Source organism: Lethenteron reissneri, chromosome 11 (assembly GCF_015708825.2).
Source record: "Lethenteron reissneri isolate LAM-NWPU_2019-01 chromosome 11, ASM1570882v1, whole genome shotgun sequence".
NCBI lineage: Eukaryota > Metazoa > Chordata > Hyperoartia > Petromyzontiformes > Petromyzontidae > Lethenteron > Lethenteron reissneri.
Window position 1 is genome coordinate 11,227,706 of NC_083789.1, and position 144,179 is coordinate 11,371,884.

The window sequence follows — 144,179 nt, forward strand, 5'->3', positions numbered from 1 at the left end:
AGCAGAGAACAGCCCAACAAACGTGTCAGTCTCCCCGGCAGGAACATCAGACATCATCACTGCACTGCTGGATTAAGACCTCCCAAAGTCACTCAGTATCACCTGGGCAGCAGTATCAGTATCATCATCATGAATAATCAATCCACTATTGTATGATTGCCTCGCCAAGTCACCGAGTAGCCACGTCGCCTGGGTAGCCGTATCAGCATCGTGATCAAGACACGATCAATCCGGTGCTGGATGAAGGCCTCCCAAAGTCGCCCAGTAGCTGAGTCACCTTAGGCAGCGTTATCATCACCAGGCACGATCGCTCCTCTTCTGGATGAAGGCCTCTAGGCAGCCTCTGGCTCTGATCACCTGTGCTACGGCGATGCTGAGGAATGCGTGACCTTAGCATCATGGGGGGTTGGGACCCGCGAATTGATGGCCTTTGTTTGATGGCGGTGGGCAGTGGCGCGGGAGAATTGACACTGCGAGTTGTGGTGTGTGGATGCACTGCTGGGGAGACAAAGGCGGCCGGGTGTGGTGCTGTTCAGGCGACCTCACTCGTGCACCACACAGGCCTTCATAGCCATGCATAGCCATGCACAAACCGCACATCCTTGTTTTCGTGTGTATCATTGTTAAGGAGTGGTGGCGGAGTGGTTAGCGCACTGTGCTGATGAACCCGTGCAGAGAACGGAGCTCAATTCTCGGCCACACCGGCTAGCATCAGCGGCGAGAAATATCGGGACCTGGTTTTCAGACCAACCCGAGGTCAACTCAGCCTTAAACGATTACAAAACCGGAGCAGTGTGTAAATATTAGCACTGGGGAGACAAAGGTGGCCCAGGCGTGGAGCACTGGCACCACTACCCACTGGTGCACCACTACCCACTGGTGCACCACTACCCACTGGTGCACCACTACCCACTGGTGCACCACTACCCACTGGTGCACCACTACCCACTGGTGCACCACTACCCACTGGTGCACCACTACCCACTGGTGCACCGTGCACAAGCCTTAATATATAAAACTACAACTCAACTACTACAGTATTTTTCTTTTACCAGGTAAGGCCCACTGAGCCTTAACTGAGAACGAGTTTTTAAAACTCTTTATAAATTCAAACTATTGTGAAATTATAGCTCAACCAAGTGGCTTATGTGGAAATCTATCATCCAAAAATTATCTAAACGCATGTTTCTAAATGTGGAGGCCCGGAGAATAATCCAAGCGACCATGGGGAGAGCATGCAAACTCCAAATAAACAGGCGTCAAGGGTCGGAATCGAACCCACTATCTCCTGTATACCGGGCGAGGTAATTCACATCTCGCTATCTCCTCGCCAACAGCTCTTCCCCAAACGGTCTATGTGCCTATACGGGGGACCTTTGTGTGTGAGTTCGACGTGTGTAGAGGAGGAGGCGTGCATGCTATTTTGTGTCAGAACGGCCCGTAGAGAGAGGAGGCCAGAGTAATAGTTTGCACGTGGCACTGTGAGCAGTAGCCGTAATTATGGGGTCTCGACCAAATTTCACAAAACCCGACCCGAGCCGGGTCAGGAGCCCCAGGTTCAGCAGTTCCCGGAGTTGTTGCTTATTTTTTGTTTTGTTGATGCAATCAAAAAGTAGCGTTTAGCCGGCTTTACCGCGGACGTTTAAACATAATCCTGTGACGTCTTTCGCAAGAGTGCGCGCCAACATACGTCAAAATCCAAACTTTTTACAAATTTGTAGAATTGCCCACAAATTACTCAAGCGATCATTGCCCCCTCCCTCCACTGAAAAAACTTGGCAAGGTCCTCCTGAAAAAAAAGCCACGAGACTCAATGAGACTTTTGTGGGTAAACACGTAAAATGATAATAAGAACAAACACAGCAGACAGGGTGAACACAGACAAAGATTCCAAATTTAACATTTAACAGTCATGTTGGGGCAAGTGCTATTGCGAGCACCTATTAAGACCAACACAGTGCACGATGGGGCTGTGTGGCCAATTCCATGCGAGACTGCCTTTGTCTCGCTCCAGTGCTGACATTTACACATCTCATCAGGGACTCATTTCAGGATGGGTCAACCTTGAAGAAACAGGAGGACGGGTTCGCACATCACTCACCACTGATGTTAACCGCGTGGCAGGGATCAAACTCAGGTCGCGCCGGGTTTGGAGCGCAATGCGATATCCACGACGGCCCTTTTTCAAACCACCACTTAGATGAGAACCTCCTTAGTCCCACGAAGGTTAAGAAGTTATTTTACCGCACTTCACCATGCTGTCATCGGTGCTAATTGATGAAAACATTACACACACTGATCGTAAATAACATTTTACTTCAGCTGTTTTAAGAAATTGTGCCAATTAATTAGGCCCATATTGTTGGGTTAAGCAGGGCAGCCCCATAGTTTATATGGAGTCCTCTTGCCAATAACATCTGGTAACTGGCAGCATTCATTTACCAAGTCTGACCGCTGATGAGGTGTTGGTAACGGTTGCCTGCTGGCATCCAAGATGGTTTTGATCTTCCACGAAGCTCATGGTCCATACAAACCATGGCAGATGCGAATACCGGATGCATGAATGGAAAGTTAAAATTCTCCAATGTGCAACTGTTTTCATCCTGAACGGACCGTACAACGTACACCGACGCAATGCCCGATCCTCGAATACAATGGAGAAATTACAGTGATGCATTCTGCTGCTCCTGATGCGGTTATCGGGCTTGATCACCTGAATGTGAAAGTGTAGTTGTTGCTCTGCCATCTACATCAGGCGTACGAAAGAAGAAGAAGACTGCTGATGACAACCCAGAAGGTCGAAATCAGTCCTAAGTTTGCGAGCCTAAAAAAATGCTGCCTAATTGTACTGACAAAGAAACTCAACACATTGCGTCGATAACAATGTGGCCTGAAAAGGAAAAAATACATGATAGACGACGATTCGGGAAATAGCCCTTCTTCGTAGCACAGATAGGGTGGATAATGGATGTCTTATTTCTACAGCCTGCGTATTTGCTCTTAAGGGCCACTGGCCAAACCATTGCCCATTGTTTTCCTTTTAAGGCCACAGCATTCTTTCTAAATGCGGAGGAGGGGATTTTTCTTTTCTTTGTTAATTGTGCTCGTGCGCCACTTGCCAACGCAGGGTCAACCAATTGACGTGAGGACACATTGGTCTGGAAAACCAATCGGCGTCGCTGGACTGTGGAGAAATGGGCGGCTGGTGGCTCAAAATTATTTTGGTGGAGTGGTGCCGGCACCACAGCGGTGGCAGGCAAGTGGGATGGTGGTGGTGGGGGGGGCACAGCCGATGATGGCACCTTGCCCTGGCGAACAGGTCCGGGTGTTAACAGTCCTGCTTATATTTACTGAAATTCCTTCAAGTGTATCTGGAAAGCTGAGATATATATATAGAGAGACACCGGCGGCAGCGTGGAAATCCGGCGTGATGAGATAGTCATTGGGCAATGTCCAACAGTGTATTTGTAAATGTACGCTTTTACAGTCACTTTCTCGGCTCAGCGAGCTGTGAATTTGAGTGGATTAGGGAGCCCCGGCCCTTCATTGTCACATGCCAATCAGCCAGAAGTAGGTGAACGCTTAGCGAGAGTCGTGAAGAGGAAGAGATTTAGTCGAGCGATGTCGAACGACATCATCATCGGCCATGGTCGGTCCGCTGCTGCATGAAGGTTTCCCAAAACCGTTGCCTTTTCTCACTATGACGCGATGTACAATACTACACATAGTACCTGCACGCGAGCTGATTTCATTGCTCCATCTCCAAGCTGAACGTGTACTCGGAAGCTATCAGGCAACCGTCACTAATGCTCACTGACCAACTCAGCGTGGGAAGGCCTCCTTCATCAATCCTGCCGTGGATTGACAAGGGGCTGATAACCATATATCTGCATCGTTAAACATACTCAGCGATTACAAATGCGTATTCAAGCAACTTTGATCGTGCTGTTTGTTGTTGGCTGCTTGGCATTTTGGGACTTTAGGCTTATTCCAAATAACATTGATTGAAAATTTAGTTTGTTGAACATTAAGGTGGGTGCGATATATTTTCGCATCTCGTTCTAAAACAAAAAAGCATAAAAGGTTGCGTCGCCTGTAAAATCTGGACTGAACCCTGCGTGTGAAGGTGAATGCTCCCTAACTTAATCGAGCTCCCCGATTTAGCCACTTATATACAGTCGTGAGTTCATTAGCGCACAACAACAATCGGTGATGGAGCCATCACGTAACCCACCGCTCATCTCTGCCGAATTATTGTGTAAAGCTGGCCAAACAGTGGTGGCAGTCAATACCGCAATCTCATGCACCCATAAACGTGTGTGCCTGGTGTCAATAAAATTACACAAAGTTGGTCACACACACACGCACCTACCGGATTATACAACACACGTGAAAACATTTAATACAGGGGCAGTGGAAGTGCATCTTATAATCCAAAGAATGCAGTAAATATTAAAAGCCTACATTTCTGCAGATATCTCCGAAAACTAAACAATTTTTTTTATTTTCGCAGTTAAGGTATATTGAGCTATATGGCTCTTTTTAAGAAAAAAACCTGGCCACAAATGATAGCTCAACGAAGTGGCTTATGTGGAAATTTACAGCAGCCAAATACCCTAAACGCAGGTTGATTCAAAATGTAGAGGGGAAAAACCGGAGGACTCGGAGAAAAATCCACGTGACCACGGGGAGAAAATGCAAACTCCAAATATCTAGGCGTTGGGATCGAACCCACCACCCTGCTGTATACCAGACGAGGTAGCTAACATCTCGCCTGGCATGCAGGTGAAGCACTTTCCTCTCTCGGCATACTGCGTGTGGTGGGGTAAATTGTGGGGAACTCCCACTTTTTTCAAGTCGTTTGGCCAGCGTGGAAGTGTAGGCCAAAATCGTTTTTTTTTAAACGAATCTCTAGTGCTGCCTGTAAGTGGAGGCCCTATCGTCAGCAGTGGTAGGCGCGAGCAATTGCAGGGCTGCACCTTTACCTTCCTTTTGCCACGTCTGCTGCTGACATTTTAGCGGCCAAAACTTTGAGGATGCACGGCTCACGTTGACACAAGTGTGGTATTTGCATGGTGTGTGCAATCATATCTAGCAAATCGTCGGCTCACCCTACTGTACGATGAGGTCTCTATTATGTCTAATCCCAAGTGACAGCCAATGAGTTAATTATGCCACAGATAGGACAAGGCAATGTTACAAGAAACTGATTACTAGGTAATGTATGCATTAACTGTTTGCAACAACACATTTGGCCGTGGTGAAAGACGAGCCCGATTAAGGCAGTAGCGTATCATCATTATTTTTTTGCAACTAATGAACAGATTTTTGCACCAATAAAGGAGGCTTGTATGTGTTAATTGGGTGCCTTTCACGAGAATCGTTTGTAAAAGTGTGGCTATTCAAATTACCGTTCAACACTCACTTCACACTAATTAGTCCCCATTTTAGGCACTCGCGAGTGGAAAGTGGTGGAATGGCATTCACATTTTGGAACATGCTACCCATCAACCAATTGTGCATTAAAATTACCTCCGTATGAACACATTTAATATGCCTCCGTCAGTTATTCTGTGCATAGAAAAAAAAACTGTCTTGGGGTAATGCGTGTATCTTAAAAAAAGAAAATCTGAAACGATTGTTTCGTGTTCCGTACCATATATTTGTGAATTGAACTTGGACCCATTTCTTACAGAAAGGGGTCCTTGCCTATATAAGCATCGGGCAGTTCACCAGCACGGATTCAAGCGAGCGTAGCCGGGCCCTTCCTCCCTTTCTCCCGCTGTGATCTAATGAGAGAAAGCCCGGCTACAAAAGCATTGGGGAACAATAGATGTTATTCTGCGTTGTGTTCTTGTCCCCAACTGCATCACGTGGCTGGTTGAGATGACTGGACAACTTTCACGAAGGGGGACCACTGGTGGGTCTTTTAAAGGCAACACTTTATTCAATAGTGCTCTCATGGGTAGCTTTAGTATCTCTGCAACAATGACCAAGAGACTCCACATTACTAAACGAAACAATTTTTTTTATTTTAGCAGGTAAGGCCCAATGAGCTATATAGCTCTCGTTCAGAAGCGACCTGGCCACAAAAGAAGTGACTTATTGCGTGGAAATGTATTGCAGCCAAATACTCTAAACGCATATTGATTCTAAATGTGAAGGGAAAAACCGGAGGACCCAGAAGAAAATCCACGCGACCACGGGGAGAAAGAGACATGCAAACTCCAACCATTCTGCAGGCATCAGGGTCAGGATCAAAGCCACGACCTCCTGTATACCAGGCGAGGTAATTAACATCTCGCAACTGTGGTAGCCACACGCTGCAAAACACCACCCTTCTTAATCCCACAGTAGCCCGCTAAGCCAGCACTCGCTATTATAACACAATATCACAACAAAAATACCATTAAATATATATTTTAGCCTAAAGTAAGCATTCAAAACCACTTTAATGATACATAAATTAAACATTTACTTGTCATCAAAATGAATACGTACATTTAATGTCTAATTATATTAATTAGGTAAATAACGGTGTTATAAAATTGTATCTCAACTCTACTAAAACTCTGCTCACACCAAAACTCTATGCTACATCTGAAGCTGCAGAGCAGCCATTTCGTTCATTTGAAACCATTAACACTAAAAACTATTTAAAACGTTAATTGAACTACCCTAATGGCCTCTATTGTTTAACCATTCTTAACATTTTAATCACCTTCCGATTTATATTTATGCATCAATTCACCTCAGATTTTCCTAAGCAAAGTTATTACCACTCGTGAATAGAACTAAATAAATTAAAACCACAAGCTTCCAACGCCATTTTGTTTTTACAGTTTACCGCCAAAAACGGTAAATTACATAAAATTAAACACTTCAAATAAACATCTTTGTACCTGCAACAATCACCAAAGAGACACCACATCAACCCACACACGGCAAACCACCCTGCTCAATCCCCCTGCAGATGGAAGAGCAAACAAGGATTTTATTCACGTAGGATTTCGTGACCAATATCATCCATAATAGAGTTTTTTTGGGTTAGATCGCCTACATATTTAAATCTCTGCATCTTTTGAGGAACGCCAGTGAAGACAAAAGCTTCATCCGCTTAATTTGGAGTTTCTCCAATTTTCTATTTACGCGATCTAACCCAAAAAACCTCTATTATAAAGTATTTTATTCCTTTAAGCCCCATCCAAATCATAAAATGTAATTATAATGTATTCATCATTATCCAATTAATAAACAAACAATTGACTGTTTTACCTGTCAATTATCGTTTATGGAGCCCACACTGGCTACATTCACCCATCCTGATTCGGACAATAATTTAGGCACTCCTTTAAAAAAACGAGTCATGAAGGAAGTTTTCAAAGCATATTTTCGACATGAAGTATTCCAAGAGCGTTCTGCCACAACACTGGAATTGGACGACCCAGCATCTTGACCCAAGTATACCTCAAGAGCTAAATAGCTCAGTGGGCCTTACCTGGTAATATATAAATAGTCCATTAATAGTTATAGTTACAACTATTGCTTTGTGCAGCCGCACCCTATAATCCACTTCCCATTCCCCCAGAATTACGAATGTGCTGTCAAAGTCTGCAAGGGGCATGGCAGAGTAGGTAAAAAATACAATTAAAATTAATAAAAGTAATAATAGAAATAAAATAAAATAATAAATCACGACGTTTCCGAGGCAACACAAGTCTCCGTCATCAGGTGGGACCGTCACAGCTAGATTTACTTGATACAGTGCAGTAAATCTAGCTGTGACGGTCCCACCTGATGACGGAGACTTGTGCTGCTTCCGAAACGTCGTGATTTATTATTTTATTTTATTTCTATTATTACTTTTATTAATTTTAATTTTATTTTTTACCTACGTGACTTACCGAAAAAACCTAGAGTATGAATCCTTGCAGTCACGAAAGCTTAAAATCTAGTATCATGGCAGAGTAGTTTAGGTCACAAAAATGATTTTAAATTGTCAAAAAAACTATTGGGGTCGCTTCCTGGGGACAGTTTTATTTTCACAATATCCCAAACTCTGCCCATCAATCTAGGAAACTACCTCTTGCGAATATTCATTCGCTGAGTATGCACGCTCCTTAAGGTACGTCTCAACGAGTTCCTGCCATTCCTGGACTGTGTACTTATCCAACGCTTAATCCCAGAAGATTGTGGAGGTTTCTTGGCACAACCAACCGAACCCCGGATACATTTGAAGTCTGTGGCTGGTCAACCTCAGAATCGCGAGGAATACCCAGCACGCTAGTGTCACGTGCCCTGCCGCTTTCCTGTTGCTGCATGTTCATCGATTGGCCAAATTGATTGTGCCAGCTGGGTAGTTAGGTCAACTGAGCTCACTCACTACCTGCCCTTCACGTCTTTCTGTTGGATTCTGTCCGGGCCTGAGCTCGTAGCGCCTGGGATGCTGTCGTCAAACTGGCATTCCGACACCACGACATCGCCATTGCCTCTCGAGCCACCTTCGAAGCCTGCACCCATGAGCCCTATTGGTTGCTGATGGTGGCGCTTTCAGACTGATTATATTATCCACCGTTGCATCCAATTAAAAAAAAGAAACGTGTGTGCAACGTACCGACACCAACAAAATATATAAAAACAAGAATGAGAATCACTCCAAAAAGTGTAAACTTGTAAAATAAACTCACAGAAACAAAGTAGAGAAAAAAATGCGCCAACAAAATGTGTGATAATAATATTAATACAAATCAAAATGAGTCGTTTTTTTTGTTTCTGTCTGCGTGTGCAGTGCTGCTGTAAGTTATAGAATTTAGACAGGGGGAAAAAAACACAAATCTCACATGCAACCAGCCAGCCCGCACATGCGCAGCGAGCCCTCGGCAGACAAATGGCTTGTGCAACAAAAAAATAACGGCACCAGTGTAGCTGGCCCGTACTGTTGTGATCGTAACAAGAGAACAGGCTGGCAAAAAAAAACGCATTTGGGGAACGATGGATGTTGTTCTGCCTTTTGTGTTCTTGCCCCATCTGCAAACACGCGGCCGCTTGCGATGACTGGACAACTTCCCCAAGCGGGAACACGGGTGGATCTTTTAAAGGTAACACTTACACAAAGTACTCTTTTGTATCTCTGCAGCAGTGATAAAGAGACACCAACATCAGCACACACGCCGCAAAAACACCACCCTGCTCAATCCCCCAATCGCCCACTAAAGCCAGTACTTCCTGATAACATCCTAACAAAATTCCTAATATATATAGAGAACTCGCTTCGCGCGATCCTTGTAGAACGCTGATTCGTTATAGCGCTGTTTGTCTTGGAAAAAATTTCAAGAACAAAAGCATAAAATCAAAACATACAGGCAGTCTTCCATTTATGAAGTTCTAAATTTCCGTTTAATGCCACCATGGATCGATTTACCGAAATTCGATTCACGCTACATCTTCTAACACGACTCCAAACACCTTTGAACAGTCAGTCTGGTTTCCGATGTGACTAGGCGTGGAACTTTTGTTATTCTCAAGTAGTTTCGTGGATAATTACCTGTTAAATATGGCTGATAAAGGAAAACAAACACATCGACAATTGATGTTTTTACTTTTTCCAATGTCTATTGGAAAAAAGGGTCTGATTGACGATGATCCGATTAACAAGGGGGTTTCCAGGAACGCGCTGTACATCTGTAAACAAGTAAACCCGTAAAAACAAAGTTTTTCACTCTAAATCCTTTATATGCGTGGCGGCTAGAGTCATCTCGTCCTCTGGCTTGAGATGGCTGCCACCTATGGGTCAGATGATTGTCTGCCAGTATTAAGCTATTGGTAATTAAATATTTAATTTGTTTTCCCTAAACAGTGTAAAATTTAGGAAAACATTTTTCACGAACATTAATTGTCTCGCACAACGAGTCTGTGTGCAAAATGTCAGCTCGATTGGATCACGGGAAGTGGGTTAAAAAACGACCGAAAGATTTGCACGATCGTAAGCAAGCAAGCAAGCACGCAAGCAAGCGAACTTAATATAAAGGATTTAAAAAAAGAGCTTCATAGCTTATCGGATTTTTCCAGGATAAATTAAAGATTCCGATTCTATATCAAGTGCTTACAAGTGGAGACACGAAGCGGTGGCCGAGGAAACGTACACGCCGCCATTTTTTATTTGTTCAGCCAATGAGAGCGACGCACGCTCTGAGCCAAAAAGCAGCCCACCCTCCGCAATTCGATCATCACGAATTGTGGTCACGATTATTATTATGTTTGCAAATCGATTTGTGATTCAATGTTATTACAGTTACGCTCCGAGCCATGCTGTGTTCGCCATCATCTTCTCGGCAGTCGCTTCCCAAACCTCGTCTCCCACTGCTGCCATGTAGGAGTAGAGTCGAATGTACTCGTGCATACAGTACATAATAGTAAAGTTATTAGAAAACATTATTTTTATTTCTAGAATGTTTACCATCTGTATTATTAGTGCTCTTACCAATACCCTAATGGATCTCTCGAACATTGCTCATACATAAGAAATAACACTATCGGGAACGCATCCCCATATATACAATGGCACAATGACCCCTTTTAGTGCTTTTTGGATTAGCGCTCACTTCTCTACGAACGCATCTTGAGCGCTAAGTGAAGTATGCCTGCAGAATTTTAGCCTATATTTCCTATGAAAAACTTCTCATAATGCATTATATATTAAACAAAATGTACTTGGAAAAATAATATTGATATTAAATTATATTATATAAAGGAAGTAAATAATACTGTACTCATAATAAATGCATTTAACAAATAATATTCTATCTGAATCAACCATTACAGTATTCTCTGCGAAAACACCTATAACATCATGCTCACACCAAAATTCAATGCTAAATCTGAAGCTGCAGGGCGGCCATTTTTAAATTAACATTAAATTAAACTACCCTGGTAATGGCCTCCATTTTTTACAATCATAACGTTTTAATCGCTCACCGTTGGCTGTATACGAATTCGTTAACTACCGATTTTCCAAAACAAACTTGTTACCGCTCGTGATGAGTCCTGCCCTGCTCAGAAGTGAACAACCACTGAGCTTCTTCACAAACATCGCTGCTTCCAAGTGAATGTGAACGAGGTCAGCTCCTTGCAGATGCAAAATCGTGGACTGCCTCGGGGGATCTGTTCTTGCCCCAACTTTCCACATTTACACCAATGACCTACCGACTAAAAAGCCACAACAATTTGTCTACGTGGATAACATCTGCATCGCAACCCAAGCTTGTGACTTTGACAGCCTGGAAAATACCCTGAACAGTGACTGCCTGACCATGGTAGCAGCCGACCGGTGACTCCAGCCAAGTAAGAGCAAGACATATTTTTAGTGTGTCTTTCTCCTAATTTTCAAGCTTGCGTACCGTAACATGCAAATTTTTTCTCTGCCCCCTCCCTCTCTCCGCCCCCTCTCTATATTTAAGGCCTCGTCACAGAGACGATCCCTCTCTCTTTGTGCCGATACGTGTTCTCTCTCTGTGTATCTTTGTGATATCTGTCTGCTTATATGTCTTGTCTATAGTTTTCTGGTTAGATTTTTGTTGCTATTTCTTTTATACCTGATGATGATTGCTTGTGTTGCAATCGAAACGTCGTAGTATGCTATTATTTAATTTATTATTTGATCTTTATACGTGACTTTACCGAAAGAACCAAAGAATAAGAGGAAGACAGTGTTTCACCTGTACAACGCCAGAGCCATCTACGCGCTCAAAGTACACCTGAACGGCCAGTTTATTAGAATCAGAATATTTAGTTATACTGGAAGAATCCGATGAGCTATGAAGCTCTTTTTCACAGGAGACTTGAGTATGCAGGATACCCGCACTGCCTGGGGCGAGGAATGAAGATTTATGGATGTGACTAACAAGGACCTCGCCAGTGAATCGTCTGTCCAGATGCCTGGCTTAACCTCCCAAGACTCCAGTGGATTCAGTTGAACCACTTCCGCTGTGACCAGAGGGGGGGTCTGTGCCACTTTCAAACATCGATGGGGAATAATACTATGTGACAGCCCTCTGTGTGAATGCGGGGAGCAGGACACTATGACGCACATCATCTCCGGCTCTGAAATTGGTCAGGGGCGTGCCTGGCGGACTGGTTTCCCTGCACGTGCTGGAGGAGGACAGTCATATGGCTCTGTGGCGATGTGGGCTGACGTCCACTCACAGAATATTCACATTCATGTCTTATGTATCTGGTGCTCTGTGTGAAAGTCACGTGTAAAAGCAATTCGCGAAATAATACCGCTTGTGACAATAATTCATGTTCAATTTTTATTAAGTGAATGTGTGTTGTCTTGGCGTGGTCTGGGACTATTTTTGCTGTGTTTTACTGCCTTTCCAGAGGTTTGGAATTGATTATGCAATTTAAACGTATATAATGTATTTATTTAAGGGTCGCCACGGTGGTGAAATGTTATCTTCCTCACCTGGTGTGCAGGAGGTCAGGAGTTTGATCCCAACTCTGACGTCTGTATATTTGGAGTTTGCGTGGTCTCCCCATAGTCGCGTGGACATTTTCTCCGGATCCACACTATTTAGACTATTTAGAGTATTTTGCTGTTCTAAATGTACAAATGATAAGCCACTTTGTTGAGCGATCATTTGTGGCAGGTCGCTTTTGAACAATAAGTTAATACCTTAGTGGGCTTTGTCTGGTAGGATGGTTTTAGTTTTATTTGTATGTTTTAGGGTTATTAGTTAATCTTTCCTGTACTTGGCACTCCTTTCAATTCATACCCGTCAACCCACATGGTTTACCCGTATTCTTGGACAGGGAAATTGAGTTTTCAGGCCCATACTGGCGTACAACCGTTTCAACATGGGCACATTTTTTGTTATCTATTTGCGTTTCTTCCCTTGTGATGGGACTTTGTAGGATGAACGTTGAGATTTATAAGGGGCACGGGGTGACCAATGAGGTCTGAATTGGTCTGCAATAAGGTAGGCACTGATAAGGGTTTGACAGGTCTATATCATGATTTTGTATTGTTGTAACGTTCTTATCCGCCCCGACTGGATATCTGTGACAAAGAGCATTATAGCTCATCGGATTCCTCCAGTATAAATAAACGTTCTGATTCTGAACTGAAACCACGAGGCCTCCGACGCCATTTTGATTTTACACCTTCGTGACAAAAATGGTCAATCACATCACATGAAACACTTAAAAGAAACGATCTCGTACTTGCAACAGTGACGAAGAGACACCACATCAACCCACACGCCGAAAAACACCACCACATCAATCCCCGCGTAGATGGAATTCAACAAACAAGTATTTTATTCCTCTAAGCCTCCCGACTAAATCGCCACAACAAATAATCAAAGTCAATTTTTACATCAAATATAATTATGCATGTACTCATCATTATCCAATTACTCAACGAACACTTTAATCTGACAATTTTAGTTTAACGATATTAATGCAGTTTGTATCTTTATACCGAAATGCTCAAACAGCACGTGGCTTTTACCAGTTGCCTCGAAGCCAGCACTTGTCTGTGCGTGGCCGTAAAGTACACGTGTGCACTTGGGGTCCAATCCCGAGTCACTATTGCATGACGTGATAGTGCACACGCCTCACTCCACGTTGCAATTGTCACCTCAACGGGCAGTAAGGCAACTTCAAGGTGCGGTATGAGACTGCCACTGTGCGCCTCTTGACTGCAGACAAACCCACACCGGCTACACAAGCACGACTGCTGATGGCACACTGAATGTTGAAACCGGTCTAAGAATACGCTTCTGTTGATTCAATGCTGCTAAGATGCACTCCCAGAAGAATGTGTGGCCGATTGGTTGTTTGAAAAATATATATGGAGAGACAAATACCGTATGGGAAGGAGGAGTTATTTACCCTGTTGCGAGGGAAATCTACGATTGAGCGATTACATTGTATTCGGGCGCCGCGGTGGCGAGATGTTGACTACCTTGCCTGGTATGCAGGAGGATGTAGGTTCGATCCCGACGCTGATGCCTGTATATTTAGAGTCTGCATGGTCTCCTGTGGTCGTGTGGATTTTTCTCCGGGTCCTCCAGTTTTTCTCTCCACATTTAGAAACATGCATTTAGAGTATTTAGCTGCTACATATTTCCACACGATAAGCCACTTCGGTGAGCCATCATTTGTGAGCAATACGAAATGGAATAGATCAATACAGTTCAGTGGGCCGTACCTGGTAAAATACAAATAAATGTTTTAGTTTTAACCGCCATCGCAGCACTTCAATCGTTAATTAATCATCCATGATCAACCAAGATCAATCCACTGCTGAATGAAGGCCTCTCTAAACCGTCACCGTCACTCATGGTTCTGCAATTGCAACAATCCATCCGGCACCTGCACGGGGACTGATTTCAATCGTGAATTTACGAATTACAGTTTTCATGTTAACAACACAACCTATAGAACTTCAAATGTAATACGTCACGGTGAGAAAAAATGAAAAACGAAAAAGTTGCGTGTCCGTCCACGGGGACAGAACAAACTGCGAACATGTTGTTTGTGAAATACACTTGGGTCCTGCTGTAAACAAAGTCAAACTTGGCTTCTGTGCCAATTATGAAGGCAGAGCTGAATTATTCATAATAAAAAAAACTTCCAACATAAATCTCGTCTGCAATAAATAGGCTATCAATGTCTTCTCTTCGTCATCATCATCAATATCATAATCATCAATTGCCATCATTGTCATCACCAATTATCTATCCACTGCTGGATGAAGGCCTCCCAAAGCCGCCACTATCTCTCACGTTTTAGGTATTTCAAGATTACAATCATATATAGATGCCCAGCTAAAGTTAACGCTCTGGAGTCACTACAACGTGAAGATGATTCAAATGTGTGCTCCAATAACAAGCCATGAATGTATGCATTTCGAACTTCTTTCATACCTTACGTAGTCAACAATAGACGAATAGGTAGACCAAATATATGAATAAATTACCCAACTATTGAATTAGAGTAATACGCATAACATAATCGAAATGGGTGACTTTTAATGCTAAATAAGGTAAGAGGTGCAGAGCTGAAAGGATAATTGGCCAGTTTGGCATTGGAATGAGAAAGCAGGGAAGTAAGCATCTATTACCGTTACTTTAATTTATTTTAAACTACCTTTTTGCCCTGGTGCTCTGGATCGATCTGGTACGTGGTAGTGCTGACCTGCGACCTACAGGTTCTCCGCAGACCAGACAGCAACCAGGGCCGTAGCTATCGAGTGTGCAGGAGGTGCAACTCACTACGGCCCTCGGACCAGAGAGACAGAGGAGGCGCTGTGCTACGGAGAAAGAGAATGGAAATTGGACGGGCCCCATTTAATTCCTTCGCAGCAAGGCCCATCGCAACCAGACCTCTCTACCACTGCACAGGACCTGGGCTCCAATGCCAGACGTTGACCATTACTACAGGGTAGTGCCAGATTATCCTAGTAGCAAAAGTAGCATATGCTACGGGCCCCGCACTTTCAAGGGCCCCGTGCTAAATCCTATCAATATATCAATTCCGGTTTAGTGATTTTGCACTTGCCCTATTGCTATAGTACTATACTGCCTCCAACTTTTGTGAACGACTGGGTGTTTAAGGTTAGCGATTTTTCATATTATCTGGCTGTATAGCAAATGAAAAAATACAATTTACTATGCAAGTAAAAAATGTATGTGTTTTAAAATGTCCGTGTGTTTTCTATTTAGGGCCCCTTTATAACATATGCTATAGGCACCAGCACTAGCTTAATCCGGCACTGCTGCAGGGGCCATACATCTGTATATGCCAGAGACAGCAGTGGTGTCATACAACACAAGCAGCTACCCAAGAAAACCACACCACTGCCGCCTTCATCCCCAAATAGGGAGATTAAATATTTTTAAAAAAAAACGTGTATTTCAAAATTAAAACGTGCTGGGAATTACACTGAGGGACAGATATAGACCGGAAGAATTGAGTCGAGAACAATCACAAGTGAGAGTCATCGTGCTGGCTGGACTCGGGCAACGCACATCACGAGAAGAGGTGATGATGATGATGATGGCAGGTGGTTGAAACGGACGACGAAGTGGGCAGCCAAAGGAGAGAGCGCACCGGGAAGGGCGGTGCAACTGTTGAGACGGAGCGATTACATCAGCTCGTGTGCAGGTGCTGAATGTATCGTTGCATCGTGGTACTATGAGACATGGCAATAGCTTGGGGAGGCATTCATCCAGCAGTGGATTGATCATATCTGCCACTGATGATGAACGTTGAGTCTTGGTCTGGCTCACCCACGCTTCGTTATATTTAAAACTCAACAAATACCGTCAATAACACTGCCTTTCAATAATATATATTTAAAAAACGTATCAAATAAAAATAATTTGTGGCTGTTTCAGGCAATGACCCTTTTTCATATTAAATGGGTGATAGCACATCACTGCCGAAGAACGTCGCCCAAGAAATGTTTTTCTTTTAAGGCCACAAGGCGTTCTTGGCGAATGTTATGAGCGATTGCTTATGTTAATTATGCTTGTGCGCCACCGCCAACGGAGCAGCAGCATCACCAAATAAATATTTATCTGTAGTGAAATCACGGGCATCGGTTAAATGACCAATCGACTGTTACCGCAAACACGGTGGTGGCATTGGCGCGTCTGACTTAAACAACAAACACTGCACATTTCACGTGTTTAATACGAGCCTCACACACACAAAATTGCCTCCATCGATTGTCTATTACGGCTGAATAAAAAAAAAGTGTAAAAAAAAATCTATTGAAATTTTCCAGCCAAGCTTTCAGCTCCATTACATCACGGTCCTCAGCAGGGCAAAAAACGTCTCACAATAAATCTTCAAACAGCCTCCTCACCCCAGATAAGTAACAGATTGCCGGGGAATTAAGCCACTCTCTTAGCCACCCTATTACCCTCTGCTAGCGTGGCTTTGTTAGCCGTTAAAGACTCCCTTTAGTCACAGTTCCTGCCCCACCGTTAGCATCCTAAGCAGATTAGCAACTTTCATCTTTCTTCCGGGGAAGCACCTTAAGATAAACAAGTTTTTTTTTCCCCTCCGAAAAAAAAAACCTTTGATCCATCAACTGAAGATAAGCTGCAATTGAATGTCGTTCACGTTTCTCCATTTCGCACGCAATGACGTGGGGAGCTTTATGCACCAGCGAGTGGCGAGTACTGAGATGTGTTACAGTGCCGCGTTGGTTTTCGCAGTTGTGCCTGCACTACCCAGGTATGGGGACCTTCTGCAGAAACTGAGACATCTCCCGGCACATGAAGCGAAACCTCGGACGTCCCGGCAAACAACAACGCGTAGAATAACGCGACAATGTTAGAAAGCTGATATTTTTTTCTTGCAAAACAAAAACAATAATATACAATTTTCTTGGAGGTTAAAACAAACGTAGTATGCTCTGTAGCGTTCATATGCAGCGTAATAATTCGTGAAAATTGTTCATTCATTTTGCAACCGATCATATATTTATTTTTCAGATACACAGTGGGGTAGAACGGTGGCGCAGTGGTTAGCAGGAATGCGCTCTGACCATTGCCCCTCGAGTTCGATTCCTGGCCACGGCTAACGGCAGTGGCAAGTGATATCTGAACCGCCGCTTGGACCTTGTCGCTTCATCAACGCGCGCACTGACCGGCATGGTGAAGTATGGTCAAAGAACTATCCATCACTGACATGGCATCGAGACATCTCCATCCAGCGCTGGAATTGGAAAAGGTCTGACACGACATTTATTTATTTATTATTTTGTAAATAGTGGGCATGGTATGGTACGTGCACTGAGGAATTGCAGCGATGAAATCAATTCGTGAGCAGGCGCTCGGTGGATTAGCTCAGCGCACATTCACGAGAAGTGCCGGGCAGCTTGGGGAGGCTTTCATCCAGCAGTGGATTGACCATGGCTGATTATTCTGACATGGCATGGGATTGCAGTGAGAAACGGTTTATGCTGATGTGCGGGGATTGTCCCAGGCATTCGAGTCACGCGCAGAGAGTGACTGGCCTTCGGCGCGGCACATGCAAGCCGAGCAGAGAGTGTTCCAAACGAAGAGAGCACAGGCGGTGGCTCTCATTGGGCAACCGTGATGCTCACTCCAGAGTTAGACAACTTCTCATTGGCCACTTCATTAAACTAAGATTTGCACAAGACTGAGCGGGATCGAGTTACGCAGGAGTGGGAACGCAACCTCGCAGGAGAATATGGTAATCTGGACACCGTCCGTCCCTTCACACTCTCACACTCACCCCACGCGACAGACAACATCCCTGGACAGCACTTGCTGATATTTTCACGACAACATCCAACCTGAGTACTGCTGGATATGACCTTCATCAGGCAACTGTGAAAACCGTGAAAAAAATCCCATTTCTGAAAGGTTAAAGGTGAAGGTGCAGCTCTGCATTTGCTTGCTTGTGTCACTTTAGCATGTAGGCTTTCGCGACCAATATTATCCATAATAGAGGTTTTTGGGTTAGATCGCAGTAAATATACGGCACACCGGTGTGTTGGAGAGTAAACCCACATTACAATTCGAGTATATATTGTGGGTTTACTCTGCAACATACCGGTGTGCTGTACAAGTAACGAATTGGCATGTTTTATTTACGTGACAAACCTGAGTAATTGGCTGTGTTGGGTGGTGGCGGGTTTAACGACACCTTTATATTTACGTGATCTAACCCAAACACCTCTATTATGCTTGTGCCACTGTTTGCAGAAGGGGCTTCCAACTAGAGAAAGTTCAGTCTTGAAAGCACTGCTAGAGGGTCATTTTGGTCTACCCATCCTCGCCGGCCGGACACCTAGGTAGCGGCAAGAATACCCAACACATCACCTCTGGACTGCGAGTCCACGGTGCTGCTGACTTACACCACTGCGGCAGCATCAATGAAATCACGATATGCGTTTACATGGCCAACGCAACGAAACACACTGTGAGCTAAAAGCGAAAAGACAATAAGGGCAACACCACTACTTGGCGAGAACATATCCCACAGTGATAACTACATTTATAGCAAGAGGCTAAAACAGGTCAAAGAAAGAGCCCTAGAGAGCCCCTCCGAAGGTATTTTTTTATTGTTTTTATATATAAACGATGAAACAGTTACAATGAGAACATTTTAAATCGTTTATCCCTCAAACATAACCGCTAGCCAAGCCGAGACAAAAGGCCGCATTTAAACAGAATGCCCTCAGAACCCAGGCTGAGCAGCGGAATGAGTTGGCGACTTGGATACGGGAGCCCACGTTGTTTTGTCATCAAATAAGGGCCCCTCCGGTGCTGGCAGTGGCGTGCGCTTTCTGTGCCAGGGCAGCTCCTCGGAAACACGGGCGGCTGAATGGCGGCCTCCTCCCTTAGCCCCTAAACCCAGCCGAATTGCTAGGTGCCCGGAATCCGCTCTTTGGAAGCTCTCTTAATGACCGGCGAAGAAATCTTAGGCTCCTATATATAGACAAACGAGTTTGCAACCAACGAAAAGAAAAACACAGGTTGCTTTGTGGTAACCTCCTTCAGCCAGCCAGGAATTTGCGGGATCCTTTTTTTTACTTGCATACGAAGAGGGCACATGGATGATGGGATCCACACAGACTGACCACAACCGTATTCCCCACAGCATTCTGATGATTTGCATTTCTTTTTGTTTGTAATCTTCATTCTCACGTTGTAGCAGCGGGCTTCGCTGGTGAACCACTGACACCTGCGGAAGGATCAGATGAAAAGGCTAGATGTGTTTGAGATGCTTTCTTGCAGAAGAATGGGAAGTTAAGCCAGTGCGAGGGGAAGAAGAATGAAGATGTGCTGAGAGGGAACGTCTACAAGGAGGAATGACCGGGAAGTCTTATGTGGAGAAGGAAAGTGACCTGTGCAAGACATCATATCCTCGGAGAGTCATGTCTGGAGATATTCACATTCAAGACCCTGAATGATCTAGCACCTCCAAATATCGGGGGGTTGCTGCGACCCTACGTTCTAACAACAACTCTGACGTCGATGGACTTAAATCTCCATTGCATCGCCAGAACGAAGCTCAAGTCCACGTGTGATCGGGCCTTCACTTCTGTGGTTCATGGATTGTGGAACTCTGCCATATGCTGTGAGGGAGTCCGATTCCGGTTCGAAATTGAAGTCCTGGCTAAAAACATTTATCTTTAAGAATGCATTTCCCATTTTGACTTCATCACTTCTTACCCAAGAACGACATTTAATTGATTGAAAGCACGTTGAGGTTTTATGAAAGGCACTCTATAAGCTGTAATTATTATATGACAAAGACGATTCTTCAAGTTAACATGGAAGGGAATAGGACAGGAGGGACATTGATCATTTGGTGGGACAGTGTGAGACAGTTGGTGGGACAGAGTGACACAGTTGGTAGGACAGTGTGAGGCAGTGTGAGACAGTTGGTGGGACAGTGTGAGACAGTGTGAGACAGTTGGTGGGACAGTGTGAGACAGTTGGTGGAACAGTGTGAAACAGTTGGTGGAACAGTGTGAGACAGTTGGTGGGACAGTGTGAGACAGTTGGTGGGACAGTGTGAGACAGTTGGTGGAACAGTGTGAGACAGTTGGTGGAACAGTGTGAGACAGTTGGTGGGACAGTGTGAGACAGTTGGTGGGACAGTGTGAGACAGTTGGTGGGACAGTGTGAGACAGTTGGTGGGACAGTGTGAGACAGTTGGTGGAACAGTGTGAGACAGTTGGTGGAACAGTGTGAGACAGTTGGTGGGACAGTGTGAGACAGTTGGTGGAACAGTGTGAGACAGTTGGTGGGACAGTGTGAGACAGTTGGTGGGACAGTGTGAGACAGTTGGTGGGACAGTGTGAGACAGTTGGTGGGACAGTGTGAGACAGTTGGTGGAACAGTGTGAGACAGTTGGTGGAACAGTGTGAGACAGTTGGTGGGACAGTGTGAGACAGTTGGTGGGACAGTGTGAGACAGTTGGTGGGACAGTGTGAGACAGTTGGTGGAACAGTGTGAGACAGTTGGTGGAACAGTGTGAGACAGTTGGTGGGACAGTGTGAGACAGTTGGTGGAACAGTGTGAGACAGTTGGTGGGACAGTGTGAGACAGTTGGTGGGACAGTGTGAGACAGTTGGTGGGACAGTGCGATAGAGTTAGTGGGATAGTGTGAGACAGTTGGTGGGACAGTGTGAAACAGTGTGAGACAGTTGGTGGGACAGTGTGAAACAGTGTGAGACAGTTGGTGGGTCAGTGTGAGACAGTTGGTGGGACAGTGTGAAACAGTGTGAGACAGTTGGTGGGACAGTGTGAAACAGTGTGAGACAGTTGGTGGGACAGTGTGAGACAGTTGGTGGGACAGTGCAAGACAGTTGGTGGGACAGTGTGAAACAGTTTGTGGGACAATGTGAGACAGTTGGTGGGGCAGTTGGAGACATTTGCTGGGACAGACAGGATTCCCCATGAGGGATGCTCAAGATCGTAAAAGATACAAACCATCTGTCATGGACATCAACCCTCAGTTATGAGGATGACACCAGACAGGCAGACATCTCCTTCCACGCAGGCTGCTGACTTTTGCCAGAGCCAGTAAGCTCGCTTGCAACTAAAAAAAAAACCTTAGGAGCCAGCAAGCGAAAATGTATTTAATTGTTTTTTTTCCCTGTGATTTACCAGCGCGGGAAGAATGAGCGAGAGAAAGCCCCAAAAAAGGCCGGGTTAAACTTTGCCCAACAAAGACCCTGCAAATGTGTCAACATGTACTTACCGTGGCTCCGAAATTCGCTAGGATTCTTTCACACGACGCGAGACGCCACGCACACGGGAGCATGCAAGGCAAACAAAAAACGTCGACTTTTTCATACGACGCCAAAGCGTCAACATACGGCAGCGATGCTTTGTGTTGCCCCGCGTTGCTTTGTGTCGCCCGTCCAATTGCAAACGGCTTGATTTGTATGTATTCTTTTTTTTTAATAAAGAGATTTCTTTCCCACCGTTTAATACCAAACGAAAGTAAAAGTCCACGGCCACGGCTTTACAAAAAAAAGTTAATCAAAACGTTACGTAAGAACTTGTACCCTATTCGTGTCGCCCTCCCACCCAGCGAGTCAGTAAGTGTAGCAACAGCCTCTTGTGGCATGTGGCTGGGTCATACCACATCCACTGCTCGCAGTACAGAAGGTGGACAATTATAAACCAACAATATATCAATTTAATGATTCAAACATCAATTCGGTGCACGCAAAATGTAACTAGGGCAATGCGGTGGCGAGATGTTAGCTTCCTCGCCTGCTTTGCAGGAGGTCGTGGCTTATATTCTGACCCTGACGCCTGCTCTATATTTGGAGTTTGCGTGTCGCTCTACCCATAGTCGCGTGGATTTTTCTCTGGGTCCTAAAGTTTTTCCCTCCGCATTTAGAATCAACGTGCGGTGAAGGTATTTGGCTGCAACAAATTTCCACATGATGGGCCGCCACTTCGTTGTGGCCAGGTCGCTTCTGAAAAAGAGCTACATAGCTCAGTGGGCTTTACCTGGTAAAATAAAAAGTAGTTTCGTTTAAATAGTTTAGTTTAACTATACTCTTTGGTTCTTTCGGTGATTCTTGCAGTCACGAAAAGTTCAAATCAAGATTATTTTAACTACATCTCCTATATCTCTGTAAATTAAACCACTGAATAATGATACGCATGCAACAAATGCTGCATGTAATATTTCTAGACTGAAAATGGCTGCAGTGTTCGCCAGAGCCATTCATCATCAACCCAGTGAAGGTGGAATGTTGGGCCAATGGTTCCAACCACATGCCAACGTTGGCCCAACGTTGAATGTTTACTGGGTAAGATGCCATGCTCCAGAGGTTGCCTAAGTTGTACAGTGTACAACCTCGCACTTTCAACGTGGGAGACTGCGTAAACAAGTGTTTGTGAAACGCATGCAAAACTTGTCCAGTTGCCCAAAAAATAGCTTTTCCAAGCGGTCTCCGAGACGCCTTCTGACACTCGCGGTATACGTTGTGCGCATATATTTGAGCCCTTTTTGTCAATCCCACTGGGTGGATGAAAGCCTCGCCACGCCTTCCCATTCCGTCATGCGTGGTGGACACATTGTGATATACACACCGGCGTGTGTGACTGTGGTCACTCAGAACAGACCGTGGAACGTATAACGACTCAATGGCCAATTCGCAACAACTAAGGAAGCGTCATCACAGTGATACACCGCTCTGCTACTCCCGGACGCAATTATTCGGCTCAAGCACCTCAATGTAAATGTACATCGTTGCTGTACATCGACATTAGCCGTACGACGAGGAAGACTGCTATCCAACACTCAATGTGGCTTTCCATTCTCGTTTCAATTCTTGAAAAATTGCTGAATAAGGTGCTTTGCCAGAGGTACAGCTTGATGAGAAAAATAATGAACACAAACACGATTTACGTAGCATTCACAACACTTAGCGTTCACGCGATTTCACCAGGGTCGTCCAGAGGTTTGGGACAAAGGGAACATTTCGCCCTGGGCTTCACAAAGGCGCTGGTTTTCATCGCTAATGAATAAAGAGGGGCTGAGGGGGGGGTCCCAAGTGGCACAATGCCGGGGGGGCCCTCCAGGCACCTCTGAGGTATCCCTTGGGCGTTCCACTAAATTTGGTGGCTCTCGTGTAACGGTCTCGTCAAAAACACAAGCGGGTCCTTCCCCCGCGACAAAGTTCGGCAACCACGCGCGGGACATCAAGGCATCGTCGGCCACTCGCTTCGTTCTCCACGTTCGCCGCCGTTTTCGTAAATAAAACTTTTTCAAATGTTAATGATAACGAAACATCTGCCCCGTGTTAATTAAGCATTGCGGGGGGGGGGGGGGTTGATTATTTATCTTTGTTTCTGTCATTGGGTGCTGGTGGTGGTGGTAGGGGTGGCGGTGGAGGGGGTGAGTTGGTGGTGGTTGATGGTGGTGGTAGGGGTGGTGGTGGAGGGGGTGAGTTGGTGGTGGTTGATGGTGGTGGTGGTAGGGGTGGTGGTGGAGGTGGTGAGTTGGTGGTGGTTGATGGTGGTAGGGGTGGTGGTGGAGGTGGTGAGTTGGTGGTGGTTGATGGTGGTGGTGGTAGGGGTGGTGGTGGAGGGGGTGAGTTGGTGGTGGTTGATGGTGGTGGTAGGGGTGGTGGTGGAGGGGGTGAGTTGGTGGTGGTGATGTGAGTGGGAGGGGGGGCAGCAGTTGTTGGGGTGGGGGGCTGGGCGAGTTGTGGGGGGGGGGAGGTGTAGGGGTTTCGGGGGGCAGGGGTATCGAGGGAGGGTAGGTCAATTATTTATTTGTGTTTGTGAACGGGTGGTGGTGGAGTGGGTGAGTTGGTGGTGGTTGATGGTGGTGATGGTTTGAGTGAGAGAGGGGGGGGGCAGCAGCAGTTGTTGGGGGTAGGGGGGTGGCTGGACGAGTTGTGGGGGGGGTAGGGGGGTATCGAGGGGGGGGTGGTGGTGGGGGGTGGTGGGGGGGGGGTTGCCTGACAGTCGCCTGGTGATGTAGCGCCTGCTGCCATCACAGGCGGTTGCCTGGCAACCGGCGGCGCTCCGCAGCTGTTATAGGGCCGCGTGTTCCGCAAGCAAAACCGCTCAGTCGAGCAGGACGGTCTCACCAGAACCAACCGATTTGAGGGGAGGGAGGGAGTGGAGAGAAAGAGAGAGAGCGAAAGAAAAGAGTAGGACAGCATAAATGCCCAACGCCACACTCGTTAAGCCCCTCGCCTCATGCATTTTTATGGAGTCTGGGCCTCATCGCACGTATACATTAGACGCGCACGCACGTGCGAAACAAAGACGGAGATCGTCACGCCACATGCCCCCCCACCACCACCGATCCACCCACCACCCTCCTGACCCCCATTAGCCTCATACACAGGCTGTTAGCGAGCACCTATTAAGGCCGGCGCAGTGATTGAGGGTTGACGGTGTTACCGAAAGGGTCACGCACGGGCCTGGCCGCTTTGTTCAGCGGCCACTCGTTTAATGCTGAGTCGACCTAGGGGCGGCACGGGGACCGTTTCAGATAAATCGCCACTGATGGCCACACCGTGCCAGGGCCACCTCTGTTTGTTTCCCCTCCACTGCTGCTGCTGCTGTTTACACAACCGTGGCCAAGGCGCCCGCATGCACAAGCACTTACACTCGTGCTTGTGTGCAGACAAAACATGATCAAAGATTTGCCACAGAGACGAAGATTTTGTAGTTTTTTTCCTGGATTTTTCTGTTGCGCGTTGTCACTTTAAGGATGTTCTTTTGTTCATGTTTTTGTTTGTTGCGGTTGCACCCGAGGGGTTATAACCTAATCAATGAAACTGAAAACTGGGGGGCGAGCGATGCGAGTTGAGTATAAACCCGTGGGATGACAGGCGTGGCACGTGCGTTTGGGCAGGAGGGGATGCTGATGTTGTACACAACTGCGCCCGTTAGATGCTTCGCTCACAGTACTTTCCCCAAGTCTATCGGGGTAAAATGTAGGGTATTGGTCTTTGTTTGAAATGCGTGCATGCAAGCAAACACACGTGGACGTTACGGAATCTTCTGCTGAACTTTTCATGTTTTTTTTTTATAAACTGATCTATTCAACTAAATTTACCAGATAAGGCCCATTGAGCTATTTAACTGTTTTTCAGAAGAGACCTGGCCGCAAAGTATAGCTCAACGAAATGGCTTGTCACGTGGAAATTTAGAGCAGCTGATAATTCTATAAACGCGTGTTTCTAAATGTGGAGGGAAAATCCGTCGAACCCGGAGAAAAATCCACGCGACCACGGGGAGACACGTGTGTGATCACTGACATGTTTGAGAGAGATGATATTTCTACGAGTGAATGCAAAATGTTATATTTTTTTTATCTCTCTCTATCTCTATATTTGGAACCAAATAAAAAAAATGTATTCTTTGGAAACAAAAACAATCCACTCATTTCACGTGGCGATAAAAAAGGTCCGTTGAACAAGCGACCGGGCTTAATGGCAAACACAGGGGTGTTTACACAAGTTGTGGGAAAATATGTCGAGGTCTCCGTCTTCCACCACAGTGTTATTTACACTTCTGGATATTACCGCGCTCGGAAAATGCCACTGCCACGATAGCTCAGCGTCGGACGTGCACAGGCTACAGTCCACGGTGGGAAAGAAACACCACTTTATTACCAACACAACAGCACGCGAACGGAGAAAAAGGCGCCTCTAACGCTAATTTAGTCTACGGGCCAGAGCAGAAATCGATGCCACCTACGGTGGTAAAAACAAACTTTAGCCGGACCGATTTACACCGCTAATAAGAGCGAATTATTTTTAAACCCTCACTCGTGTTTACATAATTCACCGTCATTGGCCACTTCAAGAAATCGGAACCGCGAGCGTGATGCCTCCCCTGATAATATCGACAGGCGAAATATTTACTCTGGGCTCATGTTTTCGGGTTGCGCCTCATGCGTGTTGTCCGGCATGATGGCACTTATAGATTTTACTGCATGGGAGGTGCAATGTAAGTAAATGATGATGATTAAATCTGAGGTTTTGCACCACGTGCCAAATACAGTTGCTGAAAGGTGCCAGCGCGTGGAGTGAAACGTCGGGTGGACATCGTGCTCAACAACATTTGCTACAATCCAAAAAACACGTCGCGGGGCTGTTTTTCATTCTGTATCTAGGCTGGACTTCTTTCGCACCGTACGTAGCCGACCGTGCTAATCGGGCGGAGGACAACTGAACACAAAAAGAGCAGTTCTAAAGAAATGAGCGTTCAATCCAGATAACTTAAAAGAGCATGAGCTTCAGTGGCTTCCTAATATCGCAAAAGCGTTCCAGACGACCGCAGAAGCGCATCCGAAAGTGTGCGATGAAGTGAACCTTCTTTGTAATCTCCCCTCGATTTATTTACAGAACGCAGTTACCTGCTGACACCAGCAGCTGTCATCATAAATACAGGTCACACATGTCCATGTTAAACGAGGTTGCCTTTCAAACGCAGTCCGGGAGTATTTAAAATAACTAGTGTACACCACTCTTAAAAGATCAAAGACTTTTTATTGACTGTACAACATTAAGTATAAAAATGTCCCTCACACTTGCTTACACGTGAGCTTCTGATAAACATTTTAAACTTGCAGTGGAATGTCAGGGATTTCTCTTTAGGGATCCAAACAACAACAAAAAGTGGGGGGAGGGCATCACTCACGTCTTGAAAAATTCCTAAAATGGAAAGAACGGCGCATGAAAAAAAACATGTTGCGTGTGTGTGCGCGCGACACTCATGAATTAGCCTATGACAGTGCATACATATAGCAGTCACTGCACGTCAATTAACAGTCTCTGAAAAACACAAGGAAGGTGGGGGGGGGGGGAAGGGGGCAAGATTTGTTGACTTATTTTCGTAGCAATTCCTCAACAGATTTCAAACCGTTTAATTTTTTTTTATGCGCTGCCTACTACCACATCGTAACAAACCGCATCTTTCCGACTGCCAATTACACCGTCCCTTTGAGCAGACTCTTCCACGAGGAAATCGGGGAAGGATTCGGCCCGGCCTAGTGCACAGAGAGGGGGGGGGAGGGTAAACCGAGCACTTTCCAGAGCGATCGAGAGCAGAATGGAATCCCGAGTACCTTCGTAAAAGGTACGCGCGACCTTGCAAAAAGTACCTTGACTAAAAGGTGCACACGTAACAGCAATCGAACACAGCAAAGCCATGGAGGTGAACACATTCGCAGAAAAAAAAGTCTCCCTCGTCAGTATTAAATACAACAGTACCGTCCGTGGAGGGTATTCTTTAGAAGATATCCTCGGGTTATTTCGGAAAACTACAGAAGCTAGCCAAGGCTGCTAGTGCATAACATTGTTTTTTTAATGTGTTTGTTAATCTTTTTTTATTATTCATTCGTTTACTTTATTTGTTCACAAACAACAACAAGCATGCAATGTTATTGAGACCCACACTCTGCACTAGTTGCAATCCCGGAATGTTCCAACTTCTTCCTTAAATCAAGTTACAGCCTCTGGAACTTCGTAAAATGTGTGCAGACAAAGGACGCACGGAAATAATAAACAACAACAACAAACAAACAAAAGTACAAAACATCAAGCTCAGTCTCGGACATTTACGGTGGTTTGCACTTGCTGGCAAAAATAAAACAGCCACGGTGAAATATTTCCCATTCCTGGGGCCATTCGCGGAGATAAAATAAAAAATCTTCTTCTCAATGAGCCGGAGTTTTTTGTTTAGGAAGAACTTAACGGGCAGGGGGCCACACATATTGCTTGATTGACGTCACAGCTGAGAAAAAATCCGGGCCTCCACACAACGACCCTGGGAACAAGGATCGTCGTCGGCAGAAGAGTAACATCACAACGGCGATTCTCTCCACGATCTGGATTTCCCTTTGTTTCACGTCTCATTCAACGCCTCCTTCTTCTCCGTTTGTTGTTGCTTGAGTACCCTGTTGCGAGAACAGTTGTGTGTAGCGTGGTCTTCCGAAAACCCGAGCAAAAAGGAGAATCAACTCGAAACAGTAGAAGCAGGTGTTGTCACAGTCGGTGGAACATTTCTCATAGGCATGCCACGCATTGCAAACGGTAGTTTCATTTTTTTTGTTTAAGGACACAAGAAAAGGAAAAAAAAACTAAAAACTGTCTCTTGCATGCCAGTAAGCATATATTTATAGTGTTTTCACTGTCTCTTCATTTATAAATAATACAAACGGCAAATTGGCCATCCTGTTGTTGCTGGTCCCTTTTATATAGAGTGTCGCATATTAATCCCTTGAGGGTTCGTCGTATTTTACTTGGGCAAGGTCCTTTTGTGGGGCAGTGGGTCGTCGAGATCTATGACGGCATGGTTTCTTCAGAAGGTCACTTCAGAACCTGAAAATAAAAAAGTAAAAACCCAGTTATTCATGAGGACGTGGCAACGGTTCGTTCGCGGTGATGCGCTTGCGTCGGAAAGACGTGCTCCGACGTTTCGCTCCGCCTGCTGGGAGAGGGAATTAACGTTCCTGAAGTGGCCACCGAAACGTGGAGCGGAACGTCGGACGTCATGCCAAAAAACGCACGGTACCTCCGATTGGCACGGTTGGCTGCGTACGGTGCGAAAGAAGTTCAACATACGTACGCACGTACAATCCCAAAAACACATCGGATAGCAATATCCACACAAGCGAGGGCTTGTGCGGATATTGCAAAGATCAAACAATTGGAAAGAGCTGATTCTGTGTGCCACTATTAAACTTTAAGCACGTAGCCGCGCAAGCTGACTTCACATAGTTTGACATTATTATATTTTTTATGCATAAATGAATGAACACCGTCGTTTAATCCCACGTGGGAGCTCATTGACATAGGGTCTCAGCTTTTTGCTGAATATGGTGCATTACAAATCTTGGATTGATTTATTGTATGTATGATTGATTCTATGTATGTATGCATAGTCCAACATTGCAAAGGCAAACAATTGGAAAAAAAAGCTTGAGTCATTTAACCATGATTAATGGTTCCCAGCTACAGCTAGCATCATTGGCAAGTGATATCTAAGCCCAATGGGCTTCACCAACCCGCACTGACCAGCGTTGTGAAGTAAGATCATTAACTCCAATAACCAGCAGTGGATTGACAAAAGGGCCGTACATGTCATGTACTCTAAGTGAATTGCTCTGTTTTTCTTAACTACGTTTTATACTGGTGTTAAGCACGATATCAAATAATAATAAACGATGACGATGTTTGGATAGTAAGATTTGATAGCACAATAAAAAAAAAATTGAAAGCCGCACCATCATCGCCACCATCATCATCACCACCGCCATCATCACCAAGATCCCTGGATTAAATCTTCAGCGAAGCTTATGAACCACAACCCTAAACCGCATCCACACAAAACCTTGGCAGCAGATGCAAATACATCATGATAATGATGATGATGCACAAATCGAAAATTAAAAACTATTCGACAGTGTGCAGAATCTGTGGTCACCACCCAGAGGAGAACCATGGAACTTATAATGACTCAAGACCCAATTCACAAACACGAAGAAAGCATCATCAGAGCGATGCACTCTGCGACTCCCGATGCAATAATGTCGCTCAACACCTCGATGTCAAATTTTAGTTGTTGTTCTACATCAATATCAGCCGCATGAAGAAGAACCATCACCACCACCATCGTCATAGGCATCGGCGTTACCTGGAATTTCTCCGCAGACTCTCCCGAAAGCTGTGTGAAAGTGACACGGAGGTGTGGGGCTGTCAAAGTGCCGAGTCGCTCCATAGGTGAGCGTGCCTCGCTGTTACGTGTCGCCGCTGTTTCCTCGAGGTCTTGCCGTGGTTGAAAATTCGCATAGCAAACCCGGTTCGCTCAATGCATTTGCAGTGCCTATACAGTAACATTGATCAATTTTAAATAATATTTACAGCAAAAAAAAAATCTCTCTTTTTTTTTTACAGTTTTTTTCTTTTTTTAAGGGGTTTGCTGACTTAGGTATAGCTATAACATATTTTGAATACACGTAAGGAAATTGTTGGTGATCGATGTTCGGTGAAAAATCCCAGATTCTGAAGTAACCTGCAAAATCACACGAGAGAGAGAAAAAAAATTAGATTTTACATTTTCCGCAACCGTGATTGTAACTCCGACTCTAACTTTAGCCTGGGTACGGCTGCGTGCGTGAATTGGTCTCAGCTGACAGCTAGCGGTCAAGTCACAGAACTTACAATTTAGCAGCACGCAAAGGTGTACGCTCACAAACACATCAGGATAGCACCACTCCCGTCATGCTTTGCAAGTGTGTCATGTTACCGCGGCGCTGTACGTTTCAGTTCTCTCTCAGCCTTGTCCAGACCACCGGCTCAACAGGACTACCGCCAACTCGAAGACTTGGAAAACGTGGGCGGCCCCAATAGGCACGCGTGCAGTCATACCCGAATAAAGTTAAGACTACGAAAATAAAATAAAAAAAAGATTCAAACGCATTTTTATTCCATGCTAACATTTCCTACATGACATTAAACGCTGCATTGGATTTCCAAAGAAAACACTACTTAAAGGCATTGTTAAATCCAAGTATATGAAAGTACATCTGGATGTAAGCTTAGATCAGGGGTGGGGAACCTTTCCCTTTGGTGGGCCACACACACACACCTCGGCGTTATTCAATAACAACGCAAAGAACAACATTGAGCATACACTGAGTAGTGTATAAAGAAGAGGGCCTTGCGGTGACAGTATTGACAGAGCGTGATAAAATTATGAACACAGTGTTGTTGCCAGGTCTGAAATATTTCCCTTTCAGGGATGGATAAATTTCGTTTGCGGGTCATTTCGAGCGGTATGCTTTGTGTGGTATGGACGCTTCAGTAGAAGTAGCGGGTTGCATCTGGCCATCCCTTGCCTCGATCTACAGACCTCTGTTGGTTTTAAATCCTGAGTTCAGTGTATGCTCCTACTTTAATGTGACACAACCAAAACTCCAATTTGAAAATTGACTTCAACAAATGTTAAAAAAGTAAAAAAAATATATACGGCAGTGGCGTGGAGCAGTCGCACAGTGGTTGGCACACAGCGTTACGAACCTGGCGGTTCTGAGGTTGATTCCCGCCCACGGCTATAACATCGATGACAAGCGATATCTGAACCGGTCCTAGGCGCTCCCTTTCACCAAGCCGCACTGACCAGCATGATGAAGTACAGTTAAACAACCCCCCCCCCCCTCCATGTGCTACTTGGCATGATTACACTAACGATGACCCACATCTTTAAATGTACGCCCAAAACCGTGGAACTTCTCCGCATCCCCCCCCACCACCCCCCCCCCCCCGTACAAAAAGGGGCTTTTGTACCTCAGTGGACACTTCTCGTGTTCTCAAAGGACACTGGTTCGAATTGTTTGTGAACATTTATGCAGCTATAGCTTCAGTGACCTGCATACAGCGCGTGTTTGGTGGAGGACCGGTTTTGTCCTTAGGCGACGTATGACACGCAGCAGTTGGTTAATTGGGCCGTGCCACCGCAGACAATGGGCCACTCTTAGCGAGAGTGTTACAGAATATTAATAGGAAGTGAGTGGCCAGGAGCACCGGCCCCGGCATCCCCAACTCAAAAGACGTCGGCGCATCACAATGCACAGCCTCCTCCTCCTCGTTGCGTACGGCTTTTGTATAGCGGCTCATGAGTCCATGTGCAGGTCTGAGAGCCAAAGCACGAGCCCGTTGGAGGAATCTGAATGGGCGTCTTCAACGCCTCTGCTGAATTTAACCGGGGTTCACAATGGCTCTCAATGTGGTCCACCGCGATTCTCGTCGGGACACAATGCGCCGCGTTTGAACAGTGTAGCATCGCGACCACGGTTTGAACCGTGTCTCTAAAGCCAGTGTCCAACTGCTGAGCGATTGAATGTGCGCAACTCGGTTGCAACCCGGTTGCAACTGGTTGTGCGCAACTTGGTTGCAAGCAACTCAGTTGCAAGCAACTAAACCGCTTGCAAGCAGACGTCTCACGGTGGAGACGGACTCGACTGTTCAAGCGCCCGTCTGCTCGGCGATTTGTAGCGACGTATGTCATCGCATAGTGCATTTGTGAACTCGGGATTGGTTGTGGACCTCGTGGAAACTGTGCAAAATGGGACTTGTGGACCTCAACGAGCTGTGGTTGTTACCATCCTGCATACGCAGTTTTCAACGATCGTGGAATGTATACATGCACACTGGAGTTAGCTTTGTACTCGGGTATGAGGGATTTGCCAACATAATATGCCGTTTACATTCGTTGCTGTGCCACCACTCACTCAGATGTGGCCAAAGCAGTGGTGGGTGATGATTGCTCAGGAGTGGGCCCAGCTGAATAACAGTGTCTCACAGAAGAGACGGTGAGAAGATGTTCAGTCCCTCTCCTGGTATGCAGGAGGTCGTGGAACCGATCCCAACCCTGACGCCTGCTGTATATTTGGAGTTTGCATGTTCCCTCTCCTCGTGGTCACGTGGAATTTTCTCCGGGTCCTCCGGTTTTCCCCTCCACATTTAGAAATGCGCGTTTAGAGCAATTGGCTGCTATAAATTCCCTCATGATATAAGCCGCCACTTCGTTGAGCTATCGTTTGTGGGCCAGGTCGCTTTCTGAAATTAGAGGGGATATAGCTCAGTGGGCCTTACCTGATAAAAATAAAAAATAGTTTCACAGTTTTTATTTCGGTAATTCTCACCACCTGTCAGTCGAGCCTCGTGCCCAGGCCCAAGCACCAGGCCCCACGTAGGCGTTGAAGCAATTACCAAACGATTACCGAACGAGGTGTACGGAGGTTTTCGGGGCAATTGCTTGAAACAACTCTTACCTCCCTTGACCTTGCACGACCCGACTGCTGAAGTCACATGTAATGCCACTGGCCCTCCATGCCCATGCCCATGCCAGCCATGGGCCCTGCTGCAGCAACACAGACGTTACGGATTACCCACACGACACGGAACGCGTGCTATTGGGTAACGATGCAAAGAGGGGGGAAAGAAACGACTAACGAATGTATATAATGTATATAAAGAGTGTATATTATGAATGTATATTATGAATGGATACAATTAATGTATATAATGAATGTATATCATTAATGTATATTAGGAATGTATATAATGAATGTACGTCAATGGAGAGCTGTCACAACGTGGGATTGAACCGGAGAAGTGTCGCTAAAGTTACATTATTTTGCATATATACATACATGTAAGTATATCCCCGTGTGATGTTGTCACAATTCATAGCATGCCTTTCGCTTCTCATCTTACGACTGTATTTGCGAGCAGAATAACGCTGATTCTTGTAACATCCTAGAGCCACGCTTTCAAACTCAAGACGCGTTTGACAGAACGTTGTGTTGAACTCCTTTCGTGTCGTACGTAGCCAACCGTGCTAATCGAATGCATACTAAAGAATTGGTAAGCTGTTTTGATGAATTGTGGGTAACGAACTATAAAAAAACTAGGTGTAGTTCATCGGCCTATGGTGCTTCTGGAATGATCTTTTCACAGGCCATACTCTGCTGATGAGAGCAGTCGAAACCAATGCAGATATATTATTAGAAGGTCGATAGGTGCGTGGATGCTGCGCATTTATCTGCGCCTTCCTCTTTGTTGCCCGCTGCCAGGACCGCTCTGGCTGGCCCCTGGACCCCAGTGCAGTTGCATAGGCTGCACACTTGATGGCTACACCACTGCTCTCACAGAGACAAAGATCCCCCGTATAGCCTTAACAAAATGTTGGGGCAAGTGCTGCTAGCGAGCACCTATGAAGGCCCGCATGGCACACGAGGGGTGGGTGGCCAGAACCACGCTCGGCCGCCTTTGTCTCCCTTGTGGCGAAGTTTTTACACGTCGCACAAGGTACTGATTTGAGGCTGAAGTCGACCTAGGGGAGGCCCAGGACCGGTTCAGATAATCGTCATCGATGTTGGCCGTGAGCGAGAATTGAACTCGGGTCGCCGGGTTCGTAGTGCAGTGCGCTAACCCTTGCACTGCCAGATCCCACACAAACACACACGTACGCAGACACGTACGTACCAGGCGGATGGAGGCCCATGTGCTGCTGCCCGTCCATTACAAACCCTCCCAAGTGCTGCCCGTCGGGACTGTACCCCGAGCCTTGAGCTGAGAAAGTTAAATAAAACGTACATAATATACATAGTTTTTTTAATTAATATTTTAAATGCCAAATTTCAATATAAAATGGCCTAATTAAAATTCAATGTACTGCAGTCCACTTTGTTTAAATTCTCAAAATAAATAATAGGTGATGGTTCACGTAGTGGCCATTTGTCATAGCACTGCCCAAAATGTCACCAGTTACACGTGTTTTTTTTTCCCCTTTTAGGGCCACAGTGCTATTGACGAATGCATCGAGGCTTTGTGATTTGTGCTCATACACCACTGCTAAAGCAGCCTCGCAACTGTTTCGTATAACCGTCGACAATACGTGAGCAGTTTCAAACCAGCGAGCGACGAAAAATAAATGAAACAGCGGTTCACAAAGCAAGCCAAAAGAACAAAGAACAATTAAGCGTGCAAAATCGTGAATAACGTTTCAAGTGAAAAACAGCACATACCTGTTCGATTTGACTGGTCTATCATAGGCTGAACTATCCTTCGCCTGGCGTTGATGAACCTACGCAGAGAGAGAGAGAAAGACAAAACACGAAATTCAACAAAGGCGATCGGTAACGAAGCGTTAGATTTATTTATTTTGCAAACGGACGCTGCCATTTTTTGGGAGTCGGGAGTCTCCCAGAAGACACTGGTTTCACTGTCGGGCCGGGCAGTGACAGCTCATGATAAACGAGCTGGGAGGTCAAATCGCTACGGCGTGACATCACCCGCGCGCCAGCCTCGCTTCCAAGCCAAGCCAATCAGAGGGGGGTCATCACGCTGAGCTGAGCCTTCCTTTTGGCACGAGGTGTCTCCAGTCGGAGGAGCTACTGGGACCGTTAGGAATTCTCCCCCCCCCCCCCTTCGCTTTATAGCAGCTGCTGCGTTATTAAATACACATATATATACCGTATTCTAAGGCTTGTTATAAGATGCTCCGCGAAAGTAAAACGCACCACACAATCGCCAGAATCTGCCTTCAAGTGGAATGCGGAATTCGCTCTCAAATGGCATGATCGTTAGTTCGGAATAAACTCGCTATGAATGTCCGCTCCGCTCGCTGACAATGGCGCCGTTTGCGCGAGGCTGAGAGACAGTGGTGCACCCAGCGGAAAATTTTGCAGGAGGGCAAATCGTTTTTCCTTCCAACAGTACTGCCATATTCTCTGGTTTATAAGATGCTACAGAATAGAAGACGCATCCCAATGCATGTGCTCGATGTCAATGGAGTTACACAGATCTGATCTCACACGCAGACACACGGGATTATACGATGCACCCCCCCCCCCAACTTTTGTTTTAAATTACAGAGACTAAAAAGCGAATCCTATAATCCAGAGATTACGGTGTACATTGCGTATAAGGGTGCTCCATTTATAGATACCCCACTAAAATAATAGGGTAAAATGATAAAGAGATCAGCCTCTTATTCAAAGGCTTTACATATCTCCCACCAAACTCGACGTGCTTATTAAACCTTTTGAACACAGTCGCTCTGTAATACAACGAGCCACCACTTTCACCACATTCACCACATTCAGCCTGTCGGGAAGTCGGAGAGAGGGGGGTCATTAGCGATCGGTGGGGCATCTATAAACGGATCGCTCCTTACGTTCGTAAAAAAGAAAAAAAGAAACTTGCAAGTCCTCGAGCGGCGCGGAATCCCTGGCCATCGTTAGGGACGCTCGCGACTCATCCGGAGCTGTCAGTGCGCTCGGAGCGCAGTTCACAAGTCTCTGCCTTTGAGCCTCCCTCCCATTGTCGCGTCTGCGGCCTCATCAATTACCCCGTCGTCGTCTGGGAGTTTATCACCACGGCAGACGCCCCCACCTCCCCAGGCCAGCTCTACCAAGGCAAGAATAGCGAGTCTGGATTTTATTTTGCTTCTCATAAAGATGCCGGGTCATTTGGAGGTCATGCCAGTCGTGCAGCAGCCTTTAAGGGTCCCATTTCGGTGCCAGTTTTAACAAGCGGCTAGCAGCCCCCCTCCCCCACCTCCTCCCCGCCTACTCCCCCACCCCGACCCTGCATGCCTGCGACCATAAAAAGAGGATCAACTATGCCCCTCCAAAATATATAACTCCTCTTAACCGCAACCCCATTATCCGCAACTCCCATTATCTGTGGGATATGTAGGTTTCGCAAAGACTCTTATTATCAAACTCCCTATAATCTGCCTGTTTCCCTGTGTGTTTATATGCGTAAAAGCGGGGCAAAAAAAATTAGGAAAATTTCACGGAGAACAGGAACCGCGGTGTCCGTTCCCCACATCACCACAGATAAGAGGTGCTCTGCTTAAACACCATTTTTTTTTTGGGGGGGGGGGGGGGGGAGGTAACTCATGACACTACAGAGGGAACAGCGACAGTTTTTCGGGTTCGCTGAATAAATAAAAGAGATGCAAGGTCAAAGAGAAGTGAGCTGCCAAACAGCCAAAACATGCAACTCCTGTGTTATTATTTTATATTATGCAGAGGGAAACAATAAAGCGTAAATTGACCATCACAGCTGCTCTCCAGACAGAAAATCTGCGTGATTGACGGCTGTATGCAAATGCGGCGGCAAATGTAGCTATCAATGCGGCTCCCTGGCTGTCTACTGACCCCTTGTCTAATTTTCCGCAAATCACAGGAACGGCTTCGCAATTACCGGCCCTAAACCGCTAAATCGCTTCTTCTCATCCTCTCCCCTTGCCCATTGTCTGCTGCGGGGTCGGTGCGAAGTCCCGGTTGTCGCAGCCCGTTGTGCTCACTGGCACCAAGCGCTCAGAGACGGGAGATGGAGCTACCACGGTGGGGAATATTTGTGAAGACAAATTAAGTGAGTTGAACACGTAGTAGGCTTTCACGACCAATATTATCCATTCTCAGGGGTTTTATTGGTTTCGTTTTTGGGATAGATCGCGTAAATATAAATGTGTGCCGTTAAGCCTGCCACCACTCGACACAGCCAATTAGTAAGGTTTGTCATGTAAACATTTACAATTCAAGTATGATGTTTCGCCAGTAATTACGACCAGTCTCATCAGGCGACAGCCAGAACTGTGGAGAAAACCTCTGTTTCACTGATTTTCTTGGAGAAAGCTAGTTGAGAATACAATGCCAGGTAATCAATATACATACTCATAATTATCAGCCCTCTAGCAATCCACTGCTGGATGAAGGCCTCGCAAATACCGTGCCAATCGTTAACACAGCAGCGGTAGGCAACCAAAATAACAAGAAGAGCCATTTTTCCTAATTCGGTAAACAACTCAATATTTCAAAAGCCGCCAATGCAATGTGAAAACGAGACGGTGGGTCCTTAATAAATAACGTCACGAAGCAGCCCTTAAAGAGCTGCATGCGAGTTACGGAGCCGTAGGTTGCCGGCCCCTGATGATGGGGATTGTTTGACCGTACTTCCCCACACTGGGTGTGTGAGGTTTTGGGGTCAAGACCGCTTCAGCTATCACATGCCAGTGGCGTTAGCCGTGGCCAGGAATTGAATTCAGGTCCCTAGGTTCATACATAACACAGCATGCGATTCACCGTGCCATCGCTCCACCGCGATAGAACGATACGATACAATTTGGATTTGTATAGCGCATGACTGCAACCAGCATCTCCAGACGCCGTACAGAGAGAGCGGGACATCACAGGGATTAAATGGCCAGGAATTGAACTCAGGTCACCGAGTTTATAGCACAACACACAAACCGGAATGCCACCACGCCACCCTCAAACGGTAATTACTGTATGTAAAAAATATGTGTTGTTCAAATGTGTATATATTTTACAATACTGTCATGTGCGGTGGGCAGTGTTCTTTAGTCAATGAAAATAATAAGGTGTGTTCCCCTTGGTGGGGTTTTTTTGCATACATTAATGATAAATCTATATTTCCTAAACTGCATGAATAGCCACTGATGCGTGTTTATAATGATGCACCATGGGATGGGATTAGCAACTTTTTTTTACCCGTGTGGGCACACCATGGGGATAGCTAGTAGAGTCAAGGATATAATGTATACAAAAAGACACGGGAATGGGAAAGGGAAGAGATGAGAGAGATGAGAGAAATAAGAGGAAAAGGATGGAAAAAGACTGCAAGACGGGCAACCAAAGGGGGTTAGGAGGGATGAGGACAGGGAAGAAGAGGCTACATAAGGGCCGGCGAAACTGCTGCACAGAGTGGCAGAGTCTGTTTTCACAGTGGGCGGGGAGGGGGTGGTGGGATTCAGAGTGGGGGTGGCCACACAGAAGTCACGTGATTTACGGGATGCTCGTGCTGATTTAGATAAAGAGATGTAGTATAGCAATGCACTCGTGGTCACAATTGTCTTAATATTTTCAGTGACGCTAAATAGGTAAATGGAGCAGAGTAGCGGCAGTGGTCAGTGTACTGATCTATGGACCTCTTAACTAGAGTTTCATTCCTAGGCATGGCTAACATCAGTGGAGCGTGATATTTGAACCGGTCTGAGATTACCCCCCCCCCCGTCCACTTCACCAATCCGCACTGACTAGCATGGTGAAGTATGGTCAAACAACCCCCTGTTGTGTAACAGTGTGGAGAGGCCTTCATCGTTCAGCGATAGATGGATAAAGGGTGTATTATTATTATTCATCAGTCATGGTCAATTTACTGCCGGATGAAGATCTCCCCAAGCAACCTGCCACTATCTTGCGAAGCAATAAATGTTATGATAATAATATTGTTCTTTTGATATAGAATAAAAAAACTGAGGGTCAATTTACGTCATCTGAATTTTTTTTCCTGTAAGGTTAGATTATCACATGAAACAAAAATATATATATACACCGCAAAAATGTACAATTTCTCCGAAAAATGTTACTCAACAAGCCCCTTCCGAAAAATAAATAAAATCACAATCGTAAAAATATCGGAAGATTGCGTCAAATAATTACCGATGCGAAATGTCAGAAATCTGCGTGGAAACAACCGGTTTAGAGCGCGCGAGCGTCGACCGACGGCACCGTCCAAAGTGTCAGAATCTCACGCGTCAAAAACGACGCAGAGTGCCCATCTCCACTTCACATGCAAATCCCGGCCCGAGAAACCCCCCACAGCCCCCACCTGCCCTGCTCAACCCCCCCCCCCCGCCCCCCCCGACTCCTGCACACGTTAAAACGCCTGGCAAACAATCCGTGATCAACATTAACAGATGGTTTTAATATTTAAAATGTTTACCGTGTGCCAAGGACTAGAATAATGAGGGCTTAACTCTACATCAGCAATCCCTGGCACTTCACTGCAGCCTCTCTCTCTCCCTCTCCGCTCTCTACCCCCTCCCCCTCTCTCTCCACGCGCTCGCTCGCTCTCTCTACGCTCTCATCTCCACTCCCGCCCCCTGCTCTCGGTTTCAGATGGCATCGCAGATTTACACGCCCCCCCTGCTAATCTCTGTTTTCTGTCTTAACACAGCTGTAAACCACACTCCTTCCCTCCCAGCGTGGAGGAGGAGGAGCCTCCTGCAGTCTTCCTGTAAATGAAGGTCTCCAAACGACCTCCGCCTGGCCCTCACTGCAACACCCCCACGCCACCCCCCACGCCTACTCCTCCCCACACGACTCCAAGCGAGGGGGGCAGGGGGGCATGCCGGGGTCAAATCTTGCCGGGGGCTGAGGTGGTGTGGAGGGGGACGGAGTTGGAGGAGGGGGGGGGGCGGTGATGGTGTGGGGTTGGAACTCAACACGGCCGTGAAGTATTTTAAACTGCTCCGAGTTCCTTGGCATGCGAGAGAATGGTGGGGCCAGATACAGGCTGCGTGCTGCTTGCAGCAGGGCTACAAGGCAGGGATGCAGGGAGCCCTTGGCTACGTTGCGCAGGGCTACCGGCGATCTGGCCGCGAGGGCCGCCCTCACGTGCGCCGGATAAATGTGAGTGCGCAACACAAACAACAACTACCGCAACTGAAAGCAATAACAATAACGAGCTGCTGTTACTCAGAAATAAATTATTCAATTGGGATTATACACAGCAACCATAGCCCCCTAACGAAAGACAAATGCCCCAGCAGGCCACCTAAAACTTGGAGCAAGTGTCGCGAGGTTTCTCCCGTTAGTATGGGGCCACCGCTCCACTGAAAAGCTGTTGCCAAAATAAAAGACGTGAAACTATTTACGTGGCAGATTTGTTATCCAAAGGCATCAAGCTTGCTGTATATTTATCTCTATCCAGGGAGATTGTGTGTGGGCAAGACAGACGAGATAAGGCCCAACATAGGAACACAGCCACATTGGCTTGAACCATTCAGTAGCCCCTGAGCAGTGTTCTGCTTGAGAAGACCTCATCCAGCAGTGGAGAGAGCAGTGCTCGGTGTCAGAAGACCACCCCCCTTCCCAATGGAGTCCAGGATGTTATGAGTGGCCATCCAGCACGTCCTGATAAACCGGGTGCAAAATTAGCAAGCTTAGGCGCCGCAGTGGCGAGATGTTAACTACCTCACCTAGTATACAAGAGGTCGTGGGTTCAATCCCGACCCTGACGCCTGCTGTATATTTGGAGTTTGCATGTTCTCCCCGTGGTCGCTGCATTTTTCTCTGGGACCTCCAGTTTTACCTCCACATTTAGAATCAACATGCGTTAAGAGTATCTGGCTGCTATACATTTCCAAATGATGTTAATCCACTTCGCTGAACTATCATTTTTGGCCAGGTCGCTTCTGAAAAAGAGCAATAGAGCTCAGTGGGCCATACTATTACAGATGGGTCCTGTATTGGAATGTTTGATGTCCTATGAAGCAGGCGATTGTCCACATCCTCACCTCTTATACATATACTGTATTTCTCATTTAAGGCCACGGTGCTATTGACAGATGTGTTGAGTTTTTTTTATTAATTGTGCTTATGCACCGCACCGCTGCCAAAGCAGCAGCAGCACTGCTACCAAGTAACTTGTTTGCATTTTAATGAGTGTTTCACGTGTTGGAGGAGAGCCGAGAAGTTGGAGAAAACCCACAGAGCACACCACAGGATAGCACTCAAAGGCCCCCAACGTGGGATGGGATGACAACTCCAAATATCGCACTGCAACTTTCTGGACCATCTAACAGGCCAGACGTTTGGGAGTCTCTCAAATCTCTCATGTGGTCGACCACCAACCCTTGCCTCCGAAACGACGGATCACAGGAATGTGTCACCGTTTCCTTGGCCAAATATTCAACATACCTTTTGAAACTCGGTACTCACCACTCACCGACGATCTCATTAATCTTATTAATGAGCCGAGCGGTGGCAGCAATGCACGCATGTAAATCCAGCGCCTGTGGAGGCGAAAGTTGGTGGATCGCACGAATGTCGTGAAACTCCCTTCCCTGTGGGCGTCGAGGTGCCCTAACGTCGCTTGTCAGGAGACATCAGTACAACAAGTGGAATAGTCACCGTCTGTTTCCATCTGTACGCAGATAGAGTATTACCTCCCTACGCACGTGAGTTTTCTCCGGGCACTCCGGTTTGCTCCCACACGTATAAACACTCATCATTAATTGGCTGAAAATAAAAATAAAAACCCGAATGCAATACCCTCGTAAATAATATTCCTCGGACTAGCGTTGCTTTCCTGGATAATTAAATAAAAATTATTAAAAATATTTGATATTTCTTGCTCGACAGCGCAAATACATCTGACCTTCCGTATTGACGCAAACACGGCACAGGTCTATAAACCTCAACGCGACAACAAATAATAACATTAATAAACACCGTAAACACTGCCACATGTAGCTGAGGAATGCTGCGTGCTGGAAACTGTAGAGCAGATTTCAGACAAAGTTTTGTCGAAATGCCGCGTTTCGCGCTCCACTCCTTAGCGGGAGACGCGTGCACGTCCCAGTACAGTGCTCGCACTTTCATGTATAAGTTTGCTCTCTCGAAAAGGAAATTACCGCATACGCCAAAGTATTTCCTGAAACCCAGCCAAGATTTTACCCTCAAATATTGTGCCCGAAATCATAATTTTCTCCTACTGAGCTAAAGCCGTGGGTCCCTTAGGTCATATAATTAATAGTGGGGGGGGGGGGGAAGACATGACATATCAATCTCTTTGGGAGTCGTTTTTTTCTTCGGCAACCCTCGTGAGCCGCCAAGTTTCTGTGCGGCCACAATACGTTCGTCACAGTCGCATCAGCCAAGACGACGCTTTGACACCCACTGGCCTCGGTATTTTATTTTTAAATGTTTTTAAGCGGAATGCCACTTTTCCAGTTTTGACCGCCAACAATCCCTTCGCTCCCTCCCCTTCCCACCGGCGTTCTCGCTCGTTCGTGTGTGTGGCATTGGGGTTGTTTGAAAGCAGGCTCAGGGCTCACGAGTGTCAGCGGGCCTTTTCACGAGTGAACTGACGGGCCTTATCGGGGGGGGGGAAGGGGAGTGAGCGCGCGCTGAAATACCGCAACCAAAGGAGTGAGCGAGCGAGAGAGCCTCGCGCGCGCGCGCATTCGCAGCTGTTTATCCGTTACACAAGAAACCCGGTGCTGCTCCTCTTTGTTAGCCGGTGCGATTTAGGCGGCGATTAGCCCACACCCGTTTGTGGCGCGTATCTCCAGTTCGGTTGGTGGGTTCTTTTTTCTCTCTCTTTCTACTGCCCGATCCGTCCCGCCTCCCTCCCCCCACAACCAAAAACGGCTTCATTCACTTTTTTTGTTGTTGTCACGGACCAGAGATATCTTTGGGCAAAGAGTGCCGTTTAAAAAAAAACCCGAAGCGTGCCGATGTCTTCAAATTGTGCGGAAACGTTTTTTTGTTCGGATGTGTGCAGTTTTCGGAGAAAATGCGACGAGAGAGGAAAAAAAACGCAGCAGCGTGCAGCCAACCATCAGCGGTTTAAGATTAAATCGTCGTCGTCGTCGTTTGAGGAACAATAATGTCAGGTGCGGCCTCGGCGAGGTTAGCCAGCGCAACCCCAGACACCACAATTTGCACCCACAAATGATCAAACACGGTGGCATGAAATGAACAAATCTGGAAAATAAATAAAATACTGCCAGATGAAGGCCTCCCTTACCAAAGCCATCACTTCCAGGATCAATCCACTGCTGGATGAAGGCCTCCCTCCCCAAGTTCTCGCCAGCCCTCAATCCACAATGATGGAACATTAAGCGAGTATAAAAAATATATTACCTTAAGTAAAGCAAACATATTTTAACGTCCTCTAGTCCACTGGTTCTTTACCTTTACAGCAGCCTTGTACCCATTTGGTTCTCAATAATAATAAAATATTATGTTAATACATAAGTAGTTGTATACTTATGTGCCCTTACTTAATGTGTGTTTCGATTATTTAGCGTCTAAGAAAATGTGGCCATGTCTCGCACCCCCAGAAAGGGCATCACGCGACCCCAGGGGGTGCATGCACCCCAGGTTAAGAAGAAGAACCACTGCTCTAGTAGGACCACCCGGATTGGGCAGGACAAGTCCGTAGAATGAATGGCAACCGAAAATAGCATGACAGCCAAGAGACGGAACACATCCAAGTGACATCTATCGGTGAGCTGGAGCACTGAAATCAGCTCATGCTCAGGTGCTAGATGGATTGTTACATCGCAGAACAGAGAGAGGTGGTGACAACTGAGGGGGGGGGGCGCTTTATCCAGCAGCAGATTGGTCATGGCTGATGATGATGCCTGGCAAAGGTCACTTAGACGACCGGCGGAACATTTCAGAGGTAGCTCTGCGACGTCCGCTTCCGCAGGCCGCTCTCGAACACCGAGGGTTGTCACACCGCTCTGTGACATTTCCGAACCGTGCGGCGGCAGGGAATCTCCCCCCACCGCCCACCGGTTGCCTGCCAAGCGATGGGCCGAGGTGACAGGGACCCACAGCGAGTCCCACAGATGCATCCACACTGGCTTCACTCCGCGTCGGATCAGACGAGCAGGGAGGCAGCGCTGCTACAAACAAGGCCCTTTCAGCTCCCGCAGAGCTCTCCCCCCCCCCATCCCTTCACCCCCCCAACCTCCAGGCCCCAACGGCACTTTGTACGGACAGGACCTAACACTTCCTCTGTTTTTCCATCCCCTCGCCTCCCCACCACCCAACAGGGGCCTCAGAGGTGGGTGAAATCGTGCCACTGCTAGCCCCCCCCCCATCCCCACCCACCACCATCCCTTTTTCTCTCCCGATGTTTTGTCTCTTGCCACGGCTGCGTCATTTCCCCCGGCCTCACCAACTTTCGCCCCCCCCACCCCCCACCAACACTGTTCCCCCTTCATTCGGACTGGCAGGCTCGGTGTCTGCGGCTGAAGCTGCCAAATTACGAACAAATCTATCCCGTATCCTGTCTGAAACGAGAGCCCCTTAACAGATACACCTTGGTTATGTAAAGCGGGAACTTCCAGAAATGCAATTTTTTCTTTTTTACGAAGCCGGCGGCGATCTTGTCAAAGAAAACATTTAACTACTTACACCCTAAACATGGCACTCACAGTCACGTGTGAAGATAAAACCACCGAGATGGGGTTTTGTTGTCGGATTTATTTCTTACTTTCTGTCTCTAACTTTGGGGGTTTTATTGCACCACACCGTGCTCGACGCACCCAAACACAGCGGCCCCGCGTCACTCACTCTCTCAATCTCCACTTCTTCTCTGCTCGCACCGACCCACGATCGGAATTCCCTCCCGTCGGCGCTCAGTCGGGCGGTTGCGCAATTCGAGAAACGCGCGGACTCTTGTCCACGACACCCTCAACAGTGCCGCGTGCTGCTGGGCCCCCCCATTGTGGCACAAACAAAATACCAAGACCAACAACACAACCGCCTCGAAATGTGTCGCCGACAACCATCGGGCCGCACGTAACACGAGGAGAGCACTCGCGCAACCGCGGACGTGGCACTGGCCAAGAAGAGAGGGAGCGAAATGCTGGAAGAGCCAGAGCCTTCTCCGCGCCCGAACCACCCCGCGCCCCCCCCCCCCCCCTACGTTCTGAGCGCTCGAACATTTACACGCCCGTCGCCGACAGCGGTATAAATCGGTTCATAGCATCTCAAGTCGATTGGCCGATCGGCCGGATGGTCGCCTCTAGTGGAGGCGGCAGTAGAGTCCCGGGTAGCCTCACCTCTCCGAGAGGGGGCTCTCCCTAGTGGAGCCTCCCCCCCTTCCGCTAGCAGTGCCGTAAGCCAGCAATTGCAGGGCTGCGCCTTTAACCCCGCCCCACCCACCCTCCCCAGGACACCCGACCCCAAAAAATCGCAGTCCCGTTTCGTCATTCTCTGCCAGGTGATTTCACCCCCACGATTTAACAAAACAAACGGCAATATAAATATCCGCAGACCACAACAGTCGCAACAGTCGCGACCACCCTGATTGCTACTCTTCTTCTTGTTTTTTATTTTTATCTGGCGCTAACGGGCCAGCCGGCCCCTGGGGGAGAAGGCGCTTCCACGGCCCACCCAGCGCCTCCGGCGTGGCCCCCCCCCCACCTCACGACGTGCAGCTAGTGCCTAACAAGCCGGCGCTGCGCTATCCCGACGGCGGCAGCTGCAGACACATTATTTTCCTCTTCAGTCAGAACATCTCTGACCCAACCTTGACTCCTGCACATTGCTTGGGTGCACATGCCTATTGGTGTCAAGAAGACAATCCATATGGCACCTTCCCTCCTGTCCGCCCCCCCCCCCCCCCCACCCCACCAGCATTGCATTCTAAGCCTCTCTCGTTCATTTTATGTGAAGATTTTGGTCTGCACATACACAAAGACAAAGATCCCCCGTATAGCCTTAAGAGACAGTTTGTAATTGCAAAGATACAAAAACCTCCGTTTAGCCTACACAAGCTGTCAGGGCAAGTGCTGTTAGTGAGCACCTATGAAGGCCGTCACGTTGCACACAAAGCGGTTAGGTGAGCGTTGTCTTTATTGTGGGTGCTGTGAGTGGTGTGGATGGTGTGGATATTGTGGGTGTTGTGGGTGGTGGGTATGGTGTGGGTGGGCTGGCCAGCCGCCTGTGTGATGTGTAAACATCGCACCAGGTTCTCATTTAAGGCTGAATTAACCATGCAGAGACACACACACACCACACTATGGGCAAGCCAATGCGGCTCTGAGAGCTGGATTGAAACGAAAAGTCAAGCGCCATATTTAGGAGTATGCGCTAATCGTAAAATATGACGGTGAATTGATTTAAAGGACGATCACATCGAAGAATACGGTAATAATTGGATTCCGTGTGGATGTTTAATGGCTTATTCTCGAAACATTTCGACCCGCTCCTTGTGTATCGAATGAAGGATTCGTAGGACGTAACTTTTAAAAACTACATCTGCAAAAATTAAGCGCCACAAGCGGTTTATTGGAACGGAGGAGTCTTCGCAGTATCTTTAGAACATTTTTTTACCCATAAAACAAATTCCAATAAAAAAATTACAATGATAATAAATTAACTTAAAACAAAGGGGAACATCTTTACTATAAATAAGACGAAAAAAGCTGTAAGGTTTTATGGTAGACGAAGGCATTCCCTTTAAACGCGGCGTACGCTGGAACGCAAAAAGGGGGTTAACGTTTTATTTGTTAATAAAAGAAAGTTCCCGTCATAAAAACCCACATTGAAATTCATGAAAATTAAGATCGTTCCGTAAATCTGGCGACCAATCGAGGCTCCGCGTTGAGCTTTCTCCGCTCTAATTTATTGTATATCTGACCACTGTTAAGCCCTTTTATGTGTAAGAATTTTTCCCTGACCTTTCATTACCAATTTATAGGGAAATGTGCTCTTTTCCATGGTTAATGGCAAAACTGGTCATCTTTATAGGCTAATAATAACACGCTGTTCCGAGGCAGTAAATTCATACACTGCCGAAGGTGCAGTGCATGACATGTGAACTGGGGAAGATAAGGGGGGGAATGTCTTTTTGGATTTCCTCCCCATTTCCTATGATTTCCCCTAAAGTCAGTGTGGCGAAAAGCATGGCAAGATAAGGCTGAAAAACTCCATAATTCTCCAGATGCGTCTCCTCACGCTGTGATACAGCAAATAAAACGGGATAAAAAATGAATGAGAGCAGAAGAGAAATCAATTGACCCCAGGCTGTGGATGGGGGCCAGAAGGCTGATAAAGTTGTGGGGCTCAGGAATGTTTGTCTATCTGTGGCCTGCAGATAAAGGGCCCTGTAAATGAAACATCTCAGATAAATACGGCGGGGGGGGGGGGGGGCAGGTTAACTGTAAATGAAAGGGCCACCGTGTCATTTCTGTGAGGCGAAGCCTTGGATGGAATTATCGCGGATTGCTGTAATTACATTTTAGTGGAAACCTCAATCCGGACAAAACCCCGGAAGCCTTCAGTTGATACCTCGCAGCCTGGAAACTCCTGGGAGTGTTTAACGAATACATCACGGAGAGGTTTTCGCCCCCTTTTTCGATTCGACTCTCACACCGTCCAGCTCCCCCCCCCCCCCTCCTTGGTGGAATTCCGCAGATAAACAAACAAAGCTGTCCAGCTCCGTATTTTGACAACCATTAAGAGCCGGAGAGCGAATCGCTCCTATTTAATGAAAGGTTTGGCGAGCGGGCACAGCACAAAAAAAGAGGTCCCCTCACCAGTTGTTGACTTGAAGGATGGACAATCCAGTGTCTTGCGCCAGCTGCTTTTTCTGTTCTTCTGACGGGTACGGGTGCTGGAACAGACGGGCGACAATACGTCAGCGCAGGCAACGGGCACGGCATCGGGCGTGCTCCAAAAAATGTATTTCAGCCATTTAGCATAAACACCTATCGATGCTTACACATGAGATTATACCAATTAGCGGCATTTGAATGCTAAAACACGCTCCCGGTTCAGCGGTGTCACTTATAAATAAAATAAAACAATCGGCTTCATTGTGGTTTGCTTTATCTTTTTTTAATAGCTTTTACGGGATTTCAAATTTGAGACGTTTATCACGGAATCGAAGGGGATGAATTCTTCTTGTTTTTGTCTGCGAAGTGCACACGGGGCAACGTACGCGTGGGGTAACATGTGCGCGCGACGTCTGTATGCACGGCGGTGCAGGCCGCTCTTTACATCCCATCACTGTTGGTTAAGTCACCAGGCAAGTGTTCCATCTGCTTGGTGTTAATTTTATGTCACAACAGCAGATACGTGGAGACACCGGGATCGTGGGCTTGTTTTTTATCGTGGTATAAAAAAAATATGCGTAGTTAATGTCACAAAGAATGGTCTTGGGATTCGGAAGCCCGGAGGGGGCATGGGAAATGAAAAGGAATATTAACCCAAATGTTCTGCCACACAGCACGACCCAACATGGGTTTTTTTTTGCCCTCCCGAACATCAAACCACGTTCCAGTTTCCTTCTGTAGCCTCTTCCATCCATTCGCTTGTATAGCATCAAGGATCACCACAGGGTTGCTAATCTTATTACACATCAGTACCACGTGGCTTTTTTGTCTGGTTATTTAAAGCCCGATTGGAAGCTGGAAATTGGTACGATGTAAATGTGAGCATATCTCACGCTCTTCATCTTGAGAATAAGAAGAAAATTATGACTTCATGCTCAATTATACCTACTCACTGCATTGTTCATTCAGTTAAAAGTGTTAACATTCTGGGTAATTTTCTAATTCATGTTTTATAATTTATTTATTAACAATCAATTTGCTTCGAATGTAATTTGTGTTCATTATCACTCTGGTAGCTGTTGACAAGTGTTGTATTTCCTAGTATGACATGAAACAATGTATCTTGTTATCACAACAAAAAATTACACGAGCACTTCAAATATGAGTAACATCGTCGATATTTACTCCGAAGTGGATGAAATATTTCAGCAAATTCTCAAAATGATTCATAATACACAGCGTTATGCAAACAATACTATTAAAAAAAAGCTGTCTAACATACTACACTAATCCATAAATGTTTTTTTTGGATAGTACATACCAGTTATTACGACCACCAAAAAAGATATACAAACCCAAATATTCGATCATTCTTTGTTTAATTCTCGGACTGAAGCCAATTGGCCAAAACAAATCGCACAACACTAACTGCCACTTATTCGGGATAACAGCACCGCTCTTCAGTTAGGTTTCTTTTGGGGAAAACTGCCACGATATGAAGCCCTGGCAGAATTGCCACCAAACAGGGAGTACCAGGCCCGGAAAGGGCAGCCACAATCAATCAGTCAGCAACCCCTCGTGCGTTTTCAAGAACACAGGAAGCACAAATCCTATACTAGGCCTCGCAGGCACGTGCCACACACGCACAACGGCAAGAAATGCACATTGTTTTTTTTTGTTTCCTGCAGAGGCTGTGGCCTAAATTGGGATTAAGTTTACCTCATAAATATGGAAGCTGATGTGTGGCAACCTCACAGTCGGTGCCTTCCCTCGACAGCCATGTTGGTTGATTGAGCGCGACCTCCGCTAGGCCTCACATTACTTAAGTTTATTAAAAACGGCAAAGCAAAATGAAGGTGTAAATCAGAAAAAATAAAGAATGAAACCCACCAATTTATGTTAGTACCACGACGTAAAAAAACGCATCCATTCAAATATTGTGAACGCTATGAATAGAAAACTGTTTCAGATCCAAAAAAATTGCTCCACAAAACTGAAATTCCAACGCATTTTAAATTCCTCAATGCTGAAAAAAATGTTTATTTTCCATTATGTGAACAGAATTGGACCATTCTTTTTTATCATTTATATTTAACTTATATCGGTCATTGCAACAAAAATATGAATGTGTGTTTTAATGTTTGCAATTGCATTTTTAAGAATATAAATTTCAGTTACTACCGTTCTAAAGTCCCAATTTTTTTCAGATTTTGGACAACGTTGCTGAAATCCATGCACATGCACATTACAAGCGAACATTTTTATTTTCTGGAAGAACATAAACCGTTTACTGTTCCTCAATTCTAAACGGCCATGTTTACGGCCAAAATTAAATGTAGTTGAGCAGGGCTACGCCACAGAATTCATTTACTAAGGCCAAGGGAAAACAGCAGAATGCAAAGGTCAAAGTTCAGAGTGCAGGAAGAAAGCCACCCATTTGTCATGTGGTTAGTTTATCGCTCACCGAATCCCCTTCTTTTTAAAGCACCCCGCTCCGCTCCTCAGAAATGTCTTTGGTGGAGACAAATGCTCAGACTGCTTAAAATTATTTACACGGGCTGCTCTCGCACGGCAGACATCATTAATTTCCCTCAGCCAAGCATGACTGGAGCCAGGCCCGAGCTGTTTTGATTAACAGGCGGGGAGATGTGTGCGTGGGCCTCCCATCCTACGACGTCCAACCCTCTTCAGCCACGCAGCGAGCCAGCAACGCAACCGCCATTAGCCCCCCCCCCCCCCCCCCCTACGGATCACCCTCGTATTTCGCGAAGGACACAATCAGCGTCGCACGCGCCCAGCGCATCACTTTTTGGTAAGGTGGGACGAATTATTATTCTGACCAAGAGAGCGAGAGTAGGCCATGGGTGTTTCCCGAACTCTGTTTTTTCCTATTACAATCGGTTGATACAAACACGATCGACTGAATTGACGCACTGAATGTATGTAATGACATGCACGTCGAGAATGCTACGCGTAGCTAATTTACAACTTCACATACGAACGGCAACAACAAATCTCAAACATGGCCTATGCCGTGGAGAAGAGCCGTTGCCCGAAACGTTTCTTCTTATCACCGTTTTCTACTCGAGAGCCGGGTTATTGACGAATGCGTTGGGTTTTTGTTATGACATACAATGGCCCTCTTAAAACATTTCCGAGGGTGGGAGGGGACGGTCCCCTTTTGCCCCCCCCCCTCCACCATGACCCCTCTGTTGGTGCTCCTCTTGCCTGCTTACACCATTAAGCTCAAACTATGCGGACTAAAAGATAACGCGTTTCAATGAGCCCCACCGTCAACATTGTGTCCGACTCGACAATTCCTCATTGCATCGTTGAGTATCTATATCCACAAAGTAAACACATCTTGAGCAACAGAGAAGCTCTCACTCACGCACAAAAGACAAATACCCCCCCCCCTCCTCCTCCACCACCTCATAGCTACAAACAGACTTGGGATGGGTGCTGTTTGCGAGCACCTATTTTGGCCAGCACGGACAAGTAGTTGGATTTTGGCCAGCACCATACACAGACTGCCTATGTCTCGTCAGTGCTGAAATGGACACGCTGCACCAGCTATACTCATTTAAGGCTGAGTTTACCTACAGTAAACCCATAAACCGGTTCAGAAATCACTCGCCGCTGATGTTAGCCATGGCCGGGAATCGAACTCAGGTGAACTGGGTTAAAAGTGCAATGCGGTAACCACTATACTACTGCTGGCCCCACAAACATAACTCACTCACGCACACACAAATATATACAATCGTTTGAGTGGAGTCTGGAATTTATCGTCTTGGCCTCTGTGGAGTTGTACTTTGTAACAATGCTCGTCTTTAGGTATACACTGTACAGCACGCTTGTGTGCGCGCGTGCGTGTGTGGCTTGCATGTTTGTGTATATATATACGCCGTTGTGTATATATACACACCGCATAACCTGCGCACGCGCACGCACGCAGGCACGCACGGGCGCAGCAAAATCCCGGTGCCCACCACGGAGGGCCACCACAATTCTCTGCAAGACGGAACGAGCCTGAATATATATTTGTTAAAATAACGCAACGCTTAGACAACTGCCGGGGAAGTCCGCGGTGCTCTGTTGGCGATGTGGACAGACCGCAGGGGAAAGAGACGGGGGGGAAGGCGATCGCTCAGAGCACGACTTGCCAGCGCGCTCGTCCCGCGTGCGAAGAAGAGTCGCGCGCACGGCGGCGGTGGCGGCGGCGGAGCTCGCCCAGCCACGACGTTTCCTCGTGGGAAGATTTGTCTTCCTTCCGAGAGGAACCCAGTCGAATGTGTTCCCAAGCCATTTCAGGAAGCGACATTTATTGCGTCTACGTTACGTTGTACTCGAAAATATGTGTGTTATGTATGAGTAATGGTAAAGCAGAGAACGTGACATAAAAAGAGATGTGTTAATTCGTTATTTTAAATAAAATATTTCTTTTTTTTCATCTCAAAAATGGTCCACGGCATACCATGGCCATCCAAACATTTCGGGTAACCGCCCCTCTTGCCCTCCTCCCGCCGTCCTCCACCCCGCCCTTACCGCCCCCCGGGTGTCCCTCTGTTCCCACATTCAGGACGTGGCGGTGCAGTTGAAAGGAGGCAATACGCCCGAGAGAACGTCCACCGGCGGAGACGGCGCAATGGCGTTAGATCGTGCGCACAAGCTCGGTGGCTTGGGGTGACCTTCATCCAGCAGTGGATTGACCGTGTCTCATGATTGAAGATGAGTGGAAACCTGTTATCCACAGCACTTCCTTGGCACAGGTTTGACAAGGGTTTAAAATTTAGATAGATTTTTATATATTTCAGCAGCAAGGGCCCGATAAGCTGTTAGACTCTATTTCATGGGCGTCCTGCGATGGCACCGACGCGATATAATCCACTGCTGGCTGAAAGCCTCCCCACATAATATTGGTCTTGGGGGTTCGTTGACCATACTTCACCAAACTGGTCAGTGTGGGTTGGTGAAGGGCAGGGGGAGCCCGGAATCGGTTCAGACATCACTCGCCACTGACGTGAGTGGCCAGGAATCAAGCACCGGTCGCTTGGTTCAACTTGCGTACATTTCATTAATTCTTACAATAATAGTCTACTTTTGCAAACAGCTGTATTGCGTATATAACCTCATACCACAAACAAACTAATTATCCTCCGTATAGCCTTAATAGACCGTTGGGGCAAGCGCTGTTAGCGAGCACCTCTGAAGGCCGGCACAGCACATAAGGGGGTGGGTGGCCAGCACGACGCCTCGGCCACCTTTGTCTCCCCAGTGGCGATGTTCACACACCACACCAGGTACTGATTTAAGGCTGAGTCGACCTAGGGGAGGCCCAGGACCAGTTCAGATAATTCTCAATGGTGGTGGCCATGAAGAGGATTTGAACCCGGGCCGCCGGGTTCATAGCGCAGCGCACTAACAGCTACACTACCGCTACCCCACCGCAAAAAATACGTAAAAACATACACATGCACGCACAAATATGCTTGCTGTTTTTCTGTACCTACGAGCCACTCACCTGCTCGGACCCCCCCCCTCCTCCCCCAGTCGGCACAAAGGAAGGGGGAGGCGGAAGACGCCAGATGCGTTTTGCGTTATCAAAAGATAGAGGAAGGCACGTGAAGAGAAAGAAACACCACCCTGCTACCCTCCCTCTGGCATCCAGCAATGCTCAGGCTGTGTGCTGAATCTCCGGCCTAATCCTTTCCGGAACATTCCACACAGATAGAGCTATTCTGGCTTACGGATAACATTAGTCTTGCTCTATCAATCACATTTCGCAGACAAAGTCTTCCATTATTTTTTTCTCCCCTCCGGGGCGATCTCGTAGTTAATGCCTCTGTTTATAAGCCACGCTATTTGCCCTCCTCGCAAGAACCAAAGCAAAATAAAGTGAGCGAAATCCCATCAGGTTGCTGCGATTAAGCGCACACAGCAATCGCCGGCATCTGCCTTCAAGTGGAATACGGCGTTCGCTCTCAAACGGCGTGATCATTAGTTCGGTATAAACTCGCTATTAATGTCCGCTCCGCTCTCTGACAATGACGCCGTTTTGCGTGAGGCCGTGAGACAGTGGCGCAACCGGCGGAAAGGGAGCATTGGGATCTACGGATGAAATGCGCCTTACAAATGTTAATTATTATTATTAACACTATTGTATTGTTGCGAGACGCACCCAGGACATCGACAAACTTGCACAAATTTGGTGGCGCACGCACACACAAACACACCTACAGGACTATAAGACGTGACTCCTAGCTCTTGCGCTATACAATCCACGTGTCTTTAAATCCGGAGAATACAAGTCGGAATTACATTTCTCTTTTTAAAAAAAATGCATCTGTGATGTACAAGAGCCATCTCAAACCTTTTGAGGGGGGGGGGGGTGGCAACAGCACCCCCCCCCCCTCTCCCCAGTGGGGGGGGGGGGGGGGGCTGCAGAGGAGTCACAGCCGTCGCGTGATGCGTGCATAATCGACGCAAGGTTGCCCACAAGCTATAAGCCTATAAGCATCAGCGACGTCCACACGAGGAGACGTGAAATAAACCCTTCCTGCACATCCAGATGCTCACGGTCGGGTGAACAGAGCTGGGGAACACCAGGCCATGAAGAATTTGGACACGATCCTGACAGATTCTCAGATGCAGCCGTGTCAATTGCGTAGCTATCGAGTGTGCAGGTGGTGCGGCTGCACCAGAGCCCATGGGACAGAGAGCAGGGTCCAGGTTCTGGACTACGAAGAGCAGGAGAGGGAAGACAAGTGACTCCCGTTTCACCCCGCGCACGCAGAGGATCCAGGCCAACTATGCTACACCATTGACCGTGTGGGGTTTTCTCTGGAGCCCTGGACCGTTGTAGAGGTCCAGTGGTTGGTGAAAAAGGGCCTGGTGCTTGCTGAAGAAAGAGTTCGTGAAAAACACGTTGGCTCTTCGTTGGCCCCGCTTTCCGCGTACCGTTGGACCTCAACTGCCCCGTGCACCCGTCGGGCAGAATTTGTTTGACACCTGAACGGCAAACTCTGCTTCGTTAATCCACCGCGAACACACTGTATTTGTAACGTGGTTCATTTTTTTTTTTGCGTCAGAGACGATCGCAAAGCCTAGCACAATGCTAACGAGAATGCTGCCGGCGGGGCGAGAAGGCAGCGATGAGCACGGGGCAATGTTTAACTCGGCGCGACTGGGCACCTCAATGAAAGTAGCGCTGCTCGGGCCAAAGAAAACACTCCGCATAATACGATTAACACTAAAGATTTTTAACGAGGTTGGCTGGAATTAAAGGAACTTTAATGGGGAACTGTATCCACTTCAGTCGCAAAGATTCCAGCTCACTTAACATGGATCTTGTTTCTATATTAAGTCCTCCCTTAAGGGGGGGCCCTGTTATCTTGAAATGATACGGGGTTTTGAAATGAAAATATTCCCGGCACACACTCAGACACACACGCAGCACACACACACACCGCACAACTGCACACACACACACACAGTCTGCATGCCAACCAAAGTCCATTAAGCTCGTAATTGGGGCCCATTTAAATAACGATCATCCGCAAGGATTCACAAACGCAGGCTAATGGCAGCAGGGTGGCGAGTTAGAAAAAAGGGGGGGTAGGGAGAAGAGGGGGGGGTGGAGGAGGGGGCCTCTTTATGGCAGAGGGCCGTTGATTGTGGATCTGCATAAAATATGTATTCTGGGATTTTCAATTTAAAGCATGTGCACAAATAATGTGTGGGATGTGGAAGTGTGTGCGCGCGTGCGTATGGCTGCTAGGGGACACGGCAGTTCGAGGGAGCCAAGCTGGTTTGACTGACGTCGCCAATTGTCTCAGCATATTGTCTGGCCCTTCCGAAAGGCGCCGCTGAATGTGTAGGGGTTGCCACCTTACAATCAGAACAAAGTACGGAGAGAGATCGAGTTGTGCTTCAAAGTAACGCATCACCGTGGGCACGCAGGTGTTTGGAAAAACATTGGCGTCAAATTGCGCAAACCATGTGAACGTGATTCACAAAAATGGAGGCGCGGGTTTTTCGCTCCCCCGCGCTGCGCAACTCTCAGACGGTCTGTTTTCGGGTCGTGCCCCTCGCTCGACGTCCAACGTTTCGCTCCACGTGGCGATCTCAGCTCCTTCAGGAACTGAATGGAGGCATTCGGTAGAGGCATTTGGCTCCTGAAGAGGCCGCTAGCACACGGAGCGAAACGACGGACGTCGTGCCAAACCACACGAAGTTGGTACGACCTGGAAGCACACCGGAGAGAGAGATTCTGGGCGGGGGTGACCGCCCTGAACCCACTGGGAACTCGACTGTACAATGGTGGTTAGTGGACACGGCAGACACAATGGGAGCCCGGAGTGAAAGAGGATTCCGCCTGGAACAGGAAGGGTGCCGCCGGCGATGGCGAGATGTCATGTCCCTCGCCGGGTATACAGGAGGTCGTGGGTTCGACCCTGACCCTGACGATGCCCTGTATATTTGGAGCTTGTGTGTCTCTCTCCCCGTAGTCGCGTGGATTTTTCTCCGGGCCCTCCGATTTTTTCCCTCCAGATTTAGAAAAAAATATGCGTTTAGAGTATTTGGCTGCTATACATGTCCACGTGATAATAATCCCCTTCGTTAAACTGTCATATGTGACCAGGTCACCATGTGAAACAGAGCTAGAAAGTTCAGTGGGCCTTACCTGGTGAAATTAAATAGTTAGTCAATGTAAAAAAAAGTTAGTTTATAGTAATAATTTTGCGATGCTGCCACAGTGGTGTAGCAGTTAGCACAATGGTCATGGGCAGTATCTAACCACACTTCATCACGCTGGTCAGTGAGGGGGGGGGAAGTCGGTGAAGCTGAGAAGCATAGAACTACAGTACAACCATGTATTTTTTCTGCACTGCCCTCCACGTAGACGAGCGGCAGGCTTTAACACCTGTTATGCGTGGTGGTCGAACGACCCATGCATTATCCAGGCTCAACCCGGCCTAGGTTCAAAGCTCCTGGTGAGATAGGGCATAATGCGGACGATTTGGTCATTGGAAGGAACCATCGCAGCACTAAAAACACAAATGCAGGGGGCTATTTTTGGATGACATTTTTTTTATTTTTGCGAAGGGCCTATGATTATGTTTGTATCTGCCCCGTGGGTTAACTCAGCGGAACACGCGGCTTGGAATCGTTTCTATCATTGTTTTTGGACAGTTAATTGCCGTGGGGCAAACTGGGCTTGCGATCGAGAGGTCGCTGGTTCCAGGTCGATCTCCCGCCACGGCAGATGAAACAACGGTCAGCGTCGCTCAAATCCCACAACCCTCCCCACCACCACCACCACCACCTTCCCCCATCGCTTCTGTCTACCCAGGGATACAAATTGGTATATCCGCAGTTAAGTCGACCGTCACGTTACGTGTGGTGGGGTAAAGCGTGGGTATTGAGACCCCTCTTCAAAGATGACGTTTTGGCCGCCGGCATGAAAGGGTCGGCCGATACATCGTCCGGAGCGGCTCTCCCCTGAAGGTGCTTGAATGGAGCTCCTTCCGCGAGCAGTGATGTGAGCGAGGAATTTCAGGGCTGCGCCTTTGCCTTTCGTCTTGAGCGGAGATAAGCCACTCTCCTTGAACTCGGAGTCGTGCTCCGCCAGCCACGTCACCCCCCCCCGCCCCCCCAAGAAGCACAACCACTCAGTATGCGCCTTTATATCCAGTGTGTTCCAATTACCGTGCTTACTATCGCCCGTCAAAGCAAATTCCCGACATGCTGTTGCTCTTGCGTGTGCAATTCGCTGTCCATGCACGCACGCGGAGACGTGCCGCTTAAGAGCCGCGCTGGCAGTGCCATCGGTGACTGCACAGGCATCACACACACACACACAAATGCACCAGGAGGCAAATATCCCCCCCCCCCATAATACAGGGGTTTTTTGGGGGGTTAGATGGCATGAATATATAAATGTGTCGTTAAACCCGCCACCACCCGACACAGCCAATTTGTAAGGTTTGTCACGTAAACAGAACGTGCCTATTCGTTACTAGTACAGCACACCGGTGTCTGTGAGAGTACTTCCACAACATTTACAATCTGAGTACGACGTTTCGCCAGGAATTACAACTAGCTTCATCAGGCTACAGCCAGATTTGTGGATAAATCCTCCCGTTTCGTTCCTTAAATAGAGGGATTCCAGATTTTTGGGGCAAGTGCTGTTCGCGAACACCTATGAAGGCCGGCACAACACTCAGGGTGGTAGTCGCCCTACGCTGTTGCTGGAGGGCGACTAACTCCAACTGCCCAGTAGCAGCGTCCTTCACGAGCCTCCTCCACAGAGGCCTATCTTAACACCGCTGGGACTGGTCATTGACAAGTTCACTCAGCTCCACATCATCTAGTGCCAATCAGTCCATCTCTTCTCTAGCCTGTGCTAAGTTCGTTTAGCCCCCTTTAAACGAGCATGGCACGGGACTCACTTGAGGCTGAGTCGACCTTGGGGAGGCCCAGGTCCGGTTCCGATAATCATCGCTGGTGTCGGCTGTGAGCAGGAATTGAACCCGGGTTGCTGAGTTCATAGCACAGCATGCTATCCACTACACTACCGCTCATTAACACACACACGCACACATATATACTATACCTATGACCAAATCACCCAGAATGCACCCTCAATCTCATCGGTGCACAAAAGCTAAGCAGAGTTTAGGCTGGACAGTGCTCGGATGGGTGATCAGGTGCGATAGGGTGCCCACGCGCTTCGTTGCCAGCAGACCGTAATACATACAAATACATTTTGTATTGAAATGTACTCTACTCCAATATCTATGATGTCCTCTTTTTAAATCCTTTATATTAAGTTCACTTGCTTGCATGCTTGCGTGCTTGCTTGCTTGCTTATGACCGTGCAAATCTTTTGGTCGTTTTTTTAACCCACTTCCCGTGATCCAATCGAGCTGACATTTTGCACACAAACTCGTTGTGCGTGACAATTAATTTTCATGAAAATTTTTTTCCAAAATTTTACACTGTTTAGGGAAAAATTATTTAAATATTTAATTACCAATTGCTTAATGGTGGCAGACAATCATCTGACCCATAGGTGGCAGCCATCTCAAGCCAGAGGACGAGAGGACTCTAGCCGCCACGCATATAAAGGATTTATAGTGAAAAACTTTGTTTTTACGGGTTAATTTTTTCTTCATGAACCCACCATGGTGAGCGCGTGGTCAAATTACACCCATGATCCGCACGGTTGTGTGGGAGACCCTCAACCGAAAGAGGGTCGTACACGAACAGCGTGAACATGTTTTTTTTTACAAATCCAATGATGAAAGTGAACGAGTGCCGTTCGCCTCGATTAAAACGCAGCAGCAGCAGCAGCAGCAGCGGCGGCGGCGGAATTCTCAGGTAGACTCTGTCCCTCCCCGCCGCCGGTTATCTCCGGCGGACACGCGCGGCCGGAATCGCGCGGCACTCCTCCTCAGCTACTTAGCGACAAAAGTAGGAAATGAAAGGGGGGGAGGAAGAGAAAAAGCTACCCGACACGACCCTGAAACCAGAGGGGGGGGGGCAGCTTTGGTGTCGTTCAACAACCCGTTTTGAAATTCACCATTGGCAGGAGCGAGGAGGAGATGAGAGGGAGAGCAGTGTGGAGCACGGGGCAGATGTCTGTATTGTGACTCATTTGCATAATCATGCAAATGGAATTCGGCGGTGTACCGCCGACACAGAGAGCAATTCACCAGGGAGGCCGGCATTGATTTGGATTGTCCCGGCCCTGGCTATACAAGTCAAATTAACTCCTTTGTACCGGCCAGAGCTCGGCGCTCCGTTATTCTGCTGCTCTGTATTCAGGCCCTCTCCCCCGCCTGCGAACATGCCTTCTGAGACTTGGGGCCAATTGACAGCGTTTGATTCGGCTTCTTAAATACGATGCGCAGGACCGAAGAGGTGGGTGGGGGGGGTTGGGGGTCGGTCGGTCGGGCGGGAGGATGGGATGGGTGGGGTTGGGGTGAGAGAGAGAGAGAGAGAAAGCCATGGGTAAGATCACTGTATCAGTGGAATTCAGTCAATTTAATAACCGCTCAGAACACCGGCTCTTAAGAGCGCCGCCACGTCACGGCTACGCGGAGATCTCTGTGTAACGGCAGCGGCCGTCAGCTGACCTCTCTAGTACCGCTCCCCCCACCTTACCACCCCCGCCGCCCCTACCACCCTCGCCACCCCACAGCCACGACCGAGCCACCACCGCCCCCCCCCCCATCCTCGCCACCCTACTCCTTTCTGCACAGACAAAAAGGCAGCTCCATAGACCTCGCCCTCCAACCCACTCCCCCAGCCGGCCTCCCTTCTCCTCCCATGAGCCTGTCAAGTCCTGTAATTAATGATGCAAGGCCATGACCCTTGCAAAAATGCACTTAAGGACTACTTAACGAGTTCAGTTATAAGTTCAATATAAATTGCATTTGCTAATCGAAACATTAAGTACACTTTAAATGCGCTGCTTAATACCCCGCATTACGCAACGATGCAATAAACAGATGGGTACACATCCTCACGTTACCAGCAACAGACCAAGCCGCACCACTCAGACCCAATAACGCCGCGGTTACGATACCAAACACGACCGCCAATTAAATCACGATCTCTCTTCCCCCCTTCCCCCCCGATAAAATAACCGCGCGCGGTACCCACAACGTCAACAACGCGTGCCGAGAAGAACCACCGCTGCTCGGACCCAACGCGCCGCTTACCCACAGGACATTAACGTCTCTTAGCTGCTATGCGAGAGCGCCGTCGCTTGATGAAAGCTTCGCAATACGCGGAGGGAAGGGGGGGCAGGGGGCTGTGAACTTGGTCGCTTGCGTCGAGGCCGACGGCCCTAGTGCTCCGAGTCGTGCGCTTTGATCAGGAGAGGCCTGCGAGCGGCACGACGAGTCAAAGGCCAAGAGGGTATTAGCGCTTTCACCGCGGCTCTTGAGCGCATGGTTGGAGCACCCTCGACCGGCACGCTGAATAAACCCTCGCTTCCGTTGCGTCCGACAAACATGGCCAAACACAGAAAAAAAAACAACCCGCAACCCCCGCCGGCATTTATCTTTCTCTCCGCGACAGCGAGCCGTTTGCAGAAGCGTCTCGAAAACGGTTCCGTCGCCCGACGGACGCAGTGCCACTCCGCCGCTAATGTGGCGGCTTTTGTGATCAGATGGGGACTGAGGAGGCGGTGGGGGTGGCGGGGGGACAGAGGTGGGGTGGTGCTGCCTCGAAACAATAATCGTCGTGGCCTCTGAAGGTAAAACGGGGGCGGTCGCAATGGGAGAAATCCCAAGCGCATTGCCCAGTTTCAGACGAGCGACTCTGAATAAATATGTAAAATATCCGTATCCTGCCGCCAAAGCTCGTCAATGACATTACGGGACAATAAGACAATTCATACAGAGCAACCTTTAAACACAAGTCGGGGGTTTGTCACGGCTATCTCTCTGGAGGAATACCCACGAAAGCTTAACGTGCGCACGCGCGGCACGCACGCACACACTCGCTCGCTCGCGTACACAATGTAAAAAATTGATCCAATTCCTCGGCGATGTTTAGGTCCACTCGCCGCGCACAGCTGCACTCGCTCGGCAGTTTCGGTGGAAGGCAGCAACCAGCGTCGCGCTGGGAGCAGAGTGCTGGGAGCGGAGCGCTGGGGGGGTGGGGGAGGGTGGCTCGGCGCAACCGCAGTGTGGAGTGCAGCGTTAATGATTTCGGGAGTCTATCCATTGCCTCGGCCCGAGCCAGCCGAGCGGGGAGCACCCGTTGAGAATTTGGCTAATGAAGAGCATAATCAACACATCTAGCCAGCCGGGGCTAGACAAAGGCCCCGCAACGGCTTGCCCTTTCAATGCAGATAAAAAGTGATTAAATGCAGTGGATTGCCCAAATGACCTCGGATCGATTCACAAGCCGTTCCATTAGGCAGGGCTTTTTGTGCGAGCGTTCTTATTTGGTCAGCGGCTACGCAGGTTACACGGGGTGGGGGGGGGGGGGGGAGGAGGGGGAGGAGCTGGGGGGTTGGGGGGGGCAGGGCACGGGTGACCTCGCTGCTGTAACCCCACCGCTCCAGGGTCGGAGCACCTTGCCCCGCGTTGGTAGCGGCGCCGGTCGCCGGCGCTGCACGTTCCCACGTGCAGCGCCGTGACGCGGGTACAGGGGACCCCCCCCCCCAGCGCTGGCTTGTTGGCGCCAACGAGGGTTCGTGCATTCATTTCATTCGTGAATTCATTCCGGAATTTCAAATCGGATCCTGTCCCCGGGAAAACGTTTCCGCAGACGGCACACCACATCCATCATACATCCAGCTATGGCTGTAGCCATGCGTCACATGCCACTGTACCAGCGACCCACATAATATTCAATGAGATAGTAAGGCCTGCGTATACGTTGTGAGTGTGTGTATAGTGTACGCGCTGTAATATGTGCAGAGATTCATTTCGGTCGGGGTCCGTCTGGGTCGGCGACCCGGAGAAAATATTTCAGCGCTCGGCACTCCACATCCACGATTACCTCCTGCGCCACCTACCCCAGTCTACGAGCCACCCGGAAATTATTGAGCGAGAAATCAAGCCGCGCGTGAACGTACGAAACGGAGCAAAGTGACGACCGTCATATGAAACAAACTCTAAAGCTTGTACGTACCACGTGTCAAGGCTGGAGATGTTTAGGCCGCGTGCATTTTTTTTTGTTTAAACCAATAGATTTTGTTTTTTTCGCGGGAGGAACAATGGTTTGAATGTAAAATGTAAGCACGATAATTATTATTATATTCATACACACCGCACGTTATGGTCTCACAAAGAGATGAAAGTGAATGTTAATAGTTATTCATTAACTCCACTACAAATGAAACCGTGCAAAAGGAACCAGGGGAAATGCTGCTCGCACTCGTACTCATCTCACAGCTTGGAACGTGACTTTTTACCAACAATTACAGCGCAGAGAACGCTAACTGAATGTCCCTCCGCTACCCCCCCCACCCACCCCCCTTCTGAACCAGCCCCATGGCATCAACGTTAATTATTACGGGACACTGCGAGACGGGGCAAGAGGAACGACACGGATGAGAGATTTACGCAACTTGTTAGAGGCGTCGTATTGTCTGTGGAAGGAAAAGTCAGTGGGGGCGTGGGCCGGGGTGTGGCGTGAGAAGGGGATATCGCCAAATAAAGTGGCGACATTTATGTAATGGGAAATAAGTTGTACGTGTGTGCATGCTGAACTTATTTCGTGCCGTACATAGCCAACCGTGCTTATCGGAGGTGCGGGAATTGCCGGTGGTAGAGACCGTCAAATAATGCCTGATAATTCCGACTTAGAACGCACACGGTATTCACTGACTCTGAGGAACCAGAGTATAGCAGGAAGGCAGCCACCACGTGGTGGGCCGGTGTATTACCCAAGCTCTGCGGTCCTCTGTATGTTAAGTTTTTATCGGCAAATTAACGAGTGTTTAAGTAGTGGGAGGAAACCGGAGCACCCAGACAAAACCTACGCGTGCGAGGGGGAAACGCTCTATCCCGCGGTGACAGAACAGGCTCAATCCACATTGTTGCTGTGCCGCATTCTGCTGGCGAGCCAGACTTATGGCTCCCTCCTCAACGCCCACAGCAATTCGTGTGCCATCCACCAACCGTCACCTCCACAGTGCTGGATTACGGGCCACGTGCATAGCCACCATTGCCTGAATGAGCGCAGCCAAGCGAAAGGAGACGTGTCCCACACATCCACCACGGAGATGGAGGAACGGAATCATCTCGTGTGCGCGGGGGGAGCTCGTCCAGGGGTTGGCAACCTGTGGCTTTTGGAAGGGCTGTTTCGTGACGTTGTTTATTAATGGCCACCGTCTCGTTTCCATCACGTGCATTGTGGCTCTTGAAACATTGAGTTTTTTTTACGGAATTCGGAAAAATAATGCCTCTTCTTGTTATTTTTGGTTGCCGGCCCCTGAGCTCGTCGAATCTTCGCATTGCAAAACCGTGAGATGATGGCGAAGAACTTTTTGGGCGGGTCTTCGTCAAGCAGTCGCTAGATCATGGCAGACGGCGATCACGACCGTGGGGACCGCAACCGTCACGACCGCGGGACTCACCGTCAGGTGCTGGAAGAGCCAGGCCCGCATGATGTTGGTGGCCACCTTGGGGAAGATCCCCCGCTTCTTGTCCCGTTTCCGGTCCTTGTCCAGGTCGTCGTCGTCGCCCCCCTCGGAGGCCGCGCTGTTGTCGAGGCCGTCCCCTAAAGGATCGAGAGAGAGACGACAGATGAAGCGGAGCGGTGACGCTTGCCTCGGGGCTGGAAGTACTCCGGTTTAACTAATTGATGCGGCGCGTGAGGCCCCAGCGCGTCTCGCCCTGAAGTCATAATTTACAAACGATGGGGGTGTGGGGGGGGCCGCGTTTGTTAAGCGGGCATCCATTCTGGAGGGGGGGCACATTGCCCGACGTTGCCCGCTACCCATCAGAGGAGGCCGCGTGAAAGCGCAAAGCACCGCCGCCCGGCGTCGCAAGGCTTTCTGGGGCACAGCTCTCCCCCCCCCCCCCCCACCGCGCCGTCAAAATCCGCGCAACGTTACTCCGAACTGTTTCGCTTTCATGGCACGAACAACAACATCCATTATGATTATGTCACGACAAGGCACACAACCGAGGGTGGCTTTTGAACCTGCACGAAGCCCGCCCCGCCTTTCACCTGCCACGGCCATTAAAGAAATATCTCCTCCCCTCTTAAAAGCCATTGCCTTTCCTCTCGCCTCGGGCAAAAACCGTGCCTTGAAAGCGTGTGCCCCGAAGGCTTGTGAATAATGTACCGAACCAAGGAGCTTCAAGCCTAGATGGACCCTGGCAGTTGTGCGGTCTTAGAAGGGACCTAATCAGAGGGAATGCATATTCATCGCGGCGCGCGAGCACATCCGTCGGCATCTGCCGCTGACGCCGCGCACGCGCGCGGCTCTCTCCCAGAGTTCGCGAGCGGAGTTGCAAATCCGCGTTGGGCTTGCCGGGGGCAGGGTGGGGGGGGGGTGATTCTGCTGAATTCGAAACTTTCGCCTCTGCGCGGCAACGGTCCGGAAAAGATAACACTTTTAAGCGTGCATATTTAAGAGTTGACGATTTTGTTTTTGTTCCAACGAAAAATAGTTAACTTTACCGTACGCTCATACGGAACGAACCTATACACCAGGGCATACTTTGACCCCGACCTCACAATGTCGAGGGCTTGTGTCACAACGTGGCCGCGTTCGATGCTAAACACGCAGTGCGTGCGTGCTTATAAACGTACAACGACTTGGCTTTCACGTGGAAGCGTGCTTTCGACGTGAGGCTACGATGAAGCAGTTGTATAATTAAGCCACGTGCGATGCGGTCGTGCTCTTGTGTTGTTGTTTTTCTTCTGATTTCTCTTTGCTTCAGTGCCGTACTTTTGTTGCCATGTTGCTTTGCTTTTGTCATGTCGGTGACCCAGGTCACGCTTGCAAATGAGACTCTCATCCTGGTCTCTCGAGCTCAACAAAACCATCATCGTATCGTCACATGCACTCGCAATGGGCATTCAATGCGATTGTTGTAAAGTCTCTTGTGGTAGGGATCCCCATTCAACATTTGCCACAATGTGACACAAATGTGTAGCAAATTGCTACTTAACATTATTTCAATATTCAGATATTTCTCTTTTCTGGATTGTAATAACTCATCGCTTATATCCATATATCATTGTTCACTATTGCAATTCAAACCTAAAATGTATTTCCGTAAAAGGAGTCAGAATAATAAAACAAAAATTCAACAAATGATTTGGCGATATTGGCAGTGGTGCACAAACAACAAAACAAAACTCAACAGGTACAGTGATGTTCTCTGAAGAAGGATCATTGTCCAAAACGTCACCTATTATACAATTTTCCTTTCAAGGCCACAGTGTTATTGACGAATGTGCTTCGATTTATTCTAAAATTATGTTCAGTTTCACCATTATTAGAACACATCAGTACAGAAGAGCCATCGTTGCTTACCGCCGCCTTAATGCACCAAGAATGGCTTCGTGTGGACCGGCCTCCCTGGTCAATGCGGGGTTATAAACGAGGCATTTGCTGTTGAATCCAATGCGGTAGCTACACCGCGACCTAACCGCGGAGTCGGACCGATGACAGACAAAGTTTTGGCGACAAGGTCACTGTCCGCCGCGACACCTCGGGCCGTGTCACAATATTAGCGCCGCGCTACCGATAACAACGCCGAAAATACACCGATAATAAGAGCGCGTGGGGGTAATTATCACGGCGGTGATTTGTTGCCGCATATTGGCAACCGGGAGCGACGAATGCCTGGAAGCGAAAGCTTTATTTGGCGGCGTAGGCATGCTGCAGGAAAATCTCTCACGCGCAACCCCGGGGGGGGGGGGGGGGGGGGGGGGTGGTTGTAAAATTTAACTGACTCACCCAGGAAAGCCACACCGAGTCCAAATAATCTTTTTTTTTGCACGAGGGTCCTCTGCTCCACGTGAAGATGTTTGGCCAACAACAATGACACCGATTTCTGATTGGTTGCTTTTGCGCTGCTTCGGGTGAGTAGAATGTCAAGGGCTCGGAGCACTCTCGAGATCTGAGCTCTTGTTAAAAACCTGACGATGCCTTTGTGTAATGTCGAGCGAAAAACGACGCGGAAATTTGGAAAAAAATTGCTTCATCTTATTCATCATCATCATTGCAATTTTTTTCCCGTGAAACACAATTAATTGGCACGTTTGCCCACGTGACAACTTGAATGTGCGTGGCTCTGGTGGAGCGTTAGAGTTAAGAACTGACACAATACCTACACGACCTAACCTAAAATAAACCAGTTACAAATCGTAATATTGTTCGTGAAAGCCCACGTATGAGTGAACAATGTCACTGCGTGTATTTAGCTCCTCCGGGAGGAAACCAGAGAAGTCAGAGGAATCTCACGCAAAACACGGGCGCAGAACACACAAACCCCACGTGGTAATGTGCGCGAGTCGGGAATCATATCCCGGTGCTACATGCGGCGAGGCACGAGTGTTAACACTGCGCCACCACATTGCCGCCTAAAATAGTTGCAAAACATTCATGGTTTCACCACAAAGTCCATCGATGTGGGCCCAGAGAGGCCTTTGCATGTATGCATGGTGAACCTCTTTCGCACCGTACGTAGCCAACCGTGCTAACCCGGGGTACGGGCGAAGGACAACAAACGAAACACAAAAAAGCGGTTGTTTTTCAATCTCGATTCAATCCTTGGGGGAAGTTAGGAGACAGCATCGTGGAGAGACCGTGTGGTGTCGGTTCACCCCATGCTGCCGCAGGGCGATGCCGGCAACGGGTCAGCTCCCCTCCGGTACCGCTGATTTGCACGGCCCCTTCCTCGATCCACTGCTGGATGAAGGTGGGTTACGGCCGACTCCAGAAGCGTTCTCCACATCACGCGGGACATGCCGGGCAATCGCCCGGCACGTGCAGTTTGCCACGACCGTAATTTGTATTTCCAATGGGATGTTTGGTAAACGTGAGACGGACGTGCTGCAATTGGGTCGTGAGGACTGCGGTTTACCAAATCCTTCGTCATACGAACGAGTGAGCCCGCTGCTGGATTATGATGGATGGATTCCTCATGGCGGTTATTTGACCATACTTCGCCAACCTGGCTGCCGCGGGCTGACGCGATTCCCGGCATCAGTGGCGTGCTATATCTGAATCGGTTCTAGGCAGCCCCCATCACCAACCCGCATCAGTCAGCTAGGCGTGGCCGGGAATCGAACTCGGCTCGCCGGGTTCGTAGCACACTGTGCTAACTACTCCGCCACCACTCCACTGCTCCCATCACTCTGGTCTGAAACCAACGTCAAAAAATAACCCAACTTATATCTCTCTCCCCTCTCTCTCTCTCTCAAGGGGGAGAAGGAGAGAGGCGTTCCACGTCTGACGCGACGAGGAGAGCCATGCGTGATGAACTGACGACACTTAAATAAATCTGCATCGCTCGTTGGCATGACAGCACACCTGACCGCACATTTGGCCCGCGGGCCTCGGAGCGGCCGAAACGGCCGCACTGCTCCTCCGTCGACAATTAAAGGGATCATAATTACGTGCGGGAACGTAGAAGAAAAATAATTGATTTCCGAAAGGAAAAAAACCAGAGGCCCACAACGCCGCCTCCTCATCCTCCATCAACAACAGTGGAGGCTCATTAGAGACGGAGGCGCGGGCGCGGGGACCCAGGTTTCCAGGCCGGGCTTAGATACCGCGAGGAAATGCCGCGGGGCAGGTCCACGCGACGGCTAATGGCTTCTGACGGCCGCCTGGAAACGTGGACGCGGTAACCCGCGCCACCGCCTCCTAGCCCCCCCCCCCCACCACTCCTCCAACTCCCCCCCCACCACCCCCCCGCGCACCGCTTCCCTCGCGACAGGCACGGGAAATGTCAGAGTCTCTGCCCATGGGGTCCTGGGGGCCGCGTGCCAATTAGGGGCGGCAGCGGCGCAGCAGAGACACCGCGGGTGAGGGACGGACCACCCCCCCCACCACCTACCCCGGACCGCACCGCGCGACAGTGAGGAGATCGCGGGTGGGCAACGGTGCCACACACGAACGTGTGTGGCTGGTGCAGTGCCGTGCCCGCCCGCCCGCCCGCGCGCTCTCTCTCTCTCATGCGCGGCCCCATTTCTGAGATCTTTATGCACCCAATCACACTGTCAATTTTCTGGATGCCGCGGGGTCAGTCAGGGGAGTATTTGTAATGCGGCGATAAAAGAGCGTAAAAATCAAAAACCGCTGTATGTAGGGAACAGATTTACATAGTCACATGGGAGCCATTACCACGAGAGGGGATTCTTTCAGCACTGAACACAACAAAAAAACTGCAGCGACAAAAAAAATTAATTAGCCGAAAATTAATTATGAATCCAAAGATGCCTAACCACTTGAGATCAGACAACTTGGCTAAAGTTTATTTTTATTATAATTATTATTATTATTTATTCACGGTTTTTTTCCCTCCCCCTCCCTCTCTCTCTCCGCCGCTATTTTAACATGAATAACGACGCCCGGCGAGGTGGCAGCAACGCGCGGGGCCCCTGACGCCGGCGGACGGATAACGAAATGAGCGTGGGTGGATTAAGAACCGAGCGTGGGTGGATTAAGAACCGAACGTGGGTGGATAACGAATCGAGCGTGGGTGGATTAAGAATCGAGCGTGGGGGCTTGCAGGGCCTATCACGGGACGACTCCCGAATTAAAGCGGCTACTTTGCTCATGTGACCCACAAATGAGGGGGAATAACCCGGGGATGGTAACCATGCAAGACTGGGAGCATGAGAGCGATCAGCCGAGAGTGGGGCGGGGGGCAGCGATTGAGGAACATCGCCGCCACCGCCGCACGAGTGTGACCAAAGTACAACGATCACACGGTGGGGGGGGGGGGGCAGGTGGTGGCGGGGGTGGTGAGCGGGGGGGGGAGGCCCGGGCCCGTGACAGGGACGCGCAGAGGGCACCGGCACGCCGAGTCATCGGGTCATCAGCCCTCGGGAGTGGCAACGCGATTCGACGACGACCGTGACCACGACGACGACACCGACGAGGGATCGGCGCGCGAGCGCGGAGGCGGCCGCCCCTTCGCCACGCGCGACGCGCTCACCTCGTCAAAACGGAGCGCGCGGGGGAATTCCTCGGATTTGCGGCGCGACCGTCCCCAGCCGCGGGCCGCTCGGGGGTTCGTGACCCTCTTTACCCCCTGGCCGTACCCCGGCCTCACAACACCGCAGGGTCCTTTCAAGGGATTTTTTTTTTCCTGCGGAGGATTAAACCCTCACTTTCTCCCCGTGTTTCATCCCGGCTCTTCGGGATCAAAACGGCGTTTATCGCATTCAGTCGGCGCTCAATGGGCCCAAATGTTGGGAGCAGCGGGGGTCTCCCCTTTGTCTGGGATTCCCACATTTAGCGGCGGTGGCGGTGGCGGCGGTGGCGGCCGGAGGAGGAGGAGGAGGCTGGGAGGACAGCTTTCCCATATGGTCCCCTCCGCCAGATTCCACCCTCGGTGGTACTAAAGGGGAGCACTTTACGGTGCTTCTGCGTCGCTGCCTCGTACACTAACATGTGGATTCTCTAAATGATCCATGGCTTGAAAGAGAGAACTGTTCCCATATAATCCTGGGCAATTTCTTCTTTTTTTTTTACCAGCAGCTAAGCTGGGACGAAGTCGCGTTACATCACAACGTTCGGGGGGTGGGGGGGGGCGATTGCCTCCTCGTGCTAAGAGCAGCAGAGGAAGAACACGCAGAGGGCAGTAGTATTTTAAGACCTGCGTCTCTATCCGTATTTAGGGTTTTTTTTGGGGGGGGGGATTGTTTCACGGGCGGGAGGGAGTTTTCTTTTTCTTCTTCTATAGCGTTACATTTTGAATGCTTTCCCACCAGCGTTCTTTTCAATATCCATTGCAAAACAGTTGAAAGCAATAGGACACAGTGGATTCCACACATGCCGCGTATTCATCGGCCAGGATGGGCTCGCGAGGCGAGGCCCTGACCCATAACAAAAGGAGACAAAACCAGCGCCTGCAGATAAAAATCTAAACTGTTTGGGGGGGGGCGGGGGGGCTAGGGCAACGCACCCGCCCAGCAGCCCCACACAATGAGCCGGCTTGTAGTAACGCAGCATCGCGGGCCTGTCAACGGGCGGCATTCATAACACAGCGGGGACGGCGAGAGCGCGGCCGGCGTGGTGCTTGCACGCCGGCCGCGCGCGAGCCTAAATATTTGGGCCGGTTTCTTTTTTTGTTACGTTTTTCAGGGAGGCGGAGAAATTCCAGCGCTTGACGGAGAAAGTCACCGTGGGGGGAAGTGGGGGGGGGTGTAAGGAGCGGATGAGCGACGCGGTTGGCACGCCGGCGAAATGCGATTCCGCCACAAAGGCGAGTTTGGATCCCAGTCGCGGGTGACGTCGGTGGCGAGTGACGGCGTGCAAAGCGCTCCTGGGTATCCCTCCTGGCACAACAGCCGGGCTGACCGGCGGTGGTGAAGTATGGACAAACGGCTCCCACGGCCGACGACATGGCGTGAGGTGGCTGTCATTGAGCGGTGGAAAGGCGACGCTCTGTACAATGATTGCTTAAGGTAATGGATCAATAGAGCAAGCAAAGTGAACGGAATCACAATCTAGCATTGCTAGCCTCATTATTAAAAACCATCCGAATAAACTGTACGCACACATACAGATATTCACGTGCACGTATTGTGGAAGGGTTAGAGTGGATTTCCTCAGAAGATTTTTTTTATATTTTACCTTTATTTATCATATTTTATCACTAACTACGTCACACGGCATGTGCACACGAGTGAACAGGGGCAGGCCCTTCCTTCACAATATATATTTTTTGTGAATGAGACAAATTATTGTAATTGCCGGGGCTAATTGCGAAGTGTGACATCTATACTATTTATCGTGAAATATACCCACTCAGTAAAATTGTATATTAAAAACCTGGCTGGCGCGCAATTTACCAGACGTCACTATTCCCAAATTAGTTGACTGCCACTTGTATAAATATCGCCGTATCTTACGTCGTACTGTACACGAGTGTTTTGGAGTGGACTATCAGTGGCACAGGAGTCAGCGCTACGAACCTGCTAACCCGAGTTCTATTCCCGTCTGGATCGGGCACGGGCGTCCTTCAACAAATCGCACTGACCGTCGAGGTGAAGTATGGCAACAACAAAACGACCCCACGGCCAACACGGCATGAGGAGGCCTTCACCAGGCAGTGGTTTGGAAAAGCGCTGAAAATTTATCGCACATCTCTGATTCAGCAATTTTTTTTTTCGCGGTATCAGCCGGAGAAATTATCGCCACTTTATCTAACGCAGGCACACGCTGAGGGCAACCGCAACCCCTGAAAATAAAACAAACGATCCAGGGACGCGACCAAGGGGAGGGGATACCTCCCGAGCGAGTGGAGCCATGCCATCGATGCGACAGCGTAACGTAAAACTTGTAGCTGCGCCTGAGCATTGTTAACCGGGCCGCGGAGAAAGGGTGAAGTCAAGCATAATGGATGAGGACATCAAGACGGAAATGCTGATCTGCGTATTGATCAGTGATGACCGCCACGAGACGACCATACGGGGAACGCTACGGCGGCTTTGTCTCGCGCAAATTAAGTCAATTGTTCTTTTCGCCCCGGCCACGATTTACTACCCGGTTGGGCCCCCCCACAACCCACAAACCCGCCCCCCCCCCAACCCGACTGCAAACAAAGAGCATTGGCAGTTTTTATTTCCTTATCGTGCATAGTTTTTTAAACCGTTATTGCCATAATCGCGTCTCGAAATCCCAACGTAGAATTTTTGTCATTCGCAAGGCACACGTGACCAACAAAAAATTGCCCGCCAATGACGAAACATAAGCCAAATCGAACGTTTCCGCAAAGAGAGATTTCCTGGACCGTGCAAGTCATGCGTAAAATGTATTTAAAACATTAACAAGCACCGCACGCCGCAGCGGACGCCAAGGAGGCCTCGATCGCCCCGCTCGGGGTATCCAACCCGAGCCGTCGACTCTCCGTAGAGTCCGCGGCCGTTCGTCTTTAGCCGAGCGACCGCAGCTTCAAAAGTGGCGTTTATCTCAAAAAATAACTTTACGAGCCGGGCTCCTTCACAAGTTTGTTTTTCAGTGGCCGAGCGCTCGGGTAATGCTAGCAGCAGATTTGCTCGCTCTGTCCCGCGTTAATCCTTAAGGGATCACGAGCGGGGGGGGGGGGCGGTTGGGGGGGTGCTCCCAGCCGCTCACAGAGTTCCATTGTGCGCGCAATGGAATGCAGGAAATGGCTGAATAAAAGGGCGGACTGCTGCGATAGCCCATCCTCCCTCCCATCCTCCTCTTCTCCATTCCACTCGGTCCGCTATCTTCCTGAGCATGCCACAAAACATCTGCCCCTTTTAGCCGAATTCCACAGCACCCCACTGCTGCCATACATCCCTACCCCCCGCGCCGCCGCCGCCCCCCCCCCCCAACCTAACCCAGACGTATTTTTCGTACAAATGTCGCCCCCAAAAAACCTTTCCCCACAAGCCCAGAACTTTACCATTCTGAATGCATCGAGAGTCCCTTGCAGGAGCCGTGAAATGCCAGAATCGGAGCTGGGGAATTACCCACCATGCCACTGCGGCAGAGCCCCATGCTTAATTAAAGAGCAAGGGCCTGGGCAGCCCCCCCCCCCCGCCGCCGCCCCCCCCGCCCCCCACCTCTCGGCGTCAAGGCCGCATTTCGCCGGCGCGCAAACCGCGTCGCTCGTCCGCTCCTTACAGCAGCAGCTGCAAACAAACGCCACGCCCGCTCGTCCCCAGCACAAACCCACTCTCACTACGACTACCACAGACGAGGAGGAGTCAGTTGTGCAGACATCGCACCCACCCTGCCCTGCCAGCACAGAGTTAAGACACTCCTACCAGACCATCGCATGACCCCGCCACTTCCAGATCGCAGACTGGACACTGTTGCCAGACCTGTATCTGTGGGGCCGGAAACTGACCATCAACAGAAGAGTGGCCAGGGCTGAACCTCCCCCCCCCCACCCTGCCACCACAGCTCCTACTTGGAATATCTCCAAGTGGGAGTGGATTCTCGAACTCAAAATGTGTAAAAAGTCCCTGTGCTCACAACAGTGCGATGCAATAATCTGATTTAAGGCTTTCTTAAATGGAATTAGGAATGTAACAATGCAACGGTTTTCAAAGACGGATGGATAGCCATCTCGATGTCCGAGAAATCAGCGGGAACCCATCGGCCAATCGATTACGAACGCAGGCGAAGTCGAAACGTTTTCCCGTGAAACAAAACAAGAAAAAAGATTACCGTCGGAAAACGCTAATAAATAAATATAGTCTCCACGCAGTGAAAATGTGGTCCTAATTCATCGTGGCACCCGCGTAAATCTTCACCCCCGGGTTTCCGCGGCATCCCGACGGCCGAGTTCTGCCTCCAGGAAGAGCCCCCTCTGATAATTATTGAGCCACAAAGTCAACCCCCCCGGGATGGGTTTGTCTTCTTTTTGCGATAAAACCAGAGACTTAAACAACAACAAAAAAACCACCACAGCCATCTTGAAATCGTTTTCGAGTCAGCCACGAGCCGCCGGAGCCCGGGCCAAAACTTGAGTGTGACGCAGCAATCCAGCGCGCCGATGCCCGCTCGCGTTACACCGCCGCCACCGCCAACCAGAGGACGCACGAAGAGCAATTTGCTCCCTGGCTTGGGGAACACTCGACCACCAAAGCTACCATTATACCCTCAAATAAATACCACGTGCGATTTTAAATATTCTCAATCACAGCCATAACCCGTTTTTATTGACACAAACAGTTGTGGATCGGATACTGCTGCCATTGCGTAAGTCCTTGAGGTTTTGCGCGCTTTCTTCCCCAGTGTCTGAGTTATTTACTCCCCCCGATGCGTCCCATCTCCTTTTTGCAGCGCTGAGGCAAACGCGGAAGATTCCGCATTCCTATGGCCCGCCGCGAGTCTCTCCATAGGACAACCACCCTCGACTTCCCCACAAAGTGGTACTTCATTTATGTATCCCAGAAGGATTATGGGCCGAGCCAAACCCACAAGGCAGGAATTGAACTCTTAACCTTCCGATTGCGAGCCGCTCGCTCCACCGCTGAGCCACATGGCCAGTTCCATACAGCTGCTCTTTGACGTGTTTTCGGGTTGTATCCAGTGTCGTTCAGCATGAAGTCCGACGTTTCACTCCACGTGCCGGGAGCTTCTTCCCAAAGAAACCCCTCCGCGGTGTAACAATGCGCCGGTATCAACGACCGACATCGACGAGTCTCGAGCTCGCAATAAGCGTGTTAAATTCGCATCGCACGTGTCTCCGTCTCGTCCATTCGTATATGTCGCATCCAACAATGTGGTCACGTGACTCCGGCAGCCACCAGTGGCCGCTACATATTCACCACCCATGTTCAAGTAAAGAATGTATTGTGAGTCGCGACAACCCATTAGATTGCTGGAGCTGTGGATAGCTACTCTCTAAGTTAGCGGCAGTAGGTCGTCGCTAATCCATCAATGGGGCCAGCGGTGAAAGTGTTCCTCCAGGTGTCGCCGTGATCCATCGCCCTCGAGCCAGACCCCCCCCCCCCCCCCGGATCGGCACGGCCTGCATCATCGAGCGCGACGATCCGTGCGCGAGCAGCACTGAGTGTGGGCTTCCCCTGGGGTGGTGGAGCCCACGCACGCGTTCCGCTTTCATTCGGGACCGAGAGTTTAGGGGTGCCGCTCAAATGGCATTAGTTTAGTTTTTGTTTTTACTACATTTGACTAAATTCACGCTTGTTACCAAATTAGTCAATTGCTCGTGCATATAGATTTATCGTAGTGTTTCACCCGAGTTTATGTTTTAGTGAACTGACAGGATGCATATTTTACGAGCGGCTTTGCAAACTTCATTAGAGCGAGGATTTGAGTCCATTACAAAAAAATGCATCCCTGGGGCAAAGCGATGGAAAAAGTCATTGTTTAAGTGACTCCCGTTAAATTTTAAGATGGTCGCGGTCATTATTAACTTCTGTCGAAAAAGGAAATCGTAAACTGTAGCACCGCTCCACCACTTCGTACGTTCACTTGTGAATATATATAAATTATATTCAAATTAGCGGGAATGACAGCGTGCGTACGTGTGCAGATCTCGCCACGCCATGTTGGCCATGGAGGTTATTTGGTCATACTTCACCACGCTGGTCAGTGCGGATTGGCAAAGGCAGCGAGCATAGACGCGGGGAGCATATAACGACGGTACAACAATTGATTTTCCCCTGTACACTCACACATTTCACATGAACAGTTTTCAATTTCGTGAAGCCCAATAGTCTGTATATTTAGGTGAACGCAAAACTAAAACTCTCGCGCGAGGGCGCAACCCACGACGTTTGACCGCACACGCCTCGCACACTCGGCGTATACTCCACATTCACCGCACCCCCCCCCCCCACTTATATTAAATCACATCGTTTAAATGCCGCTGAGTGCGCGCACACGCGGTTGTTTTTTCCCCGCAGCGGCCCCCGCGACGAGGGCGGACGAGCGAGGCGCCTCCGCCTCCGACGACGACGGCGACGCGACAAAAACACCACGGAGGGAAGAAGCGCAATGGCGCAGAACGCGTTTCTTTCTCACTGTCAACAAGAATTCTGCTACAAGTGGCTCGAAATAACACCCTTGGAGAGCCAGTTAAGCAACAGAGAGAGCCCCCCCCCCCCTGCAACCCCCCCCCTCACCCCCGCAAGGCTGGGTGTGCGTGAGCACGGCGCGCAACCGAGAGAGAGAGAGGGCCCAGAGGCGAGGAATGGGTGGAGAGGAGCAGGAGGAGGAAGAAGAGGTGGGTCGGAATAAAGTCTCATACCCCCCCCCCACCATGCCCCCCCCCCCCAGCCACCTCCCTCCAAGCGTCTCGTCCGTCTAGTTTAACCTGTGTGGCAGGGGCATCTCGTGAAAAAATGTTAGGGCAGCAAAAAGAGAGAGAGAGAGAGAGAAAAATGAGGAAAAGCAGGGGGGGGGGGGCAAAAAAAGCCTCCAGGATTAGTGGCTTAAGTACAGCGGAATCAATGGGAAGATAATGTGGAGCAGCAAGGGTTTGGCCATCTCATCTGCTGCCACCACGATTTATGTTCTTCTATCTCTCGGCCAGACTCTAGCAATTTCATTAATTGATTTCTTTGCCGGCGGAGAGAGTTTGCTGCGAGGGCCCTTATCATTGGCAGGACAAAACAATAAAACACAAGTGTCACAACACAGTACCGATCGCGGCAGAGGAGGCTGTGCGCCCCCGCGATGGGTCTGTCTGTGTGTGCGTGTTCTGCCCGGCGCGAACAATTGCAGCTGGTGCTGCTGCTGGTGAGGGTGATTTTAATTATAAAAAACAACACGCGATTTACAATACAGATCATTCTCATTTATCCCGGTAAGTCGCGGATAAACCGTGTTTGTGAAAAGAAGATATGTATCAAACTGCAACTGCTGCGTCGGTTTTTTCGCGGTAGTAGCTCTCCGCGCTTGTCACGACGTCCGACGTTTTCGGCCCCCCCCCCGCCCCATGCTGAGAGAAGGACGCTCATCGTTGCAGCTTGCAAGGCACCGGGCGGTATTCGCACGCTTTCGTAGAGCGAGAGACTCAAGAGTTCGCGAGGAGGAACGACACGCGATCGGGAAGGCAACCGCGTGATAATCCGGCACCAGCAATTTCCCCAGCTCTGCAGTCCTCTATATATTAAGGAACGTCAAAGAGCTACACTTAGCTCTCATTGAGAAAATCACCGGCTTACTAAACACCCTCTACCCCGTGTTTGTCCCTCCACGTAAAAAAAAAAACATTTGAAGTTTATTTTTTGTTTTTTTATGCATCCCAAATGTATCACACGGCCTTCTGAGAATAAATGTTTTTCGTTGCAGCAATCGGTGTTGCTGGCTGCTTGACGTTTCGTTCTGGGCTTGCGCTCAAAAAACTTCGGTATAAAAACACACACCTATAAATAAATAATTATTACACATTATTCCACGCTCATTGCTCTGACGTGCGCGCGCTCGATCTATTATAAGCTGCTCCTCTCACTCGTGACTCAGTGACCGGTCACGTTAATAAAGAATAAAAACACGCATCATTCTACGTGTTCACCGCCTATCCCCCCTCAACTTACCCTCCTACCGCTTAAAAATTAGTAAATTATAAATGTTTTTGCGTGATATTTTGTGCACGTTTCGCATTTTCGACATTATCCGGGCAAAGCCTCAGCTCCATCATCACCTCAGACAATAAAGTGTTGACTTATGTATGTATGTAGAACTTCTTTCTTACCGTACGTAGCCAACTGTGCTAATCGGAGGTGTGGTGGAAGGACAACAAACTAAACACAAAGCAGTTCTAAAGAAATGCGTTTTCAATCTAGATGGTTTAAAAGTGCATGGCTAAAGTGGCTTCCTGATATCGGACGGAAGAGGGTTCCAGACGGCCTCAGAAGGGCATAAAAAAGTGCGCCATGCGGTGACCATCTTTGTTTGATGGCCAGCCGCAAGCGGTTGCTGCGAGGATGACCGGAGTTCACGCGATGGTTACACATGCCACACGGCAACGTACCGCTCAAGCAACGTACTCGCAAACAGGGCCCATTTGTGTGGTTGGCCGCCAATATTTTCAAAGTCAACGCTGACGCTCGTCGAAACCCCCACCGCCCACGACAAATTTTCACTTTCAAATCGGCACGTGGAAAAAAAAGAGGTTAAAAATCGGTAGCCTTACCCCCCGTTTACATGGGTAGGTGTTCGAGTTTGTTTTATTTCAAACAGGTGAGGACTCAAGAGACTTAGATAAAGTCTCAATACGCAAGAGTCACCTGAGGAATCAGTCTGCCAGAAGGCGGCAATGCTTGCTGCTGCTGTGTGTGTATCATCCCAATTGAGCGATTTGCGGTGTCAATTTAGAATTTTGTCAAATATGGACACTGTCCACTGTAAAACGGACGGTGTGTAGAATTATTATTCAGTTAATACACACGGTGGTATTATTCAGGGCAGCCGCTCGATTGGAACCGCGATCCTCCGCAACAAACTGCGAACGCGCTTCCTCTGGGCCATGTTAGCAAGCATGAAGCCAATGCACGTTACACCTGATGCCCACGGTGATGGGAGATAGTGATGGTGGTGGTGGTGTCGGTGGTGGTAACGTATATTTTGCGGTTCCCATGAATTCTCATACCGTGGCATTAAAACAACGGTCAACACCGTCCGAGCATGCTCCCTGGTGGAACTCGGATGCGTTCATTTAAATGTCTGTGTTAGCTCTGTATGTCCCAAAAAAGTGCGCAAGGAAGCTTGGAGAGAGAGAGAGGGAGGGAGGGGTGAATGGTTGGAATTGCACCGAGCGACAGCAAGAGCAACTGATGATTCAGACAGCGTACACAAGTTAGGGAGGCGTCATTTCGAGTGGTAGGAAAAGTAAGTGGGCTTGGCAAGGGACGCATCGCGGCCCGTAGGCATGGCAGGCTGCGGTCGAGACTAGAGACAGAGTGGCAGCCAAAGGGGCGAAACGCACCCGAGAGGATGCCCGCTGTGTTGACGGAGAGATTCATATCAGCTCATCTTCAGGTGCTGGATGGTTTGTGACAGTGACACTGCACGGCCGTGACAAATGATGACGGATTTTGGAGGCGTTCATTCAGCAGCGGATAGATCGTGCTTGACAATGCTGTCGAAGATGTTGACGATAAACACGCTTACCACTGGACCCCCGGGCAGCCTCAGATCTTGCCTTTTTGTTTGCTACTTAAAAGGCTGCAAGATATGCCTTTGATAAATAAAGATATACATCTGTTGGAAAATAACAGCGTCTCGAAACGGTTGTTTTGAACGTCACGGAGAACACACGAGGCTGCCACATGCCGGCTCCGGAAAGTGCCGTGAACTCGGGGAATAATCGGCGGGCGGGGGAATTAGTTCCGCCTCGGCGAGAAAGCAAGTAGGTGTAACGTCTCGTAATTGAATTATACGACAATGCAAAACACAGATCGCACTTTCCCAGGAGTTCGTGAAGGCACGGAGGGGGGTGGGGGGGGGGAGAGCCGCAAGACCCTCTCCCTGCCTGTGACCGTCGCCGTTTTGCTGAGTACCAAGTTTGCCGGCGTAACTCCGGCAAAACCGCATTGACCGCCGTTGACAGATGTCGAACTTGCGCGTGCGCGCGTTTTTGTTGTAGTTGTAGTTGGTGTTTGTTTTCGTCCACGTCCGTTGTTTGTGTGGCTTTCCCGTTCACAATTGCTAGCAGAGGGCATCGCGGGCCCAGTTCCGCGCTTCTGGATGCACGGCTTCAGACGCTTGAAAGAAAGACGCGGGTGCTCGTTTGGTATGATCGCGAAGTGATTTAAAAAAAAATTTTTTACGTTGGGCAGTTCGTATGAATGTTAAACTTCTTTCGCACCGTACTTAGCCGACCGTGCTAATCGGAGGTGCGGAGGAAAGGACACCAAACTAAGCACAGAAAGCAGTTTTAAACAAATTAGTTTTAATCTAAATGGTTTAAAAGTGCATTGCTCCAGTGGCTTCCTAATAATGAAAAGGAAGAGCGTTCCAGACGGCCGCAGATGTGCATCTGAAAGCATGACCGCTTTGTTCGATGGTTAGCCAAGAGCTGCTGCGAGTATGACCAGAGTTCGCGTGATGGTGGTTTATGCTCCTTGACGAGATCAGCAAGGTATTGTGGTTAATTTGTGGCAAGCACTTTGTGTGTGTGTAATGAGCACGACCTCACAATGTATTCGTTGGGCAACCCAGAAGCCAATGGAGCTCGGCGAGCACCGGACGGACGCGGTCGGATCTTGAAGTAGCCGTCATGACACTCGCCAAATAATTTTGTACACACGCTGCAGTTTGCAAAAACTCTCGCGTGTTATGACTGTAATCCCGATTAGGGATAAGTTGCCCACCTAACATCTAACTTGACGAGGGGGAGATTCTCATAAAATACCACAATGTCAGACATACTCAAGATGGCGATGGTGCATTCCATTGCACGCGCGTGTGTGTGTGTGTCTTGAACCATTAATTGATTTCATATACGCGCGGTAATTTCGAAGACTCGAGATCATTAAAATGAAAATGACAACCCACGTGCATTATGGACAAATAAAATGGAACAAAAGCCGAGAAGTGGCTAATGAGCGTGGCGCGGTTGGGAGGCCTTTCATCCAGCAGTGGATTAACCATGGCTGACGATGTGTTTATTTTTTTAAACGATATTTGAATTTTTACTTTGAGGTTTCCTAAGTTGCAGAACTTCTAAGCGACTCGTTTGCACGTCGATATTTGCACCGTACTAAAGTAAGCAGAGTAAATTCTAAATCTCAATAAATTCCGAAAAACATCGCTCCTCTGTCACTCGGCTTATTCTCTCTCCCGTCTCGATCTCCCAACTCCCCCCTCACCCCACCCCCCCCCCACCCCCGAGTCATACTTCCCCATTGCCCACCTCCTCCTCCCCTCCTCCATCCATCCCAGGGCACTCGATCGGCGGCAGGATTGATCGCCGTCCGCTCGCTAATCAGGCGACCCTCTTTGATTATTTTTTGGAGACCCCCATTGTTTGTGCCGGAGTATTCTCGAGAACGTTTGTTTATTCCCAGTTCACCCGGAGTTCACGGAGGAATCGAGCGGAGCCAGGGGAGGCGATTGCGTTGCGCGCCACGGCGATGCCGCGTGCTCCTCGCACGGGATGAGCCTGTCGGAGCTAAATTATCACCGTCCATTTTTTTTAAGATTCAATCGGTCCGAGTGAATTACAGTTTGTTTTGCCCCCCACATCCACCCACCCTGGGTCGTGCGGTTTTGTAATTTCATAAATTTAAGAGTGGTAATCTCGCTTAACTGAAAAACACAATAACCCAGAGTGCTATTAGCACATCACTTATAATCATCGGGTGAATTTAATTATTTATTTGCTAACCTGCCCGTTTCTACACCGTAACTTATATCGCCGACGTCATCACACAATCCACGGTCAATCCAATGCTGGATGAAGCGGCCCCCTGCCAGCCACCACCACCAATCCACAGCCATCTCTCACCATCCTGCCACCCAGAGCCTGCACACCCACCAGCTGATTTCGTCGCTCCACCTCCTCACACCGGCCGTGCTCTCCCATCACCTCCCCTTACTTTGGCCGCAACTTCGCTCCCCCACTCCCCCCGTGGTTCGTTTCAGACCGCAGGCTGCCAATCCGCTCTCGCCACGATGTGCCCCTGTCCAGACAGGGCCCACCTCTCTCCCTTTTCCTGCACAGCCGACACGACGACCCTAACCTGCCCGCCCGCGCGCTTTCCCTGATCTGCGCGAGCCGGCGTATCGTGCGGTGCACGGCAGCGGACGGTTGCAGTAAACATCACTTAACTTATTGACGAGAGGCCATACAGGGTTTCACTGTGGTCTTCCTTCCTGCCCTGGGCAGAATAGTGGACCAGGTGCCCCAGTATCAGAGATAGGGTCCTGCCTAAAGGTAAGCTGATCCTGCCTGCTAATGTTTGTGTTCCAAAGCTTAAGCCTCCCCCTCTCCACCCGCCCCCAACCCCCATCTCTAGTATCGAGCACTCAAACGCGAACACTCCTGGACATAATCCGGTCGAGCGCTACATTAAACCCATTAAAATGCATCGCATTTGCATACGTAATTAACAGAGCTGTTTGCTTTCATTAAGGCAGGCGTTTCACAAACTGCTTCACGTTGGAGTGTCAAGGATGCAAAGTTGATATCTATATTAATATTTTTAGAAACGGCAACCCAGATACAAAAAGCTCAAGGACTCGTTGGTGTGACGCGCGAGAGTTACGACATTGACTCAAACGCGTCCAACCAGAGTCGAACGGATTCCACGTTTCGTGCGTGTGCCTAATACAGCTGCGGTAATCTGATGTGCGCGCGACAAGCAAGGGATTCGTCTTTTTTACCCGCCCCGTAGAAAAGAAAGCATGAAAAAAACCAAGACGACGTTTTACCCTTTCTGGCAATAAAAAAAAAGGTGCTATGATGTTCAAACACCAAATAGATTCCTCTTGCAAGGAATCAAGTCACAAAGGACTTGTGGTGAGCATGCAAACAAAATATGCTCTGATAATGTATACATTGTCTTTGAAGATGATTGGTCTACACCAGAGACAGCCTTCTTTAGGGTCCAGTCTCACCAGTGTCAGACCAGAGTACAGCGTCAAAAGGCGAACGGGAAAAAAAAGCGTTTCTTTCTTGACGAGATAAAATGTGGAACCGCTGCGAACTTCAGCCACGTCGCCACGTTTCGCTGCCACCTATAAAACGCAACTCCTCGATTTACTTTGTGTACCGTGCCCGTAAAAAAAAGTCCATTGAATTAACAATACCGCCACGGATTCAAATCTCACAGCAGCGCAACAAAAGTGTTGGACAATGCTTTCAGGACGAATATTGCTAAAATGTTTTTATTTGATTTTATCTGAATTATATGTTGTAGTGCAATTGTCCATGACAGTATTCCAACCCTATTTGATTAATTCTACACTCCTGTGTTTGATCGTACGGTATTATATTCTTATTCGTGAGCACTTGAGCTACATGTATTGTATTGTTTGAAATATGTTTGACGCTGTTGCATTATTGAATGATTGAATTTCTCTACATTGGTCCGCCTTAGTTTTCTAGGCGAGACCTATATTGCAGCGCACAGCTGTTCATCTTTTTATTTACCCCTAGATCTTCCTTCGTGAACCTTCGTAAAAAAAAAAAACGCATTTGCACGTGAAACAGGTGCTCAACCGACGATAATAACGACGGCGATTCAATTACCCACCAAGCCGCGGAATATCGCGACGTGAAGCCGGTGGTGCGCGTTTTAATCCGCACGTCGCCTGCCGCCTTCATCAACCCTCGTCTACGTTATGTAATAACGCGCACCGGATTGCCCCGGCAGCAGCGGATGGGGCAAACAACAAAAAAGAAAACATTATTTGGGTCTTTTGGTAAAGTCACGTAGATAGGTAAAAAAAAAACTACTAATATTTTTTTAACCTATCTACATGACTTTACCGAAAGACCCAAAGCATATGAATTCCTGCATTCACGAAAGCTTCAAGTAAAAAAAAAAGAAAACGTCGGGCCGCGGAGAGAGATTCAACTGCAACGGCAGCGGTGAATAATTAAACGCGGGGCCACTACTTCCTTGCAATCGTCTGATTCCTACAAGCCACCGGGACACGCGTTCACAGCTCACGGGGAAAACCGAGGGGGCCCTGCGACCGGCCCACAGCACCGAGAAAGAGAGAGAGCCGCGTGCTCGCTCAATCGCTCGCTCTCTTGGCGCGCCACTGTCGCACAAACGTCGCAAACACTTAAGATCAGTTTGCGGGAAATTATTATTTGTGTGCAGACGAGCCTGCCAAGTGCTTTATTGCATCCACCACCCCGCCCGCCCCGTGCCCTCCTGCAAGAAGAACTTCACGGCCGCCACAATGCGCCCACTAATTAGCCACGCTGAAAGCTGTAAATATATCTCAGCAAACCAGTAATACTCCCGACATTTAAATATTTACACTGCAAATGGTGCCAAATAGATGCGATCATTATCTGACACATCACATCAGCGGTTAATGGTGAAAGAAAAAAAATACCAGCCATGTTTTTTTTTTGGTTTTTGCTCCGACCATGAAAATGTGCAGAACTAACGCAGAATAAGGCTCCCGCTAATAGAACCGCCGCTATTCCCCTGCGAACACGACGCGACGAGCCGTACGCCTCAACGCAGACGTTCATTTTCACGCCGACAGTGCCGCGCAAAATATGACGGATCAAGAATTTGGTAAAAGCAATCCTCTCCGTCCGGCGTTCACGCACCACAACCACGTGAACGCAAAAAAAATGTGGTTAAAAACGCAGCGATATGGAAATGATCCATTTCTCGCATTCGCAATGCATTCTTAACAAATGCAAGGCGGCGTTCGGACCTTTCGAATAATGTACGTCTGAAAACGCTAATGACGGCACGGGGGTGAATTTTTCGAAAGCTGTGCAGTCTCTCTCACTCCGTGGCGTTTCGGAAGCGGCGGCCACTGTATTTGCCGTACAGTAAACATGGGCTGCCACTCAGTCTGGCGAGATGGCCCAGAGGCAAGAGAGCTTCACGAGTCTCGTAAGCACCGCCCACGCAGGCCCCCGGCGGCACCGCGCACGTTGTTAAACCAGGACAATTTGTAGAAAATAGCTCGGGAAAAAAATAAAAAATAACGCGCGCGCCTTAGAAGGGCCACGCGATCAGACAATGGCACTGGGGATATAGCGGCAGAGACGTCGGTCGCCGAGCAATTTCTTCCTGCCCGGGAGCCACCCGCGGCCACACCGGGGAAGAAGAGCGAACAACAACAACACAAAACGTAACATAACGTCGTCCCCAGAATTGACGAGAGGGTTCAAATGGTGCACCGCGACGTACATTTGTACGCACAACATCCATCGATATCTCCCCCCCGCCCGCCCGCCCGCTCTCCTCCCCGGAGGGCCCGCACAGCTGGCACAACCGTAGCCCACGACGGCATTCATAACGCGAAGACCGACAAATGCAACACAACAACAGGAATAAAAAAAAAACACACGTTCCTGAGGGCCACAAAAGCTGCCACCGTTTCTTTACTTAAAAAGGAGCGGCGGCGCAGGTAAACCGCGTCGAGCGCGCGCGCTGACGGAAATAATTTTGTGTCAGCGCGAGCAAGCCGCGAGCATTGCTCTCATGTGCTCTCATGTGCGCCCACGCCGACACGGACCGGCGTTTGGCAAACGCAGAAAGAAAACGCGCGTGCTGGCAACGTCGTCGGCTCCGATGCGATACATTTTACGCCCTGGCCGCAGACTCCTGGCCCGTTGAATTAATGAGCGCCGTGCGTAATGTGGAAGCTAATTAATTGACGGGGGGAAAAAATATTCAGCGGGCTTGCACCCCCCCCCCCCGCCGCCTCCAAATTCGCTGGGTCACTGCAGAGGGGCTGCTCTGTATCCCTCCCCCCACCCCCCTTCGTCTCTCCCAACCCCCACAGCCCCAGCACTCGGCTCAAACAAGCGGGGCTTCGCTTGGATAATGATGGCTTTGGTTACAAGGCCCCAGGCGATTTTCCCGATGTTCCTGAATTTGGCTTAGTAATGCAAAGATTCCATACCAGAGCCGATCGCCGGCGTGCGCAGACCCGGGCGATATCTGATTGCCGACTAATTTAACACAGAGGGGAGCTTTTTTTTTGCTGAGTACAGCAAGGTGAACTCGGAGGGGGGGGGGGTGGAGATGCGGAGAAGCTTTGGGAGTTTCTGCTCCCGAATTGTTTTTCTTTAAATCTCGAAGCCTATCAAAAAATATTCGGACCGCGGAGAAATTTCGGTGTAATGTAAAAAAAAAATATTTGGGAAATGTTTTTGTTCTAATTTTAATACGCATACTTCCTGGGCCTGTGAAATGTATTCTCTTCGGCCAACAACGGAAGGGAATTTATAAAATCCGACCGTTTGTTATTTCACTGCACTGTAGCGGAAATGATTCGTCAGCAATTAAGTCTGAAATGAAATCAACCGCGTGGCGAGTAGTTGGGTTTGTTTAAAAAATATATATATACATTTGCCTCCAACACAATGCAATTGTTGAGTAGTGCAAAATTATTTCAAAAAAAATGTTCACAATCAAAAGCAACAACTTATATATAAAGATTCAATAAAGAAAGTTATTTACGGTTGGAAAAAAATTTAAACAAATTTTGGTTCTCACCCCCTCCCCCACACACCATCGCACCCTCCATGGCACCCCCGACCCCAAAGAGTCACGCTTAACATTAAACCAAACTGTTCCTTTCACACTGGGGCAGGCGCAGAGCATCGGGTCAACAGCGGCAAATAATGAAAGGTCCTCTCTTCCACCGGCTTTGTCCGTTTCGCCCGAGCCCTCTCCGCTTTCGGTCGTCTCAGCCGGGGCTTAATTTCTCGATGAATATTTACCCGGCCGCTGGGAGACTGAAGGAGGCGGCTCTTGACTGGCAGCTACGGAACCCGTTGTTGCACTGTACCTCTCCTATGCTCCCACACCTTTGCTTCCATCCTTCCACAACCAGCAGCGTTGGCCAGCGTGGCGCGGCACCGTCAAATTTACCCCGCCACGACCAGCGTGGTGTGGCGTGGCTGTACAATGTGCGTGTGAGCCATGATGGTCTTATGATCCATGACGATGATTCGGTCGAATTGACCCCGACCGGGCTTGAACTTTAGAATGCGAGGCGTGCGTTCTCACGACGCCGACACTTGACTGCGCCCTGCTCGTGAACGACGCGGCCGTGTATTTAGCCAGGACAGCCTCGCCGAGTCTCAAGGCTCTTTTTTTGTTCCCTTCTGGCGGGTCCTGCCACATTGGGGACGTTTTGCCTAAAAGCGTGAATGGGGAGGCTTGCCTTGTATGCACGTATGTATGCTGGACTTCTTTCGCGCCGTACGTGCGGCTTCGGATGACAGGCGAGTAGAGAGGACTCTGAGAAAGCCTCCCACGCTTACGACACTCGCAGCTCCACACACATGGATGCGATGTAATGCTCTTGCTACCATCTCCATGCCCCCTCGCAAGCGCAAAGCAACAACACGTGGCATTCCCAGGCACGCTACGCTGCTTAGCTTCCGAGAATCTCATGAGATCGAGTGCATTCGGGGTGGTTTGGTCGTGTTAAAAAAAAAGTATAGAAATGTAAGTTCCTTTATTTAGATATGGGAGAGAGCCTGCTGAGATAACAACATAGATATGAATACACACCTCTTTTGTAAGAGACGTTGAATCTCTATAAGGAAGAAATCGCTATCTTTTGCTACATCATTTAGTCGTGAGCAATTCTGCGTTTTTGGATTTGGGCCTGTGACGAAGTACAAAGATCCCCCGTATAGCCTGTAACAGACTGTTGGGGCAAGTGCTGTTAGCGAGGAGCACCTTTGAAGGCCGGCACAGCACACGAGAGGGTGGGTGGCCAACACCACGCCCGGCCGCCTGTCTCCCCAGTGGTGATGTTTACACCCTGCACCAGGTACTAATTTGAGGCTGAGTCGACCTAGGGGAGGACCAGGAGCGGTCCATGTAATCGTCATCAATGTTGGCCGCGAGTAGCAATAGAACTCGGGTCGTCGGGTTCGTGGTGCAGCGCCGCACTGCCGCTCCGCACTGCGATACACGCACGCGCGCGCACGCAGCTCCCAGAACAACATTAACCCCGACACGCGAGCCACAATAGACCTCTGGTGAGCCGCACGACATCTGTAAGAGGCGTTGCGGCCACTCACCGAGAGGGTATATAAATAAATAACGCCGGCTCACCGCGGCGGCCACTCGTGGGGTCGTGAACTATATTATCGCGCGAGACGTAACGCGACAAAGGTAGCTTGAATGTCGATCGACTTCTATATTTCTCCACGCACGTAAAACAACAGACGCGACGGTGCGGTTCGTGCCGCCGTCCCCCCCCAGAGAGACGAGGCCAGTGGCGGCACGAACGCCGGCCGAGACGCGCACGCCACCAACCCGTGGTGGAGCTGTCAAGAGCGCAGGCGGTGCGACTGCACCGGGGCCCGCAGGAGACCAGGCGCTAGGGCTACGGAAAGGAGGGAAGGCGGGCAGGGAGGTGGGAGGGGGCCCATTTAATTTTCGTTCACCAGGGCCCATGCCAACTCCAGTCTGCCACCGCCACTAGGCCACCTATCAATACAAAGGCAAAGATCCCCCCTGAAATGCCACGCAGGCTGCAGAGGGCAAATGCTATTCGCATGACGAGGCCGTGCGACCAGGACCACACCCGGGCTGCCTTTATCTCCCCAGTTCTGATATTTACACACCGCACTAGGTACTTATTTAAGGCCAAGTCAACCTAGGGAAGGCCCAGGTGGGTTCAGACAGCACCTGCCACCGACATGAGCAGTGGCTTGGAATGAAACGCATGTCGCCGGGTTCATAGCGCAGCGGAGCAAACCATTGTGCAAATGCAAATACGCACACACGTGGACACACACCCACGCAGTCATACTCTCTCACACACAGACACCAGACTCCCATTTAGCCTTTCTACTGGGGCAAGTCCACACACAAGTGCGCACACCCACCCACCCACACATACAAAAAACAAAGACAATGTTCCCCCCTATAGCCAGATCAAACTGTTGGGCCAAGTGCTGTTAGCGAGCAGGGGGTGGGTGGCCAGCACCACGCCCGACCGCCTTTGTCTCCCCAGTGGTGATGTTTACACACCGCAGCTGGGTACTCATTTCAGGCTGAGTAGACCTAGGAGAGGCCCAGATATTCATGACTGGTATTGGCCGTGAGCGGGAATCGAACTCGGGTCGCCAGGTTTATAGCACGGTGCCCTAACCACTGCACCACCGCTCCCCACAAGTGCACACACAGACACACACACCCGCACCCATTCACACACACATACACAGCCACACACAAAGGTGCAAACAAATATACCCTGCCTGTGTGAGGGGCACATCGGCAGAACAAAACGTCACAGTGCAGCCTTCATGAAGCTCCATCTCTTCAGCCCAATATCATCACACATAAAATTCATTTATCTCAATGTCAATCCTTTACAAGTGACAAATATGACCAATGCAAGATCGTGAGCATTTAATCCACCGATTTAGCAAACGACTGATAATGTCGAATTGCAAGCCGCATCTCACAATTGCAAGGTGCGACTTAAAAAATAAAAAATTAAGAGTCTACAATCAAGTTATCACCATTTAACAAAATCTCCCACATCTTAGCCCTCCCTAACTTTATGCAAAAAAAGGGGCAAACTTTAGTTTCGTGGCATTGCCGGTAAAAAAATCAACGCACGGGCGCTCGCCACGTAGAGGCAGCAACAACAAAAAAAAATCAAACGTGCTTCCACCAGATTCTCGTCCTGACATCGTCCGGCAAAAAAAGACGAGCCACGGCGATATTTTTAGCCGCCGAAAATTCCCCCGGCGTCGGGCAGCATCTGTGAGGAGCGAGGAGCGGCGAGCGTGTCACCTTGCCGGGCCTGGCGGTGCGCTCGCTGTGCGCCGCTGGGGGGCTGCCTCCACAAACCCGATGGCAACTTTAAAACAATAAAAATACGACGGGGGGATGTAACCTGGAACAGGACAAATGTTTGACCCCTTCTTGCTCTGCAATAACCATCCGGAGTGAATTGTCGCAGTTAAAAAATAAAGACGGTTCTGACTGCATTGCAACTTCCGAAACGTTTAATACCGCCCTCCTCCTACCCACGCACCGCACCGCCCCCCCCTCCTCCACTGCTGTAATTTGGCATTTTTTTAGGTGTCTTTTGTTAAGGTGTCAAATTTCTTCTTTGTTGCAATATTATCTTTTTTTTTTTTGGGGGGGGGGGGGGGTGGTGGAATGTAACGTGTGATCGGGGATTAGCTACTTCTTGTTCTGTTTAGTTTGTTGTCCTTCCTCCACACCTCCGATTAGCACGGTCGGCTGTCTGCGGCGCGAAACAAGTGCAACGTACGTACACTAAACGAGCCGCCTCGAGCCGGCCGCAGCAGCAGGGCAGCCCTCGCGGGTGGGACACGGCGGTGGCCAGGAGGCCGAAAGGCGCCGTGAAAACAACAAACGGAGTGGCGGCCAAAGGTGGACGGAACGCGTCCCGGAGGCCTTCCCGCCGATGGTATTGATCGATGGAATCAGAGTGTGCGCTCAGGTGCTCGTGAGACCGTTGCACCGGAGGATCACGGACGATGGTAGGCCCGGAGGTCGAGACTAACGATGGAGTGACAGCCAAAGGAGGGAAAATTCCCAGGTTTATGCCTCCAACACCCCCTACCCCCTGTGGAGATGGGGCGATGGAATCAGCTGGCGTGCAGGAGCGAGGCGTGTTGTTACATCACATGACCGTGAGAGATGGCGACGGCTTGCCGAGGCCTTCGACAGGCATTGCGATATATTACGGACGAGGACGACGACGACGATTATGATGATAAAAAACAACTAATCACCCTTAAAAATCCAATGTTGCACTGCACTTCTAAGCTCCCACATCTCTACTTCCCCGCCATCGCCAACCCGCAGCGACCAGCACGGTGAAATGTAGTCAAATGACCCCCACGACCCCGCCTGGTGTGTGGACGCCCTCACCCAGCAGTCGATCGACAGGAATTAAACCTAAACGTGTACACAGTGCAGCGTGCGGCTGACCGGCCGCGTCACGCCAGGAAAGTGACAACTTGTGCCCGGCCTCAACAAGGTAAAACAGATCTGGTCACACACAAACGCAAGCACACACGCGGACACACAAAAACAAATATCCCCTGTATAGCCTTAAATAACTGTTAGCGAGCACCTATTAAGGCCGGCACGGTGCACGAGGGGGTGGGTGGCCAGTACCACGCCCGGCCACCTTTGTCTTCCTAGTGGCGATGCTTACACACCGCACCGGGTACTCATTTAAGGCTGAGTCGACCAAGGGGAGGCCCAGGACCAGATCAGATAATCGTCACAGGCGTTTGCCATGAGCGGGAATCGAACTCAGGTCGCCAGGTTCGTAGCACAGCGCACTAATCAGTACACTACCTTTCCCTCACACGCACGCACACATGCCCGCGCACACAAACACAGACAAAGCACAACTAAGGGAATATAAGAAAGCAGCCGCTACTGTTGCTTTTTAAAAAACACCGAGATGAAAAAATTGTGCCTCTTAAAATCCAGCAAATATTAAAGTGATGTCGACAAGTAGTCCCAATGCTTTATTTCAGTCGGAACGGTCTGGAAAGCTGCTGTGGGAGTAGGTTTGCACGCCACGTCCGTCTAGTCATATTCTGTCTTCATTTCCCCCAACGTTCCCAAAGACACTCTCATGGGATTCGAGAAATGTAGGGTACAATAATATGGGATTATTACCTCGTGATCAGACAGAGCCTTACACCGATGATCGCTATCGTTCGTGAGCCAGAGCAGAAATTGGTACTCACCTAACTTCGCAACACTTTGGTTGTACCGATGCATTTACACAGCAATTAAGAGCAAATTATCATCACGCAACTCACTGGGTATTGTGGCCACGTTTAAAGAAATTGTAACCGCGAAGGTTATGCCACGATCAGGTGGAAGTACCTGACCTGGGGGGCTCACTCCAAGGCAGCAGAGCAGCGTTGTGGAGAGTGTATCAAGTAGGGGCGCCACGGTGGCGAGATGTTAACCACCTTGCCTGATATACAAGAGGTCACGGGTTCGATCCCGACCCTGACGCCTGTATATCTGGAGCATGCGTGTTCTCTCTCCCTGCGGTCGCGTGGGTTTTTCTCCGGGTCCTCCGGTATTTCCTTCCACGTTTAGAAATGTTTCCAACATTTGGCTGCTAGAAAATCCCACGCAATAAGCCACTTCGTTTTCGATGGTCAGGTTGCTTCTGATAAAACAGCTCTACAACGAGCGGCATCCCCTCTGCACCTCCATACATAGCTCAGTGGGCCTTACCTGGTGTACGTTTTGTTATATATTAAGTTTAGAAACGAGGAGTGAATCCGCGGGTGCGTGCCGTGCGCGTGCCAGCGCGCCTCACCTTGCTCGCTGCTGTTGTCGCCGCTCTGCGAGGCGAGGCCGCCGCTCGAGGGGCCCGGAGTTCCGCCGGAGTGCGTGGAGAGGACGTCATCGTGGTCCCGGTTCCACAGCGACGGGTTCGGGGCCATCTGCGCCGTTTACAGATAAAGGGGAGGAAGGAACGAATGAACGAACGAATGATGGAAGGAGCACGTCGGCGAACAGGCAGGCAAGCAATCGCATCGACTGTCATGGTCAATCGACGCAGTTGTTGAGAAACCGAATGGCGAGGGTGTGATTTAAAATACTGGAGATCTGTGAAGAAGAGCTCTGTATGATACAGGTTTTTTTGGGTTAGATCGCGTAAATTAAACCCGCCACCACCCGACACAGCCAATTTGTCACGTAAACAGAGCGTGCCGATTCGTTACCCGGCGAGCCGAGTTTGATTCACGGCCGCGGTTAACATCAGTGGCAGGTGATTTCAAAACCCATCCTAACCCACCCTCCCCCGCCCAACCGCAACCCCTCCACTAACTCAAACTTACAAATGTAGTGAAGTATGGTCAGAAAAAACACCCCTCCATAGCCACATAGCAAAGCCTACTTCTAAAAGCGGACTGAGAATGGCTGGAACGTATTTAACGTTATACTGGCATACTAGGTACGTGTATGGCCGTGTTGTCTCTCCACTGCTGGATGAGTGTCTTCCTCACACCGTGCGGACCTTCGGGTTTCATTCGCCATACTTCACTATGCTGGTCGGTGTGGGTTGCTGAAAGTTTACAAATCACTCGCCACCGACATTAGCCATGGCCAGAAATTAAACTCAGCTTATCGGAGGTTCACAGTGCAGTGGGCAATCCACTGTGCCTCCGCAGTTTCCATTATTATTTAAGTGATAAAAGCTATTTGGGAGTTGTTTAAAAGACTTAGCAATCGGCTTCCTTCTTTTACAAACGAGGCCCCGGGCTCTGAAGTGTTTTCGTTGATGCGCAACATCAAACCCCGGCAAACTGACAGAGCAGCGAGCGCCATTACCCAGAAGGCCATCTGGTTGCTGACATCAAGCATCGAGGATCGACACTGCGGTGCTGCTCGAGCTTAGACCGTGAACCCGCGGTGGTTGTGCAAGCAAACACGTGCAGAAAAACACATTGGCGTGTTTATATATCGCATAAAAGAAGGCAATTAATGAACGAAGCAAGCCTGCTTCTCCAACAGACGTTATAGTTTGCGCGTGCATGTGGTCAGTGGGCACCTCGGGGCAAAATAATAAAATTAGGCTTTATTTATTAAACACGTCCTACCTCTAAAGAACGATATTTCAAACGCATAATAAAATGGTAAATATTTTCACTGATTTTTGCTCACTTGCTTTTGAAACTTTCCAGGCACTTTGCACCACTTTTATGAATAATAAACAAGCCAGTACTTTATAACATCCAAATGCCCGGCTCACAAAACATAGTATTTCACACGAGCCTCTGTACCTGCCAAAAAAACTCCACAACTTCTCACAACACAGGGCTGGTTGCAATTTTTAAAAAATGTGAATTAAAAAATAAACCAGAAGCTCAGGAATGAAGGGGAAACTGGAAGACAACATAATAGCATCTGTGTTTTAACCACATGCTGTTGTTCCATACAATGTCCGACGTTTTGCTCCGTGGCCTGAGAGTTTCTCCGGGAGCAGAATAATTCAGTTTGCCTAGTTCCGGTTTCTGAATAAAGGTCCCAACACGTGCAGCGAAACGTCGGACATCGCGCCGAACAACACGTCGGGAGAGCTGTGCGGCACAACCGTGAACACCTACGGCAAGCAACAGCGACATAAAAGTGAGACGGTTATCTCAGATCACAACCGTCATTGTTTACCGCACACATTTCATTATCCTGCGGCTGCTTATCAAGCGAGCAGCTAAAAAAAGGGCTTGCGTATAAAGTGAGCAGTGAAAGGTCCCGCGTAGCCGATGAAAGTTTTACAGCCGCAATACTTGCGAGAGGTACGGAAAGTTTTAAGTTAGTGGGATTTTTTTTACTGAGAGGGCCCCCCTCCCCTCTCCCCCCCCTTTTTTTTAAAGGAGGTGAGGTTAATTAGCACCCAACTGGCCGAGCCAAAAAAAATGAGACGACTGTGAGAACCACTCACGCTGCCCTCCTACTCCTCCTCCCCACCGCCTTCCCCGCATGCCACAGAGCCCCTCCTGCACCCCCCCACCACCGGCCCACCCCGCCGGCCTAACCGCAGCGCCTCCCACTCCATTCAGACGGCCAAACAGCGTTCAGTGGGAGCAATTACCCCGGCCACATGCCTGCAGCCTGCCCAGAGACGCGAGGGCAGTGCACCACATGCGAGCCGGGCGAACGCCGTGGCAGTCCAAAACCACATGCCGCCGTTCGCTGGCCGGACACATGGGTGAGCTTTTTGGGAAACCTGGGCCGTGTTGGCTGCCACGGCGGAGAGGGCCACATGGAAATAAGGTATCGCCACCGCTGATGCCGCTGCCACCGCCGCCATATGGACATAAGTGCATGGCAACAACCCGTGTAAAGTTGAGTTATTGAGACACGCGGTGAAGCGTTTTCGCTTCGCTGCTGTGGCCTCGCCGAGGGCATTTCCCAGCGGGGCTACTGATGTCAGCTGTGGCAGGGAATCGAATTCAGGTCGGCAGTGCGCGAGCCAATATGCCACCGCCTCCGTCCCTTTAATTTCCGATGTAAACCTGTAGACCCGGAGCCCCACAGAGAAGGTTACGGATCCTTTGAAAAGGCTGGGAGCTTCAGTGGCAGCCGAAGTCTCCTTGATGAAGCGAAATTCCATAAGAGTGTTTTGATAATTCATCACGAGCAATGTTTTTTTTATTCAACGATATGGGCCAATAATTCAGACACCAGGGTGAGCGGTGGCCCGCTGGCAAACTGGACGGGACGGAAGCCGTCTCAGCTGAACGATGCAGCGACGTCAGAGAGAAGCGGAGAGAAGTGGAGAGAGCGCGGTGGGGAGATATCGGTGGAGGAACGGTCATGCCCCCAATGGCAACGGCCAAAGGGAATAGAGGAAGAAGACGCAGTGTGTCCGACAATACTTTGCGTCACAGCCTCGGCCGTCGCTGAAGTTGTGGGTGCAGTTGCTATACCTGAGAGAGAGCGGCACATTTGTGCAGCCCAGCGATGCCATTTGTAAAGATCATTTGTCATTTTTATTCAAATAATTATTTATGGTCCCTTGCCAATCGACTCGTGGATGAAGGCCTCCCCATGCCTGCATCAGCCGTGGCGGTTGTGTGACCATACTTCACCACACTGGCCAGTGCAAGGTGGTGAAGGGTTAGATGGCATCCAGGACTGGGCCAGGTTATCACCTGCCACTGATGTTAGCTGTGGCCAGGAATCCCTATGTTCGCAGCTCAGCGTGCTAACCAATGCACCGCCACACCATCTCTATAATTTCCAGGGTAAACTCATAAAGCCGACGCCCCATAGAGAAAGTTATGAAGCCTTTGAAAACAGCGGTAACATTTTTTTTACTTTCATAAAAGTTAAACGAAATAACGCGTAAATAAATAAAGAAGTAACGTGGGTCGAAGTTTTTTTCTTTTTTACCCGTCAACGGATCAATTTCAAATGGAACACAGAGTAATCCACTTAATTGGAGGTGATGTGCTTTGAGGATAAGGATTACGGCGTACAGCGTCTCGACATTTCTCGGAGCAAATTTTTTGTCCTCCTGGGCGTGTGTTTTCTGCCGACGCGAAGATGGGAACCAGATGACAGAGGGCAGGGAGGCGCGAGGTGCTCGGCACCGCACTCGGGGCCCAATAACACCCTCGGTAGAAAGAAGAAGAAAAAAAAACCACGCACGCTCCTCGAGTGGTGAGAGACCCTCAAAGCCCGGCACAAATTAACGCGCTGGCTTTACAGAGGGGAGTGGGGGGGACACCGCGAGCCGGACGCGTCTGCGTCCACTCAAGACAAAGGGGTTTAGTTTCGCCCTGGAAAGTATTTCACGCACCCGGCACACCGCATCCAGCATGCCTCTCTATCTGTGGCTACTGGTCACGTGACACTACCCGAGTCTTCCAGTGACCTTGAAAATATTTCCACACCTGCAACACCACATCCAGTAAACCTCTCACTGTGGCTTCGAGTCACGTGACACTCACCCTCGTCTATCAGTGACCCAGCAAATATCCAGTGAAAAATTCAGCCCTGACCAAGACAAAACGTGACGAATGCAAGCCTACAAATACATAAAAAGGCCACACTTCTCTTTCGCGAGAGGATGCTTTGGACTTGATATGAACGCATTTTTCTGGAAACCTGAAATAACAATAATATAAACGTTTTCTTTCTTTCGTTTATCACTAAATTTGGAGCAGTGGAAATACAGGCCGATGGTGGCACACAATAAATGTTCCAGAAATAATTTATATATATTTTTTCCCCTTTCCCCACACCAGTATTTTCTGAACGCTAACCTTTACATTACACGACTATGCAAACTTTGGCACCAAATGACATTTTGAAGTAGTTATGTTGACAAAGCAAAGAAAATATTGTCCATGTCTTCCAGGGCATTTCCTAGCACACGTTTTGTGTTTCAAATGACATTTATCTGTTTTAATAAGAAAAGGTAAACAAAAAATGGGTTTTAAAGGTTTGCATAATTTCAGTTCTTCCAATGAACATATTTGAATCGTGATTAACTTAGCAGCATTTGCTTTGTGTCAAACGCGTCGATTCTGGAGAGACACACACACGCGCACGCACAAGTATAGAGAGGCCAAACGACAGCGGAATATGTTCGCCGTATTGCAAAAATTAAAATCGAAGGGCCGCGATGTAACGACGTCACGTCCTCCCAGGTCGTCTGCTGTACATGAGGGGGGGCAGGGGGGGGGGCAGAGGGGGGGGCAGGGGGGGGTGGGCGCAACCTCCTCTTTATCTCGCGAGAAGATTGCGCAATGACGGAATGCCCGAAACACATTTTCGTCAAATTGCGCTTGGTTATTCGCCGCCAAAGAGCCCCCGCGCGAAATTGCAACCCTTCAAAATTCCGCATGAGCTCACGCACTTGATCGCGTGACTTCACAGACGACCACGAGGAGAGGAACATGCCTTGGCAGCCGTGTTGTCAGGCACACAGTGTCCTTCTGGCCAGACTTCACTTTGCACATTTTAACCCCTGAGCTACAATTTGGCACGAGGTGCACCCCCCTCCCCCCCCCAACCGAGCAACCCGCAATCGCGCGCTACGAGAGTTGTCGGGGGGGGGGGAGCGGCAATCGTTAAACCCTACGGATGTCTCTCTCCGTCGTTATTTATTCCTCGCACGGACGTAACCTCGTTTTGACTTGGACGATGTGGGGGGGAGGGGGGGCGGCGGGGGGCGGGTAGAAGGTGATATTCTGTCTGGGCAATCCAACAAAAAAATTAAATAGTCAACACGTTCGACGACAACACCGTCGTGGCCTTAAAAGGAAATGAATGGAATGGGCGACGTTTCGGGCAATGGCCCTTCTTCAGAGCACATGCGGTGGCCGGAGAGGTGGCGACGACGACCAAAAATGGGTTTGTAATGCCGCATTAAAAATGTAAACGAACCTGTCTCTACCAAGGCGAAGGATTGTATGAAAAAAAAGTTGCAACCGAATATTTAAAATCATACAAAGCGTATCTACGATGAAAAATTTATGGTGACAAAAATAAAATCCCCCCCGCCGTGTATGGCGGCTCATAGGGGTGTTGGGGCAAGTGGTGCAAGAGAGCGCCTATTAAGGCTGGGGTGATTCTCGAGGAGGTGGTGTGGCCAAAGGCCACGGCCGACGGCCTGTTATTGCCGATGTTTATGATCCTCACCAGGCACTCGCTGAGGCCCAGGACTAGTTCGGACGTTACCCGTCACTGGCGTTAGCCGTGGCTGGGAATCAAGCCCAGGTCACTGAGTTGGTATCGTGGTGCACTGACCACCGCAGCGCCGCTCGCGTAAGATATCCTGATGTGTACCTGAACACGCACTAGTGGTGGTGAGATGTTAACTACCTCGCTTGGTCTACAGGAGGTCGTGGGTTCGATCCTGACTCTGACGCCTGTATATTTGGAATTTGCATGTTCTCCCCATGGTCGTGCTGATATTTCTCCGGATCCTCCGGTTTTTCTCTCCACATTTTATAAACATGCGTTTAAGAGTATTTGGCTGCTATGAATTTCCACGTGATAATAATCCACTTCGTTGACCTATCATTTGTGGCCAGGTCGCCTTACCTGGTAAAATAAAAATAGAACAGCACGTGTACGCTGCATTACATCCCGGGGAGACCCACAAATGGTTCAGCTGCCTCACCGCTGTTAGCGGTGGCTGAGAATCAAACCTGGGTCGGCGAGTTCATAAGGCAGCCGGCTAACCACTGCACCGCCTCTCCAATATATTAACCACGTGTGTGCATGCATTCACACCGCAACTGATTTTATTGACCCCAGATTGATGATGGCCTCTGTCACGACTGAACCGGGATTTGAACTTGAAACTTTCCAATTGCGAGCCGCTTGCTCTGCTGGCTAGCCACGACAGCGGTTGTCCTATCCTTTGACTCACCCTCTGCCATAGGAATGTGGAATTTCCACCACTGGCTAATGGCTGTACACGGGAGACAAGTACCCCCTGGATGCTCCCTCGTAAAGCCTGAACAGACTGTTGGGACATGCGCTGTCAGCGAGTACCTATGAAAGCCGACATGGCACACAAAGAGGTGGGTGGCCAGCACCACGCCCGGCCGTCTTTGTCTCCCCAGTGCTGATATTACACACTCCAACAGGTACTCATTTAGGGTTGAGGCCCAGAACCCGTTCAAATATTCCCCACTGTCATTGGCCGTGACCGAGAATCGAACTGGAGTCGCGGGTTTGGCTCACCGCTCCGCACTTTTTTGACACGAACACAAAGAAAGGTAAAGATCTCCTGTGTAGCCTCAGTGGACTTTTGGGGCAAGTGCCGTTAGCGAGCACCCCCGTATATATACACGCACCTACACACACTGTACGTTATGTCTTGAAGCACGACAGCGTAGCGACACAAAGGGCATGCGGGCTTCTCGTGCGCATTGATGAGCGGCAGAGCCACGTCCGCACGGCACGCGAGTGGGGCTCTGTGATTAACGTTAATTACGTCAGCCACACAAAAAATTTATTTTGAGACCGGGCGAGAGGAATGCAAATGCCAAGCTGAACTGTACGAAATCGTGGAGAGAGAGAGAGCGAGAACTCGGCTCACGAACAGAATGCAACACACGCCAACAGCGCTGCCACAGCCAACGAAAAAACACAGAGAGAGAGAGAGAGAGAACTTGCTCAATGACATTTCTCCCCAAATCGCCGAGGAATGGGGACGTGGAACGTCTCGGAATTAAAATACCCCCGGCGGACTGCGATACGACGATGAAATGTGGAGAGAGAGAGAAAAAAACCCACAACGGCTTCCGTGAAACGGCGGACGGAGGAGGCTGGGGCTGATCGTCGTACAGTGCAGTTCGTCCGACTGTGCAAAATTAGCCGCTCCACAGAAGGTTAAGCATGGGCGCTTGTGCATGAATGAGTAAGCTGATAATGTACAGTGTAACCAATCCCGAATCCAGAAACAACATGGAAGGGCTTTCGGTGGGGCTTTAGGCTTTACGGAGCCCACAGGATATGGGCTCAATGTGTGTGCTGGCTCAGCGAAAAGAAGGACCCTCTGCAACAACGTTGTGCTAAGCACTAAAAATTACCCACCCCGCCACCCCCCGTCACGTTTCGGACTAATAGGTCACATCGACAAAATGTATCGACAGATAATATTTGCCCAATAACCCTGCCATGCTGTCGTTGTTGTTGCTCTGACGGAATTCGTGGTAATTTTGCTGACCTTTGTCTACCCACTGCTTGATTGAAAGCTCTCCCCCCCCCACACCTCCACCCTCAACATGAGGTGTGGGTTAGGTGGGGGGCTGTTTGACCATACTTCATCATACTGGTCGGCGTGGGACGGTGAAGGTGGTTTCACTGGCTGCACAGGAAGCCGGCACTGGTTCAGACATCATTCCCCACCTCATGTTAGCCGAGGCTGGGAATTGAACTTAGACCACTGGGTCAATAGTGCTCCTTTTTCCCTACATGATTATAATATAATTATTATTTTAAAAATACCCAGTGCAAAATCCGGTAAAACACATTTTTTGGGGGAATTATTATTGAGTGTGTCAAACATATAGGTGCCCAGCGCTTAGCATCTGTAAAACACAATATCAGCGATTCAAATACACGAGGGCACACCGAATAAAAGTTTCACGAGCCGGATACACGCCGCACACTATTTGTTGATCAGGGCAATACAACTTCATGCTGGTTTTTTTATTTTTTAGAATAAAATAAACTCGTCTCTCGACGAATGTTAAAGGTGGCGGGTGGCGGTGGTTGCGCAGTGAGACCAAATTTAAACAACTTTCCACCGCCGGTGTGAGCGAGTGGTGGGGCGGGGAGCGTGGAGAAACTCCCAACAGATGGCTAGGAGCGGTGTTTGCGAGCGATTACGAAACTTGTTTTGAGCCGGCGAGATGATATAACTCGAGCCGTCTGAGAAGCGGATCAAACATCTTCCTACGCCCAGGATGGCAGCATCTGCTCTCTCTCGGCCTGGGCTCCAGGACTCCAGAGGGTGAGAGACGGAAAACTCTCAGAGCAGGCCACCTGCACGGACGAGGCTGCGCCGTGGCTTCAAACGCTCGCAGTCGGAGCGGCCAGAGCAGCACATCAAACAACCGTGATGGAATCCATGCACTCGCCTCCAAACCATTTCACGATGGGCCTAAAATGACAATTACTACTTTCTAATGAATTCGGCATGCCGTTCCCAGCCCCGAAACTTGGGGCTAAATTGCCAGGGCTCGTCTTCTTGGCTCGGTCGTCATCGCCGTCATCGTCGCTGGGCCAAGATCGATCCTCTGCTAGATATAAAGCTGTCGCCCTGACTCGCGGCCCCGACGATGCAAATATCCGCCCCCAAGAACGGCCCGGCTATTCGCGAAATTGTGCGGTGAATGTTTCGGGTGTTCTCCAAGTTTACGCTTGTGTGAGCGTGGTATTCGGGATATACATTGTCAGTGGTGTGGATGTCGAGTGTGCAGGCGGTGCTACTGCACCAGGGCACAACGGGACTGAGGTTAAGAATAGGAGGGACAATTGGACCGGGGGCCCAATTTCATTCCTTGCACCGGGACCCATGCCAAACACACTACGCCACGCGATGTGGTGTCACTTTTTTAATTTTTAAACCTTTAAAACTTTGTTTTTGAGGGACAATATGTTTAAATAGGTGAGTACATGATATACATGTCCAAACACGCTGGACATTGTTCTAACATAGACATCCACGCACAGACCGTGTACGTTTTCCATATCAGCCTGTTATGAAAAGCGACGAATTATCGCATTACTGGAAAATTTCCCAATTTTCTAAAAATATCATATCACGTCAGCCACCCACGATAAATGAATGGCCATTGAGCAATGAGATGGCTTGATTTTGCGACATACAATATGGCAAGTCACCGATCTGGCGACGGATGGCACCTTGTCCAGAGTACTTTTAAAACGACGATAAAGAAAATGATTGAAAGAGTACACCCCAACGTATCGCTAATGGGGGGCTCGAATCTAACTAACCCGTGACCGAACGTCGATCCTCCCTCACCCGAAACGAGGCGCAACTTTTAATGAAGACGCAAGCGCGCCGATGGTTGGACGGACGGAGAAACAGAAGGGGCCCATCAATCCGGAAATAAATTAACTGTAGTTGATTCGCCGGTTTCCGCAGGAATGTGCCGCCCCCACCGATCGGATTTATTTCATCAGGGGGGAAATGAATCCTGAAATATTTATACGCAATTTTTCCCACCCGTTAATGGCAAAACACTGGGCGCGCATGGATTAACGCGCGCTCAAATTAACAAGGTAGCCTCCAACACCAGATGCATCAAATTTTAATATTCGGGTCCCACTTAGTGGCCCTGACGACCGTACGTATTTATAGGTTCCGCCAAATGGACCCGAGCCTGTAGATCACATGTGCTGCGATGGCGAAAAAGAGAAAACGGCCACCTCGGCTTTGAGGACGATGTTCTTATTAATGCGAACGGCGCTTGGCAGACTAATGCTTCATCATTTCGGCGGTTTATAATAACCAATGCAATTTTTTTTTATCTAATGCTTTACATCGGGTAGGGATGGAGATGGGGGGCACGGAGAGATGGATCAGGCGGCCCACGTTTCAGTGTTAACCAGGATCACGCGCATCAGCGACGCTGATCTCAACCACTAAGCAATATCGGCGCATTTTCTCACGCGCGCGCATTATTATAATGATTCTTTTGGCGTAGATTACAAAAAAAACCTCATCGCATATTAAATGCGAAGAAAACTTCTCCATTAAACATTTAAGGGGCGACCCGGCCTGAGCTCGTTTAACATTCCACGCCTATTTCCACCCCACATGGCCATCACTTAATGGTTACAGGGTGCAGAGAAAATCAAACTCAATTATCAAATAATCAAAAGAGAATTGTTACATTAGTAATTCTATTACTAAAGCAGGGAAGAGATTTACAAATGAACTCTAATTAATGAGCCGCGGATCTCCTGCGCTGCCGTGGTGGAATGCTTTGTGGTTCTGAATTACTGGTAGCACAGAGCTGCTCCATTAATTCTGCTCAAGCTAATGGAGCCTCTAACGAATGGCACGGCCGCCCTTCCGCGAACACACGCACGCTGCCCCCCCCCCACCCCGCCCCCCCGGCCCCCCTCCACACAACCCCACCCCACCTTCCGCCCACACTTACACACACTTTACACGCGCAAGTGTGAGCGCGAGCGAGCGACGAGCGAGCGCGAGCAAGTGCCACATCCACGTGGACTTGCAACGAGGCGACACGTGTGCAACTGCAGCCAGATGATGAGCCATCAATACCCCTTTAAGCCAAATCCTATTTCCCAACAGGCAGCATTCAAAACATCCTGGTTGGGCTTAGCCCCCCTACTTGCTTTCAAAGAGTCGCTGGATGTGTCCCGCAGCATGCGTCGTTTTTCTTGATCAACTGGGATTAAAGCGGCACAAACTGTGCGGACACCCCGCCCTTTAACCTTTCGCTTGCGGTTACAGTTTTAACGGCGTAGGGGTCCTCGTTTTGATAATAATAATGAAACGATAATTTAGTTGAAAAATGTTTTGTTACAACCGTCCTTGTTTTAGTTGTCGTAGCGCACACGCTTTGCAAAGTGTTTTTGAAATGTCTGCCGTACGTCGCGCGCGCGTACGCCGTCAAATGCTACATTGCCGCGGAAAACTTGACGCTAATTGTTACGCAAATAAACATTTGCTTTTTAGCAACAAAAAAAAGAATAATTCCTCTTAAAAACGTCCAGTAAACGTCGCGAGTCGCGATGTGACCGCGAGCTTCACCCAGAAAATAACCGCTCGCTAATTTATCCCAACGCGGCGGGATATCACTGCGACAGTAGCAGGCGACCCAACGACCACTCCACAAACTTCGCCGGCGCAGAACCTGACCCCCCCCACGTCAATAAGTGAACCTTAATCGCTACAGCGTGGCTTTCAATTACACAATCCTAACCGCCCAGTCCCTTTTTTATAGCGGGGGGGGGGTACTGGCGGGCTTCGTGTTTTTAAGAAATTCATTCAAGGTTTTTTTTCCTGCTCCGCGTAGATTTATAGACAGTCGGCATTAACGCCCCCACCCCCCTCTCGCTTTACGCAGGATCAATAGGGCCTTGAGCCCTCGGCCCGCTCTTAAATACGGTGAAGCTCTGATTTTTCCGATATGCCAAGCAGCTCGGGTGCGTGAAAGGGGTTAAATGAGCAGCCCAGAAATCCGTGTACAATACACATCAGGACGTAATTAGGCCCTTGCTGTGACCAACATGAAAGCCGCTAGCACTGCAAGCCAGCCTATATTGAACTCATAAATTTCCTTGGCACTTGGAGCTTGGAAAACAACATTTGTCAAATCTAATGAGTTTTTCCTCCCCTTTTTTTCAGTTCATACGATGGAACAACTGGAGGACCGGCATTAACGCGTATTCATTGCAGGCAGGCAGGCAAGGCAGGAGAGAGAGAGAGAGAGGGAAAAAAACCGAAAAAAATATAGAAGCAATTGGACTGGATGAAGGCAATTTCAGGCATCGCGCTAGAAAGCATTTTGAGAACGATATCTCAAACTGGCGTGCTGGGGCGGAACAACTGAAGTCGGCATCAAAACATCAATATTATTGACCCGATCCGTTAACAAAGCGAAACTTCCGCGCAACATCCTGCAAAGAGCAGTGGCAGCAGCAGCAGCGGCGGCAGCAGCGGGGGAGGGAGCGCTCACCTGCTCCACCAGGTTGCTGGAGGAGGGCCGCGAGATGTCGTCGTCGCCTTTGGTGCTGCTCTCGTCCCGGTCGTCGATGACCAGGTCTATGGGCATCTTGCCCTTGAGGCAGCTGATGTACCGGTGGCAGAAGTTGTCGCAGAGTTCGTGAACCTGTGTCCACGCGGGAGGTGGACAAAGAGGTGCATTTAGAGGCCGAGGAGGAGGAGGGAGGGGGGGGGGACAAGGAAGGGGGAAAAAAAGCTCTGATGGGAAAAAAGGGCACACACTGGGGCCCCTCGTCCTGATGTTAAAAGGAATCTTTGTTTTGCTGAATGTAACAGAATCCTGGAATGGCCTTGAATCATTCTGGTGACAACAAGGCTCTTACAATGGGGGGGGTAAAAGGCATAATTAATTCAAATTAGTAGAATTCTAACGTGGACCACAGCGTTTACTCCTTGTTTCGCGAAAAAAAATCCACATTGCTGCTCCATTGTCGTCGAGTGTAACGGAGATGTATGGCAGATTGCGCTAAAAAAAAACGCGCATGCACGGGCACGCAACTCTTTCCTCCGCTTTGCTTTGCGATTTAACAAACCGAAATAAATTCACGGCGACTTTCTCCACCGTCGTCGTGTGTTCGTCAACTTTTTTTTTCACACAGTGAAAATTGTAACAATCGCCGCGTCATCGTTTCGCGAAGGGGAGTTTAAAACATGGGGCATCGTCGGTGGGTTAAATGGGATCGCATCGTGGATGCGTAGTGGAATGCTGTACATCGCGACGGCTTGGGTAGGATCCTTCAACCAGCAGTGGATTGTTCACGGCTGATGGATGATGTATGCATAACTGAACACTATTTTTTGTAAACATATATATAGTTGAATGCACCACTTCATGAGCGAGGGTGACATAAATTGCTCGATAATCACGCCGTGGGGCCTGAATGAGATTTTATTTTTTAATATTAATTCAGTTTGTTGATGACCAGTTTTTTTTAAATTGAGACATTGGCCCAAACGTCGCCTATTAGATATATACTTTTGTCCCCCTCATTTAACACCAGTGTCAATAACGTGCAGTCTTGTTCTTAATTGTGCTTGTGCAACATCGCAGCGGCATTCCCATATATTTTTTTTACCAATCCGCAGGGTGACTGATCATTACATTTCTCTTTGCCAGCCTTTGATTAAAAAATATTTTTACTTTTAAAATTACTTTTTTTCTAGCAAAAATAAAACTTAAAAAAATAATCGTAGACACTACACTACCAAACAACATTGAAACAAAGTAAGACTTTAAATAGAACGGATATTGTCGTACAGTCAACACATACCACATCCATTTTCTGAAAATAAAAAAATGCCATACACCAATTAATGAATAACTCTACTTTTTAAATGAAACTAGTGGCTTATTCCACGAAGTAACAACACCTACCGACATTACAACGGTCATAAACCCATGCCTGTCCGCGTGTGTAAAACCACTTTCTAGATGTGTAACGTTACTATACATCACAGTGTTAGCGGCTTTCATGACACCCAGCGGCTTTTACAAGTTAAGAAACGACACACATTGTACCGATGACTCTTTTTTTGGCGGAGGGTGGGAGGGTAAAATACAATGAAGAGATTGTGTAAATTGCATCGGCTCACCTTTTCCAACTCTAGTAAGTGAAATCTTAACACTTGAATTGACTGGATCATCTGCAAGGGACAATAACAGTATATATTTTTAAGAGCCACAGATTACTCAAAATATATAACTTATGATGATAATAACAATGCTTCAATACAATGAGAATGCAATTTCAATATATCACATCTTTAAGACGCATCGCTCCCGAACAACTATCCACGCACTTGTGTTAAATAACTATTTTAAAACATGGAGCCTAATTTTATAATTAACCCCAAGATCGGGTAAGGCAAAGGCGAGATGATTATGTTTATCTGATGAAAGCATACGTTTAAACATACACTTCGCAACAGTGCGCAGACTCTTTCACATGAGCCACAATCATCTGTTATTAGTATCATCATCATCATAACAACAGCAGCGAGCCAGCAGCGGCAACATCCGTTGAACGTTCACACGCGCGTAGGCGCGGATATTTCACAACCACCGTCTCTCTCCACCATCGCCGTTCTCGGCTCGAACCGCCGTCGTTCAGTGATGCATGCAAACACAACCACTTTGCTACAAAACAGCATAAAGACCGACATCCTCGCCTTGGCTTTCGTCGTTTAAAGAGAACTGCCATCTTGCTGTGTAAAAGATACACAGCACACCCCCACCACCAAACCGCACCCTGCCGTGTAGCCTGAACAGACTGTTGGGGCAAGTCGCTGTTTGCGAGCATCTATAAAGAACAGGCACGGCGTACGAATGCGGTGGGTGGTGTGGCAAGGGAGCACCACGCAATGCTTTTGTTGTTGTTGTTGTGGTGCAAGTCGTCGCAACGGGCTACTCGTGTGAATCCCGAGTCGACCTAGGGGAAGGCCAGGCCTAGGACTGGTTCAGATAACAACACGTCGCTGTTCTCGGGCACGTGAGCGTGAATCCAACTCGGGGTGGTGGTGGTGGTGGTTCGGGAAGGGCAGCGCGCTAACCGCTGCGCCACCGCTCCCCCTCTCTAACCCACAACAAAACCGCCCGTGTTCTTCACGTACAGCGCACGACGCGACACACGACACACCACACTGGCCACGCCAGGCTATTCATCGTGAGCCGTTCCGCAGCTCACGATGAAACAACAACAAAAAAGCCCAACGAAACGATCGTGCTGCGTTGACAAAGACAAAAGATCCCCCCGTGCCCCCTGTAACAGACCGCAACAGCAAAGTGCTGTTAGCGAGTAGCACCTATGAAGGCTGGCACGGCGAACGAGAAGGTGGGTCGCCAGCAACAAGGCCCGGGCCGCCTTTGTCTCCCCAGTGGCGATGTTTTACAAAACCACACCGGGCTCTCAGTTCGAGGCCGAGTTAACCGCGAACCGATTCAGATATATAATCGTGACCGGTGTTGGCCGTGAGCGGGAATCGAACCCGGGTCGCCAGGTGCAGTGGCGCAGCGCTAGCACGCTACACTACCGCTCCCCCGACACACACGCACGCACACACGCACACACACGCGCACACACACACGCACACACACGCGCACGCACACACACGCGCGCACACGCGCGCACACACGCACGCACACACACACGCACGCACACACACACGCGCGCACACGCACACACACACGCGCGCACACGCACACACACACACACGCACACACACACACACACGCACGCACACACACACGCGCGCACACGCACACACACACGCGCGCACACGCACACACACACACACGCACGCACACACACACGCACACACACGCGCACACACACACGCACACACACACACACGCACACACACATACACACGCGCACACACACGAGCACGCACACACACACACGCACACACCAAAACACGCACGCACACACACACGCACACACACGCACAAACACACACACACACGCACACACGCGCACGCACACACACATACACACACACGCGCACGCGCGCTGGCTGGCACACGGGACGATACTCATCGCGTGTATTTATTCGAGACGAGATAATGCGCAACTCGAGGAACAGGAGAGAGAGATAGGGGAGACGGCAAGTTTCGCTCACCAGATTATCGAGCTCCGGGTTCGAGGTGTAGAAGGGGCTGTCCGCTCGGACCTGCGAGCAGCCGCGCGGTCACGGCAGCGGTGGGGAAGAGGGGTGGGTGGTGGGTGGGTGGGCAGGTTACGAGCAACATGTCTCTTGCGGTCACGCGCGACTCGGCAACTTTGGACACGACGACGACTTTTGACTCGACAACTATTGACGACGGCGGTGGGGGCTCATGAAAGGCGGGCGGGCGGGCGTGGGGGGGGTGAAAACTTTCTCTCTCGATCCATTATCGCTCACGATTAGCGGAACCGTTCCCCTTCTGACACCCACCCCTCACCCTCAACCCACAACCCCACCTTGTCCAACGTCGCATTGACACGGGCGCTCGATCATGCACCCAGAGACAAAGGTCCCCCGTGTAGCCTCAACGGACGCTTCGGGAGGCAAGTTCCGTGAGCGAACACCTCGCGAAGGAGGCCGGCACGGCGCACGAGGGAGTGGTGTGGTCAGTCACGACGCCCTTGCCGCCTCTGTCTACCAAATGACTCACCAAGTACCATGCTCATTTGAGGCCGAGGTTACCTTGGGGGGGGGGGGGAGCAAACCCCCCGGACTGATTATGATAGTTCTAAACAACGCACGCGTGCGATCACGTTAACTCGGAGATTCATTTCAGCCGCGGGGTCTCTCCTGTGCGATTCGGCACACCACGTCCAGTATACAGACACCCGTCTCTCGCCATCACGCGCAGGCCGCTGCTGCCGGTACAGGCGAAGCAGGCGAGCCGGATAAGATGCGGCGATGAATTGAGCCGTGCCGTGCTCCACGTCCGCGGGTTTAAACAGGCAGCAGCTGAGCTCGCTGACGAGCCAACGTTTCACACGCGCGTTTATCGGGAACACTTTAAGTTTACAAAACTTTATATTTGTTTTGTTGCTACAGCTAATGTGTGTACAAATATACAACACGGAACACAGCAGAAGCAGCGGCATAGGTTCAGCAATTATCAGTACAGTAATAAGAAAACGTCGTGTTGCCACGTGTAAGCAATACTGTAATCGAGGCGCGTGCCGAGCGTTCATCCGCTGTAGATCGTTGCGCCCCCCTTGGCCCTCAGCCTCTCACCTGTCGGGCTGGCACGACACCCCCCAGCACCCACCGCCCCCCACCCCGTTCCTAACCCCTCCGCCCCCCCCCCCCCGTACCTGTTTGGCGAACACGGCCAGGTCCTCATTGAAGGAGTCGGAAGAGCAAACGTCGCCCCCCGCGACTCCCGGCTCCCTCGGGGTGCAGGTGGCCAACTCACACTTCTCAAACACGAGGGCCAGCAGCGGGAACAGCGGATGTCTGCATCACAGTGGGGGGGGGGGGGGCAGGTTAGGATGGGGGTCGTGTGGTGGTGGGGTGGGGGGGGCATGCGTTTCCGTACACGCGACTCTGAAAGTGAAAACACGACGGTACACATTGCACACGTAAAATAGTCGCGCGGACATCACGCGCGGCAACACACACACACGTGCACAACGCGTGTGTGTGTACAACATAGCTGTTTGTGTACAGATATGTACCGCGCGCAACACCACGCGTGCCCATACACACAACACGTGTGTAACGTGCACGTGCGCAGACATTCGGTGCGCGTACGGGCACAGCACACACGAAGACACCGTGCATCGTACGTGCATACACACGCACAAGATATAAAATATGCACACGAACATACGTGGACACAAACATACCCACAAAGTACACACACGGATAAATATGCGTTCGTACATTCGGGCACACGTGCGCGCACACACACACACACGTACGCACACACATGTACACAAACATTCACAAGCAAACACACGTAAACGCGTACATCCACACAACACAAACGCGCACATGTATGCACACGTATGGTACCTGGACACTGCGCACACACACACGCCACGTACACGTGTTCCCACGCCATGCGTATGCTCACAAAATACCAATCACACGCGCATGCAAGCACGTGTGTACACACGCGCAAATATATACATACAAGCCACATACACATACCGTAAACATTGTTCTAACACACCAACACACATCTACTAGCGAAACACACGAGAACACATCCATACGCTCACAAATGTAGGTATACTCGCGTAAATGTACACACACAATCGCAACGTATCTACACTCAAGCACACGTACAGGCACGTACACACATAGACACTCACACGTAAACATAAACACATAGACACACACACGTAAACACACACACACGTACACACATAAACACTCACACGTAAAAAGACACACACGTACACACATAGACACTCACACGTAAACACACACGTACACACACAGACACTCACACTTAAACACACACACAAACGCACGTACACACATATACACTCACACGTAAACACACACACGCATGTACACACAGGCACTCACACTTAAACACACACACAAACGCACGTACACACATAGACACTCACAGGTAAACTCAAACACGTACACACAGACACGCACAGGTAAACACACACGTATACACATAGACACAGGTAAACACACACACGTAAAGACACATACGCACGTAAACATAAACACTCACACGTAAACACACACGTATACACATAAACACTCACACACACACACGTATACACATAGACACAGAGAAACACAAACACACGCACGTACACACATAGACACTCACACGTAAACACACACAAACACACACGTACACACATAGACACTCACACGTGAACACAAACACACGCACGTACACACATAGATACTCACACGTGAACACACACACACACGTACACACATAGATACTCACACGTGAACACACACGCACGTACACATAGACACTCACACGTGAACACAAAGCACTCGCACGGCACACACGAATGTGTGTACCGTGCAACACAACCACGAGTGACGCCTCGGTGCGTGGCTTCTACGCACGGCAACTTTCTCCGCGCCCTCCATCAGAGACGTTTCGCAGTTTGATATCATTTCTCTAAATTACCAGCAATTAAGTTATCAATTATCCCGCTCCAAAAATCGGTTCGTTCCGCCGGCTTGTGCGCGCCGGGAATATTTTTTTTCTTTCTGGAGTGATTATTAAAACTCGAATCATCACCACCACCATCATCATCATCCCGCAGCCATGTTAAGGGCGAGGCTGCGGTGATCGTGAGAGAGGGGAACAGCTCCCCCCTCGGACCACGACCCCCAAAAACTTTTGGGGGGTCCCATAACGACTTGCTGGGTACCCCCTTTCCCCGTGGCAAGTCCCAGCCGCGGCTGGGGTCGCGAACTCGGGATAGGTGAGTAGGTGGACGAGTGCACATCACCACCACCACCACGACCATCACAACCAATCAACTACCACATTAAACTCAAACGCAATTGCATCTCGCGGTGCCGTTCTCGGGATTGCACCGCGTACTGTTTGGCACGACGTCCGACGTTTCGCTCTCCGTGCCGAGATCTACTTTCTTCTCAGCTCGGGCACGTTGAAGCGAAAAACATCGTCAAACGTCGTGGCGAAACATAACCACCCGAAAACCGCCCGCGAGCCGAGCAGAACTAACCGATGAGCCCTTCTCGGCAAGCTGCAACAGTAGTCGGAAGAAATCTATAATTTTGTTGTAATTATTAGAGATTTTTTAACCCCCCCCCCCAACCCTCCCTCGTCTCCCTTTGTTGCCATCACAAAAATAAGAAATCCCACAAGTTGTACCACAGACTCGCTCTCTCGCTCGCCGGAGCCCGTACCCGTAAATGGAGTCCTTGTCCCTCTTGAGCGCATCGTTGACGGGGGAGCCCATCCCGGCTGACATGACGCCGGCGTGCGCGGGGTGCGGGTACTGGTGGCCGTGCAGAGGCGGCCCGTGGTTCAGGTGATGCACGGGCTGCATGGGCCTCGGCGCGTGCGGGTCCCCGTACATGGAGGCCGGCACCCCGACCCCGTCCATGCCGCCGTAATGGCCCAGCTCATCGTACTGTGGGGACGAGCGGACGCGAAGAAGAGAGGAGATGATGATGATGATGAAGAGGAAGAGGAGGAGGTGGGGAAGGAGGTGACGTGGATGCTCGGCTCGGCTCGGCTGAGCGCGGCGCTTTAAGTTGCAATCGCGACGGCAAGTGAAGCGGAGTGGCCGCTGTGCGCGCGCGCCGCCTGCACGGCGCCGCAGCACTCGCGCTGTGCTCCGTGCGTGCTGAGCGGCGGCACCGAGCCGCCATCATCACGTCAGAAGCGGCGGAGACGGCGGAGACGGGAGGCTGCGAACCCCGACAGCTGGGCGAGAGCTTGCGGAGCCGAGCGCCCGGGATGCGAGCACGCGTGGTGCGTGCGAGAGAGAGAGACGGGAGGGAGAGAGAGAGAAAGAGCGAGAGAGGTGAGCACTCCGGATGAACCTACCCTCTGCGCCATGGGTCCGCGCTCTCGGGCTCTCCTCTCCCAGCCGCCTCCGCCGCCGTCAAAAGCCCGGGCCGCTCCCAGCGCCTCCGCTGACGCCGCTCGCCCTCCCGCCCGCCCGCCCGTCTCTCCCCCCCGTACGTCGGCTCCGCGGCTCCCGCAGCCGATCCCGACTCGCAGCACCCCCCCCCTCTCCCCGAGAGAGACGCGGGACTCTCCCCGGTCGCAGCGGACGATCCGAGGCGGGACCGAGCGCGCGCTCGGGCTGCGTGAAGCCGTCAACAGGCGCCTCTCCGGAGCCGAGCGGGGCTCATGGCTTTTTGCCACTCCAGCTGTCAATCACCACCGCGTTGTCAAGGCACTGAATGAGTGATGATCCGGCGCGCGATTCGACTGGTCGCCGCGCGATGCTTGGCCTCGGCAGCGCAGGCAGCGTCGGAGCGAGGGGGGGAATAGGCAAGAGTCGTTTTCAAACGTCTGATACACAGAGGCGCTGTGCTCCGCGTGTGTGTGCGCGCGCGCGCGCGTGCGTGTGTGTGTCGCGCGGTAGATGTGTGTGTGTGTGCGCGCGCTTGAGTCTTGCGTTCGGTGTGTGTGTGTGTACGTATACGCGTGTGCGTATGCGTGTGCATGTGTGTCTCGCCGCCCCCTCTCCCCCAACACCACCACCCCCTCCCACCCCTGCGCTAAGCTGTATCGGGAGGGAGGCTTGCTGCGAGCGGCTGTGTCTGCGCGGAGGCGCGCGCGGGGTGCCGCGTCTGGAGGTGAGGGCTGACTCACGGAAAGCGCGGGGCCGCCGCTCGGGGTGGAAAAGAGGCAAGCGGCCTGAAATAGCGCGGGCAGGGGGAGGGAGGGAGGCAGGGAGGGGGGGCAGAGGAGGGAGGGGGGGCAGAGGAGGGAGGGGCGGTGAGAGAGAGAGAGCGAGCGAGAGAGTGCGGAGCGAGCGAGGGAAGAGAGGGGGAATGATACTGATTGTGTGACGGTAACACCCCGCGCACCATCATCAATGTAAACTCGCATGCGTGTGTGCGCGCGTGCGTGCGTGTGTGTATGTGCGCGCGCGCAGTGAGATGCCGCTTCATAATAGCGCCTTTTCCCAATCAAAGCGGCGCTATGAATTATGCACGCGCGCTTCTCTCTCGTTCGCCTCCTGCGCCTCGTGCGTCTCCGCGAGGACACGACGACAAAAAGCGCAACTCGCGACCAAACTTTCAAAAAAGCGAACTGGAACCGCTGAACTTTTTTTCTCTCGAAGTGGGGGGCGGGGGGGCCAGCGTGGGGGGTGCGGAGCAGCGGGACGTGGGGGGGGGGCTCGGTGTTGCGGGAGGGGAGTGGTGGGGGACCGGTGGGGAGGGGGGGCTGGTGGGGGTGGAGTGAGTTATCTGTAGCCGTAGCCTTCGCGACAAAACTGACACCGGCCGAAAGTCACTTGACTTGATTGGTAAGTAGACACTAATTGGTGAGTATGAGTGCGTGGTGGAGTCGCGCGTGTGTCGCTATTCACGCGAGGTGGAACGAGAGAGGCGCGAATTCGCACGAGCGCCGTCGTTGGAACGACTCCCCCCCTCCCTCCCCCCATGTGCGATTGCAAATTTTCTGGCTACGGCGGAGGAGTCGAGCGCTTGAACGCAACATTTTCGCTGTCGATTTCACGCTTTGACTCTTATTGCACCAACCGAACCGACAACAACAACAACAAAACCCACCACCACCAACAACAACAAACAACTTGCGGCCAGGCACTTTTAATAGCGCGCGGTGTTGGCTCATCCCGTGTTACAAGCCAGGAGGACATTTTAAACCAGAAAAATATCGATCCGGACCCCTCGCGATCAATGAAGCTGAACAAACGAGCGTAGCGCCATCGGAATATTCAGCAGCAGCAGCAGCAGGGATAATGATGACAGCCTCGGGTGCCCGTGAGTTTGGCCGGGGAGCGGTGCGCGCGACGGTCACACGCACGGGTCCCGTACGTGATCACGACCAGAGGGGAGGGTGTCGTCACAGCACTTTGCTATTGTACGGCGTGTGAGCCAACAACAGGCGCATTGTACACTCAGTGCGTGCTGCGCGAGTGTAGTGCAGTGTGTGTGTAGTGTCCTGTGTGTGTGGTGTGTAGTACTGTAGTGTGTAGTGTGTGTGTGGTGTGTAGTGTATGTAGTGTGTGTAGTGTAGTGTGTGTAGTGTTTGTAGTGTGGTGTGTAGTGTGGTGTGTGTAGTATATGTAGTGTGTGTAGTGTATGGTGTGTAGTGTGTATGGTGTGTAGTGTAGTGCGTGTAGTGTGGTGTCTGTAGTGTATGGTGTGTAGTGTGTAGTAGTGTGGTGTGTGTAGTGTATGGTGTGTAGTGTGGTGTGTGTAGTGTCGTGTGTGTACTGTGTTTAATGTAGTGTGTGTAGTGTAGTGTGTGTAGTGCGGTGTATAGTGTGTGTAGTGTCGTGTGTGTAGTGTGATGTGTAGTGTGTGTAGTATATGGTGTGTAGTGTGGTGTGTAGTGTCGTGTGTGTAGTGTCGTGTGTGTAGTGTATGGTGTGTAGTGTGTAGTGTGTGTAGTGTATAGTGTGGTGTGTGTAGTGTAGTGTGTGTAGTGGGGTGTGTGTAGTGGGGTGTAGTGTATGTAGTGTAGTGTGTGTAGTGTGGTGTGTAGTGCAGTGTGTGTAGTGTGTGTAGTGTAGTGTGTAGTCAAGCGTGTGTTGTGTGTGTATTAAGCAGGGAGCGGTAGTGTAGCGCTTAGCGCGCTGCGCTACGAACCCGAGGGTTCGATTCCCGCTCACGGCCAACACCAGTGATGATTATCTGATACCGGTCCTGGGCCTCGCCTAGGTCGACTCAGCCTCAAATGAGTACGTGGTGCGATGTGTAAACGTCACCACTAGGGAGACAAAGGTGGCCTGGCGTAGTGTTGGCCACCCACCCCCTCGTGTACCGTGCCGGCCTTCATAGGTGCTGCTCGCTAACAGCACTTGACCCAACAGTCTGTTAAGGCTACACAGGATATGTTTGTCTTCATCATTGTAGTGTAGCAGTTAGCGCGCTGCGCTACAAACACCGGCGACACGAGTTCGATTCCAGGATTATCTGAACCTGATCCTGGGCCTCCGCTAGGTCGACTCAGCCTCAAATGAGTACCTTTTGCAATGTGTATGCATTGCCATTGGAGAGAAAAAGGCGGCCGAGCGTGGTGCTGGCCACGCACTCGTGTCCCGATCCGGCCTTCATAGGTGCTCGCTAACAGAACTTGCCCCAAAAGTCTATTAAGGCTATACGGGGGATCTTTGTTTTGTACACACATTACACACGAGATACATGTGTGTATGTCCGAAAATATTAGCCAAGCAATGCATGACACGCTAGGTACAAGTGTGTATGTATTGCAAACGAGGTATATGTATACACATGTGTGTGTATGCATGACACACTAGTTATGTTCGTGTGCACATATGTGCGTGCCTTCCATAGGTGGTCGCACTTGCCCCAATAGCCCGTGTCGGCTATTCGGGGTATCTTTGCCTTTGTACCAGTCAGCAGTTGTGCGTTACTTGAGTGTTCCAGTGCGTGCGTGCGTGTGTGTGATCCATAGTTGAAACGTAGCTTACTGCCAAAGCAATTTTCGGAATTGCATGATATTTCCTTGAAGGATACAATTACGTGGACGCATGTCATCTTTAAAGGGAGTGTCCGTTACAATGTTAATGTTTGTTATCGTGGCTGCGCGCATCCTGTGCAGCGATTCGCGTTCTGCTCTTGAGTGTGCGCGCGTGCGTGCGAGTTGGTACGGAGCATAAACATTAGCACTGGAGGGAGACAAAGACGGCCGGGTGCGGGATGCTGGCCACGCCTTACCGCCTGCTCGTGTTAATATGTGTTCGACAACAGCACTTGCCCCCAACCGTCTCCGTATAGGGCTACGCGGGGGACCTTTGTCTTTGTATTGTGCGTTCGTGCGTGCCGTGAGTGTCTTTGTGAAAACGTTGCTGTGAATTCACGGGGCTATACGCGCCGCCTTTAATTGTTTGCGTGAATTCTCTAAGTTTTTGCGACATAGAGAATGTTGAGCGCGAACGTGTTCATCGGCTGATGGTCGCCTCGGTGTTACCCGGTGAACGCGCAAACCACGTGAACGCGCGCGTTACTGCAGCGCCACAGTCACGTGTTGTTGTTTACAGGGTGCCAGCGAGAGAGTGGGCCTGCAGTGTGTTGATGCTCAATGTATATTCACGTGTGTTCATAGTTTATATATAAATACTGTAATTGTCCGGAGTCACGGTACGTAGAAATGCAAATACACACACGTGTCCAGCTACAGCAAAAACACTATATGTGTACGATATGTTGCTTTAAAATATAATTTGTATTTAATATTATTGTTGATGTTGTGTGATTGCGTGCACCGCGTGTTACAAGTAATATTCGTGTACGTCTCTGTGAGTTATACTGCAGTGTTATTTATATATGTGTGTGTGTGAGTTTGTATTCGTGATGTAAACGCTTACCCGCTGCGTGCCTCGAATTAAACGTACAGCAAAAAACAGCGCCTTTTACAGCTGCCACTGTTAAACATCGCCACATTGATACTCGTGCAGTATTTATGCCAACGTTAATTTAAAATACGAAGAGTTATAATTTGCGAAATTACACCACGCAATTTCCGATTAGTGTGTATGCATAAAAGTTTGGGAAACTTTTTTTTGCGGTTGTATAATATTTGTAAAGACATTTTACATCGCTGTGTCGGTATGTATTTGCTTATTTTTGTAATCTAGAAGAGAATAAAATATAATTGATTTGGATGAGTCGTCTTGTCTCGGGCATTTAAATATGATATGTAATTGTAATAAATGAAAGCACTATTTTTTACTCGCACCTGTAACGTGATTTATTTTTGAAAATATTATTTTAGTTAAAGTTACACAAGCCACGTGAACGGGGAGGAAACACGTGAACTCAAGACTCTAATAAAAATAGTAAATACAATACGGGCATGAACGCAGCACGTGCAATAAATACAGAGCGAGGCGTGTGAACACGTGGACGAAGGCGCGTAGATATATATCGGCGAACGCGCCGATGAACACATGTTTACATGTGTCAAATCTTAAACCCGCATGAAAACAGCGCGTAGAATATCTGCGACATGTACGCGTGAGCACAAGATGTTTCATGTATGCAATGTGAACGCAGAGCGTAGAATATAATTTAACTTACGAGCGCGTGAACACAACAAATAGAATATATGTACGTCAAATGAACAATTGAACACAACACGTAGCACATAAGTTACATTATCAACGCATGAACACAAGTAAACTATATGTAAGTGAACACATGAACACACCACGTAGCATCTAAGTAAAATAATAAGCGCGTGAATACAACGCGTAGATTGTATGCGACATTGTGAACACAGCACACCATATACTCAAGTGAGCTGATACGCGAACGTATGTGGAATATTTCCAAGTTGAACACATGGACACAGTACGCATATTGGTGAAATATTAGCACATGAACACAACGCGCACGCAAATCGGATTAACACAATAACAAAGCACTCGATACGTGCGCGGTGACGAACACATGAACACAAGTACGCGCGGAATGAAGGCAAATAAGCCGAACACGCGAACACCACGTGCGGAATTTAATTTATCTATATACACCCTGAACGACACACGATTGCGTAGCTATACGCTGACGATATTAACACACACGCGCGCACTAACACAAACAATGTACGCCGCGCGCGTGAACAAATGCCGAGGTTAAAAAAAAACGTCCAGAAAGCGTTGGAGATGAACGCAGGAGCACATTGAGGATAGTCAAGTTGAACAGTAAGTGAACGTTTGGCCTGGGTTGTGTGGCACGGCCCCCCGCTGGTGCGAGGGATTAAACGTGCACCCCCTGTCCGATCCCCCCTTGTCCCACCGCTCCTTTTTTTCGTAGCCCCATCGAACCGGGCCCCTCTCTTCTCTGGCCCCGTGCCTGCGCACTCGATTGGCTACGACACTCGAAATGAGACGCGGCGCGGACGCTGTGAGATACGTAAATGAGTATGTACGTTGAACTTCTTTCGCGCCGTACGTGACCGACCGCGCTCATGCGTAAACCGAGCAGGTGAGCACATCCCCAGGACACGTAGAGTGTCACTGGCGAGCGAGATGACCACCGCACGAACGCAGCACGCGTAACGACGCAACGCGTGACGGGGTGACCGCGTGAACACTTTGCACGACACCCGCGTGGCAGCGGCAATCAGGGGGGGGGGCATTCAACATCGCGCGAGTGCCACGACACCCGGGGGGGGGGTCTCCCCCCAACTCTCCACCACGACTACCCTCCGACTCTCTCCGAACTCTCCCGACACGCTGACTCTCCCTGCTCTCTCTCTCTCTCTATCTCCTGTGTCTATCGCTCGCTCTGCGACCCCCTCCCTCCCTCCCCGTCTTCTCGCCCTGAGCCCACAGCCCGCACCGGACTCGCACCTCGTTAAGAGCCCCCCCCCCCCCACGTGCTCCCAGACGCGGACGCCTCGCGATGTTCACCCGAGCGCGCAAACCAACGCGCCGCCAACCAACAGCGAGCGGCGAGAGTGACAAGCAGCAGCCAGTGGTGCTGTGCTGGAGGTGTCCTCTTAGTGTTTGGTTGTTGTTGTGGTTGTTGTTGTGGTTGTTGTGGTTGCACGAGGTTGCCCGTGTTGGCGGGTGATGGAGGTTCAGGCTTAGAGGTAGAATGGGGGGCTAGGGTTAGAGATGGGGGTAGATTGGGGGGCTAGGGTTAGAGATGGGGGTAGATTGGGGGGCTAGGGTTAGAGAGGGGGTAGATTGGGGGGCTAGGGTTAGAGATGGGGGTAGATTGGGGGGCTATAGTTATTCTTGGAGGTAGGGTTAGAGGTAAGGGTATATTGGGGGGATAAAGGTTATTCTGGGGGCTAGGGTTAGGGATATGGTTAGACTAGGGGGGGGGGGCTAGTGTTCGGCTGGGCGGTAGGGTTGGGGATAGAGTTAGGCTGGGGGGGTTATGGGGAGGTGGGGTGTTGAGGGGGGGGGGTGAGATGGGGGAGGGGGGCGGGGTGAGGGGCGCCGACCAGAGACCGGTCATTAGTTCACGCCACCTCCCCCTGCGGGGCTGCGGGGATGAGTGGGGGTGGGTGGGGGGGGGGTTAGTGGGCTGGAGCAGGAGGAGGGGGCCCAGGCGAGGGGTGAGGTGAGAGAGGGGGGGGTTACCCCTGGAGATGGGGCAGGGGTGGGGGTGTAAGGGCGGGGCTAGCTGCCCACGCTCCGTGCAGGAGCGCAGGTCACGCTGGGGGTAACGCGGGGACCCTGGCACCCGCAGCTCGGACACACGGAGACCCTGAAGCGACCCCGAGACACGGGGAACAGTGGGGGGGGTGGGGGTCACAACGCGGAGGAGCGATCTCTCGGACCGCCTCTCTCGCTCCTCTCGATGTTTGGGGATCATCTGAGACTCGTCGGGTGAGGACGCCGCGGTGGCTGGGAGATGTTGACTACCTCGCCTAGTATGCAGGAGGTCGTGGGTGCCGTCCCGTCCCTGACGCCTGCTGCTGTATATTTGGAGTTTGCTTGTCTCTCTCTCTCTCTTTCCCCGTGGTCGCGTGGATTCATTTCGGGGGTCTCGGTCTTTTCCCCGACACATTGAGAATCAAAATGCGTTGTAGAGTATTTGGCTGCTAAAGCATTTCCACACGACAAGCCGCTCGCTCTGAACTATCATTTGTGGACAGGTCGCTTGCGAAAAAGAGATACATACATAGCTCAGTGCGCCCTACCTGGTAAAATAAGAATAAAATAGTTTCTAGTTTCATAGAAATGCCCCTGTGTTGGAATTATTGTACCCCCGTGTCTGCGTTTCGCTGCCGCTGTTGTAGGGGTTCACATACCCCGGCGTTTGAGGACTCCCTTTTCCGGGATGCTCGTACACCTGTGGAGATGGATACCCGTGTACACTCGTGTCTGGAATCCCCTTCCCCTATCCGGGGTTCAAACAACCCCAACGCGGGGAGTCCCCTGTTCCCTACCCCATGCTCGGCTCCCAGGGTCCCCGTCCCGGACCCCGTGTTTTCTGGGGTTCACACCCCGGTTTATGTACCCCCCCCCGCCCCCTCGCCTCCATGTAGAGGGGTTCCCTTATTCCCCACGTGACATTTCCTGTGTCTGCGTTCCTGCGTCTCTGTTATCGATGTTAACCTCACGCCCGTGGTGTCAGGGGTCCTCCCTGCGCATACCCCCCACCCTGTTTCTGGGGTTCACATCCCCCCCACACCACCCCCTTGCCCTGACCCCCCCCCCCTTCGCCTCCCCACCCCCTTGGGTGGCGGGGGCGGGAGAGGGAGTGGCGGGGGTGGGCTTGAGGGTGGCGGGGAGTGGGGTAGAGGGTGCTTCGTCGTGCGAGTGAAGGGGTCGCGGTCTGCCCCCGACACAAAGGCCTGGAAGCCAACCCGCTTAGAGGTATCATTAGCATCGCCGTGGACTCGGACAAAGGAACATTCTACCCGCGGTGGTGTTTAAAGATATCATTTCTTCACAGCCCCGAGGCGGAGAGGCACTCTCTATCTCTCCGTTTACGACGAAGGGCCGTTTCCCGAAACGTCGCCCATTTACCCGTTTAGGTTTCGATTACGGGTTCAGTGCGGCCGTATGGGCGGATGCGTTGCGCTTTAGCGCCCACTTATAAAACTGGCTAGCCACACAAGCACGCGCTTACAGATATCCACACAAACACGCGCTTACAGATACACACAAACACGCGTTTACAGATATCCACACAAACACGCGTTTACAGATATCCACACAAACACGCGCTTACAGATATCCAAACAAACACGTGCTTACAGATACACACAAACACGCGTTTACAGATATCCACACAAACACGCGCTTACAGATATCCACACAAACACGCGCCTACAGATATCCACACAAGCACGCGCTTACATATATCCACACAAACACGCGTTTACTGATATCCACACAAACACGCACTTACAGATATCCACACAAACACGCGTTTACTGATATCCACACAAACACGCGTTTACAGATATCCACACAAACACGCACTTACAGATATCCACACAAACACGCGTTTACTGATATCCACACAAACACGCGTTTACAGATATCCACACAAACACGCGCCTACAGATATCCACACAAGCACGCGCTTACATATATCCACACAAACACGCGCTTACAGATATCCACACAAACACGCACTTACAGATAGCAACACAAACACGCGTTTACAGATATCCACACAAGCACGCGTTTACAGATATCCACACAAACACGCGCTTACAGATATCCACACAAACACGCGTTTACAGATATACACACAAACACGCGTTTACAGATATCCACACAAACACGCGTTTACAGATATCAACACAAACACGCGTTTACTGATATCCACACACACACGCCTTTACAGATATCTACACAAACACGCGTTTAAAGATATCCACACAAACACGCGTTTACAGATATCCACACAAACACGCGCTTACAGATATCCACACAAACACGCGTTTACAGATATCCACACAAACACGCGTTTACTGATATCCACACAAACACGCGTTTACAGATATCCACACAAACACGCGTTTACAGATATCCACACAAACACGCGTTTACTGAGATCCACACACACACGCGTTTACAGATATCCACACAAACACGCGTTTACTGAGATCCACACACACACGCGTTTACAGATATCCACACAAACACGTGTTTACTGATATCCGGCGATTTGCTCGCAGTCAACAACATCACGTTTGCAGGTTGCTGCTGTTGTTGTTGGTTTGCTTTATACCAAAATCAACAGCAGAAGTAGCAGCAGCAGCAACAGCTGCTAACTTTCAAAAGTGCAACTGTGTATATGGGTCGGGTGTGCTTGTGAGTGGTGAGAGATTGATTGTGTGCAGGAATTCGTCTCTAGAAATGTTTTTTTTCGGAACGCTGCCTATAAATAGGCTCGCTTGGAGTAGAGATTATCGGCATAAGGCACTACCACTAGAATGCAAGGTACGTCTACCCTTAAAATTACGCGTATTATTTTACCATACATTCCGATTATCATATTGAACGCGCACAGTATATTCGTCTATTTAAACATTTACATACATGAACAAAATGAGGCGAGATGGATATTGCATGGCCAAATATAATTTACGGAGCAGCCGTTCGGGATTGTTCTGGTTGAAATTGACCGTTGCTACAATAACAACAATCAAACAACAGCAAGGGCTACACACTTTTGGAAGTGGAACTGAGTTAGGGTTTGCGATGTTACAATTCTAAAAAGTCGGGCTGTGCGTCTGTCTGTCGTGGCGCGTGTGTATTGGTGTACACGTGTGTGTGTGTGTTGGTGTACACGTGTGTGTGTTGGTGTACACGTGTGTGTGTTGGTGTACACGTGTGTGTGTGTGTGTGTTGGTGTACACGTGTGTGTGTGTGTTGGTGTACACGTATGTGTGTGTTGGTGTACACGTGTGTGAGTTGGTGTACACGTGTGTGTGTTGGTGTACACGTGTGTGTGTGTGTTGGTGTACACGTGTGTGTGTTGGTGTACACGTGTATGTGGTGGGAGCAGTAGCGTAGCGGTTAGCGCGCTGCGCTACGAACCCGGCCACCCGAGTTCGATTCCCTCTCACGGCCAACACCATTGACGATTATCTGAACCCGGTCCTGGACCTCCTCTAGGTCGACTCAGCCTCAGATGAGTACCTGCTGCCGTGTGTGAACAACAGTACTGGGGAGACAAAGGCCGCCGGGCGTGGTGCTGGCCACCCGTTCATGTTCCGTGCCGGTCACAATCGGATGTTTGTCTTGGTGTGTGGACACTCGTACCGTCTGTACACGACCGTGCGAGTGGAGTGGAGTGGTATACGTGTACACGAGTGTAGCAGTGTACGTTTGTGCAAGTGTGCAAGTGTGCACATGTGTGGTACACATGAATGTGAGTACACACGAATGTGAGTACACACGAATGTGAGTACACATGAATGTGAGTACACACGAGTGTGAGTACACACACACGTGTGTGTATGTGGCGTCGTGGTTTGCTCCCTTGTGCTATACATGACCGCGACCTAGATTCGTCTTCCCGATCGCGTGCTGACATCTATCTGCACCGGTCCTGGGCTTCCCCTAGGTAGGCTCAGCCATAATTGAGTCACATGCTGGGTGCGTTGGATTAAAAATCATCCCTGGGGAAGACAAAGGCGGTCGGGCGTGGCTGACCAGATCACCGCCCCCTCGGGCGCGGTGCAGCCTTTAATAGGCACTCGCAAACAGCACTTGACCCCAGCGGTGTGTGCCTGTGAGCTACACGGGTGATCTTTGTCTCTGTGCGCGAGACTTGATGCGTATCAAATACAGGCGCGTGTTCATGTGTGAAGATTAAGGGCGCTCTCGTGTGGATTCATGTTGTTTTGCTGACATAAATGTTTAATAAGCGAATACAAAAATATATTGTTTACGACTTAATGAAGTCTAATATAGGTGGGTGCAGTATGTATTGTTTACGTAACACGGGTATATCCTATAAGGTATAGCAGCAACTATTATAGATTTAAATGTATATATAAATTTACGAGGAATATTACATCTATTAATAAGTTTGGGTCGTTCGCTCGCAAGTGATACACAAAGTGTACAAACTATAGAAAACTCCCACTTTGGTCAACACCACTCTGTTACATTAGACCAAAACATGTACAGTATACGATAGATCTACTAATCGGGCGATGACACTTTTGAGAGCAGAACGCACTTACGCATTAGATGTTTTTTTTTATCCGTGCGTGTGTGTTGTTGTGTGTGTGTACTAGGAGCCGAAATTGAGACAATGCTACCGAGTGTTTTTTTTCCTCTATGCTGAATTGTAAAAATAGCTGTCAACCCATATGGTTTACCAGTATTCCTGTACAGGGAAATTTAGTTTTCAGGTGCATACGGTGTACAGCCGTTCCAATACGGGCAAAAAAGAATATTGTTGTCTATTTGTTTGTGTTTCTCCCTCGTGATGGGACTTTGTAGGATGAACGTTGAGATTTATAAGTGGCACGGAGTGACCAATACGGTCTTAATTGGCCTGTAATGAGGTAGGCACCGATAAGGGGTTGACAGGTATGACAATAAGGCGAGGCTACGAACATATATATTTTGCCAGGGTCCTTTAACAATGTTAGTTTTCACGTTTCGACCAACTTTCCCGTGTGCGTGTTTGTATATATATAGCTCACGGCCAACACCAGTGATGATTATCTGAACCCGTCCTGGGCCTCCCCTATGTCGACGCAGCCTCAAATGAGTAGCTAGCGCGGGGTGTAAACATAGCCACTTGGAAGACAAAGGCGGCCGGGCGTGGTGTTGGCCACCCGCCCCCTCGTGTGCTGTGCCGACCTTCATAGGTGCTCGCTAACAGCACTTGCCCCAACAGTCTGTTACAGGCTATGAGGGGGGGGGGGGCCTTTGTCTTTGTGAGGAGTGGTGGTGTAAGAGGTTAGCGCGCTGCACGACTAAGCCGACGAGCCGAGTTCAATTCCCGCTCCGGGCCAACTACTTTGATCATTATTTGTACCAGTCCTAAGTCGACTCAGCCTCAAATGAGCACCTAGTGCTATAGCACATTCATCGGGGATACAAAGGCGGTTGGGCGTGATGGTGCTGGCCACCTGCCCCCTCGTGTGTCGTGCCGGTCTTCATAGCTGCTCGCTAGCAACACTTGCCCCAACAGTCAGTTAAGGCTATACGGGGGATTTTGTCTTTGTTATATATGCACCTACGTGTACACACGTGTATTGCGTTTAAGTGAAATGTATATAACTTATAAGAACATATAAATAACCTATGCCAGGGTATGTGTGCTGCATAAATAATAATTCAGAGTCTTTCGTCGATCCACTACTGAATGAAGACCTCCCCACTCCATTCCGATTATGGGAGGGGATCGGGGGGGGGGTGTTTAACCATACTTCACCACGTTGGTCAGTGAAGGTGAGTAGGAGGGGGTAAGACTGGTTCGGATATCACTCGTCACTGATGTTAGCCGTGGCCTGGAACCGAACCCAGATTGTTGGGTTCTTAGCGTAGCGCGCTACGCGATGCACCACTTTTCCTCCCAATACATTTAAATAATCAGCTCTTATTTAGCCGAGCAGTGCAAAGGAATCCGCGTGTTACAGCTTACCGGCTTTCTTCATCGAACGCAATTGCATTGTAATATTTAAATATTTTAAAAAAATTACAGCATAACTTGTTTAGTTATAACATTTGGTGTCGTTAATATGCACACATTCTCCATAGCGGCAACACTTTTCGCAGATAAGAGCCGTGGCACAGTGGTTAGCGCACCGCTGCGCTACGAATCCCGACACAGCGCGTCGCTACATTTCCGGCCACGGCCCACGTCAGTGGCGAGCGATATCGGAACCGGCCGCTGCCGTGTTGCCTCGTCCCTTTCACGAAACCCGCAGCGTTCATCGTGATGAAGAATAACCAAACCCGCAAACCGCTCCCCGCGCCACCCAACATGGCCCACACGGCGTGGGAAGACTTTCATCCAGCAGTGGATTGACAATGGAACCGTTGTTGTCCTTGCCGGTCGAGTCGCTCTGTGGGGGGGGGGGGGGGGGGCAGGGAAGAGAGCTTCTTAGCTCTACGGGCTTCGCTCGGGGGAAATACCACTTTGTGATTGCGCTTCTGCCATGAGCAGACACGTGAGCGTGCAATCGTTGCGCGCACGCCCGCGGGTTGCATATCGCGTGAGCGAGTCAAGTTTTGCTGTAGTCGTTCGCAAATCTGCGCCCCACAAACTTCGCACACGCGGTGATGTACGCTCAGACCGCGTGGAGTCACGTGCACGCGTGTACGGTTTCCTGAAGATGGCCAATCGGCCGGAACGTCGAGATTATCCGTGCATTGTTTTTTTAATTTTTCATTATCCAATTCTGGTTTTTTTAATGATTTAATTCACTTAGAACGTGTACGCAATGCAAGGTTCACAACACTCTGAATTCGACTGTTGCCTCTTACTGTTGTACTCTCATTTTATAATGATCAGCACTGCACGTTAATTGTGTTTTTGTAATAAAGCAGATTTCAACGAAGACTATGCGTACGTACCGAGCTCTTTACCGCTTGAAATATACGCGTTGCAATACCATCGGAGCGGTGGCGCAGCGGTTAGCGCACTGCGCTATGATTCGTGACGCCTAAGTTCGATTCCGAGGCCACGATCAAACAGGCACAATGAACCACCACCGAGTGGGCAAGGAGGCGTTCCACCAGACGTCGATTGTCAAACGTTTTCAAAGTGATTTCCTGGTGCTAAAACGAGAATTGAAACATTGGTGCTCACATCTCCCGTTTACACCCCTGAGCCAGTGGTGGGAATTCCACATTCCCATGGCGGGGGGCAGTCGATTCGTAGGACAATCACTCTTGACTTCCCCACAATGTTGGTACTTATTTTTTATCGACCACGCAGGGATGGATGATGGTCTGAGTTTAACCCATGTAACCGGGCTTTGAACTCGCAAACTTTCCGATCGGGAGTCGCTCGCTCCACCATTGACGCAATTTGCGTTCACTTTTCTAGACGAATATATCTCTAATTAATACGAGGACTAAAATTCGCAGTAATATCCACAATGCGCGGACCGAACGAAGCGTCGCGTGATTTTTGTCACAAAAATGTAAAGCGTCTTTTGACGAACTTTCCTGATAAGACGCGTATCATACAAACATTCAGACAGACAAAGATCCCACGTGTAGCCCTCTACGCGCTGTTCGGGCAAGTGCTGTTAGCGAGCACCTATTAAGGTTAGCACGACTTACGAGTGGGTGGAACAAACACACACACACACAGGCACATCGAGTCGCTCAGCGTTCGTTTTATACATCCAAGGCTCGCGCCGTGCAAAGTCAAGGGGCCGATTCCTCCCCGACATATCTCACGTATTCCCCTCGCCGATGCGGGCACTTTCCCTGCGACTCACGCCGGGTCCGTGGCCAAAACTCCAGAGGAAGAAGCGAGGAGTTGGGGGGGGGTGAAGGAGGAGAAGAGAGGGGGGGGCGCCTCCGAGCCCTGAGTCTCGAGTCTCGCTCGGGTCGCTCCAACCTCACGGCGAGATGATGATGATGCAGAAGACGATACCGGGGCAATGCAGCGAGCAAGAGCGACACCTCGTGGAGGCGAGGACATCGACAGGATCCTCGCAGAAATCCGCAACCTCTCGAACCGCCGAGGGCGGGGGGGGGGGGGGGCATGGCGTGATGTCCGACGTTTCGCTCCACGTACTGAGAGCTTTTTGTTGTTGTTTTTGTTGTTGTTTTTGTTGTTGTCAAGAACCGATTTAGTTCGTGAAGAAAGCGCCCGTTACGTGAAGCGAAACGTCGGACATCAGGCCGAAACGTCGGTTGCCCTTCACAGCTCTCCCCGACGCGGTCGTTATCGGGTTGGCGCAGCGTTGTTAATTCGTGAGTAATGTCCGACGGTTCGCTCCACGGTCCGCGAGCTCGCCCTGCGCTGACCTCTAAGCTGCGTGTTGATGTGGTTGGCACGATCTTGGGGTGTTTACTCTCTCTCCCTCTCTCTCCAAGACGTCCTGTCTCAGCGAGTTCTCGTCCCGTTGAAATAAAGTCGATAGGCAAATAAACAAACAAAAACACGTTTAAACGTTCGCAAGCAGTTTTGTGACACGATCGCGCATGTGTGTGTGCGTGTGGAGAGCGGTGGTGCAGCGGTTAGCGCGCTGCGCTACGAACCTTGGCTACCCGAGTTCGATTCCAGCTCACGGCCAACGCCAGTGACAATCATCTGAACCGGTCCTGGACCTCCCCTAGGTCGACTCAGCCTTAAATGAGTACCTGGTGCGGTGTGTAAACATCGCCACTGGGGAGACAAAGGCGACCGGGCGTGGTGTTGGCCACCCACCCCTCGCGTGCCGTGCCGGCCTTTAAAGGTGCTCGCTAACAGCACTTTCCCCAATAGCCTGTTAAAGCTGTACCGGGGATCTTTGTCTTTGTGTGTGTGTGGAGAGCGGTGGCGCAGCGGTTAGCGGACTGCACGACGAACCCGGCGACGCAAGTTCCATTCCCGCTCACGGCCAATAACAGTGGCGATATATTTGAACCGGTCGTGGGCCTCCCCTAGGTCGACTCAGCCTTCAACGAGTACCTGGTGCGGTGTGTAAACATACGCACTGCGGAGACAAAGGCGGCCGGGCGTGGTGTTGTCCATACCAACCCCCCTCCTGTGCCGCGTAGGTGCTACCCGCTAACAGCAACCTCGCTCCAACAGTCTGTTGAAGGCTAGCATGGAGAGATCTTCGTGTTTTTTTGCACGTGCGGGGAGCGGCGGCGCTCTGGATCGAGACCGACTCCCGGGGCCACGGCTTGACACCAGCGGCGAGTGATGTTTTAAAACCGATCATTTGCTAGGCCTCCCTAAGGTCGACTCAGCCTTAAATGAGCAACCTCGTACAACCTTCAGCAGTGGAGGGGAGGGGAGGAGAAGGAGGAAGGGAGGTAGGGAGGGGAGGGGAGGAGAGGGGAGGGATTCGTGAACAAAACTCGTACGCACAAAACGCCACGCGGTCGACTCGCGCAAAGCGGTCGGGGGCATCCCGTGAACCCGGCGGCGTCAAACCGCGACGCACTCAGCTCGCCCCCCCCCCCCAAATCCGCTCCCCAACCGACCGGGCGCGCCGCACAGCGAGCAGCGGTGGTTGCGGTGCACAACCTCGAGCGCAATCAACTCGATCGGTCTTTTGCATGTTTTGGTCTTTCGTCTACGATACGCGTCGAGTCAAACCTTGGACTCTACGACTCCTAGATGGAGAGAGAGAGAGAGAGTGAGAGCGCATCTGCAACCAGGGGACAGACATGCTTAATTGACACATTTCTACGGGCGCCGAAGCCTATTAGGGTGGCACCTGTTAGGGTGGCAGGGCGCGACGCTGCCTCCTACATCCCTGCTCCGGGGGCTGTTGCGCTCAATTTGGGCTTTAAATTAGCCTGATGGTGCCTTTGCATAATTGAGGGGAGGCAAGTTGATTGATGCTAGGCCATTTGGAAAGGAGCGAGATTTCGCGCCTCGCAAATGGAAGGCTTCACAAAGCGCCCCTATCCCTCACCCTCCTCCTCCCGTGACCCCGTCCCCGCTCCCCCACCTATCTCTCCATCCACTCTCGCCTCTCGCACCCCAACCACCGCCCCCCCCCCCCCTTTGCGGACCCCAACGCCCTCTCTGCTCCCCGTGCAATCCCTCGACTCCACCAGGGTACCCAAATCACCACCCCCCTTCTCCCCCATCCCCAGACCTTACCCCCCCCCCCCCCACACTAACCTCCTCCTGCCCCCCACGCGAACTCTCCTCTCTCGCCACAAAATGGCACTTTGTACATCCATCCATCCCTCCATCCATCTCTACATCCATCCATCGCGTTATTTCTCTCGCCCTCATTCCATCCATCTGTCCGTATACCTATTCCACCCACCATTCCCTCCCCACGTCCAACTCTCCATTCATCTCTTCATCCATCCCGCCCTCCATCCATCTCTCCCTCCCTCCATCCGTGCACCGCTCTCTCTCTCTGTCCCCCTATCCATCCAGACCAACATCCATCTCTCCATCCCTAACCTCGCAAAATCCGCGCGTGTCTAGAAGCCGTGCGCACGCACAGCCCCGCTGGCTGCGCCACCGCCACCACCACCAACGCCGTCGTGCCCACAGCCCTCACGCCTTCCGTTGCGTCGTGAACCAAGCGCTCGCTATTCAGCACGATGTCCGACGTTTCGCTCCACGTGCCCGCCGACTCCCTCAGGAACTCGACCAACGGCGGCTCGCCTTTCTGCCTGCTCGAAATCAGCTCGCGAAGAAGCCGGCGGCTGCCCGTTGGCGCTAAACGTCGAACAATCACGGCGGGCAACACTCGGTACAACCCTAATAACAGGAATCGTACAAAGGCTACATTTGAACACGTGTTGATGTCGTTGTTGTTGTTGTCATTAGCACGCGGATCTTTGCATTTATGCGTAGAGACAGACGCGTCTGGCAGGTGAGGAGGTGGCGGAGAGGGGGTGTGGGGCGTGGGGTGTGGGGGGTGGGGGGTGTGGGGTGGGGGGCGTGGGGTGTGGAGCTCAGACTCGGCTCAGACAAGTACACCTCACCCGCGTGGTGTGTATAATAAAGGCAGCGCGTGGCTTCTAGGCAAAGGGGAGTCGAGAAGTCCGCTGGGCCTCCGCCGCTAGCCCTTCAGCGATGCCGTCAACTCTCTCGGCGATAGCGACAAGAATAAAAAACACCCGATCCCGGCGCGCACCTGACAACAACGACAACAACAACAACGACAACGTTAAAAAGCGCCGACGATTTGCATTGCAGCTGAGCGGGCTGCGCGCTTGACGCGCTCTCAGATAAGATGTCCCGCGCAGCTTCCTCTCTCTCTCTTCCTGCCTGACACCCTCCCTACCCCTCCTCTGCCTCTCTCGTTGCTCCTCCACCACCTCCCTCCTGCTCCCCCCTCCCTCTCCTCCACCACCTCAACCTCTCCCCTGCTCCCCAACCCTCTCCACCTCCACCTCCCCCTGCCCCCCCCCCCCTCCCTCTCCTCCACCACCTCCACCTCCCTCCTGCCCCCCCTCCCTCTCCTCCACCACCTCAACCTCCCCCCTGCTCCCCAACCCTCTCCACCTCCACCTCCCCCCTGCCCCCCCCTCCCTCTCCTCCACCACCACCACCTCCCTCTCCTCCACCACCTCCACCTCCCCCTGCCCCCCCCTCCCTCTCCTCCACCACCTCGACCTCCCTCCTGCCCCCCCTCCCTCTCCTCCACCACCTCAACCTCCCCCCTGCTCCCCAACCCTCTCCACCTCCCCCCTGCCCCCCCCTCCCTCTCCTCCACCACCACCACCTCCCCTTGCTCCCCCCTCCCTCTCATCCACCACCTCCCCCCTTCCCCCCTCCCTCTCCTCCACCACCTCCACCTCCCTCCTGCTCCCCCTCCCTCTCCTCCACCACCTCAACATCCCCTCTGCTCCCCCCTCCCTCTCCTCCACCACCTCCCCCCTTCCCCCCCTCCCTCTCCTCCACCACCTCCACCTCCCTCCTGCTCCCCCTCCCTCTCCTCCACCACCTCCACCACCTCCACCTCCCCCCTGCTCCCCCCTCCCTCTCCTCCACCACCTCCACCTCCCTCTTGCTCCCCCCCTCCCTCTCCTCCACCACCTCCACCACCTCCACCTCCCTCCCGCTTCTCACCCTCCCACCCCGAGACCCGCGCACAGCCTCGCAGCCGAGGGGAACAAATCCCCAAGGCGCCCCTCGTGAGAAGGAGGCGCGCGCATTGTTCCCGTATTTGTTGCCAAAACAAAGGGCGTCAGTGTAGCGCGCACAACAAACAAAAACAGCGCGCGCGCTCACACACGCACACAAAGCTCCCCCGTATAGCCTTCACCAGACTGTCGGGGCAAGTGCTGTTCGCGAGTAGCACTACCTATGAAGGCCGGCACGGCACACGAGGGGGTGGGTGACCAACACCACGCCCGGCCGCCTTCGTCTCCCCAGTGGCGATGTTTAGGCACCGTACCAGGTGGTCATTTAAAGCTGAGTCGACCTAGGGGAGGCCCAGGACCGGTTCAGATAATCGTCGCTGGTGTTGGCCGTCAGCGGGATTCGAACTCGTGTCGCCAGGTTCGTAGCGCAGCGCGCTAACCGCTACACTACCGCTCCCCACACCAAAACGCATACTGACACACACACACACTGACACGCACACTGACACACACATACCGACACGCACACTGACACGCACACTGACACACACACACACCGACACGCATACTGACACACACACACACTGACACGCACACTGACACACACACACACCGACACGCATACTGACACACACACACCGACACGCACACTGACACACACACTGACACACACACCGACACGCATACTGACACACACACACACTGACACGCACACTGACACACACACACACCGACACGCACTGACACATACACACACCGACACGCACACTGACACACACACACTGACACGCACACTGATACACACACTGACACACGCACACTGACACGCACACTGACACACACACACCGACACGCGCGCGCCTACAATGAATGGGCCAGAGCGCCGTGTTGTGTGTGCGTGTGTGGCAGGTTCCCATGCAGTCTCAAGTTGCGCTTTTGTTAAACACGTACACGTGTTACTCCTGCTGCTCCTGCTGCTGCTGCGTGGGGTTCCTCGCTTCTGATGTGCAGAGCCCTCCCACGTGTTTTTCCAAAAAAAAACGAAATTGTCCTACCATGTCTGACGTTTCGCTCCGCGTGCTGGGAGCAAACGAATGAAAGTCGGTCACTGTGGGCCCATGTGTGCGGGCGTCATTCACGGTCCACATTTTTCGGAACGCTGCTAAGTTGGGCTTAGAGTAGGTATTATCGGCGTAAGGCACTACCACGAGAGTGCAAGGTACCTCTATCCATAATAATGTTATATTTTGTACCCAAAGGACACGTGGCAACCCTAAGCAGCACTATTCACCTACGTATTTTGCACACCACCACACATACAACTGCACACCCTACCGGACACACCACCGAACACAACACAAAGACAAAGATCCCCCGTACTGCTGGGGTAAGTGCTGTTGGGGAGCACCTATGAAGGCCGGAACGGTACACAAGGGGGTGGGTGGTTCAGCACCACACCCGGCCGCCGTTGTCTCCCCAGTGGCGATATTTTTACACACCGCACCAGGTACTCATTTGAGGCTGAGTCGACCTAGGGGAGCCCCAGGACCGGTTCAGATAATCGTCACTGGTGTTGGCCGTTGCCGGGAATCGAACTCGGGTCACCAGGTTCGGAGCGCAGCGGGCTAACCGCCCCAGTACCGCTCCCCACTCACCCCACCGCACACACGTGACACACACCATCACACCCCAACGTACCTCGTATCGTGAGGACCACGTAAGGCGAGATGTATGTGGCGTGCTGTGTATAACTCCCGGAATAGCCTTCCGAACCGCTCCGTCTGTGATTCGGCTGAGAGTAGGCACCCCTACCGCTCGTCCATCTGTCTGCACGTCTGTCTCGATGACACCTGGCGTCCGTCCCGTGACCACCTGGTCAGCGACCCTTTCGACAACTTCACGTGGCCTCCCAGAGTGCACCTGGGCCTGGCACAGGCGCCGTGGTAATGTCGTCGCCACTTAGCGGCGAGCGTTGTTGGTACGTGTGTCTGTCGTCTGTCTGTCTGGCTGCGTGTGTGTGTGTGTTGTCTATCTCGGGGAGCGGTGGTGGAGCGGTTAGCGCGCAGCGCTACGAACCCGGCCACCCGAGTTCAATTCCCGCTCACGGCCAACACCGGTGACGATTATCTGAACCCTTACTGGGCCTCCCCTAGGTCCACTCAGCCTCAAATGAGTATCTGGTGCAGTGTGTAAAAATCATCGTCACTGGGGAGACAAAGGCGACCGGGCGTGATGCTGGCCACCCACGCCCCGTCGTGTGCCGTGCCGGCCTTCATAGGTGCTCGCTAACAGCTGTGCGGGGGATCTTTGTCTTTGTCTGCCGTGCGAGCGAGGAGGTTGGCAGTAAACACGTGGGCGCACAACGCCGTTCGCGCGCGTTCTGGCCCCCCCCTCCCCGCACCCCGGTTATCGTTCATCTCGGGGGGCCACCGGCGGCTGCTGTGTTACTCAAGCCTTCAATTACACCGTGCGTCCAGATTACATCACGGCTGGTGGGGCCTTTAGATAATGCCTATTTAATGATCACGCCGGGCAAAATCCTCCCCACCACCGCGGCGACGATATCGGCTCGCGGTTGCGCACCCGAGTCGGAGGCTGACCTCGACTGAAATCCCCCGCGGACGGGGCCAGGGGAACGTCGTGCGGGGGGACGTCCGCCGCCGGGAGACGGAGCCACAAGGATTTCTCTGTCGCGTGGCAGCATCGCGAGAGATGGCGGCGGCGGTTTGCGGGTCGAGGCCTTCCTTCATCCAGCGGTGGATCGATCGTGGCAGATGAAACTCGAGGCTCTGAAACCTGAATTCGCTTGGTGGCAATCGCCTGCAATCCGGCGCGTAGTCGGAGGTGAGGATTGGTGGATCACGTTGAGAATTGTGAGACGACTAGAAGCCTTAGGGGTGATCCGGAGATGGCAGCACGGCAGATTGAATTATTGAATCCATCTGTACAGATCTTTGGATGTTATCGCCTCGTGTGCGTTGTGGGGCGGGGCGGGGGGGTATTTTCAATGTCCTCCCACACGAAGCCAAACACTCGTCCGTGGACTTGGCCAAACGTTCCAATGTCGCGGGACCCCCCTGCATCGAGATGTTCGAGCTGGAGCCATGAGATGACATCACGTGTGGGATGGGGGCAGTGCATCGGTTATAGCTGCGGATCTTCCTCTTCTTCTCGTGTCCTGTTACCACCACAATCATATCGGGGAAAATTAAATGGCCCCGTCTGGCACCTTCACCGCGAATTAGGGACAGTTGCGTTCAAGAGCTCGATGTCAATGTCGAGGTCTGCTCGCCACGACGAGAGAGAGCTTCAGGAGGCAGTTCTCGTGGCTTTGCCGTGCCTCCGCTGAAAGAGCCAAGACCACAATGGATTGCAATGAGGTCCAATTCTATCGTTTGAGTCCTATGACCACAATCGCACGACTGCGACTTGTGTATTTCATTTTCCATTCATTAAAGAGGTGTGCGCATGGGCCTATTGATGCTCTGATGCGGTGCGATGGTTCCACCAGTGTCGTTGCGGAACGTGAACCCCTGGAGGTGTGCGGTGATGTTTGGGTCTCGAATGATGGGGGTTATTCTGGACGTCAGCAGCGTCCTTCCAATATCTGGGTGAGATTCCAGGATGGTGACAGCAGCGCAATCCCGGAAGGGGGCTTGGAAATTGAGGATCGGGAGCCACGGTGGCGAGATGTTAACTACCTCGCCGGGTATACAGGTGCGCGTGAGTTCGATCCCCACCCTGGCACCTGTATATTTGGAGCTTGAGTGTGTCTCTCTTTCTCCGTGGTTGTGTGCCTTTCTCTCCGGGTTCGCCGGTTGTTCCCCTCCACATTGAGAATCAACATCACGCGTTTAGAGGATTTGGCTGCTGCTATACATTTCTGCACGACAATGAGCCACTTCGTCGAGATATAATTTATGGACAGGTCCCATCTGAAAAAGAGCTGCACAGATTGGTGGGCCTTGCCTGGTCAAGTAAAAAAAAATGGTTTAGCTTAGAGTCGGTGAGGAGGTACTTTGTTGACATCTTGGTTGATGATGGTTTGGTTGTTGGAGACGGCTCCCACCCGCTGCTCGTGCTCGCCTCACCTCAAGCACCGCTAACGAACACCGCCATCGAGGCGACATCGACGTCGTGAATTCACAATCGAGGCAATGATCAGTAGAGCTGCGCACGATGGCGACGCTTTTGCCCCAATCCTTATCGGCAAGCACCTGTTATGTATATATTTTTATATTTTAGTTTTACTTCAGATCGAACTCACGTCGCCTCCTTTGCCGAGCTCTTCCCACCGGGGGACGGCGTGGGGGGGGTAGCTTGGGGCTTCTTGGAATCGGGCGCTCGGCGGCGGCGGTGGCGGCGGCGGCGGCGAACAAAAGACGCGCGCTCGCCTCCTATCGGCGACCTGGCGGGTTCCACTCAAACAACAACAACAGCAGCAGGCGCCATTCGCCACGACGTGATGTCACCACGGCGCTTGGGCCAGGCCAGGTGCACGTTAAAGTGCCGCGTGAAGTGTCGAACGCCCGCTGGCTGGAGTGTCACGGGGCAGACCCAGCAGGTGCCATGGGGATGACTGGCAGATGCACCACATGTGCCAGGCTAGGTGCATGGGGTCACGGGGCAGACCCAGCAGGTGCCATGGGGTTGACTGGCTGAGATGACTGGCAGATGTATCACATGTACCAGGCTAGGTGCATGGGGTCACGGGGCAGACCCAGCAGGTGCCATGGGGATGACTGGCTGAGATGACTGGCAGATGCACCACATGTGCCAGGCTAGGTGCATGGGGTCATGGGGCAGACCCAGCAGGTGCCATGGGGTTGACTGGCTGAGATGACTGGCAGATGCACCACATGTGCCAGGCTAGGTGCATGGGGTCACGGGGCAGACCCAACAGGTGCCATGGGGTTGACTGGCTGAGATGACTGGCAGATGCATCACATGTGCAAGGCTAGGTGCAGGAGGTCACGGGGCAGACCCAGCAAGTGCCATGGGGATGACTGGCTGAGATGACTGGCGGATGCACCACATGTGCCAGGCTAGGTGCATGAGGTCACGGGACATACCCAGCAGGTACCATGGGGTTGACTGATTGAGATGACTGGCAGATGCACCACATGTGCCAGGCTAGGTGCAGGAGGTCACGGGACAGACCCAGCAGGTGCCATGGGGTTGACTGGCTGAGATGACTGGCAGATGCACCACCTGTGCTCCCTATTGTGCCAGGCTAGGTACACCAACGCTTACACAACCTCGCTTAGCTTCTGAGATCTGTTGAGTCACAAACATTCCCACACCCGGCACACCACATCCGCTATACCTCGCAACGCTATGAGATGTATCCGCACCCTCCGATGAGCACCGTTGGCCACGTACGGTGCGAAAGAAGTGCAACGTACTGTACCCACGCGAGTCGTGTGCCACTCCGGTCTTCAGTACTTGGGGAAGAGAAAAAAACATTTCAGGGAGACGATGGGCGCTCTCGAGGGCGTGACTCTTTGAATTCAAAGACTCCGTCCCTGGATCTCAACCCGGAGCCGCATCTCAGACCTGGGGGGGGGGCAGCAGTTGGGATGAAGGAGGCGGCGGTGGCACGGAGCCACGGACCGGGCCTGGAGGGCCCTCTGCTGGAGATCATTCACGGAAATCCGTGCCCCGGCCCCCCGGTGGTGGCTCTCATTTCCAAGCCAGGCGCCAGGCCCCCCCCGCGCCCCACGGCAAGCACAGGGACGGCGACGTCGCGCGGGTGAATGATGCATTTAATAAAAGCCAACAATTCCCCGCGCTGCCCTCCTCGCGTATCGCGCCTCTCTCTCTCTCTCTCCACCGCGGCTGCGGCGCACGATGTCTTATTTCTTCCCTCTCTTTCCCTCCCTGGGTTTGTATCTCCATCCCCCAACACCCACCCACCACCTCGTTTAACAATTCGTAAATCTGCTGCGGCTGCTGTTGCTGCAGATTTTGTGTTTTCGCCAACGTTGTTTGCAGGTTTTTTTTCTTAAATAAAAAAGGGGGGTAAAAGAGATCACGCCCCTCCCCCTACAGCCCGCAATTAGACTTTTGGGAACAAGCCGCTGTCAGCGAGCACCTGTTTGAAGGTCGGGACGGCGCACGAAGCGGTGCGGTGGCCGGCGCCTCCCGGCCGCATCGATGTCCCCGTGTGGCGACTGTTTGCTGCGCATTGCACCAGGTACTCATTTGCGTCTGAGTTGACCTAGGGGAGGCCCAGGACCGGCTCAGACAATCGCCAACCGCGACGACCACCGCTCACCAGGGGTTTCACGCCGGCATGCAGTGGACTCGATGCAAGACAACGGAGCCATCACCTTCATTCACTCGTGATCCGCGCAGCACGCCGATGTTAATCCATTGCTGGATGAAGGCCACCCCATGCCACCGCTCTTCATCACTTTTGCCACACTGATCAGTGTGTGCGTGTACGCTGATCAGTGTGCGCGTGTACGCTGATCAGTGTGTGCGTGTACGCTGATCAGTGTGCGCGTGTACGCTGATCAGTGTGTGCGTGTACGCTGACCAGTGTGCACGCTGATCAGTGTGTGCGTGCACACGCTGATCAGTGTGTGCGTGCACGCTGATCAGTGTGTGCGTGTACGCTAATCAGTGCGCGTGTACGCTGATCAGTGTGCGCGTGTACGCTGATCAGTGTGTGCGTGTACGCTGCTGAGCGGTAGCGGAGCGGTTAGCGCGCTGCACTGCGATCCTGGCGAACCGAGTTCGATTCACAAGGCTCTAGCTGATTCCTGTGCACGGCCAACACCAGCGACGATTATCTGAACCGGTGCTGGACGTCCCCTAGGTCTCATCGCTAGAGAGACAAAGGCGGCCGGGCGTGGTGCTGGCCACCCACCCCTTCGTGCGCCGAGCCGGCCTTCATTGGTGTTCGCTAACGGCACTTGCCCTTACAGTTTGTTAAAGGCCATATGGGGATCTTTGTCTTCGTGCGATGGTGAAGAAGCAGCTCAGCACCGCTTCAGATTTAATTCGCAAATGATGTCAGCCATAGCTGGGGAATCGAACCGGGGTCTCCGGGTTAATAGCAGAGTGTGCTAACCGCTGCGCCACCGATCGCTCTGCCGATCATGTCATATTAGGCGATGAAATTCTCGCGCAAGATCATTTCCACAGAATCCCTCAACACCAAATAATAGTTTAGAATGGCGTACGGAACTTTCCTTTTTAAAGTCACGACGATCAGGATAAGATTTTGCAGTGCCCTCGCAATAACCTGACTTTTATTCGGAGCGTCTGAAATGGCCATTTCTGCTAAAACTTCAATCTACAGGAGAAAAGAAAATTGCCATCTCGAGGGGGGATTCAAACTGATCATGTTTGACTTCATTGCATAATCACCCAGCGGACGTGCTTGAGATACATCAGCGAGCCGATGCGTCATCTTAAACCCTTGTCAATAAAACGCCAAAGTGATTTCCCGCTCAAGTACAATTAGCAACAACAAAAAACCTCAACGCCCTCTGCCCTAAAAGAAAACGCAATCGGCGACGTTTCGTGCAATGTCCCTTCTTCTCTGAGCATCGAGGCACTGCTGCCCCATCAGCTGCTTACAAGGCCCCCGAAGCCAGCGGTGGCTAAATTTCACATTCCGATGGCCGATGCAGGTCTCTCGCACAGGACCAACTGCCAGTGATTTCCCCGCAACAGTGGCACAATGATAGGAGAGTCAACCCACCCCTGACCGGGATTTGAACTCGTCACCTTCCGATTCAGCAGCCGCTACGCCTTTACCGCTGAGCCACCTGGCCAGGTACAAATTTGCACCGCTAAAGTCGAAGAAGCGTGTGAAGTAATGCCAGATTGCGCGCGGGTTTTTTTTTGTTGCCGTGTGACAAATATTAAACCCCGGTGAGCCGTTCGTTTGTGCGCCAGCGCCCACAGCAACTGCTGCTCCATCGACAGCGGTTTCGGCTCCGCGCGCGTGCCGCGTAAAGAGCAAGGACAGACGCACGGTGCGTACGCGCGTACGTGCGTATGTTCGTATGTTCGCACGCGCGCATGTACAAAAAATGTACAAAGATCCCCCGCCCCCGTATGTCCTGTAATAGACTGTTCGGGCAAGTGCGGTTAGCGAGCACCTATGGAGGCTGAAACAGCACACGAGGGGGTGGGTGGCCAGCACCACGCCCGGCCGCCTTTGTCTCCCTAGTGGCGATGTTTACACACGGCGCTCAGGACCAGTTCAAATAATCTTCACTAGTGTTGGCCGTGACCGGGAATCGAACTCGGGATAGCCAGGTTCGTAGCGCAGCGCGCTAACCACTATACTACCGCTTCCCACGCACACCGTACACAACAACCGCCATTCGTCACTAAGTGGCAGTGACGTCACCACGGCGCTTGTGCCAGGCTATGTGCACGTTGATGCCACGTGAAGGTTCGAACGCCCGCTGGCAGGAGGTCACGCACACAAACGCACTCACACACAGACGCACACACACACGCACGTACGCACGCGCACGCGCATCCACCGCGGGAGAGGGCACTGGAATTGATTTTATTTGCCACGACAAAAATGCTTACAGCATGTTCGTGTCAGATTGCGCGATATAATGATTAGAATAAAAAACATAATTTCAGACCTGTTTTGTTTATAGCCAATAGCCAATTGCCGGAGCAGATTTGCTCGAGATGGAATGCGCAAGTCAGAGGAAACTGCGCAGAACATTATAGGCATCCCTTCGGTGCCGTAGCAAATGTTATCTGGGCTATAATTTGGGCATTGTTTGCATAAATCTCAAGGCGCTATTGCAAACGGGCCTATAACGACTCCCTTTTTAAGAATGACAAACGCGCGGCATTAACGGAATAAAAGGAACAGCGCCGCCGCGTTACGGTCGTGCCGCATTACCGGTTACAGCGACGATGGCGACAGCGGCAAAACAAACAAAAAATATCCCGGGCACTTAAAAAGAAACGCGACGCTTTAATAGCGCTCGGCGGCCTCCACGTTGGGGCACCACACCGGGGCCAACGATGAACAGCAGACGAACTCCTGAACCCCAAAGCGCGAACGTCCGACGACACCGACGACGAGGACGACGCCGACGAGGACGACGATGATGACGACGTTGCATCGGCAGCGAGAAGAAAATAAAATTGCAAACAAGACGAGATTCTCCCTCGTCTGCACGCGCGTTTGGGTGAGTTGACGAGCGGTGGTTGCGTGGGTGGGTTGGTTGGGTGGGTGGGGTGGTTGGGTGGGTGGGTTGATTGATTGGGTGGGTGGGGTGGTTGGGTGGGTTGGTTGGTTGGTTGGGTGGGTGGGTGCGTTGGTTGGTTGGGTGCGTTGGTTGGATGGGTGGGTGGGGTGGTTGGGTGGGTGGGTGGGGTGGTTGGGTGGGTGGGTGGGGTGGGTGGGTGGTTGAGTGGGTTGTTGGGTGGGTGCGGTTGGTATGGGAGGGTGGGTGGGTTGGGAGGGTTGGTTGGGTGGGTGGGTTGGGTGGGTTAGGAGGGTGGGTGGTTGGGTTCGGTGGGTTGGTTGGGAGGGTTTGGTGGGTGGGTTGGGTGGATTGGGTGAGTGGGGTGGGTGGTTGAGTTGGGAGGGTTGGTTGGGTGGATTGGGAGGATTGGTGGGTTGGGTGGGTGGGTGGGTTGGTTGGGTGGGTGGGTTGGGTGGGTGGATTGGGTGGGTGGGTTGGGTGGGTGGGTTGAGTAGGTTGGGTGGGTGGGTTGGGTTGGATGGGTTGGGTGGGTTGGGTGGGTTGGGTTGAGTGGGTGGGTTATTTTGGGTGGGTGGGTTGGGTGAGATGGATGGATGGGTTGGGTGGGTGGGTTGGGTGGGTGGGTGGGTTGGGTGGGTTGGGTAGGTGGGTGGGTGGGTGGGTTGGGTGGGTTGGTTGGGTGGGTGGGTGGGTTGGGTGGGTGGGTGGGTTGGTTGGGTGGGGTGGGTTTGGTGGGTGGGGTGGGTGGGTGGATAGTTGGGTGGATAGGTGGATGGGTGGGTGGGTTGGGTTCGCTGGGCGAGCGAGGGAGCCAGCGGATGGCTTCGAAAGCCTCGTGGCGGAACGACTGAAAAAAAGATGCCGTGCGGTCCGTGCTTTGATATGCAGAATCATGGGGAGATTCATAGACTCACATCGAGAGCCATAGACTCACATAAAGACCCATAGACTCACATAGAGACCCATAGACTCACATAGAGAGACATAGACTCACATAGTCCCATAGACTAACATAGAGACCCATAAACTCCCATAGAGAGCAATAGACTCACATAGAGACCCATAGACTCACACAGACTCACATAGAGACCCATAGACTCACATAGAGACCCATAGACTCACATAGACCTATAGACTCACATAGAGAGCCATAGACTCACATAGACCCATAGACTCGCATAGAGACCCATAGACTCACACATAGACCCATAGACTCACATAGAGACCCATAGACTCACATAGAGAGACATAGACTCACATAGAGAGCTACTCACATAGAGACTCATAGACTCACATAGAGACCCATAGACTCACATAGAGACCCATTGACTCACATAGAGAGCCATAGACTCACACAGAGACCCATAGGCTTACATAGAGACCCATAGACTTACATAGACACCCATAGACTCACATAGAGAGCCATAGATTCACATAGAGAGACACAGACTCGCATAGAGACCCATAGACTCACTTAGAGACCCATACACTCACATAGAGACCCATAGACTCACATAGAGACCCATAGACTCACATAGAGACCCATAGACTCACATAGAGAGCTACAGATGAATGCTCAAAGCAGTCAGTGGCATTACGATGTGGTCCATAGACCTACACAGACACCCATAGACTCACACAGAGGTCCACAGATGTACGTGGATTGAAGCGGAACGCAGCGTCACCGCAGTCGCACACTGGGGGGGGGGGCGGGGGAGGAAGAGGGGGGAGGGGGGGAGCTCTTCCGCAACCGTCTCATTGGTGTGGAGGAGATGCGCACGGGTGGACAATGACCTGCACAATGGATCGTCCCATGCAAAAAGGTCTCCCGGATCCTTCACCTCCTGTCCGGCACGGACCTCTCTCCACCTGTCACAGGGCGGCAGCATGATGAATGGAAGTTCGCGAAGCTGGCTGATTTCCCGGGGGGAGGGGGGCGGTGGGAGTGAGGGGGGGGGTGGAGACCGCCTGGGCTCCCAATATTATTACCACCACATGCTCTGTAGTCGAGACGGCCGTTTTCATTGGGGGGGGGGGGGGGAATAAAACAATTCAATTCACTTTACAACGAACAAAAATAAGGCGACGAATATAAATAAATATGTATAAAAGGGGAAAATAACGCTCGTGCGATTGTTCGCAGTCGTTGCGATTTTGTTTCGTCGCATACATTTGGCGAAGTGAAAACACTGCGTGTGGGGGTGAGGGGGGGGAGATAACGAACTCAGAGAACCACTGCAAAAGGCAAGATCGTGTCGGCACGCATCTGCGGCCGTCGGGAAGATGAAACTGTAAAACAAAGAACAGAGGGTAGCGCCGACTACGACGACGACGACGACCAGGGCTCCTGGAAACATCCGGGAAGATGCGGACGCGCGTCGGCCAGCGCGGCCGCGGCGGCCAAATCGACGTTTCGCGTAGCGGGCAAAATTGTTTCCCTTCCAAAGGGGATACAAAGTCAGACTCTTTGTTTCTTGGCAACGTACGGTGCGAAAGAAGTCCAGCATGCATATGTGCATTGTGCGACAGTGAACGTGCACATAATGAAATAGACGTCACGAACGGCTGAGCATTTTCTTTATTTTTTGTTTATTTTTTCACATTGAAAGAAAATAAATCTCAAAACGTTGTCGAAGACGTGCGGCGACAAGGCAACGTGCTCGTAGCGGACATTGCGGATAAATGGGGGGAAATGATATACGGTTGTTGACGGTTCAAGCAATGGGCCTCTTCTTCATAGCATAAATGTTGGGGCAATCGCTCCTTTGCCCCCCCCCCCCATCTCCCCACTGCACCTCTGCACCCAGCTGTACACTCTGCACGTTTCAATTATCGTGTTAAACGTTACGCGTTGATAGGCGTGGGAGTCGAGGGTAAAAAAAAGAAACCTTTGGATTTACTAACCCAA

General features: G+C 50.4%; 1 protein-coding gene across 2 annotated transcripts; it reads right to left on the reverse strand.

Annotated features, from left to right (window-relative positions):
* Positions 1 to 27,017: 27,017 nt before the first annotated feature.
* On the reverse strand, positions 27,018 to 113,574 carry LOC133341471 (homeobox protein Meis1-like). 2 transcript variants are annotated; one of them, XM_061550135.1, is made up of 14 exons: positions 112,769 to 113,574; positions 112,123 to 112,349; positions 109,566 to 109,707; positions 108,376 to 108,426; positions 106,351 to 106,401; positions 104,711 to 104,863; positions 92,314 to 92,440; positions 64,285 to 64,427; positions 48,159 to 48,235; positions 35,083 to 35,141; positions 34,541 to 34,627; positions 33,325 to 33,410; positions 30,186 to 30,563; positions 27,018 to 28,870 (listed from the first exon to the last, which is right to left on the reverse strand). In XM_061550135.1, exons 1-12 carry the CDS (start codon positions 112,778 to 112,780, stop codon positions 33,358 to 33,360), a joined length of 1,182 nt encoding a protein of 393 aa, XP_061406119.1. In that variant the 5' UTR covers positions 112,781 to 113,574; the 3' UTR covers positions 27,018 to 28,870; positions 30,186 to 30,563; positions 33,325 to 33,357. The 2 variants fall into 2 exon arrangements, with proteins under 2 accessions (XP_061406119.1, XP_061406118.1); XM_061550134.1 differs by having other exon boundaries at positions 33,325 to 33,413; positions 112,769 to 113,567.
* Between the last annotated feature and the right edge of the window lie 30,605 nt (positions 113,575 to 144,179).

Excerpts from the sequence above, each read along its gene's own strand:
- LOC133341471 (XM_061550134.1), bottom strand. Across the intron at positions 34,628-35,082 it reads AGACCAGTCAAATCGAACAG|CTCAAGGCTCGGGGTACAGT; the intron begins GTATGTGCTGTT and ends TAACTTTCTCAG. Across the intron at positions 33,414-34,540 it reads CATGGGCCTCCATCCGCCTG|CAGGGCCCATGGCTGGCATG; the intron begins GTACGTACGTGT and ends GTGTTGCTGCAG.